Genomic DNA, 141,955 nt, shown 5'->3' with positions numbered 1-141,955 from the left:
ATTTGCAGCTATTTAAAGTGTGGGTGACGATCGAGTTTTACTGTATTGAATTAACTAACATTTGAACTAATTCCAAGGAGTTGCTTAATTATCTCATATATATATATATATATATATATATATATATCTGCAGTTCTCACCTTTTCGGCTTGCGGAGCCCTTTCTAGTACATAATGTCTATGGGGCGGAGCCTCGTAAGGCATATTTTTTATTTATCTCCATCAAAGTTACTGATTTACTTTTATTATTCACTTTTTTTATATCACTTATAATTTTTTTTTTTCTTCAAATTTACAGTTTTTTTATATTTTTTTCGAGCTGCCGCAGAGCCCCCGGACAGTTCACACGGAGCCCCAAGTGCTCCACGGAGCACCGGTTGATAATCGCTTATATATATGGTTTGAAAACTCAGAAATGAGAACGCACTCCTTAAACTGAAAAACAATACATTTCTAAATGAGGTTACCCATGGAGTAATGAATGAGTGGAGGTTGTAAGTGGATTACAACCTCCTTGGAGGTTACCAGATTCGAAAACAGAAAGAAAGACGCCTTCGCACGCACAATTGGTAACGCCACTTCTTTCTCCAATTTTCACAACAGATAATGTCACTGTACTAAGTATACTGACCAAAAGGAGAAGAAAAAAGCCACCTTAATATTTCTTCCCAACTAAAACAGAACGGCACTAAAAAAAGCACAACAGGTTCTTTTTTTCTGTTTTTTCAAATTTTGTTATTTAAATAACGGTCCCTTAAGACAGGGGTCTTCAAAACGCACGGCCCGTGGGCTACATTTGACCCTTGGAGCTGTTTGTTGTGCCCACTGAACATTTTTAGAAAATGGTTGAAAACATGAAAAGATGATTAATTCTAGAAATAAGGCAAACTAATTTCGAAATTAATTAGAGAAATAATTGCTGAATTAATAGGAGAAATACTTCAATGAATTAATAGGAGAAATACTTCAATGAATTAATAGGAGAAATACTTCAATGAATTAATAAAAGAATTAAGGAAAAAAATAATTCTAGAGTCAATGTGAAAAATAATATTCTAGAATTAATGAAACAAATAACTCCAGAATTAGTGAAAAAAAATTACTTATAAACTAATGAGAGAAATAATTTCTTAATTTGTGGTAGAAATTATTTCACAATTAATAAATTGATAATTGCATAATTATTGAAAAGAAATTATTTCAAGATATATTACAGGGAAATAATTTCAGGGTTATTCAAATAAATAATTAAAGAATAATTTAAAACAACTTGAGATTAAAATTAATCATAATCTATTCAATTCGTAATTTATCAGAAAATATTTCAGAATTGGTGAAAAAAAGTGATTTCAGAACTAATCAAAATTGATGAAGAAAAACAATTTCAGAATAAATGTCTTCATTATTTTTGCCCCACTACAACTCGGGGCCCTATCGGCACCTTCTAGTAAGATGTCACTTCCTTTCTTTCAAACCGACCAGAACTCAGGACTATCACCATCTATGGGCGATTTACTACCTAGTGAGTTGTACCGGAAGTGTAACTGTGTGTGTACCTAAAAGTCTGAGTGCGTATGTAGTGTTGTGTTTGATTTTTCATTGCTGCCATCTATATTTCAGAAGTGAAGTGAGTGATGTGTTATGACTAATTACTTTTGTACTTTTTGTAGGTCTGTTGATCTCTGTGGCGAGACTTTTTAAAGGGGGAGATCGGCTCGCATTCGCGCCTTGAAGTTGGGAACAACAGAATACCAACTTCAGCCGACCACCACTGTAAGATGTCACTGTAAATTACGTGAGTAAGACCCTTGCAAAAAAATCTGGATTCTTCTTACAATTATAAATACCTCAGAGCATGAGTTGGTGGCCCACGGGCTTCTTGGGCAATTTAAATCTGGTGAATCCGCTTATTGTGAATTGTTCCCACCGTCTTATGGTGTAAAATGGAATTGCGGTCAGTTTTAATGCTTTGTGGCATTTGCCTGGAGCATGGCGAGGTTTTTTTGGCCAATAACCTTATATTTTGATGAATTTATTGGCATTTCAGAAAGCTTCCATAGCCTTTTTCATATCATTTCGGGCTAGCAGAGCAGCCTCAGAATAGCACTTACCCCACTTGGAGGCTACTTGGGTTCTTGTATTCTGGGAATTTTTAAAAACCCACAAAAACTCTTATGTCAACAAAGAAAAAGTGTTTCAGAGCGAAATTATATTTGTATTTGAAAAAAAATTCCCCAAGAATTAAAAATTATAATAATTCCGGAATCCTGAAAAGGAGGACGAAAGGGTACGTTCCTATTCTATATATTGTAGTACTATACTACAATATATAGAATTTTGGGCTTTTTGCGAAACCTTTACAATTGTGAAATTACAATTGCCTGTTTTATATTTTTATTTTGATAAATTTTATCTTATTACTTTGTCTTCATGCAAATAGAAAACCTAATAACATTGCAATGTACTTTGGTTCTAATTGGCGGCTAAACAAATGGAAATATTCAAAAGAAAAAAAATTATATGTATGTGTATCACTTATGTTATTATTTAATTATCTTATTTCATCTTTTTTTCTCTCTCGCTTATGTAAACAGAGAAGATATCAACCTTGTAGGCTTCCTGGAAGGACAATGGTCCCTTGGAGCCACATGGATGCCTTTTTTTGAGTGTGCGCTCAATTTGATGTTTTCATGTGTGTATTTGTGTAAAAAAAAGAAAGGGCGAACTATCCAAAACGTAGGAATACGCTTGAAATGACATGAAAAAGGAGGACGTTTGGGAGAAGTCTGGTAAACCTATTTCTAAACAAAACAGAGCTGCTATTTCTTTTTCTTTTTTGACATTCAACCAAACTGAAAAACCCACGAAAAAATTGGTTTTTTTTCTCTCAAAGAAAAAAAAGAGGAGAAAAATTGCGGAACTCTGAAAATTGGACGAAGCGGTGAAATTTCAAAAACATATTGTTCCGGATAATTTTCCACAAGACTTCGAGATTGCAAAACAAGAAGCAGTTCGACGGACAAACGCAGATTTATTTACAGAACAGCAATTTACACGTATTTACAACGTAATCAGAGAGCTGACTGCTCATCGAATCTCTCTATTCGAGTCTCTTTTAGCCTCTCTGAGCCTGTCTAGCCTCTCTCAGTCTGCCATCTTGTGAGCGCCACGGTATTTATAACCCGGATAGAAACTTCGAGAAAAAGAACATTTTCCACAGAAGAACAGCTCCACAAAATTCTGTTTCACAGTTTCCTAGTCGGCGGCGCTACGGTATGGAGGGGCGGGACCAAAGCTGCATTAAAGATCTTGAACCGCTTTGGGCGGGACTTTCTAGATTTTTCCCTACACGCCCTGCCAGTTCTCCACCAATCTTCGTGCGCTTAACCGAAACCAGTATCATCGATATTTCTGAACGCCATCGAACAAATCGCGCCATCTATCGTCGAAAGTTCGTAACAGTATAAGGAAGCTTGACATGAGATAGAAAACGAGTATGTCGGATGCGTTCAGATACTCCTAATTATTGATAACCTTCGAGGAACCTGGCTGTGGATATATACAAGTGTAGCGCACAGGGCCTGTTTCTCGCATTGGTAAACGTGCCAGGGCCCACAAATCCTTAGATCCTCAAAATTGGCTGCATTTTACATTTTAGGCACGACCCACTTTCCTCCATCCCTTGCATGCGCCTCTGTCTCAAAAAAGACTGCATGTAAGCGCCCCCCAAAAATCCATATTTACCAAGGGCCCGAACTTAAGAGAAACCGGCCGTGGTAGCTCACTTATACGTTCCGATGCTGCCATCTGACTTCCGAATAGGAAGTAAGTAATTGACGATGCCTTTTTTTTTGGCGAATCTGGATGTTGTTGACTTTTTCTTCGGAACCGAGCACAACTCCAGTCTGTTGCTATTGGGCAATTTTCTAACGTTTTGCTCCCCCCTCCCTTTACGTAAATGAGCTGTGCCAGAAGTGTGTGTGTGTCTATACCAGGCATCTTCAACCCGTTGCTCACGAGCGCCACGGTGCTCCCTGAAGCAACTAGAGTGCTCAATGCTCGTGATCGATTTCGTGCGCGTGAGCACGAAATCGCGAATTAAACACCTTGTACAAATTACATTCAAGAACTGAAATCATCCTGATTGCATGCATTTGTATGACAAACTTGTCGTTAAAAGGTGCTCTTTTTTATGATGGGAACAGGCAGTGCTCGCTATTAAAAAGACGTTGAAGACCACTGATCTATACGTTCGTGCGTATTCAAAGCTGTGTGTGTGTGTGTGTGTGTGAAGTTGGTGTGATTATAATTCAAACTGTGAGTGAAATGTAATGATTGAATACTTGTGCTGTTGTAGGGTTTGTTGCTCCACCTCGTAATTTGAAAATTACTGTAGGAATCTGAAATACCAATTTTCGGTATTGAAATGAGTGTCCAGAGCCTTCCGTAGGATCCATTTTGGGAAGGGGGAAGTTAACGGCTCGATATAAAATCTTTACCCGTACGGGACTATCTTACGCATCCCCCGTCTCCACCCAGTTTATCCTAAACTCAAAAATTCCTAGCAAATTTTTGTTTACCTATTTTGACAGGGGATAAACAAAGAGTGCTCTTAGAGCGGCATCTTGTGCGTCCGCACGGACCAAAAGCTGCCTGCGATGGGGATCATGCATTTCAGCACTGTGTCAATATCAGCCCACAACTGAATCACTGCGCAGTGAACATACATGCTTGAACGCTCAATCATGTATTTCAAATTGATACCGAACATTTGGAAAATATTTACTTATCAATGAAATTTGGATAGAATAGACAAAGATTCGGAATTAAATAAATCTACGATAAAACAATAGCCAGTATGAATTTGTTGAAAATGTTTATGTTGAAATTCATCTAATTTTTTTAACCATAAAATTTTGTTGGATGTAACTAAGTATGGTAAAACTGAAACATGAACACTGAATATAAATAAATAATATTTTGATTATTCATAAATGACAAACAACACTGTTGGATTATTACCCAAATTGAAAGTAAAAAGATATGAAGAAACGACTTGAGAATTAGGTTTGGTTTTTTTTTTATTTGTTCTGATAGTGCTGAACATGGTAATTCCACTTCTTAGCTATAAAAAAACAACAAACATTTGAAAGACTTTGTGAGATCACCACAAACAGAGCATGCTGTGATGCAAAACATCATGTTTTCGAAACACGATTGCCGCCGGATAATTAATTATAACATATGCTGCTTTCACACAGATTGCAAATCATTCATCGTATAGTTCCTGAACAAAGACAAGTTGATCGACACGCCTGATACTTCTCAGTACTATGGTCATCGCAAAGCCAATTATGCCACGTGCCGTTCAATTCTTCGCAGTTCAACCACAAATCTGCGTATGGACATCCGTTAGCTGAAATGGAAATAAAAAAATAAATTCGCGTTTATTTTGTGTATGCACTAGTTTTTTCTTTTGCTATGAGCTTATCTGATATTTTAATTTTCGATAACAATAATTATAAAAATGTATTCTTTTAGGTTTTCCTAAAGATATTGTGGGTCGAAGTTATCTATAATCTCTTCACACCTGAGCCAAAACTGACTATTAAAAACTTTTTTTCGTGTATCAAAACTTTTTATTTTTTATTTTAGATTAATCAATTAATTTAGGTTTATAACTTTACTAGGACCATTTGAGCTCCGCACACATGTGTACCTCAGGTCTTAACTTGAAAAAGGAATCATTAAAAACCATTTAAAATTTTATGTGTACCTCTGGAGCGAAGATAAGTAAAAACAATCTAATAAACCTCCCTAAATTACATAACCTATTGAAAATAATTTGAAGAATCAACATCAAAATTCGTTATGCAGTACGGTTCAGTGCATTATGAACTCACAACAACAACTACTACTTAACTGTACATGCACTACGAGGTACCTCGTAGACATTCCTCTGCGGAGTTTCTAACAAATCGGTGCGCGTCAGAATGTGTGATCCCTAACGTGTTTATGCTATCAGAGTTGCGCTTGATTCGTGTTATTGCTGGTGCTGCCATCTGCCATCCATATTTTGAATTGAAGATGATAAATGCTTGAATTTTCGTGTTATGCAAATATCATTATGTTAGTCGACAACGACTTCATCGTACATGCACCTTGTACACATTCCTTTGTGAAATTTAAAGCGAATAGGTAAACGTTGAAATGTGCGTATATATGATTTGTATTCAACGTGAATGTTTCTGAGTTCCTGCCTTTATTTTTCAGGAATGTTTGGATGTGCATGTTCAAGAAGTGCTATCACCTTTTTTTCTGAATTCGGAAGCAACAACTCAGCAGGGTATTTTGCTTATTGTGTTAAGTGTGAATTTTTTAAATTTTGCTTGCGTTCACCCCTCGAAGTTGGAAAAGCACAGAAAAACCTCAAACTAATAAGCCTCAATAATTATGAACTCACTGCATAGTCTTCCGAATTGGCATTTTCCGCCACACTGAGAACATGGCTCGCCTCGGCTGTAAGGTCGGTTGAATCGTTCTGGATGATTACCACTGAAAAATATTTGAAAGGGAATTTAGTTCATTTACAGTGATGCCACATGAAAACTGAAAAGTAATTTTGTCAAAATCTCATTCGATATAATCTAATGTGTTTTTGTCGTCGTGCAATAAAAAAATAATAATCATATCACAACGTTCCTTACTTTCACCGGCAATGTCAGCACTACTACCACTAAACCACTAAACCACTCAGGCAGCTTATAAGCATTGTCATGGAGAACAATGCTTATAAGCTGCTAAAGTCTTAGGAATTCTAATGAATTGGTGCCTGCCGGAAAATGCTGTGTACGTGGATTGTTTTGGGGGAATGCGTGAGAAGTGCTGTTGTCTGCAGCAGAGGCAAATTCGTGGTTTTATCGCTTCCGGGCTAGTCAAATTTTGCTTCCCTCCTCCCATTCCAATTTGATATTTTTGACCAACATTTATTAAAATTTGTCACCCCTTTGAACTTGTCACTTTGGACTATAATCTTGTCACTATGGGCCGTGTCAAGAGCATCATAAATTCCTGGGCAGTGATTTTTAAGTTACTGGCCAGAAATATCTGCCTACCAATTTTCGTGTTTAGCCCTGAATATTGTTTCTAGATCTCATCATTATCATGAGACCCCCCCTGCACTCAAGGAATGAGTCGTGGAGGGGTGATGTTTACGTCTGGTCGTCCGAAGAGTCCACGACTCATTCGTGTGAATTCTGACCACGAGGTCCTGATGACGGCTCTCCATTGAAGAGCCGAAACGCGTCGACCATTCGACCATTTGAATTTATTTGTCTTGAAAACGTGGCAATTTTTGTATAAATTAAAACCAGGCAAAGTTTCTCATTTTTGTGATAATTATCAATTGGTTATTGTTATCAGAAACCTGGAGCCCAACGTGAATCTATTAAGTGGCGTGTACTGTAATAATTTTTAAAAACCCAATTTCTTAAATAACAATTATTGTGTTTAATGATATCAGCAATTAATACTCGATAAAATTTCAACAAAAGGAAGTACAGTATGCACTTACATCGGACAGTAATTGCACACATATGAATAATATGGAGTGACTGTAACATCCGGGCCGCAATAATGAAAACCACATCCGATTCGGTGGCTGCTATACCAAACCATCTAAAAGATCGAGAATAAGGTAATGATTAGGGCTATGATCTGTGACTGCATATATTACTATTTTTACGTGATAGAGCATATTCTAAGGATTTCAGGGTATTATTTTGCATATTTCTGCGTTTTCAATGAGAAATATATATTTTTCCCCTTGCCATCCCATCTTCTACTGAAAGACTTATAAGCACATTCGTCCTAGTGATGATACCAATTCTTTCGCCCTCTTCAAGCTAGCGACCGAATTTTACGAAGTAGACCTGCGGTGCCCAGGGCATGGAACCAGAGAGGGCGCAGATTTCACATTTCAACTTTACAAGGAGGGCGTCAAAAATGCGGGCTTGTCCCGGCTGATCAAGCATCTAGTTGCGACCCTGGCCGCATGATTGAACCATGAATTGGGCAAGGGAGCAGCGGTTCTCAAAAGTTTGATAACCACTGGTGTAAGGTCTTACCTGAGTGTAATGCCCGACGACGTTGGGGTCGTTACCCTTCTCATCATAAGTGAAATTCATCCTCTCGGCGAACCAAACTTTAATCGCGAAAAACCAAGGCACCTGCACGTTAGCTACGAAAATATTCTGGCCGCATGAACCAAAATCTAAGAGAGAGAGAGAGAGAGAGAGAGAAAGAGCGAAAAAATAATTATTTATTACTTTTATAGTTATTTTTCCTTCTACTTCTTCTGATCTAAATAACAGATAAAACCTCGAAAACCAAATCACGAGAAATGATAGCTGACCGTCCGTCCATCGTCCAGTAACGTTATCGTGAAGCAAAAGCTTGCAGGATTCTGCCCATCTTTGTGCGTCTTCAGCAGCATCGTCATACCAAGTCTGCAATACGAAAACGCGTCAATGAATTACGCACAGAAACTTTAATCGATCTAAAAAATATGTGAGGAAGTATCACGAAATATCAAGTAAGGAAAATTAATGGTGTCAGACCCCGGCTATGATGAACTTCTGGAACTGAATATATCCAATCTCATGATGGATAATTGAGATACATATAGTTCTCTCTCACGATATACTCAATGGCGTAGTTATAGCGTGGGGAGGTGGGGGGGGGGGTTGCCAAGTGAGCCAAGTGAACAGGAAAATGAACGAACAAAAGATCAATTTGAAGTTTTGTTTTGTCTCAGGTACGACCCTGAAACGAAACGCAAAGCATGGAATGGCGTTCTCCTGCATCACCTCGTCGGAAAAAGGTCAGAGCAGAAAAATCACTCATCAAAACGATGCTAATCACCTTTTTTGATAGTCAAAGCATTATCCACAAGGAATTTCTACCTGAGGGAACGACGATGAATGCTGCAAGGTACATTGAAATTTTGACCCGTTTCATGAAACGTCTAGGCAGGGTACGACCTCAGTACGCACAACAAGGTTCATGGTTTCTTGTTCACGACAATGCTCGCCGTCACACCGCCAATATCGTCAAGCAGTTCCTGGCAAAAAAGGGGGTGGTGCAAATTGAACATCCACCATACTCGCCAGATCTCAATCCTCCAGACTTCTTATTCCCACGATTCAAACTCGCTTTGAAAGGAAAGAGATTTGACGATATTCCTGACATCCAACGAAACGTGACGAGGCTTTTGAACTCCATCCCAAAAGACTTCTTGCAAAGTTTCCAGGACATGTATACGAGATCTCAGCGGTGCATAGTAATGGGAGGTGACTATTTCGAAGGACAGTAAGGTAACTTTCGTTAACATTTCATCTACGTTAATGTTACAGGACTATTCACTGAACTTTATTGTCAGAGGTTGTATATATATACATATGTTTCTCTCATGATTAAAATGAGAATAATTCTGCCGAAAAGTTGAAATATTTTGAAGGAGAAAAATGGCTTTAACGACACGAGTGACATACAGAGTGAAGGACGTTAAGGACTAGATCAGTAAAAAGCAGTGTTTCCCAACCGCCGGGCCGTGATATCATTCATATCGGACCGCGAGTGATTGGATGTTTCTTTTTACCCATTCATTTATTGTTAGTCGTGTGTGGGAAGCCAAGCGGGTTATAGCACAAGATGGCGAATTCAAGGAAAGGGAATGGGTAGTCAAAGAAATTAGAAGAACTACAATGGAAGAAGAGAGGGAGGCAAAATTCGTGTAGCCCACAGGCGGCCAAACCACAAATGCGCCTCTGTATATACAGGTGACGTCGCAAATAATTCTGAAAATATTAATGATATATCCAGTAGTGAGATTTAAATTATATATGCAACGTGGTTCACTGATAATGATAACTGATTTTTTAATTTAAGCGCGAACATATTGGGCGCCTACTTGGAGAGAGCCCTCTATAGACCGGTATATTGTATACTGTATTTGGATATACAGTATGTGGCAAAGATAATGTACTAGGGTCGTTTGATAAGAAAGCTAAAAAAGGTGTTTAAAATTTTTGTTTTGGACAAATTTTATTTTATTTTTGAACATTACCTCCCCTTCAAGCTCCGCGCACTTTCTCCAATGATTTTTGAAATTTCTTTTTCCCGTTGGATAATTACGTTTTCTCTAACCCCTCAAAGAAGTCATTTATACCTGCGATGGCCTTTTCAATTTGATGGGGAAAAAAATTTCCACTAAGCGAAACTTTCAAGGTTCAGGAACAGGAAAAAGTCACAAGGACCAAATCTGTTGAATTCAGTGAATGAAAGATGGGTGGAAAGCCTAATTTATAAGATTCAGCCATTTCAATGGTGGATCTGTGAAATGGAGTATTGCTAAGTCAGGGGTCTTCAACCTTTCAGACATTGCGTGCCAAATTAAGCTTTCCAAGGAGCTTCGACAACCAAAAATATCGTGGTATTCTCGGTTATTAAACAGGACTCACAAATGTATATATATATAATATATTGTGTGTGAACACTTTTATTTCTGAATTTATTTCTTTCATTAAATTTGACTTTTTATTTATTTTCAAATAAATTCCCTGATTTATTTGAATTAATTCTTCGATCGATTATTTCTTTTATTAAATCTGACGTTTGTCCCGATTTAATTCTGAAATTACTTTTTCATTAATTTTAAAATTTCGTTAGTTGTGAAATCATTTCTGTCACAAATTCTTAACTTTTTCATGAGTTATTACTTTTAACAATTCTGAAATTACTCTTGACAATTCTGTGAAATTATTCTTCAAAATTCTGAAATTACGCTCAATAACTCTGAAATTACATCTATCAGTATTTCTGCAATTATTTCTTTCAGTAATTCTGTAATTATTTTTTCATTAATCATAAATTTTTATCAGTTATGAAATTAACTTTTGTAATAACTCAAAAATTATTTTTTTAACTCTGAAATTATTATTTTTTCAACTCCAAAACACAGGGCCGTCAGTTCAACTTTTTCCGGGGGGGAGGAGGGGGGGGGGGGCAAAGCACATGTACTCAATGTGTATATATATATACCATTTTTAGTGTATTTTCGAAAACCGGGGGGGGGGCAACGGCTTCCCCCCCCCCCAAATGACGGGCCTGCTCCAAAATTAATTTTTTCAATAAATCTAAAATTATTTCTTTCATTGAAGTGCTTTTGAGCATTTCTGTTAAATTCTGTAATTATGTACACCTTTTAGATGCCAAATTTAGCCTCTATACGAATATGTAGCCTATATACGAAATCATAGACCTCAAAAGCTGTTTCAGCTCAGGGTCCCCCCAATTCGTTACGACGACCCTTTTAATGTATCAAATGCACATCATTACTATTCTAGGCCTACAGGGACAATAATATGGCATAGATAAATAAAATAAAATCTGGAAAAAATCTCACAGTTAACTGAATACAGCAGCACAGATTTCAGTGACCCAGAGAGCTTTCTTTAACGATTTTTTTTGGATTTTAATTGTTTTCTATGCAAAAAAGCTATTTTGTAGAAATCGGCGACCACAGCAAAAAGCTCGGGCCATGGGTCGAAGATTCCTGGTGAAACAGGGCTTTATTTGTGCGCCAATTTCTCCGTGCATATCACTGGCTCCGGCACAACTCACTAATTAGTAAATTCCCATAGCGATAGACCTGAGTTGTGTTCGGTTTGAAAGAAAGAAAGCATGCCACTGGCTGGTGTATTTACCCGAGCTCAGTTTCACCTGCAGCTGTTCTTTCAAAATTTCCCAAAAGTATGGCATAATATTTTATGCTCTTATTGTTGTCGTTGTATTGTCCTGTATTTCAAGGGACAAACCAAAATTTTCCATATTATTCAGCTGTTGGGAGGGGATACCTCTGGATCCACGCCTGTTCCCAATGCTTCTTCATGGAAAGGGGGGGGGGGTTGGAGACCATAGACGGACAAAGATGCCAGTTTTACAACCGATTCAAAAGTTCGAAGAAATTGGTATCGGGTAAACTGGTATCGCACGGGTGTGAATTAGCCTAATCCTACAACTGGATGTGTTGTCAAAAAATGCTTACCATCATAAGCATGTCACTGGCTGGTGGATTTACCCGAGCTCTGAAAAAGTTGTGAGTGAGAACGATCTTCCTCTGAGTACCGTTGTTTTTTGGGTCCAGATCTTCTTTTGGGATTGCATCTCCGTAGAGTTTGGGCCCTAAAAAAAATAACAAATACATATCAGATGACAGATAACTGGCTGAGTGAGGAGATATCGATGTATCAGGGAAGGGAAATTCATCTCTGCCCCCACGGAGGACTCGAATCTTGGTCTCTCATTTGCCGGACGAGTGCTTTACCAACTAAGCTATGAAGACTTATTAACAAGGAAAAGCGACGTCTTTCGTCATACACATCAGACGGTCTAAAGGCATAAAATATTCGTGATTTTAATCTCGAATAAATATCAATTTTATTTCTTTCAGAGCCATCTCTCTCGAATAAGAAAAAATCCGATTTAAAAAAAAAACAACTTTAATGAAATACGAAACTTAACTCTTCATAACCAAGTACTTTCATAATTATTCAAATATCGAGTTAAACTTACTTGAAAATCGTTGACCATCGACTATTATTCCAATTATGGTGATAAATATTGCGAAAGGAATGCAGAATATTTTTACGTTGTCAAATACCCCCATCTTTATGGACTTGCTCTTTTCTTGCTTCAAGGTTATGAGAACTTGCCACTACATTTCATTGCTCTCTATCAAAAAAAGTCACGTTTGCATTCATTTCCTAGCATGTATTACGTATTCATAACAGTACGGCGAATTTTATCTAAGTGTAAATAAAAACCTCATCGATTACAATAGTACAGGCTAAGGCGCCTATTCAAGAGGCTATAGTACAAACGAACCTGGTTAATTCGAATTTTAGTAATTCCCCTTGAGTGGCATATTCAATTTATTGTTGAGATTACTTGTTTAATTCAATTCCCCCTCCCCGATAATTTGGATAATTCGAAATTTGATTCAGATATGGGGCGGGGGAGGGGGGTGAGAAGAGAAATCATTTTTAAATTTTTTTTCATGACAAAGAAACTTGCATTCGAAATTACTAGCAATTATCGTGTCAGGAAAATTATATTGTTGTCATCTTTAGGATATTTCATCAGCTTCAATTTTCACCACTTCATTTCTAAGTGAGTATCAGAATTCTTATAGTTACTTTATGTATTTTATGTGATTAAATACACATCAACCAAATCTTTACTTACATCACTCGATTTCTCAACCCCCCATGTCTTTTGCAAAATGTGTCTTTTCTCTGAATTCCAGGCCAACTTTTATTCACATCTTATTCTTTATTCCGTGGTTTAATGTTTTTTAACCAGAATATAACATTTTTCCTACATAAAATACAAAACGCTTCAATATATATATGTTACTGTCAAAGCTCAAAATTGCCCACTTCGTGAAGTGGCCAGCCCAGCTAATCCGGCCAATGTCCGAAATTCGGTCTTTCACCGGCCCCTATATGTCGATGCCTATACATCCCTATATATGCATCACTACGGTATCGATATTCAGATTCCTTTGATCGTTAGGATTACGATAGCTAACTATAATAATTATGGTTAGCTATGCTAATTATAAATGGCCATAATTATCACAAAAAAATACGCCAATGTGGTGATGACCCGGAATCATAGGGATAGATATACGAATGTATAAGGATCGATACATAGGAGCCGGCAAAAGCCCGAATTCGGGCATTGGCCGGGTCAACTGGGATGGCCACTTCGCGAAGTGGCCAACTTTGGGCTTTAGCAGTAACATATACACAGGCCGCTGTGGTGGTCGAGTGGTTATAGTGACGGAGTCGCATCGCGGGGACCGGGTTCGAACCCCACTGTCGCCATAGTGGTGGTCAGCTGAAGTTGGTTTTCTATGGTACCCAACTTCAAGGCGCAAATGCGAGCCGATCTTTTCGTCAAAAAGTCTCGCCACAGAGAACAACCAGTAACAACAGGCCTACAAACAGTACAAATATTCAGTCATTACGCATCACTCACTTCATTTTTGTCTCAGATATAAATGGCAGCACTGATAAATCATACACAACAGTACTCACTCAGACTGTTAGGTAAACACACAATTACACTTCGGGTACAACTCACTAGGTACTAAATTGCCTATGGCGATAGACCTGAGTTGTGCTCGGTTTGAAGAAAAAAAACCATATATACAGGGTACGTAGCAACCGGGGGGAGGGGGGGGGGTATGACATTTTACTGGCGAAGCGTTAATCTTAGAGGTATACTTCCAATTAAAAAAAGTATCAAAATAACGTGTTGTACTACAAACGTGTAGTAATAACGTGTAGTAGATATGTCAGTCATGCTTCGAGGGGTTGTATAGTTAGTGAAATAAAAAGTTGAACTTTTTATGCAGTCTCCGTGTGCCCCAAAACCCAATTAAAAAGTTGCTTTCCTGAGTCTCCTGATGCCAAAAAAATTAATATTTCTAAGTGCAATACTCACTGAGATATTCGAATTCAAAAAACGGAGGAAAGATGGTGAGGGGAATAGCTCTAAATGTGTGAAAAAAACGTTTTACTCACATTTAACGCTTTTTCTTTCCCAAATTTCCTCCGCATTTCGAATTCGAATGTCTCAGTGAATGCACTTAGAAAACGTGGATTTTTTTTGTTGGGATCAGAAATACGGCAATAACCTTTGAATTGGGTTTTGTGGGACAGGGGGACTGTGTAAAAAGTTAATTTTTTTATTTCAGTTTTTTTACACAGCCCCTTGAAACATGAATGACATACCTCAGTACTACACGTTATTTGTATACTTTCCTAATTGAAAGTATGCCTCTAGGATTAACGATTCGTCAGTAAGATGCCATACCCTCTGTTTGCTACGCACCCTGTGCATAAATATCAACAAAATATGAGATTTTGATTTGTATCTAAGTAAAACGCGATAATTTTGTTATCAGTTTCACACAATGGATTTTGTCTTTCCATTGGCAGCTAGTCTTACCGGATCTTAGATGACTTAATTAGTACTTGCCAATGACAGATGCAATGAAGGTAAACTATTTAGGAAATATAAAAGTTTATGTGTGTATGTGATAATCAACTCCTCCACATAAAAAATGTTTAGAAGCTGGTATGCTGATATCATAGTTTACTGCCTGGTAAAATGTGTTGAAGATTCACGTGTGTCTAGCATTATTCTTCGTTTACATTGGAATACCAATGTCCAAACGAAGTTCCCAGGCTTATTCACCTATAGAAAAAAAAATTGTGGTTGATTTTTACGGATGCGGACATTGGTGAAGAAGTAGAGAATAAAGTTGCATATATATATTAAATCTTCTCATGAAGATGACGAAAACAAATCTAAGAAAGCAACAGATGTCCCTAATCCAAAACTTGCATATATATGTGATACCCCCCCCCCCCCAACGTCAAAGGTTAAAGCCGATTGATCTAATGTATTTGCGTATATATGAATTGACATCATCATCATCATGCCCCTCCTTGACTTTCAAGTATATCTCCGCCTATGGTCGAAATTCAAAACTTCATCTTTCATTCTATAAATTAACTTGCGTACTTTGCTAGAAGATGCAATTTTCGAGAACATCCAAAAGAAAACATATAAAAATTACAATCTTACAAACGAAATAAAGCAGTTTTACCTAATAATTAACTTTTTATACAAGCACTAGCTGCAATAACGAGGAAACCACCACCTTTAACCAAATTAATACATTTTCATAATTATCAAGTGTTTTTGACTTTTCGTGAAAGTTTTGTTATCTTATATCAGGGGAGGCCAACTTCTATCTGTTCGAGGGCCAGAATAATGTTCAGACGCAGTGTCGGGGGCCGCACCAGGAACAAAATTTCGGTATATTAGCCACACGCACAAGGGGAGAGAACTCCGGCATATAAGCCGCACCCAGTATGATTCTTGCTATGGCATCGGGGGGGGGGCACGAATATTTAGACGGAATTCATTAATTAATTAACAAAACTCTTCATTTAATTAAATACTAATTATAAATGATTATTAATTGATTATTAACTGGAATCTTTATTTTTTGGAAAAGAGTATTTATATGTTCTCTCATAGACAGTGAAATCAGCGCAGAAGGAAACCGTGTAAATAGCTGTAGGGTCTACTACAATTTTTTACCAGACCAGACTCAAATGTTTGCCCTATTCCCAGCTCTCAGGGCTGATGGTGGGATTGCAGACGGGATAGTAAACAGCCTAAGGTGTATTTAACGTCAGTAAGAACAGAAGAATGTACGTCAGTAAGCACAGAAGAATGTACGTCAGTAAGCACAGAAGAATGTACGTCAGTAAGCACAGACGGTCAGTAAGACCGGGCTGCTTCCGGTTCCTCATTGGATAGAATTTTCCCAAGTTTTTTTTCAAAGTCGGGAGGGAGATCCACTCCACAAGTTTACAAAACTGAACTTTGAAAAATTTTTGTTGGTTGACACATCTGATTTTTTTTCCAAGTTTCTCGGCAACTCATTAGATTCAGCGAAGTTAGTAGATCCTTTATGTGCGGTCTTAGAAAAATTTCCACTGATGAGTGGATTTTGAAATTTGCTCTCTTCATGGTTGTGAAACTTTTTCCAAGCACTTCGCGATAGAAATGTGGTGTATCTTTTCTCCGATTTTTCAAACGCGGATGACTTAATCTTCTCCTATAATAATTATTATCAATTATTATAGTATACTTAAAATAGTTTCCCCGATGATACAATTACAGCCAGGAGAAATGTGATGATGATCAAAATCTTGTATTGGGAAATATTAAATTCATCGAAGCAGTGGCGTTGGAGCCGGGTTGCTCGAGTACCACCAGTATTTTGTAGTATGGGTACAAACAGCCCCAGAATGAATTCAGAAATTAAAATTTCTTTCATAAAAGCTCAAGTCGAGCAACAAAAGTTAAAAACGCTTCCTAAATCAAAGTCAAACTTCGGTCATCATTAAACAGAATTTAAAATAATTTGTACTCAAGTTAACTGATATTTTTTACATAATTATGTAAGTAAATAGCAATTAATATAGGCACATTACGACTCTTAAATAATGTGCTATTAATAATATAAGGTACTACTGAGATTATATCTTATAGATAGGAAACTAATGACATTATAGCTTATAGATAGGAAACTAATGACATTATTATTAATATTATTATCATCCAAAAGAAATTTTGGTTACAATTCGAAGAAATTTTTAACACGTTTTGAAAACAAATGAACTTTTTCTTCTTCAGTAGAACCGCTCGATAACGGATACCCTTAGAACCGAAGATTTTGTTCGTTAATGGATAGCAAAATGCCTTGAGCCCGTCGACGAAACACCAACGGGGAGGGTCCATTACGGAAGGTTCCACTGTATTATGCTTTCACCACTGTCTTTAAAACGTATTAAAAATTTCTTTGAATAATGAGGTTATTTTAAATTCATTTATCGGAAGGGTGCTTACGGTTCAAATAAGATTTCCAAGTTCCCCCTTAACGTGGACTTGAGCTGCACCAGCACGCGATTGAAAAGTCTCAGCAGTTAAATAGCGGATATTTATGCAGACTGTAATGTAGGCAATCGGAACACGAAGAAACAGATACAAAACAGCTTTGTTTCCGATTGCCCGTTCAATAAAAAAAAAAAAAACTCCCTTGTCTTTTTTCATTAAAACTTCTAACCATTCAGTGCAATGACCGTCTGAGTGACATGTTGCAGGTGCGTTCATTTCGAGCGAAGATGGATCAGATGCATATTTAATCATCAAGATTGAAAAATAAAAAACACGAGATACAGTATGTTACGCAGGGATTGTGTGTGTGCCTGTGGTTTTTTCCCCTCTCGCAGAGGCATATTTATAAGAGAAAGCATAATATAGAAACACTGAAGTTAACATTCTTGGCTCTTCCACTTCCCATTATCAATATTATAGGTTTCGAAACTGTCTCATGACCTTCAATATGTTTTTCATTTTTGCTGGTAAAATGATCTGAGGTCCAGAGGCACCGAGGTGAAAGTTTCCATGGTATACGCAGAGACAGGCTAAATATTTTGCCATCTTTAACGGGTTTTCTCAACTCCTTAGTGTCTATGGGTACCCTGGAGCACGCCAGCTCACATTGGTACCTGAGAATGGCTATTAAACTATTATTCCATGAGAAATAAGAAAGCCATTTTCGGTAATAAATTTGAAAGAACATAGTGCTCGCTGCTCAGCGACAAAGTTTCAAGTTTTCCTCCAGGCACTTGAAGGAAATTAACCACTGCTCTAAAATGTATGCAGGGAACCACAGTGGAAGGCAATGCCATCTTAACGCATGCGCCCACTCGAGCATATGCCCGGGGGACTCAGGAAAATGAGAAGTAGTTGAACTTTTCGAGAATTTGCCAGGTAGGGCCTCAGAAAAATCACTTGGCCTGGGATCCAGGATGATCTTAAGAGAGCCCTGGTGGAAGGGCTCTCAGAGAATTGATTATCTACCTAGAGCCTCAACTACTGTAGATACTCTTTCAGCAAAGGCAATCATTTATTTTGCCTCCTCCAGGTAATCTTGAAATAGTGGTTAAAGGAAGAGTTTAGCGTCCCCCCTGGTCCAGCGCCCGGGACACCACATCCCTCCCCGAAGCCCTCCCCCACCCTTTTCTTGGATTGGGGTTTGGGGGGGGGGGTTTGTTTGTCAAAACCCTTGGCCAGTGGGTTCAATGTCAGAAGATTAGTGTTCTCTGTCTTGGACAGAATTTTAAGCTATTATTTTTGTTAAAAAGGTAAAGTCACACATACACATAAAATTTAATCAAAGTGTTTTTTCCTGTTTTTTGCAGACCAGTGTGGCTGCACCCCTCCACTCTACGGGATTGTATTTCTCTACAGTATTCTGCGAAACACGAGAAAAGCTCTCACAGGTTAGTGGTTTTCGTGGAGTACCAAATGGAAGACCAAACCAATAAATGTACAGTGTGATTATTTCAAAATGGTCTAGTATAGAGCCGCTGATCAGAATGATTTGAAATTTAGCGTGAATACTTCAGAAGGAATGTGATTCTGTTCAATGAAGGGGAAAAAAATAAAAAATTAGTTCAAAACTTCCAGGAGGGGGGGGGGGATGTAATAGCCCATGACACATGATGGTTGGAAGCGCTATAAACGTGAAAAACGCTTTTAACGAAAGGGGAAAAAATGTTCGATGCATTGTTTTTGGCCCTCAGATGCAAACTGAAATCGCAAAATACCATATACAATAACAACTGAGAGTGTTTGCATACTGTTATGTATATGCCATACAGGATGAATCTAAATTCATGAGACAAATTTTTAAGAGGTAATATAAGACACCTATACAAGCATTTTTGGTTATGCATGCAATATGTAGTTGAATCGCAATAGGTAGAGGGTTTTTTTTAGGAAGTGCACAACATTTTTTCAAAAGGAAATATATTTTCCGACGTATTCGCCTCGATATGTGCTATCAACCACTCAAGGGTACAGGGGGTTGTAATGTGATGGGCCTCTTCATGGTGCAACTTTTGTAACGCAAAATTTTCCACAAGACTTCATATCGGTTGATCATTGTTTGACGTTCTTCGACGTTTGATATTTCTTCAATGCTGTACGTATATGTATAATATTTTATGACTTTATAATTGTTTGCCACTTTATTCAATCCTCCCAGTAATGAGAGCTTTTTGAATAGACACCATCATCAGCATCACTTTGAGGGTAAGGCAAAGGATGATCCCCCCCCCCCCCATAGAAATCAGTGTTAAAATTGCCGATTTTAATGTAGAAATTCGGAAATCTGGTGGGGTTTTTTTCTGTCACATCGGTAATTTTAAAAATTGTATTAAATACTCGATTTTTGAAATATTGAGTTCGCTTAGAGATATACGAAGCCCAGGAGATTAAATATGAAGTAATTAGCCGGACCTATATATATATATACTTTTGAGTTGGATATCCATGCAATAACATTGATTTCAACTTTTTATTTATATCTTCTCAAGCATGAAAATTAATGTCTCCGTATTGTCTTTTAATTTTCAACTGCATAAAATTCACATATAGTTTAGGTTGCTTTAAAATTAATTATGGGCCCGTAAAAAGTTCATCGAAAAAAATTCCACACCTTTAATTAAGCATTTTTTGAAGCAGAAACAGGCAGAGATAGATAACTTGAAGTTCAAAGGGGGGAATCGAAATACCTAGCACCCTTTGAAAAAAGAAAAAAAAAAATATTTTTTTTTACGTTTCTTTAAATCTAGATTTGTTTCTTTCATGAGTCACGTAGGAAGTCGCCATATTGGTGAACTTGGACATGGTTTGCATGTCTCTCAAAGAAAGAGAAGAGGGAGATATCAGGTGATCCAAAAAAGCCCCATTGAAAAAAACCCGGACAACGCCGGGTATTATAGCTAGTCTATCTATATATATAAAATTGATTTTCTGTCTGTCTGTGTGTGCGTATGTTCTCTATACAAATCAACAATTTTAGATCGATCGTCGCCAAGTTTTGCGTATATACCAAATGGCTGGCCTGAGTTGAACGACAGGCTACTTTAAAATTTCGTCAGAGCAGGGCAAGTGTCCCAAATGGGCAAAAAACTGTCGGGCAACAATGGTTTTTGGGCCTCAACAATCACTCTCCGAACGTTTACTTCGGTTACCGTGGTTTCCTAGCAATGTGTTTAAGACACGTATATGCCTTTACAATGGTTTGTCATTTCTTCAATGCTGTACGTATATGTATAATAGTTTATGCCTTTATAATGGTTTGCCACATTTTCAATCCTCCCAGTAATGAAGCTTTTTGAATAGACGCCATAATCATCATCATCAGCATCGCTTTGAGGGTCAGGAAAAGGGTGAACCTCATAGAAATCAATGTTAAAATTGCCGATTTTAACTGTAGAAATGCGGATATTTAGTGGGGGTTTCCTGCCTCATCAATAACTTTAAAAATTGCATAGAATTCTTGATTTTTGAAATATTGAGTTCGCTTAGAGATATACGAAGCCCAGGAGATTAAATATTAAGTAATTAGCTGGACCTACTTTCGAGTTGGACATTCATGCAATAACATTGATTTCAACTTTTTATTTATATCTTCTCAAGCATGAAAATTAATGTCTCCGTATTGTCTTCTGATATTCAACTGCATAAATTGATATAGTTTAGGTTGTTTTAAAATCAATTATGGGTCCGTAAAGTACATCGAAGAAATCCCACAGATTTAATAAGGCATTTCTGGAAGCAGAAACAGACAGAAATAGATAACTTGAAGTTCGGGAGGGGGATCAAAATGCCTAGCGCCCCTTAAAAAAGGAAAAAAAAATTCGTTTCTATGTTTCTTCAAATCTAGATTTGTTTATTTCATGAAGTCGCCATATTGGTTAACTTAGATACGGTTTGCATGTCCCTCAAAGAAATAGAGAGATATCACGTGATCCAAAAAGCCTCATTAAAGAAAACCCGGGCAGCGCCGGGTATTATAGCTAGTGCACCAATAAAAACCGAACATTTTTTAAACCAAACTTTATTACTTTGGTTTTTATTCGTGTGGGAACCATCAAGGTCATGCTGAGCGAAACTACTGTGTAAGTTCGTTTGATTGCTCTATAGAATACGGGACACAACAATTGTTTTCCCATATTATTCAGCTCTTGGGAGGAATGACCACCCCCTCTGTATCCTTACTGTGATAAGTGGTAAAATGACTTGTGGTAGATTTTGCGTTACCCAGGCTGCACCATGAGGGAGGATACCAGATTACAACCCGCTGCACCCCGGAATGATTGATAGCACTTATCGCAGCATCTAAAATATGATATTTTCTTTTAGTGAAGTGCTATTGTGCTCATTAAGAAACAACTCTCCACCGCTTTTGCTATTACGATTCTATCGCACATTCTATGACCGAAAAATGCTTGTGTTTAGGTGTCATTTATCGCCTCTTAAAGTTTGTCCCATGAATTTAGAACCACCCTTTATACAGGGTGCATAGCTACCAGGCAGGGAAAAAAACTAGACAATTGGGGGGGAATAGTAATGAAAGTTGGTAGTAATTTTTTAACGCTGTTTTTGTCCCCCCCCCCCAACGTTTGCCGACTCCTCAAGATTGCCGGTGGGAGCAATCGCTCCCTTCACCTACACTCCCCGTTCGGCGAATTTTACGTCCATCGCTGTTAATCCCGGTTCTAAATACTGTACCCAGAACCTGCATATGCATTTGTGAATTTTTTTTTACAAAAACTTCAGCAAAATAAATGATCTTAGTACTGTAACAGATGCAAAACTTCAGTCGCGAGAGTGTTGCCATCTATTAAGGACAGGGGCAAATAAATTCTGACTTATACTTGATGAATACGTATACGTATCCATTCATGCTGCTTGGTGCTTCGTGAGAGTGTGTTTCGTCTGTTTCTCTCAAAAAACATTTTTTAAAAGAATTTTGCATTTCGGCTTCTGACCTAGGGTCATTGGATTGCGAAACTTACAAGTGAGGACACGTGCATGCTTTCTTGGCAACGTCACTTACGCATTTTCGCAACAGATGGCTAACAAATAACACCAATTTTTTTCCAACAAAAACAAACGCATTGTATATGCGCAAAGTATTTTTTTGAAAGGAATGGGGGTATTTTCAATGGAGATTAACTACAGCCCTCTCGGTTCATACAGAAAGTGTATGTGTGAGAAAAAAAAAGCAAATGAATATACACACGATAAGAAAGTTCAGAAACCTTCAAAATGAGGGCCTAAGGAAAAGACTTCAAAAACGTATGAAGAAGCTCAAAATGACATAAAAAACTACGACATTGGCTAGGATTGCCAGTCATCCTCCTTCAAGAGGACATGTTCTTCTTTTTGATGTCATTTCAAACGGTCCTCCTACGTTTGAGAGAATTCGCCCTTTTCGAATTTCTGGTATTATTATTTTTTTCCTGGGGAGAGAGAGAAATTTTTTCCTCAATTCTGCAATATATATTTCTGGTTTTTTTTTACACATTCTTACACACTTTGACCAATCGCGCGCCGTTGAAATTCCCAAAATAAAAGATCTGCCTCCAAGTGAGGTATGCAGCGATGTGCTATAATATATATTATAACCCCGGCACAGCTAGCTCAAGGATAATATGAAAAAGACAGTCCGAAAACCAGCTTTACAAGAAGAAAACCATCCATTTAAGGTTATTTGTTTTCTTTGTCGTTTTATGTATACTGAAGTAGGAAGATAGGGTGGAGCGTTAGCTATTCCATTCAGAAATAAAAACATTAGGATGCAAACAGCACTTAATGCTCATTCCAATACCGAAATTACCTCTAGCAAAAAAAAAAAATATCAACGCTCTCGAAAAATAAAGAAACCTTCTGAGGGTAAAGAAAGATGACTTCTTGCCTTCTCTCGGTCCAGGAAAAGTGATAAAACTAACCATATTGTGTGGGCAATTCATCATTCATTCATCCCCTTCTTTCGAGGGGGAGACAGATCGTTGCTTCGTTCTTTTCTTTCAGTGGTTCTGTTTTAGTCGGGGAAAAACTATTGCGGTAATATATATAATTAGTTCCCCCCCCCCCCCGTTTTCTGTCAGTATAGTGGTGCCATCTGTTGTGGAAATAGGTGAAAGTACCATTACCGAAGGTGCGCATACATGAGCTAACCATATTTCCTCCAGAGAAATACGGGAAATTGGAATTCCAAATACGGGAAAATACGGGACATCGCCAATTATTGCCAAGAACGACGCCAAAAGTGCACAAAGTTGCCAACTATACCTAAAATTACAGAAAAATCGAAATGGTGGTAAACGAAGTGTTACTGCGAATTGCAGTGTATTAAAATGAATTCCACGAAATAAAACGTTCAATAAGACAAATGCGGGAGATTAATGTTCTTATTTATAGTTGTAATTATCATAATATAATTTATGAGATGAAAAATAATTTCAATCGTTGACTTCAATGAAGAATAAAAATCCAAGTAGGCGTCATGTAAAAAACGGAAAAACCGGGACACTTTTGCAAAAAAGTCGGGATGGCCAGAAAAAGGAAAAAAACCGGGACTGTCCCGGGAAATACGGGACGTATGGTCACCCTGCCATCTATATTTAAAATTAGTTGGTGGCAAGCATGTGACAGGAGACGTGACCCATCTTTTCGTTAGTAAATTCTAATAACCTTACTCTCTAAATGAAAACTACGGATTATAAAGGCTACGGATTATGAGGGAAAATGTTGACGCCGCAATTTACCATCATTTAATAGTCAGATTTATTTTCAATATAACACACAATTATTTTCACAATAAGAACAAACACACATCCTGGACAAAACAGGACGTATAGTCATGACTATTCGTAACAGACGACACTTTATTTACAAAATGTGGCATCGATCTACTGCAAGCAGTAATTTGGAAGGAAACAAAATGGGAGACACTCGTGCCATGGAAGTCAATGGGGGATTAGTTTTGAGGTAAATCTAGAGGAAAAAATAATTCTTATATTTAAATATATCAAATCAGTTTTTTTTAGTTCATAAAACTTAAAATCAATTATAATCATGAAATAAATTTAAGCTCTCCATTCATTGAATTTTTTAATTTTTTTTTGTCAATGTAAACATTGAAACCGTCGATTGTTTACTGTTTACCGTTACTCTTGAATGTTAATCTATCAAAACAAAGATTAAGTGCTTTGGGATATGAAATTTTAGCTGGTTGTAGGTATAAATGAAAAAGTTTTGTAGTTTTAGTCAATATCATCACAATAAGAAGTCTTGGTATAACTGGCCTATAACACCCATAAGGAGGGAATGGTGTAAAGATGATTGTCATCGTGTTATTACAGAGGGAAAATTATAAATACGCATACATTCAACATTAGCATAAAGCCTCTCAAAAGTGATGAATGTTTAGCTTGACCATTGCGTGGGGGGGGGGCCCGGCAGTACCCCCATAGGCGGTGATAGACTTGGAAGTCTGGAGGGGGCAAGGTCATTATTGCTGGGGGTGCAAGATTATGATGAAGTCAATTCGTATATATACATATATGCATTAGATCAGTCAACTCCACCTTTGGCGCTGGGGGACAATGCCCCCCACGCCCCCCTGTATCTCCGCTCATGAGTACCCCTCCCCACGACAACAATCATAGCGTGGATCCAGAGGGTGGGTGTGATCACCCCTCCTAAGAGACGTATAATATGGGGGAAATTTGTCTGTTCCGTAAAACACAGGATCATCCAGTGCACCTACAGCTATAGACCTGTTCGCATGCATTAAGTAAATCAGTAGTTAGCTAATAATTAATAGTAACTATTAGTAGTAATAATCAGTAGTTAAGTAATTCAATAGTTTTCTGAGATATTCCAGCTTTGATGTGCGAATAATAGTCTCTCATTTAGAAAAGTCTCTCTGCAGAGAGAGAGAGAGAGAGAGAGAGAGAGAGCAGGCAGACCTACAACACCATACTGGCATGACATGAAAATACAGTCGAATCCTGTTTTAATGAATACCGATATAGCGAAAATCTCATTTCAACAAACACTTTTCTAATCCGCCAGATAAGTTTTCATAGGAGCAATGCAAAAACCTGGAATTCCTTTATAACGAAATTTCATTTTAGCGAAGTGATTTTTGCTGTCTCTTGGAGTTCATTATAACAGGATTCCACTGTTCAAGTATTTCCATCTTTTTCTTCAGAAAACAGAAGATAGATGCAGAGATACCACCGTACTCTGATTTACCTGGGTCCCAGGACCCAAGTTATTCGAAAAATCTGGGTCCTTTTTGATTGAAAGTGGATCCCTCTCAAAAAAAATTTATCTTTAAAAAAAATTATGCCCCTAAATTCACTGGTATCTCTATGAATTTTCTTCCAGCATGCCCCAGGTCTTTGATCACCTGCTTATATTTCTTCGTTGAGACTGAGCTATGGGTCATGTTCTGGGTAGAAGAAGAAGGTATCTTAATCTCAAATAATTCATTTCTAAAAACATGTTCTATCCAAAGGTTCAGTTTCTTTAATTGTCTACTAGTAGGAAAAGCTTACAAAGAAGCGCATTAGCACTGAAAATTTAACATATGGAATTTCGCACATGTTAATAAATCTAAAACAAATATGCAGTTGATCCCGCTTACGTTTCTCCCATTTAGAACTTCATCCACTTAGTGCAACTTATTTTGTGGCCCTAACAATAAGTAATTCTCATTAAGATTTTCCGTTTAAAGTGTTTTCCTGTTTACAACGTTTTTTTATGACAATTTTTTGGAAAACATTATAAGCAAGATCCACTTTAATTAACAGTTGGAGGCACAATTTATATATTTACTAATAAATCAATGTATGAATTCCCTTCTGATTGATTTTACATTTCATTTAAAAAAAAAACTTAGCACTTTCAATATCTTCTGATCAAATTTAAAGCGCCTGTTGTGGCGTTGTATTTGTATTTGGAAACAGATGCAGTATGGTCCGCCACGACTTTAGCGACTTTTTTCTCGCGATAAGTCGCCAAGACCGTCATAATGCTTCTCTGGGTTGCCATATTTTTTTAACACTTTTCCGGTTTCGTTGGGTGATACTAGATGGCGCTGGCTTCACCAAACAGGATTTTTCTTTTGTTCATCGCGTTTTTTCAAAAATTCTAAGCAGCCATTGTTCCATTTCCAGCGCGTCTCTCTCTCTCTCTCTCATTATTATTCCTCCCTTCTGTAGCTCTAGTTATTTGGATTATCTACTGCTGAGGTTGTATCATACCATTTTATTATTTCGTTGTATTTATTAGTTATTCATACATTGCCATGCCTTCTGTTTTATTGGTTTATTATTTAAAATGAACCTACAGAATTTTTCATGCCCGGATCCGTTTATTTAAAAAAAAGGGTCCGGGTTTTAGTTTTAATACATAATTATTACGCATTTTAATACATAGAATATTTATGCCCGGAATTCCTTATGCCCCGATCTTTTTATTATTAAAAAATGGGCCAGGTGTAATTTTTTTTAACTCATATTTTTTCTATTTTTATGCTTGGTGGTTTCTATTATTTTTTGCACGCTGGTTTTTTTTTCGGCGTCCGTAGTGTCTGACGGCCTTGGCGACTCTTCGTCGGGCCATCAGACGTGTGGCGCCAAATAATCGCCAAGTGGCGGACCATACGACAGCTGTTCCTGATTTTTTTCCCTCTTTGATAGTCCACTATTCTGATCTTTTGCCATTTAACTGCCACATATTTTCACACCCGAGTATGGGAGCTATGTCAGAGATTTGTGTTGAAGAAACTTAACAGTGTGCTTATGTGTGTGTGCCCAGCATTTAGCATGTTTTGTGTTCAGTAGGTGGTGCCATCTATCTGGCACCGCAACTAGATACTTTCTCAAACGGGACAAGCACACATTTTGGCAGACCCATGTAATGTAGAAGAAGCAGTTATAAAGGGTTAATTTGGTGCCCTCTCTTCTCTAGTCCAGAGCCCGGGACACTAGATCCGCCTGTCCCTCCCCCCTCCCAGTTGGGGCCCTGCATCTATCCTTCAAACTGGTAAGGGGCCGTTCAAGTACTACGTAAGCAAATTTTAGTCATTTTTAACCCCCCTTCCCCCCCTTTTCAGCAAAAGTCAGCAAAACGCTGACCCCCTCTCCTCCCTTGTCAGCAAAATTTCGTCATCAGCTCTGCCCCTCTGAATCCTAACTCATATTTTCATAAAGGGTGGTTAATGACGTAAGCATTATCCAAACACCCCCCCCCCCTGTCATCAAAAGTCAGCAAATTGGAAACTCCCCCCTCATCAATGATGACGTATACTTGAACGGCCCCTAATGCGTGCATTTGAAGTTTAATGTATGCATATTTGTGTTGTAGGTCTGTGCAATCGCCATGGCAACCAGAAGTTTTTTTTCAAAGAAATAGCCAACTCAAAATTTGAAAACCTTAGAAAATCACATTTTTAGTCCATTACCATTGAGCAATCGCGGGTTCCAAACCCAGATTTTCACCAAAACAAAATTTGGGGGGGGGGGGATTTATAAGGGGCCCTTCCCCTCAAGATAAAAACTTTAAAATATTTTTGTAGAGAATTAAAATATTGGAATAAAACAATTTTTTATACTACCTATATTAATTAAATTGTTTTCCAGTGTTAAGTGTCCCAAACTTTCTGCGAAGAATTAAATCCTTGTGCCTCTCCAAAAGCCAATTCTGCGCACACACCTGTGATTTTCACGATGCGAAACGGTGACTACCACATAGCAGCTAGATGACAAAACTGCGGATATTCAAGGTCAAGTTTTTACAGATTCGGTTTTTTCCCATGATCTCGGGAAATTTAGATGCTATCTTTGAATGCCGCAAATAGCCAGTGCGGACAGTACCATAATTTCCGGTATGTAACCAGCATAGGATAATACGAGACAATGCCCACATGTGTATCATGTCTACTTAATCAAAAAAATAGGTTGGAGTATATTCTACTTAACCACTGAATCACGTAATCATTTATCAACTAAATCCATGTTAACAGGCTTCAATGTTAGCATACATTCTAAAATACTTGGTGACTTGAAGTTTAGTTAACCACTTAATCACTAATCACTAAAGCCATGTAAACAGGCCTTAAGTCACTTCCCTCACACATCGTACTGAATCATCCTGCCTCCATTCCATTTGCAGCCGAAGATGCCTAAGGCCGTAGTGCGGCGGGGAAACATGAGAAAATCATCGGAAAAAGATGGCCAAATCTATTCTATCACTTTGGTTCCTCTCCAAAATGAAAGTGGTCTCCCTCAGAATGAAATTTCTGGCTACGGGCCTGAAGATGCCGGCTTCCACTCTATTTGCAGGCGAAGATGCTAGCTTCCACTCCATTTGTAGTTGAAGATGTCTGCTTTCGCTCAGTCAGGCTGCGATCCTGAGGGGAGGGGGTGAAGATAGAAATTACCACCCCTCCTAAAAGCTGATTAATATAGAAAAATTTGTCTGTCCCATAAAATACGGAACAAACTTACACAGTTCGCGCATCCCATCACATTATCCTGGATTCGTACCTTAAGAGTCCCTCATACGCCAACAAAATAAATCGCTCAAACTTTTGATTTTTTTTTCATAAAAATAATTCAAACAGCTACAATATAAATACCTTTCTGGCTAGATGTTTTTGATTCTTTTTTTTGGTGAAAAAACAAAGGAAGGAAAGGAGAAGTCCCTAAGAGTGAAACAGAGTCATGCTTTCGGATGTATTTCTTGTCAAAGAATAAATTCGCCAATATATCACTACTATGGCTTTTAAAACAGAAAAAAATGACAATAAAAAATGCCTACAAAAACAATAACAAACATTCTTAGACTAAACAAGAGATCAAGATTAAAAAAATATAACATCCTTTAGACCAAATAAAGGATTGAAAATAATATACGCCAGGACTATTTCAAATAATACAACAGTCCCTCCTGATGTATAAATAAATATACTCTGGAATATAAATAAAAACCTAGATTTTCTTTTTAATAATACAATGGTGAGGTCTGGCTCAAATAAAAATCACGATAACAGGATTAAAATTATAATTGGTGGTATGCATAAAATTAAAATAGAAATATGAAATGTACAACCTGCGAGAGAATCCAAATGCAGACCTGAGAACAAATCCCAAATGAGATGCTCCAAGAATAAAAACTGAATATAGCCTGCAGACAGTATGAGTGAAACAACGTATAATGAACAAAATAAAAGCTCCAAAATGCTAAATTGATGCTATCTGACTTGATTAATTATAATGACACACTCTATACAAAAGCCTATTATAAAAACCAAATATTTTAGGAACCCAGTACATCATTTCTTTTGCGTTAACTAGTAATCTCTCACATGAAATTTTTCAGGCAGTAATATTAACTTTTTAGTCACCATGGTTAATGCCCAAGTAGCGTGGCGGTGAGATGCTCGTCAACCATAATGAAGGCTGCCCTCAGATCCCAGGTTCAAACCAGGTGAATGTCGATAAGATATTTTCTTTTACAAGCTTGAGGAGACCATCTAGAGATGGGGCATTCATTACTAACCCAATTCATTAATGGCAGTAAATTAGAATACAGCGATATGGCTGAAGTTGTTGTGTGGTGAAATAATTACCATGGCGACCTGGCGCTTGTTAAGCTCTGACATTGAGGGATTGCGAAAAATAATTTAGAAAAATCTTGCTCTTCCTCTGTGAAACTTCGGCACTTTTCAGTTAGAAAAAATGTTAATTTGCAAAAGCCTGACTGGACAGATGAAATTGTAAAATTTACACGTCATACATGGAATGCTATTTCATTATTACAGTCACAGACTGATTGAATTTACTTATGAAGTTGTGAAATTGTGATTATAAAAAAATAATCAAATTCATAACATATTCATTCCTTATATGTAAATGTCTGCTATATTATATTTTTATTTTTTTGCAAATTACGATTTTATATCTTTGTTTTCTCTTCTGTGTTGTAGTTACAGTGACTCAGACTCTGAAGATGAAAGAGAAAAGTATAGGAAACGCGATAAGTCCAAATCCCATCATAGAGATGAGTCCTCAGGAAGTCGAAAAAAGAAAAAGAAGCATCACAAGCACAAACATAAGCATAAGCATTCTTCGCACAAGGAAAAAAAAAGTAGTCACCATCACAAACATAAGCATCATCATTCAGAGAAAGATCATTTGGAAAACAACGGATGCAGAAATGCAGAAAAAAGTCCTACGCCGATATCTAACGTCAGTAGCATGAACCTAGAAGAACTGGAGAAGCAAAAGGAATTGTTGCAGGCTAAGCTATCTCTCGTATCTGCAGATTACGAAACTTCTGATGAAGACACATCGATGCCACAAAAGACTGCTTCCTCAAGATTGGAACTCGGTAAGAACTTTGGAAAAAAATCGTCTAAAGAGAAAGTATTCAGTGCAAAACAGGGGAAGTCTCAAAAACTGAAAGAGTCAGAACATTTTGAATCCACTCTGTTGGCTACTGCGAGTAAAAGCAAACTTTCAGAGATTGACATTAAAGGTGATTTCCTACCAAAGAAAAGGACAAGGAGTCTCTCTCCAAAGCCATGGCTGTAAGTGAAAATAACATGTATTTTAATTTCTATTCATTTATGTAATTTACATGTCCACAGTAACTAATGCAATGAATTTTTTGAAAAGGACAATGAAAACTAAGTTAACTTCTTGTAAGGGAGCGATATCACTGCTATTTAAAGTACTACTATTACTTAATTGTACATGTGCCTGACGTACGTCGCAGAACAATTAGCACTACTGCAGAACAATTTGGAAGAATTTTAAAAAAAAGTGCAAAAAAAACACTATTACATTTTCACCGCAGAACATTTCCAGTCAGCTGAGAGCTCATCGCAGAACAGTGCTAAACATTCTGATTTGGGGCCTAACCGTACATATTCTTCTACAGCATTTCTAATGAATTGGCGCATACCGGAATGTGTTGTTCTGAGTGTATGTGTAGCCCTAACATATTTATGTTGCAGAGTTGCACTTGTTTTGTGTTGATGCTGCCATCTGTCTTTCATTTTACAAAGTGAAGTTTAAAATGCTTGAATTTTCATGTTGCATCTGTATAGTGGTGTAGGTTTGTCTGCTCGCATTAAAAGTACTTCCATTAAAGTGGTATTTAAAATACTGTCAGTTTTTTAATGTTTCACTTTACATTAAACAGTGGTTTAATGTAAAGGGGTCCTTGGAGAGGTTTCAGGTAGGGTCCTTGAGAGCTTGGATAAGAAAACAATTAACTTGTTGCTTTTAGATTATTATATGCTGAATATTATTCTGTTAAGTGGTCTGTGGCCTTCATCTAATTAGTAAAGGGAGTTCCCGGCCTTTCTATTATTAGCCCCAATGGTTCAGTGGAACACAAAAGGTTAACAACCCATTCTGAAGTAACAGAAAATACTGGTTTAATGAATTAAGAATGATTCTGCTTTCTTATACAGGGTTCATATGAATTAGTCAGGGAAAACCCGGAAACAAATTTACTAAAAAAGTAAAAAATAGACTATTTTTGTTCTAAAACCTGGAAATTTCAGACAATGACCCAGAAAACTATCGCGATTGTCATCTGATTGAAAAAATAAAGTAAATAAACTAAGAGATTGTGTGTGATAAATAATAATAATAAAGGGAAAAAAATTCCAATGAAAAAAAAGGGAAATTGAAAGTAAATTACGTTCCAATAAAACATTGTAAATATTGATAATTTTTAAAATACCACAATGTATCCAAAAAACTATAGATACTGCTGAGGCGGAACAAGAATTTCATAAGTCTGTTTGGAAAAGCTTATTACTGCAATCTTATCCTAACTACTTCCAATGTTTCTGGAAACATTATAACTAAGCATCACAGAAATCCACGGGTATATACAAAGCTCAGTTGCGATAATTTCGTAAGTTGATTTGAGTTACCAACAGCAGATGACGTATGTGTATATTCTGTTCTTCATGGATATTTTTCATTTGAAAATGAGTAATAAACTGTTTTTAATGTAAAATGCGCGTATGAAAGTTCTCAGCGGGCTGATCGGATTGAAGCAGTCAAAAATGGCCGTTCAAAGTGCAGTGTCAGCTTTGCAGTAAAACTTTTAGTTTGATCAATATGGGCAGACAATCTATTCAGAGTTGTGCCAAGCATGTGATGTATGATTTATGTAAATTCAAGTTGTGAACACCTGGTAAATTAATGAACAAGATAGCTGCAAAAAAATATGGATATATTTAAAATAAAGGAAATAAAATATGGATATATTAAAATATAAATATAAAATAAAGATATGGATCTAATTTTTTTGGTGGCTTTTCTCTTATTGGATAGATAATAAGACACAACTGAAATTGTTTTTGACAAACTGATAATTTTCAAGTGATTCTTTAGCAACTCATAAATACTATGAAAACAGGCAGTTTGACTATTCAATGGTTCAGTTTATAAGGCAAGAGGGGAAAATTATCTGCAAAACAAGAGAGAAATCTTACATTCCTTGATTTTGTTCCATTTTTCTCATTAAGTAATGTATTTGAAAAGCATAAATGGGTGTATAAATAAAATTAGTGTATCTTTTAATTAATGTGTAAGATTGTAATGATATTAATGTAATAATTAATAATGTACAATTATGATGGCATTTTGATAACAATTATATATAATGAATTAAACTTTCAAATTGCTGATCAAAAAATTGCTTAGAATTTTTTGAAAATTTGACTAGAGAACCTGGAAAAGTCAAAAATAAGTATGAACCCTGCTTATATCAGTACTTGACAAATTTATGGTACCAAGTCGACAAAATTGGTATTTTTGTGCAATCTTTTTTAATGCATAATAGGGGAAATAAATTCAGAAAGCACAAACTTATGGGAAATTATGTCAGTGTGTCTGCTAGCATAGAAAAAAGCTCCCAAGTTCACCGATTTGTCAAGCCTTGTCATATTTTCAGGTCAGGGTGAATAAATTTTCAAATAAATGTTTTGAAAATACTAACCTATTTAGAAGACACCAACGAATAAGGCAAATACACAACCTAACTTAATATTAGGGTATTAAATAGTTTTCATAACAGTTCAGTTCTCATTTTAATTTGTAGATGCTCTGAAGGTCTCGCTTTGAAAAAAAAGCAAATATTACAAAAAATCACATACCAAGAACATCTAAGCAAAAATCACTCTTGAAATTTTTACCCATTGAATTCTGGAGTCTGGGTTTTATAAAATATTGCTGTAATGCCATAAACTTTTATACGATACAAAACTATGAAAAAAAACGGCATTGAATGAACAAAAGTGTTTAAAAGAGTTAATGAATGCTTATGTAGCATAATAAAAGAACATGGAAGGGAGAAATTAGAGATTTGGAGTAATTGTACTCAGTTTTTATTGCTACCTTCAAAAAAAGGAAAATCTTGTTTCCCAACTGTTACAGTTATTCCCATAGATAATGCCTACGTCCATGAAGCTTGTAGTATACTCAATTCCAGGGATGAAAATCTGTTTATACAGTTGGCACTCTATTTAAAAACTTCACTTTCTCCATTCGAAAGAAAGTTCTTGGAAGAGACTTTAGAAACCTCTTTCTCTGAATTCTTCTCATCTTCTGAGAAAAACTGAGTTAATTCTACCAACCTCACTTTTAACCCAAAAATAAAAATATTTTGTTTATTATATCACATTTGTTTAGATATTGATTAATGTTTGAATAACTAAAATATGAACCTTACTACCCATTCACTTTTTGAATATTAGACAAGTTAAAAAAAAACACATTTAAAATTGCTTCAAATATCAAAATATGTTATTCAAATTAGTAATTTTTTGTTTTAAATCATGCAATTTAAATCATGATTTGAGATTAAAAATATATCACTAATATATCAACTATCATAATTTCCTTTGTTTGAAAAGTTTGATCCAAAGTTATATCCAGCTATATACACAGAAATTCAGGGATGTAAATTTGCAGATAACTGTTTGTAAAAAACAATAAAAAAAACTTTTAATTTAAATTTATAAGCCTTAGAACTCCAGAAAAAAGTTAAAAAAAAACTAACTTTTGCGTCAATTTATTTTAAGAGAAAATGACGCTATTGTGTGTGTGCCTTTGTCTTCATTTATAAAATAAAAAAAAGTACTATTTTCCACTAATTTCTAGCACAGTCATACTGTCTGATTTCAGAGCTTGGCAAAATGTGTAACGAGGTAACTGAAAAAAGATACCCATGAAAAATGATGTCAAATATATCCAAAATGAATTTGTCACATTTTCATGAGAAAAAAAGCTTTGCACTTTTCAGAAATTCGTCATCTTATTCTCACAATCAAATTAGATGCTCACTTTAATCTCATGAAAAATCTCGAATATCGCCAAACACCTTCATAGAATGCCAGCAGTCTTTTTCTTTTGTTTTGCTTTTAGTAGATTTCTGGCATTAAAATTTTTTTCCCCTAAAAAGACTAAGTGATATCAGAAAGCCAACAAGGGTTAGCAAAACACCAAAAAGGCATTGGAATTAAAAAAGAAATTCACACACCCATCCTTTCATTGTTTTTCAGTCATATCACCATTTTATGAATCATTATTTTGAACAGTATCCTTAATAGACCATCTAGAATGTTCAGTGTCTCTTGTGTTCTCTCTCTCTTATGGCCACCTTAAAATTCACTTATGAAATAAACCTGTTTTATTGAAGGAGCAGAACATTAGGAGATGGGGAAACATGGGTCTCTGAGACCACTTTGCTTCATGAATGGAACAATTTTTTTAAACTAAAAATGATTATTAATTTCATGCATTAATGAATATGCTAAGTAATGTACACTTTATTTGTTTACATCCACAAAAGGCTGGTTGCACTTACATTGCAGAGAAGAAAGAAAAACAGATAAAAATAAAAATACCAAGTAATGAAATACGGTGCATACATAGCGGGCATTAAATTAAAATGTTTATCGTATCAAGAAACTCAAAATGTCAAAGCTTGATAGTTGTTTGAAAAGTAACGTGTACGTCTGTGTACAAACAAGATTGCATGAAATCTATCAAGCCCAACATAAAAATGAATATTTTAATCACTTTCTTCTTACAAATGGAATACATATGTACAGCTGGTGACTTCTAGTATGAGAGTTCATGAACTTAATGTTCAATAAAAGAGTCTATGTATAGGTTAGACCATAGAGACAATTTTATACAGCAGTCTCAAGTCGTTGATCAGTCTATGCCATTCTAGAGAATGTTGCCCCCCAAGAGTTGCATTCATTCAGGATAAGAGAGGCCGCGGAGACTAGGCACACACAGACATTTCGTGAAATGCTTTTGGGTTTTTTTAGTTAGTTTGATGTCGCCAATTAAATAAGAGTTTCACACTGGCAATGCGTGTTCGAGAATCAGTCGAACAAAAATATTGGAGGCACACATCAGAATCGTACCGTCGCACCTTATCATCTTAAATGTGTATTACTACACAAAAAAATTTATACTGAAGTGAGAAATATGTCACAGAGAAAAAATTGTCTGGAATACATTTTTTTAAAGGTAAACACCTTTGAAATAGACAAATGGACCTGAACCAGTGTTATGCAATTTTCTGTTTGAAATGGGTTCCTTTGAAGAATTTTATTGCTTTATTTTGTGAACAATTTTCAATGGCAGGAGTCTTACTGGTGAATCTTAAACACTATGGTTTTTTTTTCAATACGTTTTGCTAAAAATTTGAGTAGTTGAGCCCAGGTCTGTGATATAATTTACACTGATTTTTGTAAAATGAATTTCTTTTCCCCTTCACTTTTTTCCAGAGAAAAAGAAAGCCTACAGAAGAAAAAAGTTAAAGACAAAGTGTCTATATCTAAAGAGAAGTCGCCAGTTTTAAGCACAAAGGCTCAACGGCCTAGAGAAAAGTCACCAAGGCTAAGAGAAAAGTCTCCGAAGCTAAGAGAAAAATCTCCCAAGCTAAGAGAAAAGTCTCCGAAGCTAAGAGAAAAATCTCCCAAGCTAAGAGAAAAGTCTCCAAAGCTAAGAGAAAAGTCTCCGAAGGTAAGAGAAAAGTCTCCAAAGCTAAGAGAAAGGTCTCCAAAGCTAAGAGAAAAGTCTCCAAAGCTAAGAGAAAAGTCTCCCAAGCCAAGACAAATGTCTCCTAAATTGAAAGAAAAATCCCCAAAACTGGAAAAAGAACCCCCAGACCCTATTGAGAAGTCTCCAAAGGTAAAAGACAAAACCCAGAGGTTAAGGGAGAAGTCGCCGAAACCAAAGGAGCATTCACCAAAACCAAAAGAACGATCACCAAATCCAAAAATACGTTCGCCAAAACCTAAGGAACGGTCACCAAAGCTCAGAGATAAGTCCCCTAAAATAAAAGAAAGGAAGGATAGCATTTCTAACAAGCGAAGTGAAAGAATATCTAGGAGTCCAGTTAAATCGAGGAGTGTATACAGAACATCACCATCCTGCCGGAGCAGGTCTCCGGCAACTCATTTTCCTACTAGAGAATCATCTTTATCTAAAAGAGACTCTATAAGATCTCGATCTTCACCCAAGAGGATGCTTAGCCCAACTCAGAAGCCATATCGAAAATCACCAGAGAGAAACCATCGTCCACCTCCGTCCAGGCAATCTGAAAGTCCCAGAGAAAGAGCTCATAGAAGTACAGAACGAGGGAGGTATTCTTCCGGTGTTAATATTAAACATCATAGTTTAGAAGTTCACGGATCACATGTTCCATCAAGGCATGGTCATTCCAGGATATCGGAATCACCTTATGGGAGATCACTTGGAAGACATCTTAGTCCAGACAGAGGCAGAAGAAGGAGGTCTCAGAGCCCTATGGACTTGCGTGACAGAAAGAGGAGGAGAAGGTCATCAGAAGATAGAGCAAGAAGAAGTAGGCGTATTGATGAGCCTAGTAAATCAGACAGTCGGCAAAGGAAAAGTAGAAGGTAATCACCATTTTTTATTACTTATTTAACAGTTGAAATTTCAAATTCGTTTTTTAAGGGCATGAAAAAATATGCAATTGATATCTGTATTCATGATTTATTTCTCTCGCCGTTTAACAATCTTCTACGTAAGACTATTTTTTGAATAACATATTATTATGAGAGAATTTTGTTATGAAAACTGTGTCCATAGTTTTCAACTTCTGGCTGTTTATGTGAGAAACTTGTGTGGAAATTAAAAATAAGTAAATATAAAATATATGTTACTGCCATAGTCCAGCCAGTTCACAAATTGCCTGAGAGGTTTGGCCAAAGTTGGATTTTTAGGAATGACTAGTGTTTTTTTGTGCTTTGGCTGGTCAGCTCACGAAGATCCTTGGCCAAAGTTTGATGTACTGATATAAGACGGTCCAGTAGACAGCACTTTCATTTTTTTGTATCAGTGTGTGATACATGGCTATATATAAAAGCTATATTGGATCAGCTCCTTCAACTCAGAAACAGACCTATCACAAAAAAATAAAGATGATACTGTTTGTCCGCTGCTTTTCGAAAAAATCTGTGGGGGCAGAAGAAAAATCGTTACAGACTGTCGTGTCTTCCCAATCACTGACAGGTGGTCAAGGCTAGACTTTTGCACTGATAAGTACGTAACAAATTGCTGCAAATGCATAAATTGTGTTGTGTAATTTGAAAGTTCATGTAAGTTCACCTTGTTGCAAGAAGTGATGATATTAAATAAAGAATTAATAAATATGAAATATTTTTTCTCTTGAATTTTGAAAAAAAAAAAAGATTACTGCACCGTGACCACGATACGAATTGCTTTTTGTGCAAATCAATACAGAGATAATTATAGTGAGAGCTGTGACTGCTCTCTCCCCTCCCCTTGCCATGTTCGCAGTTGACAGAACAAATACAAAATTTGCCAACTTGGCGATGACCCTGAATCTCACTTTTGTCTTCTGACTTTGGCCAGGGAACTCCAGCCCTTTCGCAAACTGGCTTGCCAAAGCTCAAAATTTGCACATCAACCAGTCAATTTGCAATTTTCAGTGTTTGCGAACTTGCCGATTTTGAAATTTACCAATTTCTAGCTTTGGCTGTGATATATGTATGTAAAATAATTCAAAGCAAAATATAGTGCAATATGACATTGGGCCGAGGCATAAGCAGGACCCACTTATGGGAGACGGGGCACAAGGAGTCTTTTCCAGAGAAATAGAGTTGCCAACTTTTAAAAAGCATTTAAATTAACAAATTAATTAAAACATGTCACCTAATGGAAAACCTCGTCCCTCAATTTTTTTTTTTTTGAAAAAGATTTTTCGACTTCTTTTCATTGAGAACATCATACCTCACTTATTACAGCTTTAAAAAAAACATTGATCTGTTCTCTATAGAGAAAAAAATTAACATCTTTTGTGTGTTATTCAATGGGATGCCCCATACATTTTTTGCTTTTCTTGTAAAGTTCGGAAGAGTTTTTGATGTAAAAGGTTTTTATTTTTAATCTACTAGTATTTTCTTCTAATATTTTGATGTTAAAAAAAGGGGGAAGGTTCCCCCACCTGCCCATGTCTCTGATACAGGGTTCCTAGCAACCTGCAAAGTCGGGAACAAAAAAACTCAGGGAAAATTTAAAATATTTAGTAAAAGCCACAGCAAAAATTTGAAAAAAAAAATAATTGATCAAAATTGGATGAAATTTCTTTGAAGGCTCCAAAGCAAAATGTACCAAAAACTGCAATGAGTTTTACTGCAGAACAATCTCGGAGAAAATTTTAAGAAAACAGTCTTCTGTGTAGAAAAATTTGTTATAGAATTTTTTTTATGGCAGAACATTTTCAGTCATCTGTGGTCCTGTTGCAGAACAATGCAAAACATTCTGCTTTGTGGTGTGAAAGGAAGAAACCAAAACTTGAAAAGCTTTTGGAAGGTTACGATTTTGGAAATATATTTCTTTATTTTCAGGTGTTTTGATCAGGGAAAGTCAAGGAAATGATCAAACATATTTTGCTGGGAACTCTGAAATACAATATGCAACAAGTGTGTGCCTCAGCTAGGTGGCTGCATGAAAAGGCAGTTTCCTCCCTCCCCAAAGTTTTAAGGATTTCCTTAGAAAAATTAAAAATTCCAGATTTAGTCATTTCAAAATGCCAAAATCAATCATTGACATATCCAAGAATCAGTTCAAAATTTAGTTTCTTAGATAGGCCTATCCAATATTTTTATTTTTTTGATGGATTCTGGATAAATTATGTTTCCAATTCTGAAGACCTGTTACTAGTGAATGTGTTTTAAATTTTATAACCTATTTGTAATTTTTTTAAGTGATGTAAGCTTTTTTTTTGCCTGCTCCCATCTTTTTCTGGTGAAGTGCATGCTACAGATAATAACACATAAAAGTCATATTCATATACTTGCAATTGCTGATGTGCTTATGCACATACACACAGACACAATGAAAGTTTCAAAAGGAAGACTATCATAGAGCACCATAAAGAAAGACATTCATTTGTCAAATCTAGCAAGAGATGTCAAAGATAAAACAGAATTGTTTTCTTGAGTGTTGAAGAACAAGAATCACAAGCTTTTGTGAAAATGGCATAAATAATGCATGAATAGCTATTGTTTACCTTTTTTTTTATAGTCATAAAGAATCTGCGTCTTCCAGAGACCAAAAACACAAAGGAGACAAATATAAAGACAGTCTTTCTGAAGGGCAAACCACACAGCATGATGACCCTTCTTCCTCAGAGCAGTATGTATTTTTTTAGTTTATTGGTATTTTATAATGATTTATTTTTATTTCATCACTAAAAATATTATAATCCTCTGTTAACATGAGAGTAAAATCTTGATTCTTGTACAGAACATGGCCTTTATAGCCCTTATACTGATTAAGAAATTGAAAAAAAAAAAAAAACGTTAATACTCCTGGTCCTTGGTAGCAAACCTTCAACTGTCATATTTTGGAGGAACAATTCTTTTAGTAGTAGAGGCACAGTACAAAATGAATAGGGTTGTCAGATGCCTTTTGTGCCTACATAGGATTCAATGTCCTAATTAAGATGGGGGAAGGGTGCATTGCATTGTACATTGATGAATTATTGAATGAGTCTCAGGTGTCTTAATCCCTGTGTTTCTAGTGCCAATGTTAATCAGCACAGATGAAAAAATTTAAAGTTCAGTGACTTGAGTTTTTAACTTTAACTTGCTTATTTATTAGCCATTGTGAAAAATTTTATTAACTCAGTATATATCCAAGATCTCCATTATTAATAATGGTTGATCATTGATGAAGATCTTAGCATTTGCAATCAGTGTGTTTTCACATTCTGTTTTCCACCATGCCCCAGTGATTTTGTAGTCACGATAATTCAATTATAAAAATTTTAAATATTGAAATGCTGTGTACTATGCATCCAATAATAGTTTGGAGTTTGGGGCTGCAGGTTGTAATACAGTAAAACCGTGATATAACACTATTCTGCATACCAAGAAAAAATATTGCTGTAGAGGGATTATCATCACGTGCCATCAAATTTATGCTACTGTTGGCATCTTTTCTAAATCATTGCTAGCTAAAAAAATTCACTTTTAAGTATTTATTTACCACAAAAAATTTTCAATTTATTACTTTATAAACAAAATTGAATTGTGTGTACTGCTCTTGTAAAGAGATCATTGTAATACATTTTAGTGTAGTAGCGACACGAAAAATTTCATAAAAACTTTCGGTGATCAGGTGGTATTAAATATCAATATTATTAGACGTCTTCAAAAGAACTGAAATATGTGACAGGAGTTAAAAATATATATTAAAGGATATATTTTTTGAGATAAATACAAAATATTGTTGTTGTGGTTTCGAAATCCCCTACAAAATATTGTTATACAGGGGTTTACATCAGTAAAGTACATATGTATATCATTGTATTGAGAGGAGTTCAAAGTTAGAGTTTATGATTCTAAACAAGATTTTAAAAAATATCATTGTAGAGGGATTTATTGCTATATTGAGTATTGTTGTCGTGAGGTTTCACTGTAGTTATAGTATACCACTGGGCTTGAAAAATTGCGAAAAATGTAGGCATAAGTCAAATTCCCTAGGAGCCAGCCATATTTTTTTAACAAGGAAAAACAATTTGAAGTAAACTTTTATCTCTCAGATTTTCCTGGACTTCATGACTTCCTATCTGTGGTAGACATGCTGCCATAAATTCTGAAAAATTTGTCTTCTTCAGACTTTGGTTCAGTTATTAAACATAGAAAATTTAGGTGCCAATACAAATTTGTTAGTCGTCATAGTGACTTAGCATTTTCCGAGCCTTGTACACTAAACTATATTGTTTACTTTTTTCCTTTGAGTTTTCAGACCTTTTTTAAATGTTTTTATAAACAGAACGATATCTTCAATAGAGTCTGTTAATGTGTTTCCTCTATTCGTTTCAGGGATGTAGCTGACATTGAATTTAATGAAGATGAAGAGGATGAAGAATTGGTGATACAGAGAAGACGGGAGCAGCGACAAGAACTGCTGAAGGTAAAAATTGATGACTTGCATTTAAATTTTGCTTTTTATGTAAATTGCTCTTATGATTACTTTTACATTGGGTCCAGGAAATTCATGCCAAATGCATATTGACGTAAATGGTGACATGTGTATGTAAATATTTCACCTTAGATTATGAAAGGCAACAACAATTTGGACGATAGCAAATTACAAAAAAAATAATGATTTAGTATTATTATTTGCAAAATTTTGTATAAACCTTTGATTAGATTCTTCACATAATTTTTTCTTGGAGTGTCCAGGGCGATTTTTAAAATCACATTTTCTCTGGTCACTGAAATTTTGTGATTAATCCTCAAATTCTCCTATGACTTTTGGACAATGGAAACAGGAGTAGATTGTTCAATCAGTTTTGATGACCTGCTCTGCTTTATAGTTCTTAAAATGACATACCACTGTATTTTATACCTTATATTGATATCTCAACCGACAAAGATAATTCATTCCAGAATTTCATTTGTTAGCCGAAATTTGATTTTCCTTAGGTTTATATGAAAAAAATTTTAATTCATTCTAGAAACAGCTTAAAATTTAAAGATAAGTTTTATAAAACACCAAGAAGCACTGTAAAAAATTCAAATATTGACTGAAGGATGAGATAAATAACTTCACAATTGGATGAAGGAGAATTTAAAGAAAATAAAAAAAATTAACATTTTTATTTTACACCATGTGTGCTATGCTATTACTACTACTACTATGCTATGCAGTTAGGTTCATGAGCCATTGTGACGAAAAAAGTGTGTGAGGTAGTGTGCTATGTGATATAGTTAGCCCATTTTCTCTCACACACATGCAGATGGACAAGATAAGCTCCAAGAATGTCCAGACTGTTCAGTTTGGTATTAAGAATCTTGCCATTTGCACTTAAACCATTCAATTCTAAGGCTGTTTTTAACCCATTAATGCCGGTTGGTATGAAAATTTGCCATTCTAAATTTTAAATTTTTTCTTTGCCAATAAATGGTGGAAGTGGTTCCACTCATTATTTTTTGTTTAAAAAAAATCAAAGCTGTCGTTTATGGGTTAAATACATTTTCTCTAACTTGACTCTTTAATTTGCAGGCATTGAAATATCCCAAGGAGAAAGTTTTTGAGGGGTTATATTAAGTAAATGAGGTACCCTGAATATGCTATTATATGCAAAAAAAAATGTATTGTCAATATTTAAAAAAATATGGGATGTTGATCTTCGGGAAACACTATAATATGATTTACATAGATTTTTGAATAACATAAAAATGTCATTTATTGTTTGCCAACTTAATTTTCTATCATTGTTGAAGACTGCACAGCAATGAATCCTCCACACAAACTTCATGAACAGCTCGCAAGTAAAAATCAAATGTATAGGAGTTGCTTGGAAGTACCAATACTGTAACCAGCTCAAAATATACAATGCCTTCAAAAAAAAGAAACTCTTATTTCTTAAAAGCAACGCTGCTAAGTAAACAGTTAATCATTCATTTAACATGAAATGTGTCAATCTTTCTGGAAGGGAAAGAGAGGTGTATTTGAAAAATGATTCCAGGGTGGGAAGTTAATCCGGCTCGAGATACTTACTCATTGCATCCATTTTGATTAGCACAGAAATTTAGCTCATGAAGTGGCTGTTTTATCTTAGCTCATGCATCTGTACTTAAAATATGTTAATTAGTCGAATGCGCATTCATTTGCAGAGACAGAAAAATATAGAAAAAAATCGTTAGCCAAAAAATTTGTAAGCTGAGGAATAGCTGTATCAGAATGTCAATTTTAATAAATTATGTTGTAGTAATGAGGGGATATTGTACATATAAATTCTTTATATGCATATTATTACATGTATATAAAGTTTCCTGAAAATCATAATTTTTATATTCATGCTTCATTAATCTTTTTAAGCGTCTGGGTGTTGAGTCTCGTCCGACTAGCAGTGGGATGTCCACGCCTGGACAATCTGACAGTGGAACAGATTCTCCAGATTCAGCGATCATTGGTGATCAGGTCAGAATAACTTGTTTTATACTGCATTAGAATCCCTGTAATCTGAAAATGCACTTAATTTGAACAGCTTAAAATAAATAAATAATAAGGGCCAAGGTAAAGATTGGTGGAAAGAATCCACCCCATGCGCGTTACATTTTTAGCAGCATTATGAGCATCCATACAAAGCCATGATGAAATCTATGGTCCCTAATTGCCATTAGCATCTCTACAAGCATGCTAAAATAGACATTAATTCACAATGATGAGTCATCATGAGGCTCAGGCATAAAGGAATGCAGGTTGTGTTCTTATGAGCTCCATTAGCATTCTCTATCTCTCATTCAGTATCATCTCTTGGAAGAAAAAAATAGAAATAAAGAAACTAGGTTTTTTGTTAATAGAATTATTGGAGATATTGCCTCAGTATAGAGCTAATTAGATCCTAACTCAGGATCCCAAGCTGCAGGTGGGGAGGGGTACAAATGATTGAATATTTCTATTGATACATATGTACAAGATCATTGCCGTACGCAGGGGGGGGGGGGACAAGATGTATAAATTGAGGTCAAAGGATTTTTTTTCAGATGGTGCTTGAATTCTGGCATCCCTACAGCATTGATTACTTATCTAATGTAAATGAAAAAATAGGGACACATCTATTTTTTTCAATGATTTTCAAATTAATTCATGTTTGAAAGATACGTCTCTATAATTCAAACTTTTCACTCATGCAAACATAGCTCAGTCTCAATTAGTTCCAGTTATTTGAATATTATTATAATACAATTCAATAAAACCTATGTAAGACTGCCTTGATTAAATCATTACATAATTAATAATTTTAACTGATAGGCCCATAAATGAATCCAAGCCAACATTGGCAAAAATTTCTGTTATTGGATAGTCTAATTTAATAACTTAAAAAAAAAAATTCAGAGACATATCTGATTCCTGCTACGAATGTACACTATGGGTAATCGAGACTAACTAAATTAGTGAAGTGATAAAAGTTTTTAATTTGCTTTATTGCATATTAGGTTGCAGCAAATTTCCTAGCTGAACAAGATGAACAATCTAATGATTTTGAAGCATCGGTTATGGACAAACGTAAAATAATGGGGCTGCAAGAATCCACTGAAAATTCAAATGAAAGTGAGTGTCAATAAAAATGTTTTTAAAGATAATTAAAATTTGTATTGTGGTACCTGATTTAAGAATGTGCATAACATAAGATACAATTTATTTTAACAAATTATTTTTTTCTTTGAATTTCTAGCTGCAGCTGAAAAAAAGAAAAAACTGGATATGTTTTCAGAAGCTGACAATTTTTGTCATGATTTGGTATGTATTTAAATCATGAAATTTCATTTAATTGCTTAATTTTTTTCTTTGATGACTATTGATATCAATATCATTGAATAGGTTAGGTACAATGTTTAAATTTTTTATGTTTGACCACTTTAAAATAGCATACCTATAACACTTCAAATTAGCTAAACATCTTGATCACTTTTTTTCTGTCAAGTTTACTAGCTTATTTACAACTGTAAGGAAAAAAAGATCGGAATTAGAACAGTCATTGCATATAATGACTATTCTAATTTTTTTCTTTTTTGCTCTCAATTAAATGACTAATGCATAGGTGCCAATTCCCAGACAATTCCAGAAGTTTTGATTTTTAAAAATCACATGTCACGTGACTTAATATTTTGCTGCCAGAAAAACACATACAAATAAAGGGAAAAATTGGTATTTTTGAGGGACTTTATGACTAATTTCCCTGGGACATTCCTGTATTTTCCCATAATTATGGCTATCCCAACCTTTTTCCTATTTTTCCAGCAAAGCCCAGTTGAGTTTTCCCTCTTGAAATGACATAAAATCACCACTATAAAGACAAATATTTATCTGATATATTTATCATGCTATGGTTTTTTGATAGAATTAATTTCAATCCATTACTTCACCAAACACCAACTCCGACCATATCACTATATTGAAATTTAATGCCATCAATGAGATGGGTTGGAAATGAAGGCGCTATCTATCTGTGGTCGCCCCAAGCTCATTAGGGAAAATATCTTATCTATATCCTCCCTCGGGTTTGAACCTGGGACCATGACAGCGACCTTCACGGTGGTAGATGAGCATCTTGCCACCACACCACTCAGGCCCATCCATTGTCATTTGTGGTGGTGTTTTATTTGCTATCATTGATTTTAACAATAATTGGCAACTTAGCTTTTTCTTGGCAAAAATTAAATTTTTCCCATTTTTGAAATCCCAATTTCCTGTATTTTCTCTGAGAAAACATGGTCAGCCTAAGATTAAACTGGGAGGTTTCTTTTCAGGATTTTTAGGGATTTTTCTATAAAAGTATGAAAAATCAGGAGAATTTTGTTTCCGATTGTGAGATTTTTTTAATAAGACCAAAAAAAATTAGAATGCTAGCGGGTAAATAAGAAACATTTGCACCTATGACATGTTTTGGTGACAACAGCTTAATTGACTGATCATAATTTGAAAGATTTTGTTTTTTTCTTTCCATAGAGTCCAAGTACTAGCCGCATGATTCGTGCTGCGGCTCAAGAAAATCCAAATCTGTTGGATAACTGGGATGATGCAGAAGGATATTATCGTAAGATTTTCTATGATATTTCACCTACACTGTAGCAAAAAGTAACTGCTTTGAGGTTGCACACTAGCCCCCAGTTTGGAAAAATCGATATTAATATGGCATATACCAATATTTCATAGATCAACATTTATATTTTACACAGACTTTTATTTCATTTGCAATTTTCTCTGAACTGTATTTCATTTGCAATTTTCTCTGAACTGTATTTCATTTCTTCCTGTGCCTTTTTTAGTAGCCTATCTTCTGTTTGTGTATTTTGAGTGTCCCAATGAAAAATTTACAAGAAATATCTTGAGATTTTTATATTGTGATGATTGGGGGGGGGGGGGGAAAGCAGGGCCGCAACTAGATGCTTGGTCAGCTGGGGGAAGCATGGAGCCCCCTCATAATGTTGAAGGAGAGATTAAAGAGTGAAATTTGTGCCCCCTCTAGTATGGCTCCTGGGGCACCAGACCCGCCTGCACCCCCCCCTAGTTGCGGCCCTGGGAGGAAGACATAATTAAATGTGAATTTTAATCTCCTTTTTTTATCTTATTATTTCACTCATCAATTACAATTTGAAATTTCATTGTTTTTTAATTTGCGCTTTTTCCTAACTATCTTGCATTTAGAATTCTGTAACTTTTTTTCACTATCATATACACAAAAAGTCAGAATTAAATTATTAATTTCAATTTGTTTGAAGGTGTTCGCATTGGAGAGGTACTCGATAATCGTTATACAGTATATGGATATACTGGCCAAGGAGTGTTCAGTAACGTGATCAGAGCTCGAGATATGGCCAGAGGTAACCAAGATGTTGCCATTAAGATAATTCGAAACAATGAAGTTATGTGAGTATAATTTTTTAATATATAAATTTAAATAATGTGCTAGGATTTTATTTTTTCAAATTATCTTGCTTTAACTCATTTTTCTGTTGCTTTTTCTTTTTTATTTTAAGGCACAAGACTGGATTGAAAGAATTGGAAATGCTTCGTCGATTAAATGATGCTGATCCTGATGACAAATTTCATTGCCTGCGTCTTTTTCGCCATTTCTTCCACAAACAGCACCTATGTCTTGTTTTTGAGCCATTGTGGTAAGCTTATTTCTTCATATTTTGCAAGTTTTTCATTTTTGCTTACATAAGTTTTTGAAAGCTTATTTGAAAGAAATCTTTTTGCCTATAATATCTTGTATAATATTTGATATAACATTGTGAATTAACAAGTAAATATCAGCTGCAAATATATACATTTTTGAAGTATCTGTTTGTTACTGTACCAATTTTTATATTATATTAAAATTCTATTTTCTTTCCAAGTATGAATTTGAGAGAAGTACTTAAGAAATATGGTAAAGATGTAGGCCTTCACATCAAAGCAGTCCGTTCATACAGTCAGCAGCTATTTCTGGCATTGAAACTGTTGAAGAGGTGTAATATTTTACATGCTGATATCAAGCCTGATAACATTCTGGTATGAAATTTAATGTTTTTCTGGATAAATATATTGTTTTATCTGCTTGTCTTTTAGACAACTTTTTCTTAATTCTTGGGTCATTCTCATTTTGTCCTGCATTTAGTGAATCAAACAGAAAAAGTTTTGTGTTTCTGAAGTGAAATATTGGCTGATTTTTTTTAAATTTAAAAATTGCCACTTTCAGTACACAATATTTTTTGGGAGGAAAATTTCACTATAAGGAAATGGCTATGAGATAAACAAAAATAAAAATCCAGTTTGTTTCAGATCTAAACCCATTACAATACTTGAAATAAATGCATTTTAGGGTTCAAAGGGGAGTTTTTAAACATCTGTGTAAGGATAAAACAAATACAGTTATGAATGAGATCTATAGGTATGCTTAAAATACATGGAATCAAACTTTTCTCATATCTGAGAAACCACTTACTGATCAATGTTGTGCACTTTACAAAACATTCCTCTTGAAAATTATAGGAATGCTAGTTATATAAATTAGGGATTTGATTTATTTGGTTTTCATCTTTGAAAATCAGCAGGGTGTCTACCATCACGGAAAAGTTATGAAGTCCCGGAATGAGAAAAAGGCCACAGAAGTCCCAAAAAAGTCACAAAATTTTTTGAGTCACAGATTTTTTGATTCTCCAGAGATTTTTTTCCCCCAAAAAATCTAGGCTCCGGAGGAGCTGTGGCATTCAAGATTTGTTTCTTCTCTCAGTTTTTATTCTTGCTTTTTTTGCCCCATAGAGATGGGTGGGTGAGTAGCACAGAAAAGAACAATGCCAATGTGTAGCCACCTACACATTGGGGCAGGCATTATATGGGTGAGGCAAAAAAGTTATTTAGACTGGATGAACAAAAAATAACTTTCTTTACTTGTCCAGACCTTTCAACATCTGTAATATTCCCCCTAAAGCGGTGTTCTGACAATCCTGTGATAATTTCTAGAGGAGGAGGAGGGGGAACTGTAATAGACCATGGCCGTAGGGAGTCTTCTTGGAAATAATATTGGTTTTCCATAGAAAGGACATGACCTTACCCCCATATCAAGGAGCAGGGCTGTTGGATCTTTGTCAGGTCCTCAAGCCAGAGTTTCACTGGGTAGGTCTGCTGTAGTGAATTTATGGAATGAAAAAACAGTAGTGATGATTATCCCGAGCCTTATAGGGCTGCAGCCCTGTCGGCCCCATCCTTGTGGGGGCCAGGTGAAAGGCCACAAATTTTTTCCCCGTGAAGGAAGAAAAATGTTTTTTAAATTATCCATTTTTTTTATCGCATTGATCTTTACCGACTAGCTATAGCGAATGAGGAAATTGTACAGTATACGCATGCGACAGAATGAGACCATTCAAGAGAAGACAGACATCAAACTTGTTCGCCATTAATTGTGTTACAACACAACATTTAGGCTGAATTTAAATGAGTACCACAGTGCTTCCAAAAGTGTGTGTCGCGGCTCTTAGGAGTGTTGTGGTGGGCCAAAAATATTGATTTGGGCTCCTATTTATGCTTTGAAGTTGTTCTTTTATATGGTGAAAATATCTGTCAAACTTTTTGAAAAGCCGTTGATGAATTATGAATTACGCAAGTGAGGCAGCTGACAAAAGAGAACCATTGGAATGCAGTGGAAAGCTTGTGATCTAGACTGACACCTAGGCAAGATGATGGAGCACATAAAACAAGTGTACAATATTGGACTTCGAAAAACGTGAATAGAAAAAGAAATATGTGAAATCCGTTGTTCGGAAGGGCCCTTGGTTGGTCTTGTGCAGTGTTTCTCAACTGTCTGGCGCTGGCATCCGCCAAACCGGGCCATGAGTGGTTTATTGTTTCATTTTTACCCATTATTCTTGTATATGCCCAGGCCTTCCAATCAAGAAAAAGAAATCAACCGTGCTGCCACAGGATTCCAAAGGTGAGAATCACTGGTTTAGTGGCCCCACATCTTGCAGTAGGGCTCCCTAAGCTGAGATCTTTGGCGGGCTCAGGTCAAATTTTTCACGGGGCCCCTTTATAGTGAATTTATAGTGTGAAAAAACAAATATATATGAGAATTATCTCATTTAGGGTCCCCAGGCTGGAACCTTATCACCCCCTTACTGTGTTTCCCTCCTAATTGGAAAATCGGCCACACAATCTTTGTACCTTTACATGATGGTTTCGGCTCTCATGTAAAAGAAAAGTTTCTTGTCTAATTTTTTTATTTTACCTGTGGCAATACTTTTTGTTTGCGCACGGTAATGCAATCAGTGAAGAAATAGAGTCATTCGTGGACATTCTATTTTGTAAAAATTCTATTATGAAAAAAATTCTTTTTTTTTAAAAATTCACTTGCATTCCCTCTTTCATCAAGACCCTCTATTTTATTAACCCAAACCCCTCAGGTGGTTGCTACTCTCAGTTGGAGAACCACTGATCTAAGAAAACAGTCCAGCATGGCTTATTTTGTCAAATGCAGGGCTCCCACTCGTCCTACTTTTTGGTAAAACGTCCCACTTTTGTCCAGATTTTCTTACTTTTTTAATGAAATCCTGTCAACAAAATTTGTATAATTGATTTCAATTGAAGAGGGAATCATGGATGTAGTGCCAAATAATACAAATGAAGTAGATTGCGCAATTAATGATTCTGCCAAAGCAGAAATTTCATTGTTTTTAAGTTTATTTGGGGGCGGAATGTATGTGGACCATTTGGGGGTTTACTAATTTTTCATTTCCTTAGTTTGAGGGTTCTACAAGTAGAGTAGTCGTTAATAACTTCTGCCTGGGTGAAAAAAAAATTTGTATTTACTCTTTACTTCATGGTCATGGACAGTAACTAACATTCACCGTTTAAAATAGTGGTGCACATTTTGTGTATAGTGAAACAACAGTTTCACTATAACAAAGCAGTTAGGTAAATAAACCAATTCTAGGTTTTATGATTAGCAATAGCATTCAATTGTCTTCTGAATTTTTACAGCATGCAGAGGCATAACCAATATTTACAATGCTCAAGTAAAGAGCTGGAAATGAAAGTGCTTCATTTTTCAAAATGATTACATTACTTTACCGCACATCAACTCCATTCATATATCACCATACGGCAATTTCCAACCAGGGACGTTGGGTGGGAAATGAAGGCACCATCTATTGGTGATCGCTCCAGGCTTAGTAGGTAAAGAACTTATTTCTGATGTTCTTCCCTGATTCGAACCCATGGACTTTGATGGTAACCTTCATCGTGGAAGATGAGCATCTTACCACAGCGCCACTCGGGCAAAATGATTAAACTGGCATTGAACACTAAACTTTAAGCAAATTCTTTTAAAAAGGGATGGACAACGTAGTAAAACCATTTGGTTCACCTTGACATATTTATATCTGACCTTTTTTGCAATTTATATGTTTTGTACTATGCTTTTGGAGCATCATTCTTAAAAAATTTACATATTTTCATAATTTGCTGTGTGTATTGTCAAAGAGAGTTGACAGACTGGACTGTGGAAGACTCCCAAAAAAGAATGTAATATATTGTGAGAAGAGCAGCAAAGAATTATCTGTGGTTGCTAAGACCCTATTTTGGTTTGGTCAAAAATTGTTTTTTTAACCCAGTCATTTCTGTCATTTTGCTTTGGCTCGAGTCAAATCTTATAGGGTACTGAAATAATGCTATTAAAAAAAAATTCTAGGGATTTTTTTTTATTATGCTATGATTATTTTGACTAAGAGACCCCCCCCCCCATCCGACTTTTTCTAATTTTTTGAGTGAGAGCCCTGCGAATGGTCACAGAAAAGTCTCCGAAAAGTCAGAATTTTGCTTTTGGTATTTGGTACACCCTGATCAGTTATGATATGCTAAGATCTGAGTTTAGCTGTATATCCACATGACGATTGGTTTGTTTCTTAGGTTTTTATCATTTTAATTACCTTAGTTTTGATTTTTTTTATTAGAACTTTTTTTTTCCCAATCCATTCTACTGTCTCTTTCTTTTGATTATCCCAAAAAACTTTATTGAAAGATAAAATAGATTAAGTCTTATGCTCATATATATATCTTTCAGTACATTATTTGTCTCTAACGTAGAGGAAAAAAATATAAATTTAAAGTTTTTTTTGTGATAATACGAGCAAATCATTTGACAGCTACAAATGTCATGAGAGTAAATCTCGAGCTAGAAATTATATATCGAATGTATTTGGTGGGGGGGGGGGGGGAGATAGAAAATTGAAACTCAGAGAGAGAGAGAGAGAGAGAGAGAGAGAGAGAGAGAGAGAGAGAGAGAGAAATTGGGATAACACTGTGATCACACAAATATATTTATCTCTGATAATGTTACCTGATTTTTATCTTAAGTAAATGCATTTCTTTTCACAATATCTTGAAGGTTAATGACAGCAAGTTGGTACTGAAACTTTGTGATTTTGGATCAGCATCTCATGTTGCAGAAAATGATGTCACACCTTACTTGGTCAGTAGGTTTTACAGAGCTCCAGAGATAAGTAAGTAGATACATAATTTTTTCTTTGATTAATTATTTTGCAAGAGTTCATAGGTACTCGTATTAAAAAATATCATTCTTTAAGGAGTGGAAGGTTATAAAACAAAAAAATCAAGAACATTAGAAACACATTTGATTTGAACAGTGTGTAAATAAAACTCTTACCTGAAAACTCTGCACTGAAACCTATTTACCAGTAATTGATGAGCTATCTCACACTGGACCTGAAGCTTTGTGGTTTCGTATTGAAATCCCCCCCCCCCTCAACTCTTCAATTGCTGAATCATCTATGAGCAATCAACTATTTATTGTAAAAATTAAATTTTTGAATAAAAACACCAATGTGACTTGAAAAACTTTAATGAAATTTGTATGTATACAGAAAATGATTCCTCAGCCTTCATTTCCAACCCATCTCATTAATGGCAGTAAATTGCAATATAGTGATATGGTCAGAGTTGGTGTTTGGTGAAGTAGTAGCCCTGATATTTTGGAAAGTTGATTTTTGAATGGAATATTTTATCCTATATTTTATCCTTACCTTCCACTTACTGAAAATTCAAAGCAAGCCTACAGTATGAAAAGGTATGGCATTTTTCAAGTGGGTTTAGTTACGTATTTTTATGATGTTGTTAACCTAGGCTTGTGGAAAGAAATGTGTTGGGAACAATTAATACTAATAAGGATTAACAATTAATAAAAGCTTCAAAAGTTATGTTCATTCATTTATCATTTCTTGGCCTTTTTGCTATGATCAAAGTGTCTTCATTTCATTCATGAAAATTTCATTTAAGGAGTAATACCCTGAAGATACATGATAGGTGGAACCGACAATAAGTTCTTTAGTCAGGGGTAAAGTTTTTTCTACAAATGTATTAAATATTAATTGATTGGGACCACATTTTACCAAAAGTGTCTTTTTTGCAAAAAATTATTATTGAAATAACAACTATTTCTACATATCGTATTGTAGCATGAAAGAGAAAGTTATTTCTAATGTCAAACTGCTTCATAAAATTCAACAGACTTGTTTTGCAACGCAGAAAATGTAGCCCCCAGGTCGACAAAGTATTTGCCTAATGCACCAAAGGATGTTCAGAGGTGTCACAAGTTTGATACTTGATTCGTACTTGTCAGAATCTTTCCTGATGCGGAGGTACAACAGAAACAGTACTAAGATTACAGCAGTGCACTATGCTACCACAGGAACCTCCCCATCACCTGAGCAGTTAGTGCAACAACCTCTCAGCAAGATGTATGAAAAAAAAATTGGATGCTACCGTTCAGACTCGGAAATAAACTGTAGGTCCCAATCTGATTAGTCCTTGTGCGCAAAACATGACACCTTATGTACAGTGAATGCTCTTTGAATGTTTAATAACACCTCTTTCCTTCCATTAATCAAAGTAAGCTGTGATTAGATACAAGAAAACAGTTTTCACCAATAAGCTGAAATTAATTAAGAGTGGGAAAAGGAAGTTGATATGGTATAAATTTGAATACTAAACATCACTTTCATAATAATTTTTATAAGATTGGCAATAATGTTCTACCTAGGAGGGGGGGGGGGTCTTCAATGCATGAGCCATTGGCCCTACCAAGCTCTTTGGTAACGTGTGTAGTTGGCCTCATTAAGATATTAAATTTGAAGGTTTTAACAACTGCCTTTTGCGAAGATTGAATTTTTTTTGGAGAGAAAAAATTCAACTGCCTTTGCCGGGAATCAAACCCACGTCCTTTCATTTTCCAGGAGAATGCCCTATACACTAGACTATGAAGGCAACGAATCTCTCAATCTTTCCTTGGAGCTTGTGTACACTGAAAGGGACCATACATGGATGGCTAGACCTAATTCAGGCCAAGCTCACACTGCTGACACTGTCGCCAGATGGTGACTTACGCAAGGATGACATCACTCTCTGCTACCATACAAAGGGTTTTTTTTTTAACAACTGGCTGTTGCAAAGATGGAATCATGTACAGTCCCTCTCAGTGTACACCTCCAAGGAAAGATTAAGAGATTCGTTGTCTTTGTACTGTAGTGGTCTAGGGCATCCACCCAGAAAGTGAAGGGATGTAGGTTTGATTTCCCACAAAAGGCAATTGAATTTTCTTTTTCCAAAAAAAATCTATCTTCGCAACAGCTAGTTGTTAAAAACCTTTGTATTGTAGCGGAGAGTGATGTCATCCTTGCATGTTAAATTTGGCTTGCACTGTTTCAATAATTGAAGGTTATCTAGTTGAAGGTTATTATCCGCTCAGGATATAAAATGGTGACTAAAATTGAAAACTGTAATTGCAGTTCTGAAATCATATTTTTTAAGTTCTAGCGAAACTTTAATCTATTAGCTTTTTTTCCCCAGTTTCTCAAAAACCTGTTAAGCTTGATTATCATTCTATATAATTTAGCTCTTTACGTGGTTTTTGGTCCGCAAGTCATAGTTTTCACGGGGGACTCTGTAGTGAATTTTATAGCCATGAAAAAACAAACCAACACCCCCCCCCCCCACAGCAAAGGAAGAAAGTTGTTTTATCTTTAATAATTATCATCCTTTTTTAATCGCATCTATCTTTATCGACTAGCTATAGTTAATGGCAAAATCTTACAGTATACTCTTGTGACAGAACGAGAGAGTTCAAGAGAAGACAAACATCAGACTAATTTGCCGTTAATTGTGTTGCGACGCAACATTTATGCTGAATTTGAAGGAATATCACAGTGTTTCTAAAGTGTGTTGCTTTGCTGCTCCTAGAGCGTTGTGACGAGCCGAAAATATTGATTTGTGCACCCATTTATGCTTTGAAGTGGTTCTTTTATATAGGAAAATATCTGCCAAACATTTTGGGTGGGCCGATGATGAACCATGAATTATGCAAAGGAGGCAGCTGTCAAAACAGAACCATTGGAATACAGTGAAAAGCTTGCGATCTAGACAGGCAAATAACAAGCTTCTAATATCGGACTTCGAAAAATGTGAATGGGAAAAGGAATGTGTGAAATCCGCTTTCGGAGGGGCTCTGGGTTGGTTTAGTCGAGGCTGGTCGTGATTCTTCCCCCCCCCCCCCTACTCCAGTAAGATGGGAAAAATTAACATCACAAAGGCCCCTGTCTATTGCAGTGTTTCTCAACCGCCAGGACCTGACATTGGCCAAACCGGTTTAATGTTTCATTTTTACCCATTTATTTCCCATTAATTGTGTGTATGGCTGGGCCTCCCAATCAAGGAAAAGAAATCAACAGTGCTGCAGGATTCCAAAGGTTTGAACCATATCCTGCAGTAAAGCCCCTAAGCCGAGATTTTTAACGGGCCTCAGCCTGATTTTTCATAGGCCCCGTATAGTGAATTGATAGTGTGAAAAAAAAAAAAAAATAAATTGAAAATTATCTCAGGTTCTCTGGCTTTTGTCAGCCCCCTACTGTGCTTCCTTGTGCGGGTGAATGGGGCATTGACTGTCGGAATTGAAAAATCGGGCGAATTATGTTTGTACCCTTACATGATGGTTTTGGTTCTTATATATAAGAAACGTTCCTTTTAATTTTTCTATTTTACCTTTGCCCATATGTTTTGTCTGCGCCCAGCAATGCAATCAGTAGCGAAATGTACTCATTCGCGCACATTCTATTTAGATGGCATTTTCTTCTGATGTGCATCACTGCTGATTTCGACATTCGGCGCTGATCGTTGAACCGATTAAACAAACTACTCGATCACTTACATCTTGCTCCGTTAAATGTTGTTCAGCTCTTTTGCTCTGTTCTGAACCCACTATTGGTATGCTTTGCAGCACTTCGTAACGCAACGCGACTGTTGTGTACTTAATATCAATCAATATGACAACCATATTTTTATGGGCATCTTTTTATCAGCCACCTCGGTGGGCATTTTGTCTTTTGTCTGTTGTGGCGTTGTATTTGTATAATAGTGTGTTCAGTAGTTTTGCATTTGCAGGATGCGTTTTCAACTTGCACGGTTGCACCCGTGGAGCTTGTTTTTGAAAGTTTCATCGTAGGTGCAGAAGGAACTCTGATAAGACAAGAATATGGGGGGGGGGTCTAGGGTTGCCAGATGTCCATATATACGGCCCAAGGGTGCATGCTGGGGTGGAGTGCATTGGATATTCATGATCTGCTGAGGGCTTAGGCATATATTTTATTTAGGCTATTTTATTTCATAAAGTTGGTTGAAGGCAAGAGTGGGGATACAAAGAGAAAGGGTAATATGGACAATTTCCCCCACCCAATGAAAAAACATTATTGGCATAGGCAGAGGTGCAGAAGATGGGCATTTGTCCGCCGTTCGAGAAACAACCTGTAACTGCATGTGCAGGAGGGAGGATTATGTGTATTATTGCCTTATGGTATTATTACCTTAAATGCAATTTTCTAATTGCTTCTATAATCACCAAATGGTGGAAAAACGAAGAGTTGCCCCAAATCACAGTAAACAATATATTTCACGAAAAAAAATTTCAACGATCAGATGATCATATTTCATTGAGAAAAATTGTATTATATGGTATATATGTAAACTGGGATCCTATATATATATATAGAGGATAAAATAACCAATTTCAATAAGATATAACCAATCGTTATAAAAAATGTTGGAAGAAGGCACTAATTTTTTTATTAAAATTGCTAAAAAATTACGAAGAAATGTTGAACTCAACAAATATGTAAAATGCATATCTATATTTTTTGCCATAATTATCGTAATATGATTGACATGCAGTTTTTTCTGGAAATCCTGTGCATTCACAACTTTAGTAAATTTACAAATTTAAATAAAGTCTCGTTAAAAAACCGAACGAATGTATAAAAAATAATCAGAATCCAAATTACAGGAATATACCATAATACAGGACACAAATGTCACTTCAGCCAAATCCCTATTACCCCTTGTCAGATGTCCTGCAGAGCAGAAGGGTGGGGGAAAGTATTTTCTTGCTGGCCATTTTTGAAAACATTTTGTTGAAGGTGAAGTGTTTTTTTTTCAAACCATTTCATGAATCTTCTGTGATCTTTGGAGGGTTAAGACCCCCCCCCCCCCCATTTTATTAACCCCCATGTGTTGCTACTCACAGTTTGGAAACCACTGATATAAGAAAACAGTCCAGCATAGTTTATTTTGTCAATTGAGAAAAGGTCACAGAAAAGTCACCAAAAAATCACATAATTTTGCTTTTGGTATTTGGTAGACACTGATTATTTATATTGAGAGTATATTTCTCTCTCACACTCCTTCTTATCTTAACCTTGAACAAAAGCTGACTCTGCCCACTGGGAGTTGATTGGGTTGATGTTTTATTGTAAAAACAGCTTCATTGCATTTTTAGAAGACGAACTATCTCGGGGGTGACAAAAATAAATATCTTGGGATTGCCGTTGAAAAAGGGTTAAGAATCATCTCAGCAGTTATCTTGTACAGCTTACTATGCTTCTAGGATTAGGCATTTTTCACTGAAAATTTCATAATTTCTTGTTAGTGTAAGTTGGAGTATTACTGTTTTTTAATTTAAAAAACAATACATTTAAATAAAAGTTAAAATATAGCAATTTCATTGTATGGTGGTAATATAAATAACATTTGTGTATAATCAAAGAGAATAATAATTGAAATGATTGTAAAATATTACAAGAACATATAGAACACTGCCTAAACATAACTTTTCTCTTATTCATTGTATTCTTTTTCCTTATCTTTACAGTATTAGGTTTGGGATATGATTTCAGTATTGACACATGGAGTGTTGGTTGCACTCTGTACGAACTATATACAGGCAAAATAATGTTTTCTGGGAAATCTAATAATCAGATGCTTAAGTATTTTATGGATTTAAAAGGGAAATTTCCAAATAGACTTGTACGGAAAGGAGCATTTCGAGAGCAACATTTTGATTCAAATTGCAACTTTCTTTCCCATGAAGTAGACAAAGTAACTGAGCGGGTGAGTTGATTAATTCTTGTTTTGTTCTATTTTACGATCCAAAATTGATGGTTTACAATCCAAAAGAATTATTTTTCTTGTACAATTTTTTTACTTACAGGTTAACAATTATTCAGCCACTTGAAGAATTCAAAAAATGGATTTTATATGCAATTAAAAATATTTATTTCCTTAATGCTTTTCTCATATTTTTATTTTCAATTTTAAATAGGAAAAAGTAGTAGTTCTTACAAATATTCATGTGACACGTGATCTGCAAGCTGAGCTAGTTGGTTCTCAGCGTTTACCAGATGACCAGTATAGAAAAGTTTGTCAGCTGAAAGATCTGCTGGAGAAAATACTCATGTTAGATCCAGCAAAACGTATATCGATCAATCAAGCATTAATGCACCCATTCATTCAAGAAAGAATATAAAAGTAAGTATCTCCAAATTTTTTTCTTTATTATGTATAAGATGAGATTCAGCTCCAGAAAAGGAAAAATTATAAAATATTCCTTTTTAAATAATTAGAGTGCACGAATTACACTATTTTGAAATGAGGAATGTGATCTAATTCTGACACTTCTAATTTTATCTTTTGATGAAATCTGTAATAAAAGACAACTTGAAATAAAGACTATGTTGTTTCAAGAATGCCTTGATAACAACATTTTATTGTGTTTTTTGTTCAGTAGAATTTAATATATGCACCACAAATTAGTTTAAAAAACATATGAAGCACTGTAGAGTAAGTGGAATTTTGAGGTAAATAAAACCCAATGTGGTCTGCGAAATTTGTTTTTTTTTCTGGAAATGGTTCCTGGCAGAATTTTTTCTTTGTACTTACTCTACATTTCAGTGAAAGGACTTACTCTACATTCAGTGCTTGGAAGAGACTAGCTTCTCATAAAAAATTAAGAGACCTAATAATGATATTTTGGAGTTACCTTCATCCTTTATTTAATGTCATTTTGATGTAATTATAAATACCTTTCATGGTTTTTTTTTCATTTAAAGGATTCAGAATTTAGATTGTCAGGATTATATCACATCTATCAATATATGCTTTCTTGCAAACCACTGTTTTTTCATCCTTATAAAATATTTGAGCAGTCCCCATTGAATAGTTATTTCAGAGTTAGTGGTAAAATTAGAAGCAGTTTGAATTTGATTTGAATGATGAATATTAGTATCCTGTAGTGCCTATCTGCCTATCATTGCAAAATCTAGAAATGCAAAGAAGAATTCATTTTCCTATATTGCAGGAGGAGAGCAACACACACAAATACAAGGATCCTTATTTACAGAGTTTCCTGAAGGAAAGTGAGGGACATATGATCTCTCTTCGCACCCTCTTATTTTTTAGACTCGCATAAGAATATTCTTCATGAAAACAGACGTCTTCCCTCTTAACCTTGAATGTACTTCCAGTACATGCCAGTTTTTTGAGAGGAAAACGTATGTGTTTCAGCTTTTAGTAACTCACAATTGTGTATTTGGAACTTCAAGACTTTTTTCCCCAGCTTAGTTTAGGTACCATAACACCAGTATACATACTGCATGTAAAACAAGCATATCATCAGTTTTGTTTGCTTTAATCAATGTGCAGTTCATATTACTCATTTAATTTGAAGTGAAATAAAGAGTATATACTTGTATCTAGCAAAAATTGTAATCTGTTCTTTTTACGATAGAATATAATTTTTTTTATATTCTATATATTTGGTGGAAGCATTTTAAAATTACTTACAGATTCAGTGCTAAAATGTTTAGTTGAGGTGTTTTTGTTTGATTTTTTTAATTTTGGCAGTAATTTTTGTCAAGGAAATTTTCTTTGTTTCAGACTGTATTGTAACTTAAAAATCCTTCCACCCATTCTAAATACCATTCAAATGGGATGATAATGATAAAACAATGAAATGTTAATTTGATTATATTAAATTTCTCATAACTTAAGCATTCATTTGTTTTTCAATATGGGCTCCGCAATGAATTTTGATGATCCTTTGTTAAAGAATACCCTTTATTCACACTTTGAGGAACTAGGTTAAAATATATGTAGGCTATATTTTTTTTTCTTCCCATAGTTCATTAAAAATTTATACTGATTGAAAATTGTTTTAATTTTATTTATTAATTTAATCAAATACAAAACTTTAGGGCTAAGCTGCCAGAATTTTTTTGTCCCATCTTTATTACACATACCTGTAGGAAAGGCCCCATTTCTCCTGTGCGCCATCTTTTTATTTAAAAAAACTGTTTAGTCCTATCTATTTTTGAAGATTGGGTTCCAGCTGCTCAAAATGGGGATTCTTTTTTATTTTTATTTTTTGTTTTCAACAAAACACTTGTTTTATTTTGTTGAAAACAAAAGAGTTCTCAGGCTGTTTTGTTTTTCTTTTCTTTACTTGTGTGGGTGAAATGTTACATATGCATAAGAGGAATATGGTGTTGACTTTTACTAAGTACAAAGTTTCTCTTAAGTTTTCCTGTGCAACTGAGGAAAAAAACTTATCAGCATTAAGCTATCAGTATTGAAAAAATATAGCTCTAAAGATAAGAAATTAATTTATCCAAATTTTGTCTTTTCGATTACTATGCAATTATTTAGTTGATTGAAGTTTGGTAAATGTTTTTTTTTTCAATGCATCAGTAAAAAAGAAAAACTGCAGTTCTCATGTCTGCTGGTAGAGAAATTAAATGTTTCCAAAGCAATTTGCATGTATTATCAGTAAATAACTGAAAATGTCACTTATGTATCATGTGTCTTTTTTAACCTAATAATTAGGGAATTGTGATAAGTATTGCATTTGAGTTGAATTCAACTATAACCAAATTTATATGAGAATTTTTTTGTTTGGATTATTCATTGTGATTCCATAAATACTGTGTTGGGATTTAATATGTCCTTCTGAATAATCTATTTAAAAAGAAATACATATACTCTGTGAACCCTTCATTTAACAGACCTTGATTCTATGACTTCTGATTTATTTTTTATTTTTTGTATTAAATATGAAACGTAAAATAAGTTTCATTACTATGATTTGAAAACATTGATGGTTCGCTGTAATTATGTATTATTTTTAAATGGAGTATACATTTTTTAGTTTTGAAACTGGAAAAAAATATATAAATTCATGCTAATATAGTTTATTTTTTGAGAAAGTTCGAATTTGGCATAATTATAAGCCTGCAGTTTATTGACCTTTCAGTTCAATCTCAATCAGGGTTAGATTTTCGGATTTTATTTTCAGATCAGTGTGATTATTTTACATAATACCTTTTTGGCATATGGCAATATTTACTTATATGTATATATCTTTTGACAAAGGATTTGTGAAACCACAGCCTGTATGCAGGTATTTTTTTCTTTTCCATGTGATTCTTTATGTATTGATAATTTAAATGCTTATGCTATGTTCATACAGGTATGAAGTCAGGGTGAATAATGCTGAGCTGAAATAGAGTGCCGTAATGTCATCAGTGGTAATTGGAATTTCTATTTTTCCAATGAATACTGATTTACTCATTAGATATTTGATTATGATTGAGTAAACATAACAATGATTGGTAAAAAATAAGTCGGCACCAATAAGCTCTATAAATGCTCTCGAGACACTATCTATAAATTGTTGCCTAAAATTTATGACATTTTATTAACTTTTTCATAACATCTATTTGTATGATGATAAGTTGCATTCAAATGAAAAATAAATGATTCTGAGCATTACTTGGTAAAGATGCATTTAGTTCTTGACAACAATAATGTATTTAATTGCTACATGTTTGAAATGTTTAGACTGTGACATTGCATAACACAGATACTATCTTATTTGTTTCTAATTCGTGTTATGATCAGTTAACTAAAATGAATAAATAATATTCAATTCTATAAGAAATACTAAATTAATTAAATAAGGGTAGAAGTGTAAGAGTGCCAAAAGTGAAAATGTTGAGAAATCGAAAAAAAAATCTTTTTGCAGCCCATAGGGATGTTCACACTTGCGACCTCTTTACACGTTCTTTTGAACTATTTAGAGGACTACCAGGTGCTTTTCACATTCGCAACATTACAAAACATTGCTCATTTGATACTTTAATGTGAAAAACTGTTTGAATTTTTTTTGGCACTTTTATTGTTTACCACTTTTACCCACAATTCGTGTCTGATAATTGCCAGTGCAATTCATCTACATAAACTGCATCATAAACCATAGAAAAATCGAATAATGAGACGCTTTGAATGTGTGAGTGTTGATGAGTGATTCAAACATTCCAATTTTTTTTCATGTTATTTATAATCTCGACCTTCGTTATATTGTTCTCAGGCCGTCTCTCTAACAAGGAGCTCCCGATCTTGCGCTCTCACCAAGTTTCACCAAGCAAGGAGCTGGTTGCAGAGATTACATTTGCATAGACATGAAGGTAGATTATAAAGATTTAAAACAGAAAAGAAAAAAAAACTTTTTTGAGCTTGGTGTGTGACAAAATAAGATTTTGGGTGGTTAATTTGGTTCCCATTTGGAGTCCCTTAAATGTTCATTCAATTTTGCTAAAGTTGAATGATAGCTCCCGAATTATAACTTAATCTGTTCTTAACAAATCTACATATGTTAGAAACTACAGAAATTATGGATCACTATCTCACTAAACTTTTTCAATTTTCCCATTTTTTTGAAAACATTAACTGATAATCTTTATAAGTAAAGAATTTTTTTCATGAATAGGTATTTACCAATAAAGACTCCCAATAGTTACTGGACTGGCATAGGTATTTATAGTTCAAACCAATTTTTGTAAACATGATAGTTATTTTTACGCTCTGTGCATTGTTTTAGCTATGTACAGTATTGTATTTTTAAAATGCCTGGTGTAGATACTTACTGATAGCATATGTAAGGTAACTTCTACGCTATGGGTCAGTTGTGGTTATTCCCTTGAATTTGATTTTTTTCTAATTGCTGAATAAATGCTTACCATCATTTGATTCATCAAGATATTTTTTAAGTCTAACTTTAATACTGAGCAATAAAACAACAATTATGCTTTCATAGAATTATAACTGCTTCCAGCAACTTCTTAGAACAACTTCTCAGTATACTTACATATTTATAAAACTTGTATCTGCTTTTTTTGTGATTCTTTTTGTCTCACAGCATAGAATTCAAAGGATTGAAGTATTTTCCCAATTTTGAAAAGTAAATAAACATCTAGGATAATCCAATGAAATAGCCCAATAAGCATCACAATCTTTTAAAGGAAACTTTTAAATATCATATTTACTTGCAATAAGTCTGATGATATATCAAACAAGAACCATTGATGAATGAAACCAACCAAATTATTCTTATTTTGATTCCTTTGATGGCGCAATGTTGAAATAAAATTTTGATTGACCCGTGGTATCACATGAACTGATAATTGATATTAAGGAATTTCTCAGGCACAAAGAAGTGACAAAAAAAGAAACAAAAAAGTTTTGTATGTCCGAACGGTAATTTTCTGAATTACACTTTCATTCAGGGGCTGAATTTTCTAAGGTATGTATGGAAGTTTCAAAAAGATTGTCCATCATTTTGATATGCAGCAGCAGTATCATCTCAAATTCAAATGTGATTGCAACTTATTTTTACTTGTTATATTTTAGCTCTTTAGGGTATGTTTTACATAAAGTAACACTATTAAGTGTAGTGACACCTCTGCTAGTGAACACTTCAGCTTATGAATTTTTTGATTAGCAAAGATTTGTTTCGATGTTTTTCTGCCTTGGCCAACGAATATTTTAGTTGATATTGATGCATGCGCTAACATAAAACAGCCACGTCGATCTAAACCACCGCAGTTGCCGCTGTGGTGGTCGAGTGGTTATAATGCCGGACTCGTGATGCGAGGATCCGGGTTCGAACCCCACAGTGGTGGTCGGCTGAAGTTGGTTTTCTGTGGTTCCCAACTTCAAGGCGCAAATGCGAGCCGATCTCCCCGTTAAAAAGTCTCGCCACAGAGAGCAACAGTCCTACAACAGTAAATCATTCAACCATAACACTTCACTCATAGTTAGTAAAACTGGGGGCATATGATAGCACTACACATAACAAGCATTACACAGAAACAAACTTTACGTCAGGTTGCACTACACGTACACGCACATTCCCGCATGTACCGATTCGTTGGGGGGTTCCGCGGGGGGGGGGGGGGTGCATGTGTGGTGTAGCAGTAGTAGGTAGGGGCTCGGGGATCCATGATGTTCTTAAGTCAGCCACCTCGTTGGGCAATTTGCCTGTTGTGGCGTTGTATTTGTATTTGTATTTGTATAAAATGAATAACTCGATCCAGTCACTTTTTCAGCCAGATTAATTTATTGCCACCTCTGAGAAGCTTTTCCCATACACCTACTTCTCTTTTTCTTCCAGAAAGATTTTGAGCCATTTTATATGGAATGATTAAGCTAAGAGAAAATTCATTAAAAAAAAGAGGAAAGCCTAAGTCTTGCAAATGTTTTCAGTGGATAAAATAAAACACTTAATACCACTCTAGACATTCTAGGAGTTTCTTTTTCCATCTGCATGTGTCTGAGAGAAAAAGGAACTGACTATATCACATAGCACACCACCTCACACACTTTTTTTCACTACTATAGTTCACGAACCCTACTGCATAAATATGTTCAGGTTTTCATTTTCCTTTAAATTCTCCTTCATCTAATTGCAAAGTTGTTCATCTCAGCCTTTGCTCAGTCAGTATTTGTAATTTTTACAATGCTACTTAGTGTTTTATGAAACTTATCTTCAAATTTTGGGCCAGTTCTGAAACAAATTAAACAGCTTTCTATAGAAACCTATGGGAAATTGTATTTTGATAATGAATATGATTCTGGAATGAATTATCTTTGTTAGCTGAGGTATCACTGTATGCTAAAATTTCTTAAGCTCTACCCCCCCCCCACCCCTTTTCAAATGAAACGTTTAAAGGAATTGGACACTAATAAATGGATAGAGAGTATAAATTATATGAAAAATCATTAGGATAAACACTTATTCTCCTGTGGATTCATTGCAATGAGAAATATTATCGGAGAGAAGGCAAATTTTCTATACCATTTGAGAGATTTACTTTGATAGACGATGTAATAATAAGTGTTCACTATGTATAAAAAAGGAGGTTACTTTCTTTCATATAATTTAGTTTACTACCAAAAGTTTATAAAATGAATGCCTCCTGCTCAAAAAAGGCTATTTGAGGGTGTTGTGGGTTGTTTAATCTTTGTTAGAGCCTTTCCTGACCCTGTACTTCCACTCCTAGGAGAGATATGGCGCTGACATGAACACCTAAGCATATGATCATTGCAAGAAATCCTGTCATCAAGCAGTTAGTGCATTAACTCTTGGTGGGAAACAAAGGAAAAGATGTTTGGATTCCATTATAAACTGTAGGAGGTGTTCTTATTAGTTTTGGTGTGCACAAAATGACCTTTGGTGCTACAAAACTGATAAAATTATTCAGAATATGAGTATAAAATAAATCTTAAGGAAGAAGAGGTTATAAGGTGTTAGAAAATTAACTGATATTCATATGTATGTGTATATATGGGGGGGGGGGATTCAACTTATGCTGTTATCATCGGTCTCGTCTATTGTTTAAATTCAGGGGTATTACTGTACAGATTTTTATCAGTCAATGGCAGAAAAATCTTTTCATCTATAATTTCCAGAGACTGCTATGTACAATAACAGATAAAGTAGATTCTCTTATACAAGGTTTTAATTGGTTAAATTTTTTTTTGCTCTCTCTCTGTTTCGGTCAACTAACACCTTAATGGAAGAATATAGATATATATTTGTACTCATCAAAATGAATGTGTAATGTGTAACTTAGTTGTCTATCCTTGTTGGTCTAGCTCCTACTCGCCGGATTATTTTTTTTGCTTTTCAGGGATACTAATAAGCAAGAGCATTTATTGTACAACATTGATGCTGATTATTGGATGGAGAGAAATAAAACGTCACACAAAAAACAATTGTGCAGGTTTCTCAGATTCTTCGTGAAAGTTATGTTTTGTGGTTTTTAATTTTCCACTGATTCAATCATACATGAGTGACATCTGATATTTATTATTATTAGTTTAAATTTTTCGCTATTGAATACCTTTTTTATAACATTTCAACTTCAAGAACCACTAAGTGATTAGCTTTTTTTGAAGCACTATATAGGTAGAAATAAGACGAGGTGGCACATGAAAATTTTGAAAACTTGGTTCCCACAATACAACATTTGGGTTTGTTTAACCTGTGTTTAATACTGTTGGTTTGCTATTTCGCAATTAACCTATAAAAATTAGAGAAAGACAGAGAAAAGTTAATGTTTAAGTCACAACTTTAAATAAACTGTTAGGACCAAAAAATATTAAAAATCATATTTATACACAATCAAATCTCATTTAAGACTAAACTTGCTTGATAAAAATTGAATATTTTTGCTGTATTTTTTTCCTACTTCATCTTGATGAGATTTCACTGTATATACAGTGAACTTGTCTATACTGTGCACTGTATGAGACACAAACATGCCTTGAACAAAATCGAAAGACAGTCCCATTAATGGTTATCATTAGCGTTATGATGTGCACTTTTATAATCCGGAAACCTTTCTAAAAAAATTATTTCAGTCTCTTGAGACGCTCCATTTGTTAGGTGACCGACCAGTTGCTAGCCGTTTCACAAAGATGCTATATTTCTGATGTGGCAACATACATACAAGCATTTTTTTTTATATTTGACTGGGAATTACAAGTAATACACCAGTTCATTCAAATAATAGCTATCACAGACATTTTTATTTCATTCAAAACTGAAAATCAACTGCAGTCGAATCTCACCATAGTGAACCTGGTGTCAGAATTACAGTAAAACTACCTGTCAATTTTGACACATCCCTATATTGAATGGTTTTGAATGGAACCAACCATTTTACCCAGAATGTGCACAATACTATACCTCTATATCTTGGACATCTCTCCAGCTTGGACAGATTTTAATGAAACCACGGGTGTTCAACTTGGGTTTTACTGTATTATGAAACCTACTAGTGTATTTATTATTTGTTTGCATGCTGCTATCAAATTAAAAGTCTGAAACTGGCATTTCAATGATTATCTAACTGAATGTAAATGTTATGAAGTCTGAGTTGCTCACTGGGGGAAAGATATTTTGAAAAAAAGATTGGTTTACATTTACTCCTTAAAGTTAGAACAACAGTAACCTAACTTCAGCCACTGAAAGTTTTGCTGAATTCAAACTGGGCTCAACACAAAGCAAGATGCAGGAGCTTAACCAAAGCTGACGAGTTTGAATGTGTAATTATCCCAAAGCCTATTCTAGCATTTCGAGGGAGTTTAACCCCCCCCCCCCCACCCAGTATTTCTCTTGGAAAGCAGCAATAGGTTGTCATTCTTTAGAACTGGCAGAAAATGGAATTTACATGCTTAATTATTGCCCTAATGGCACATAAAACTAACATTGACCTCTCTATGTGATGATGCTATCTGACTATATATTTTTTGTGATTTAATCTGCATTTTCTTGTTAGATAGAATGTAATTAACTTCTCCTGGATATAACAAACCAAATGTTCTAAACTATTGCTCTAGGCCAGGGATGCACAACCTTTTCAGTCTGCTGGCCAGATATGCTGCTATATTTCTGCCACTTGTGTGTGTGTCAGCCAGAAACTTGTATATACATTGTAGTCATATGACCTGTATGGTGTGATTCCGGTAATTTTGGACGTCCCAACTTTTTTTTATGAAATGTCCTGCCTCTTCCCTTATTTTCAGCCAGGATTAGTTGAATTTATGAAATAATTAACATTATTCTCGAGACTTAGAATCATAATTGCCATATTATAATTTATATCATAATTAATCATAGTCACATAAATGTATTCATCTCATATATTTGCCAAACATGTATTTTTGGTGAATCACATTTGTACCCACTGCCTCTGGCAGTAGCCATAATTTTCCACCATTGGCAATTGATTCAGCGAAAGTTTTCAACTTTATTTGCCTTTGATAATTTTTTTGGTTTAATTGCCAACTTTAATCACATTTGATTTTTTTTTGGTGAGAATTGGTGATATCCTGTATTCTCTCATAAGGATCCGATTTCTGTTACCTTTTCTTTGAGTAAATATGGTTAGCCTAGGTGTATTTTGAGCTTTGTGTATTGACATATTTCTTCTGAAAATCTTTCAATGGTCGGATGATTCTTGGTTGGCCAGGGGTTGTGCGCTCTTGTGCTAGGCTCTGTTCTAAGCCAGGGTGCAAGAGATTAACACCTGTATTAGTCTGGTGCAAAGTTCTACCACTCGTGTCACATGGTTTGTTATAGCTGGGTTCAAATATATATAGTCCTCCAAGCACGAGAGAAGACAACTATGTCAAGTCACATCGGACGATTCTGTTCTGTTTGATGAAGCGATTCCTGTAAGAGAATCGAGACATGACTTAGACAAGTCTCATCTCAATTGTGTAGGACTATAGCTGTAATCTATTAATTGTAAAGGAACAATTACAAAAAAAAATGCACAGCAAATCAACACAGAAATGTTGCTTTCATATTTTTTTGTGAAAGTTTTTCATGGCCATAAATTGATTTTCATTATTTTATTAGAAATTTCAGGCTCATCCATCAATGGCACCACTCAACATGAAATTCTCAGTTACTGATCACATGATGGAAGTGTATATCAAGTAAAAACTCTTATCTATAACGTGTGAATCAGATATTAAAGAAAGTTGTTACGTCTATTTCCAGTGCTGTTTACTGCTTGTTACCCATTGCATATGTGTGGATAGAATAACTGGATTGCAATTACCACATTGTGCTTGACTTCTGTAACAATGAGCACAAATAAATGTGTTTAAGCTTGTTCTTTGGTGTTGTTCAAAGTGACTCAATGCTTTTGTTATGATGTTGGGAAAAATTGTTTTGATAACAATAATTTTTTGGAAAATTTGAAATATTGTAACGGTAAATTGTAGTACAGACTCTTGATTATTTCTGCTCTGATTAATTTTCCCAGCATTATTATTTTCATTTTGAAATCCTAATATACAGTACAGTTTGACAAATCCAAAGTTGCAATGACGACTAACAAATTAATAGAGAAATGATGTTTTGTCAGTCAGAAATGTATTTGGGAATCAATTTTTCTGGTGGTCATGTCAATTTAAACCTTTGATAAGAAAAGTCATTTGCTTCCTCCAGAAATCTTACATACCAAGCAAGTGCGCAAACCTATGCTAAAGAGACACAACTTTCTTTTCCATATAGCATTCATCACTAGTGCAATGTGTTATGTAGAGACATTGCTGCCTTCCTTAACTACAACAATTCTGCCCTGGATGGCGACAGTATAGAGGAATAATGTTCTATCGCTGTCTCTACTTTGTGCATCATGCTAGTAATGTGTGCTGTATGGAAAGAAAAGGTGTGTCTCTGGTTAGAGCACTTGTTGGTATGCAGGAGAACCCAAATTTGATTCCCAGAGAAGACATGAAAACCAGCCACGTCTTTACGTTAATATTCCTGGGGGAACCTCTAATGTATAGGAGGGACACTGGAAAAACGAACCCTATAACACCCAGAGAAGACAACTGACTTTTCTTTCCAAAGGTTGGAACTGACATAACAACCAGAAAAATATATTTCTAAAAAAAAAATAATAGTCTGACTTGTGTGATTATAACAAACATGGATGTTATGAATTTTTACATATAACAAAATTTTTATATTTTCCTTTAATTTCATATCACTCGTATCCTATGCTTATCAAGCTGGTGCGAATAAAACAAAGTTTGCATATAACAAAAATTTCCAGTTTTTTTTCCACCTTCGTTATGAACGGGTCCGACTGTATTGACACAAATTTCTGTGTGTGGTTATTAAATTGCAATCGGAGGACAACATAAAAATTTTTGGAATTCATATTAGTATATTTACCAACAGGTTATTACTGTGTTGATGATTGGAAAAGTTGAAAGAAACATTATTTTGTATGTCTTTCTAAAAACGGTGCTTAGATTTTTTTTGGCGATTTGTCAGGCCTTGATATAAGGTAAACTGCGGCAAATGGAAATTGGGATAATAAGTGGAACAGCACAATTTGTAAAATTCAATTGACTTCTGGGAATGGGCTCTTGCAGAATTTTTCTTTCGTACTTTATTTTCAGTAAAAATATAATTGGTATGATAGCTGCTCATACAAGGAGCTTCCATATGGAGAAGTTAGGTTTGTCATCAAGGTACTACCTGTTGTGGCCTTTACATTTCGACTATTTCTGGAAGTGTGAGTTTGCCTAATATAGATATTTCTGTGCCAATTTCTCACTTTATATTTACTTCATCTGTCATTTTATTATAATTATGGTATCTCTTTAGATAAAGTAGGAGTTAGAAGGTTTACAATTTTTCTCCTTTTTCACTGTGTTGAGGCAAGTGGAACTCAATGCATTTACAACTGTGTGTCCCCGCATTTTTGCAAATTTTGCATTTCCTTTGCCATATAATATTTAATTTATAGAAGGAGGGCATATTTTTACATTATAATTTTCTACATTCTAAAGTTATTAATTAACATTGTGAGTTCTCTGCATACTCAAGTTGTAAATTAGCTTCTGTACCAAAGTAATAAAATTTTTGGGGCTTTTTGTGGTTTAAATGAATTTTTTTTCCTTTGTTTTTGTTTGAACTTTTTTTTATTTATGAATGATATTGAAGCACAATCAGTGCCAGGTTCCACTTGCCCCAAGGAGGCAAGTGGAACCAATGCCCTGCTAAAAAATAAGATTAATCTAGAAAAAGGGGTACTAAAGAAAATGTAATTAAAGCACTGAAAAAAAGAGTAACTCAAAGAACCTGCTGCCATATTTTTAAGAAGTTTTGTTGACTTATGAAAAAAAAGCAGTTCTGCTTACCTTACAGGGTGTTTATGATTGAAGTCGGCCTGTTTTAAACCGTCTACAGCCATATAACTACTCATTATACCAACTTTAGGAGTGTCTTTTAGTGAAAGGATATCCCTTAGGGGCCAGGATTACACTATAAAAGTTTGATAAAAGTTCTTTTATAAAACTTTAAAAATGCAGCCAATAAGACTATTGGTTGCATTTGTGCAAATATAACCAGTACGATTATTGGCTACATTTTTATAGTGTAATCTCGGCCTTAGAGAAATGTTTTCAAAGACCCTTAGAAAACTGAATATTACTGCATAGCTTTCGTCAGGAATAACACGTTTGTACTTGCAAATTTCACTAGCTAAGCACTTTCTTGTAAACTATTCTAAGCTTTAGTGAAGAGATGAGAATGTAAGTACCTGTGCTGGAGATTTTTAGATATCGGGGCATATGTACTAAAATTTACATAGAAAATGCCCTCTAGTATAGTATATGTCAGAACTGATTTATTTACAGTCAACCCTCAGTTTACCAACAACGAAAATTGATTCAGTTTACGAACTTGTAGTGGTTTATGAACATGCAAGTCAGAGAAAATTAGACCAAATCCTGATGCAACAATAGGGAAACCTAAGTTGCTCTAGGGCAATTTTTTTCTCTTTTAAATTCTTTTCCTCCAAATACAACTTACCCTATCAGGGCCACAACTACAGGGGAGGGGGGGGGGGGATTTGCTGCGCCGGACGATCAGAGGGGGCACTAATTTCCTTTAAACTTCTCTTCAACATTACAATGGGGTAATGCGTGCTTGCCCCGGCTGACAAAGCATCTAGTTACGGACCTGTTCCCCATGAATCAACATACTCAAACTTTGAGGTCAAAGAAATATTTCTGAGATATTTTGCAACCTCTGACATAGAACCATCACTTTAATGTCCTACGTTGCTTATAGATAAAGCTTGGCAGCAGGACCATACCAACAACCTATTTTGCAGATGGGGGGGGGGGAACGTTATCTCATGTATATATCAGTAACATTTTGGGGTTGCCCCCCCCCCCCCCATCACCCCTTGATATAGCCTTGCTTGGCAGCAAGTGATTCACATGACCATGAATTTGGTTTAAAAGGTGTCTAAATTTTTTTTGCTTTGAGAAAAAAATTTCGGGAGCTTTGACACTGAGATTAATACAGTAGAACCGCCATCAACGAACTTTTTTTCTTTGAATAACTTTAATGGGCCCCAAATGTAGTTAGCCTTTCATTAACGGACTTTCCTCATTAGTGGACAAAATCTTCAGTCCGAAGGGTGGGCGTTATCGAGAGTTTCTACTGTAAATAAAATTTCCGAGACATGATCTGGCTTAAGAGTGGTTCCCTGCGGAACTAAACATGTAGATTCTCAGAGTGTATTATTGACTGAAATATCTATATTAAAATAGGACTGATAATTGCATCTGCTAATGGTATAGTGGGTAGGACTAAGTCGTTGGTTGATGATTCACACCCCATTTATAGCGAAAGTTCCATGCCATTAGAAAATTCTAGAAAAAACATTGCTGGCTATTTTCAATTCTATTTAATTACATTATGGTTTAGAGGGTTTTTCAGATAGGGTACAGAGGGCAAAGCCACCATAGGGAGCTGACCCATTTCTTGGAATATATAAAATTGAAAATTTGCACTGTGCAAGCTGCTGTATTTATTATATTCGAATATGTTCAGTTTTTCAGTGCTACTCTTGTGTCCAGCTCAGCTCTGGTGTAGGATGCGATCCCGATATCTCAAGGTTGCACTGATTCAAAGAGGAAAGCGTTTTCATTGTCAGTATGATGATTTCAATTGGTTTTACATCATGCACTTGAGCTTAAAATAGAGTTGTAACTGATAGATGTAATCTAAACCGGAAATCTTCAGGGTCCCAGGAACGAATGAATTCATTCAACGTTAATTTCTATGGAAAAAGTTATTTTGGTTTGCTAACAAGTTCAGGAATGAATTAAATACATTAAAAACTTGTAATTCTTTTGAGTGACATCATATGGAGCTATTCTGATAGTTACTTAATGTTGGCGATGAAAAAACTTTGCCAACTTGGTATGTACCCCTAGGGCCAAGCGATTTTTCTGAGGCCCTATCAGGAAAGGTCTCAGAAATTTCAATCAGATCTCATTTTTGTGAAGGCTATGTCTTAAGATGGCACTGGACTGGTGTACCTCCGATTATGGAAATCCTGTCCTGTACAACTGCCTGGCCACCTTAGCCATAAATTGTTTTAGTGCCATGTTTTGGGTTTTTTTTTAAATAGAGCAAAATAATAGAACAATTTCCTAAACATCACTTTTTTTTATTGTATTAGAGTATGCAAAGATACACACATATATATATACTATAAGTACGGAGACATTTCAAAAAATCAAGATAAAACATGTCACAAGTTACGTTCAATTTATTTGAACATAATCATGTGCCTCTTCCTATTCTTTTTCTTATTCAACTTAACCAAGGCTTCGTCAATGAGCGATGTTTCTCCAGTTTCTTCTATTATTCTGTGCAAGAATTTAAGTCCTGCAACGTTGAAACCAATGATATCTTTCACATCGTAAAGCTCTCCAAGAAGACATCTTTTCAACTTACTTATCAGTCCGGAAGCATCTTGCATCACTGATATCTGCCGAAGGTGAACCCTCATGAGAAATAGAATACATCTAGTTGTCAGTTCCACGTCCCAATTCCTTTTCGAGAACTCAGTTAATATATTTAAAAGTTCAATCACGTAACTGAATGGCAAGTGCAGTAGTGTTTCTTCGATGCAGGAAGATTTCGCCTTGCGAAGAACCTTCAACATGTATTCATGTGGGCAGATGACGGAATAAGCTGCAAGCATCGGATCAGGGGCGGGGAGAGGTAAATCTCTCTCGGCCTGCTTGCATTCTATTTCATATTCTTGTAATTTAGCTACCTCAGCTTTGAATATTTCTAAAGCCTCTATTAGCAGCTCAACACCTTTCAGAGTTTCAGGGGTCGTTTTACTCGCAAGGCCGACTTCTTTATTAGCTTCGCCAGCGACAATGGGCTCTTCAGAAGTCAATTGATTGTCCAATTCTTTCTCCCTTTCCATTTCGAGTTCTTCTTCTAACACCAAAGGTTCGTTGGTCTTCTCCCAAAGTCGGATTGACTTGTCTTGAGACGATGTTGTGACAAATAATCCATCAGGACTCACGGCTAATGCGGTTATTTTCGACTGGTGACCCTCCAAAGTCAATATTTTCTGAAAATTATCAGCATCCCATTGCTTCAGCTTCTTGTCTTTGCCAGCAGAAAAAAACATATGCGTTTTGGGCAAAAAATTAATACACGTTATGCTATCCTCGTGGGCAAAGATAGATTTCAAACAGTTACCGAACTCTAAGCTCCAAATTTTGATATTCCTGTCCCTAGAACCAGTTATCAATAGAGTACTGTCATACGAAATGTCAAGGCAAGTTATCGGTAGTTTGTGTCCGTACAACGAGAACGCAAATTTCAACGTGTCACAGAAAAACACTTTCACGGTACAATCTAGTAACGACGCTGCAACAAATTTATTGGTGGGGCAGCACTTTGCACACAATATTTCTTCAGTTAATTTGAGTGTTCTCGTATGTGTGAGAGTTAACCTTTTCTTAGTTTCTGAATATTCTTTGTCTTTTATCAGCTCATAGTCCCAGAACTTCAATTCTTTGTCGTTGCTTCCCGTAACGATCCCTTTTTGGTCTGGCGATTTACACAGGGAGGAAACGGCTCCAGCATGTGCTTCAATTTTCTCGACTAACTGATGGGAAGACAACTCAAACAACAGCAATGAGCCGCTCTTTGTGCCGATAACACAGTAATTATTTCCGGCAATGAATGCAGAACAGAGTGCAACATCGCATGGAAAAGTATGCGTGCAACGCTGACTGTCCACATTCCAAATCTTCATAGTTTCGCTGCTGGCGGACAAAGCCATTATGCTATCAGAGCTGAAAGACAGTGTATTAATATTACTGCGGTGACCACCAGACTTCATGTTGCACAGAAGATGAGGTTCCGTCACTTTGGTAACGGCATTCAACTGATAGACACAAAAACTGTTGTTGCTGAGCAAGATAGCTATCCTTGAATGACCATTTCTCAAAGCCCTAATGTCAAACGTTACGATTTTTGCATCTACATGGATAGGGTTCACGCGTTGTATGACATCGTTCAAAGAAATGTTTTCGGCGCTGAGTGGATCTTCATCATCACCACCCCCACGATTCTTTTTCATCTCTTTCCTTCTCCTCCGCCTATACTTCTTCAGTGCTTCGTCTTGAGTGAGAATTTTGAACAGATGCAATGTTTTCGCATAACCGTGGCACCCAAATAGTCTTTCATCTTTGTCCAGCTTCACAGACCTTATCTTATTTTCGCCCTCAGTCAAGATTTTACCAAATTTACTAACTGACAAGAAATTCATCTCGCTCTCTGAATAATCTGGTTCCTCAGAAGCTGTTGCGGAGGTGGCAACATCTTGGTTTTCTTTGAAAAGCACGTCCCACACAATTAAATCCGAGTCATTCGCTCCACTTATCAGTCTACAATCGCTAACGAGGACAAAATCTGGGACCTCTGAGTGACTGGCAACAACTGTTTTGAAGCAGTGCTGCGAGTGAAGATCCCAAAACTTCAATAGAGTGTCCTCAGAGCTACTGACTAGTATGTTGCGCTCTTTAAAAAACTGACACTTGGTGATTGGCGCTGTGTGGCCCTTGAGACGGAACATACCAGTTTCGCCAACAAGGTCCCAAAGGACGATCTCGGTGTCCTTGCCTCCGGACACCAACCTCAAACACTGCTGGTCGAAAGCTAGACATGAGACGGGAGACCTATGTCCATGAAAAGTGACCACGCACGTCCTATTGGCGAGAGAAAAAACTCGGATGGCACCATCAGCATAGCCAACGGCGATGTTCCTCTTTGTGTCACTGATCATGCAAGTGACCGAGTGTTTGTCGCCAAGGAGCTCGCCGATCTTCTCACACGTGCGATAATTCCACAAAATCACGTTTTCACAAGCCGGCACCGCGACGATGTGCAAGTCCTCGTTGTCTACGAGTAATATATTCCCGGTGGCACTGGATATCACGCCAAAGACTGGTCCCGCGGCGAATCTAAGATACTGTTTAGTTAAACCCATTTTGATGAAGGCTTTTATAGAAGTGGGGAGTATTTTTCTTATAATATGTAAACTTAGCTTCACCGCCACGAGGTACTCAAAAGTATAAACATTAACTTCAGCCTGATTACACAGGGTCTATATATATATCTGGATCATCACCTGACTTGATTGCACTTAAAAAAAGATGTGACCATATATTTATCACAAAGTTTCATGATTCCTAAACAGAAAAGTTGGACTCGTATTGTCATCTACTATTTAGATTGCAAACAAAAAAACTATGCTATAATACTACTACTTTTTAACCACAGATGGCATGATATACCATATTCTTAACCCATTGGTCAAAGCCGCCTAAATCATTATATATCAATAAATATCGCCGCCAACATGTTGAATTTGCAGCCAGGTCGATGGAATGTTCCTGAGTATATTGCTGATCCAGACTACCATTGGTATAATCACCTCTTCCCGAAAAGCGCCAGTTGAAAGGAAAAAACAATGCTCCAAAAAATATTTTTCCATATCGCGAATTAATCATTAAATTTATGCACATTAATGATATAAATATAGTCGATATAAGTACTACTTATAGCTCAGTGGCTGATTTTAACTTACTGTAGTTTCTCCGGGAAGCTGTATGATTCTTCAGCTGTATGACCATTGAGAAGAAATATAATGTGAAAAATATTTCCTTCATAGGAGGTTTGCTGCCATCTAATTTTCAAACATGATACCAAATGTCAATTTTATTTTCTTTCTAATCAGATGGCAGCAGCAGTTCTATAATCAGTTTGATTTTTTTTCTCATTGATGTTTGCTAGCAGCGATGGTAACTCGTGGGAAAAATTGACTGAAATTTGCCCAAGTGGGAAATTTTGAGAGTTCATCATAAAAAAGAATTTTTGCAAAAAATAAAGAAATTAATGCAGTGCAATATTTTTCAATTGTAAAATATTTGATTATGTATTTTTCCCGCTAGATAGCAGCACATTTTTCTGAATACTTGGGAAAAATTTAGTCAAAAGGTAATTTTTTTTGAGGGAAATTTCGTTGGAAGAGGTTACTAGCATTGTTTATTAATCTGTCGATAGATGGCACAACAAGTTCACTGTTCAGATATGGATACTTGTATAATTATATGTGACACATTCAATAATAACTGTAGGTGATCTAAATATTCATGTGGGAAAACATGTATTAAAGTGAAATTTGCTTAAAAGTTCAAAAATATTTTGATTCGAGTATTCATGATTTCTCCCCCCCCCCGAACACATAAATCGTTGTATTTAAGCCGGGGGGATGGCATCATCAGCTTATAAGAATGCCACAACACCGCCAAACAAATAAATCCCTTCAAATCCTCAAAGTTGCGTGAACTTTGATTGTGACAACATTGAATTAAATTTTGTTGAGCTATAATTATAAAATTTCCACATAAGTCTCTACGACTTTTAAACTATATATTTAATATATAGCAATATAAAAGATTGTTTCATTTAAAATTTTAAAACTATTTATAGACGATACATCCATAGCTGTTGTAAAGAAGAGGAAGCCGAGTACTGTTAGGAGTGAGTGGTTTTTCATTACCATGATTTTTTATATGAAATAATTTTTGAATAGAAACAGTTATGAATTTTTTCTTTACATATTTCTCTTTCGATAGAGTGAAAGTTTCTACCCTCTAATTTGAGGCACTATGTTCAGGACATCGTGGGCCCCCGGGTCAAGTGACTTTCCCAAGGCCCTACCTGGCCAGTTTTCGAAAATTTCAACCTGTTCTTGTTTTTGTGAGGTGCCCGGGTGGGCCTATGCATTATGATGGCATTGACTATGACCATTCAATAGAAATACGCTTTATCGTTGTTTATTGACCTTGGAGCCAGACCATATATTTTCATAGTCCTCTTATAAGGGCTGTCTTAAGAGTATTATGACCCCCCCCTTCCCCACGGGCAAGATGATTTTTCTGAGGCCCTCTAGGTGAACAAAAATTCCCGCAGTGCACATGCTCTATCTGAAAATACTTAACTAGATCTCTCTCGTTATCACCTAGGCTTCTTCCTCAGAGGTGTATTTAAGGTTGTGCCACCTATAGGCTATACAAATCTTGATGTCCTTATCTAATTTTATTGACTCATTTACTGTCTTGTGTCGTGACCCTATTGGTCCTGGTCCCTAAATATACCACTGTTTCTAGGTCACTCTCATGGTAACTCAAGAACAGCTTTGGTATTTATTTTTGGCAATATGTTGGTGATTTTTTCCTTTGGTGAGAAAAATGCCGGAAAGCATGATAAGTTGCCAAGAATGAAACAGTCATGCTTCTGAACGTCTTTCTTGCTAAAGAAAAAACTTGCCAACACATAACTAAAAAGGGATACTATACTTGTTAATGACGATAAAAAAACTAGCAGTAACAAACAATAGAATCTTGGACTAAATAAGGGATCAAGATGAAAACATACATCCTTAGACCAGAAACGGGAATGAAAAATCTATTTTTGAAGAAAAATTGTTTGAACATTAAAACTTCAACAATACCAATCAGAATTCTTATACGTTTAACGGTCAGAGCTTTGAACTTCGAAGCAGGAATTTAAGCCGTGTATCCCATTTGAAAAAGTCTCTGAATTTTAAAGCAAGCAGACCTTCAGCACTACACTGACAAATCGTGAAAATTTGTACATTTGCTTCTTTCACTTCCGAAATCAAGGAGAGATAGCAGCATTTCTTGGTCATGCAACATGCATAACTTCATGACATCATAAATAGGTTTGTTTGGTCCACTTACCATACTTTCTGGCATGTAGATTTGTTGGGAATTTCCCCATAGGAATGTACATGAATATGAGACTTTTTAGATCATGTACAAACCATATCCAAGGCAACCACCATAGCAACTTCCTCAGCAGTCATGGAAGATTGAAAGAACAATTATAAAAATGTAGAAAAGGAAAAAATTTTTTTTCATTGCTGGGTGCTAAATATGTATATACAGTTGAATCCCATTTTAAGAATACCGTTAAAGCGAAAATCTCGTTTTAACAAACACTTTTCTATTCCCCCAGATAAGTTTGCATAGGAACAATGGAGAAACTTGGAATTTCTTTATAACAAAATTTCGTTATAACAAAGTAATTTCTGCAGTCTCTTGGAGTTGGATTTGACTGTATATATATTTTTAAGTTATCTATCGGCCTCTCCAGTTATATTAATTGCTGCAGAATTATTTCAATGTAATTTATGAGCCATTGTTAATAACTAAAAAAAACTTATTTTACATGAATTGATGCAGTTAAATATTTAAAGGCAATAACGGGACATAAACTTCAATTTTCATACTAAAGAAGATACAAATAAAACGTTGAAATCAATGTTATTGCATGGATATCCAACTTAAAAGTAGGTCCGGGGCTAATTATTTTATATTTAATTTTCTGGGCTTTGTATCTCCAAGCGAACTAAATATTTTGAAAATGAAGAATTCAATTTTTAAAATTATTGATGTGATAGAAATTAGGGATGGAGACGGCTAGTCGGCTAGTGATTTGGCCGAATACCGAATATTCGGCTAATGTTATGACAGAATACCAAATATTCTGCGACCGAATATCAATCTTAAAATTCACCATAATCATAAATAAAATTGCTGTTTTTAATTCAAAATAATATTATTGGTAATTTAAAATGATTGATAATGAATTTTAATTATGAAATTTGTTTAAATAAATATTAAAAAACTGGCAATTGAAAGATTTTTATTACCATGATACTAACAGTCAAATTTAACGATGATGTATTGTGTTTTAATATCACTTACAGAATCAGTTTATTTTTAATTTGTCACAATTTTACGTCTAATCAAAAAAACGTCAACCATTATTTACTCTCAACTAGTAATGAATCATAAAATTTACGACTTATTTTCTTATTTTTTCCTGTTTCTATGTTCTTTGCACCTTTCGTCTTTTTCACTAGCTCAATATGTTTCGTGTCTAAGCACATCTTTCAATTAGTGAACTTGTGTAATTGCAGTGGGATTCTGTTTTCAGTTTCATGTGTCACTTATCCAAGAAATTCACCCTGACTTAACACAGAAAGGCATAGACATATGCCCCGCACAATGAAATATATTCATTTAAATTTTTATTTATTGGAAAAATTCCAATTAATATAATTTTTTTAATATTAGTTGTGTTTAGACAAAACACAGATATTTGGCGGAATACCTAAGCATTATTTGGCCGAGCCAAATATTCTGCAATAGGCAGAATACTGAATAGCAGCTGAATATTTGTCCCATCTCTAGTAAAAATACCCAGTAAAAATTTCTATATTTCACAGTACGGTATTTTTAACATGAATGAACATCCTGTGTCTGTCCCTTGAAGTGATGCTGATGATGATTATGATGTCTATTCAAAAAGTCTCATTGAAAAAAATAAATTATGCTTTTCTTTGAAGAAAATTAGCTGATGCCCATACTTTATTTTAAAAAATGTATAGTTCTGATTTACATGAGAATAAAACTGTATTTACAATGTGAAAATTATATATATTTCTTGAATTCAATTTAAATCTCGCTTAGGTGAACGTTCTAGATGTGAAATGGATGTTGGTGATTTGCCAGCATTTACCAGAAAGAAAAATAAAGTTGACGTTACTATTCTGAATGTAAGTGTACTGGTTTTTTAAAATTAATATTTGAGTGTTTTATGTTCGTTTGCTGATAAATGACTAATATTTAAGAAGACGTCACTCTCCCCTGTTAATACAACAGAACCTGAAAACTGGCTGAATGAAGAGATATCAGTGTTTCAGGGAAGGAAAAGCTTTGTGTCCCTGTGAGGACACATGAATTTTCCTTCTCTGCAACATCGATATCTCTTCATTGAGCCAGTTTTCGAATCTGTTACATGAAAGTAATATTTGACAATGTGCTAATCATATTGCCTTTTCGCTTATGATTCCATTTGAACACAAACATTTAAGTTGAGGCATATGGGTTTATTAGGACCTACATCGTATCAGCCCACTCAAAATAAGTTTTCATATTGCCTAATACACACTGAAGTGCCAGAAAAACTGGTACACCCACTCAATATCGTATAGGAAACCTCCCCCCCACCCTGAGCACTCAAAATTTCTTCAACATGATGTGGCATGGACTCCACTAATGTGTGAAGGTATCGTGGAGGAAATTTACACCATGATTCTTACAGGGCAGTCCACAATTTCATAATGAAGCGAGGTGATAGAGATCTTTTTTGTATGGCTCATTAAAGTACCCTGTATCTTGTGTATGCTCAATAATGTTCATGTCTAGGGATTTAGTAGACCAACAGAGAATTCAAATCACGTTGACAGTGTAAAGTAGTTTGTTTCAGACAAAGGGCAAATGTTGCTAAGTTGGTTTTTTGTTTTATGAAAAGCAGATTTTTTTCACATTTTTAACAAGTTTTGATTGTTTTATTTTTTTTTTTCTTGTATTCAACAATGGTGTATTGGAATGTTAAAATTTTTATGAATCATACTTAGGTCATTGATCCTGCTCATTATATTATTAAAGAATCAAGAAGCATATTCTATAGATCTGATGAAGCCGATGCTTTCTTAGAACTGGAACAAGTTATTAATGAATATTTCAACACAGTTGAGCAGCCTTTTCCTCATATACCAACAATAACAAAGGTATGTTTTGCTTTCTAGGTTTTTTCAACTGTTTCCCCCCTATGATTTCATAAAATAGTACAGTGAAACTCCCCTCCCCACTAATGGTTACTCCACGTTAATGGACACTTTTCTAATTTCTGGTCCCGTGGAATAGGGCTTTAATGTATTTCATTCCCTGTTAGCGGACAGTAAAATCACACAAACTAATTTTTTTCCAGAATTCTAATTTCTTAATTTTTTAGTCATTGACAGAGAATTTATCGTATTCAACTAAGATTATGTTTAATCCGGAGCTTGTGCTGGTAAATATGGTAAATAGTCAATTAATTACTTAATTAACCGAACATTATGGTCCAGGAAGGTGAATTCAAAAGGTAATGTATTGGTTTTGTTTGTTGATATGTGTGAAGGAAGCTATCATTATAAGACTGATATTGTGTATTATAATAATATTGTAAATTGTTATAATATTGAAAACGAATAATATTAATATGAATGTTTTTATCTTCACTCCCATTTTAATTTAATTTCTTTTGTAAATCGTGTAGTGCAAGTATCATGTACGTCTGAAAATAATTAATTGGTTTAATGAAGAGAATTAAAAATTTCACCACATTTATGAGACTTTCCAACTTTATTTGGGAATTATGTATAATTGCTGGTAAAAGTGATGAATGTAGTGATATGTACTTGAGCTTTCTTTATATATTGAGACAGTTGGTGATTATGCATAACTACCAGTGTATCATATTTATAGCAACTTATACATTTTAACATTAAAAAGGTAGGAACCAGTTACAACCTAAGCCAAAACTATATATACAAAATAACATGTCCTGACTGATCAGGCCCGTGATTTGGGGGGAAGGAGCAGGATTTTGAAAATGCACTGAAAATGGTATATATATATATACACACGCACACACACATTGAGTACATGTGCTTTGCCCCCCCCCCCCCCCCCCCGGAAAAAGTTGAAATGACGGTCCTGTGACTGATTCATCATCGCCAAGCTGATGCTGAAGCTATAAATATCAAACTTGATCAGTGGTTTTATTTCATGGCATAAAGACTCGCCAAGAAGGGGTTTTTCGAAATTCAACCCTTGGGGGGGGGGGGGTCAAAAGAGGGTTCAAAGGTGACATAGACAAATCATGCAGAGCTGAAACCACAAGCTATATTCATGAAAATTGGTTAGAGGGTCTGTTTTATGACATAAAAAGACTAAGAAGTGGTTTTTCGAAATGCTTCCCTATGAGGGGTCATATGGAGGTTCAAAGGTAACAGAGAAATAATTCCTAGCCGAAAGTGCTGAAATTCATGTAATTTGGTCAGAAGTTTTATTTCATGACTTCAAGACTAAGTACGAAGAGTTGTTTTTTCGAAATTCAACCTGTAAGGGGAGAAGGTTAAAAGTGAACTAGAGAAATCATGCCGAGCTGAAACCACTGAAATTCATGAAATGTATCCGAAGTTTTATTTCATGATGTAGAAACTAAATAAGAAGGTTTTTTCCCCCAAATTTGACTCCGGGGGGGGGGGGGGGAGTCAAAGGTAACATTCATGAAATTTGATCAGTAGTTTTTCATTTCATGATGTAAAGACTCACTAAGAAAGGTTTTTTTTTAATTCGACCCCTATATTGAGGCCATAAGGGAAGACATATGGAGAAATCATGCCAAACTAAAGCCACTGAAGCTATAAATATGAAATTTGGTCAGTATTTTTACATTGTAATGTAAAGACTGGCCGAGCAGGAATTTTTCAAAATTTAACCTCCTCTGGGGTGGGGGATGTTTTGATTCTGCTCCATCAAGTGCACTGCATATCAATAAAGTTCTCGCTCGGTGAAAACATAACAAAACTTTAATTTTACGGTATTAGAACGTAGAACTCCAGAGAGTGACGGAAGGCCCATGCTCCTTCTCTCATGCTAAGGCAGCAATGCTCCCTCTCTCATGCTAAGGCAGCAATGCTCCCTTATTCTCCCACGCAGTGGGAGGGTTTGGTGCATGGCACAGCTTGGCAGTCTTAACAGGGGGTTCAAAGGTTATATATATCAAAGAGTATAATGCAAAGGTCATAAACATGAAATTTAGTCAATATTAAATTTTATATTGTAGATACCCACTAAGACAGGTTATTTAAAAATTCATCCCCCAAAGCAGTAATGAGTGATTCAAATGGTACATGGGGAAATCATCATAGATTAATTTTCAGATTACCAAATCCATCAGAGCAAAGCAGCAGGTAACAGCTAGTGTCATATAAATGTGAAAAACCCCAAAGCAGAATATATCAAAATCTGCGAACGTCACAGAATAATATAGAATTTTAAGGAAAATGAAAAAACACTATTATGGAAATTTTTACTGCAGAACATTTTCAGTTAGTTGAGGGCTTGTTGCAGAACAATGAAGAACATTTTGTACTTTGGGGAGTGAAAGTTTTATAAATGATATAACCACTATGTATATCGTACCTCCCCATTACCAGACAAAATTTTTGTTTCCATGGGTGTCTGGTATTGAGAGGACTGCTGTAAGTACAATTTCTATCCTATCCTGGAAAATTCTATAAATTTATTACCAAAACACTATGAAATAGTTCTAATATAAGCACGGTTGATACAAGCTGTTGATACAGTTGATCACAGATGATACAAGCTGTTGATACAGTTGATCACAGATGATACAAGCTGTTGATACAGTTGATCACAGATGATACAAGCTGTTGATACAGTTGATCACAGATGATCACAGATGATACAAGCTGTTGATACAGTTGATCACAGATGATACAAGCTGTTGATACAGTTGATCACAGATGATACAAGCATTTCTACAATTACCTTTGGTTCACAATTTGATTGTTTTAAAACTTTCATACTTATTACAAATGGTCACTGCCTGACTAACCGGGGGGTGGGGGGGGGGAATAGGTCCTGGTCAAATATTTTGGGAGCCAAGTGTAGCACTTAGCCAGCAATCACACAGAAGATTTTAGGCCCCCCAATACCAATTTTTTTTGTCATAAAAATAGTCCTGCAAAATAGGCAAGTGAGATGCTTAGTTGATACAAGCAAAAATGACGAAGATGAAGTGTTTTTGACTTGATTCAAATAAATTCTTTTCTTGGGTTAAAAATTGGTTAAATTGAAAATGCCGGAAAAATTGAAAAACCAGTCATTTCTTTTAAAAAGCTTTCTTTTGTTAACATGTGATATCATAGGCCTATGTACTGTTTTTTATTCCAACCCTTCAAGAGGTCTTTAAAATTTTAACGTAATTTTAAACCATTTTAACATAAATTTTGGAACACATTCCAGTTGTATATATATCAAGTGAGAGAATATAATTAAAATGATTATACATGATTGGTTTTTCTTCAGCAAAGCCTCTTGTAAAATTAGTTGTCATTATATATACTGAATTGTAATATTACAGATTTTTGTTGTGCGATTGGAGAAGAATGAAAGGTTCTATAGAGCCCGATTGAAAACGGCTTTCAACACTACTGTTGGACCTAAATTTGTGTGAGTACATGAATATACTTTCATAATGATAATAGTAAGAAAGAAAAATTTATAAATTTTTTATCTTAAGCCTATAACAGATTTTTTTTTGTGTTTAGCTCTTCCAGTAACCCACACTTCTTATATGTATGTGTAAATGATATTGAATATTAAAAAAAAAAAATGTTCTTATGCTGTGTGAACTAAAACATAAAACACCAGTTTACCAAAAGTTCAAGCACAAATATAAAAAGTTTAGTAGTTAGGTGTCTTACTTCCAAACTGAGTACTAATTTGATATTTGAATTTCAAATAATTTATAAATATATTTTGAGTTACTTACATGCAATTACTTAGTGATGTATGAGGTTAATTTTCTTCATGATCAGTATAGGTTTTAATTAGGAAATTAGAAAAAATACAATGTATGTACAGCATTAGTAGAACCCTTTCCGCAGCACAGTGGAAATCAGTAGATTTTTTATAAAATGCCATATATATTTTTTGTAATGAAGTTGGCTTTCTTCTGATTTTCAGCAGGTGCAAAGTAAAGGGTATAGAAGAAAAGAGTTTTATTAAGAAATCAATTGTGTATATCTCTTAGCTTGTCAATGCTAAAATAAAAGCTTTTAAGGTGGTGGGACATCTCAATGTCACTTAAAGCAAAAAGAGCAGCAAGCACCTGAAACAACGTTTTGAAAAGTCATTTCAGAAGAATATTGTGGAGTTTCTAATTAAGAATAATTGATTCTTGGAATATAACTTTGTTGAATTAGCATTCTATGATCCAAAGTAGCTTTGTTTCATTCAAAACAGTGGTTCCCAAACTTTTTGAATTGCACCCCCTTTTTTTTAACGAGGTTTTTGTTACCTACACATAGTGACCATATATTCTGTCTTCCGGGACATGCTTGATTTTTTTGTTAATGAATGTGCTTTAATTTCCGTGATCAGTGATGAATGAAATCAAATAATTTTTCAGCATGTAGTTGGCAGAACTGTTTTATCATGAGATTTCAAACTACCCGCATGTTTCTTAGCTTTGAATCCTGCAGTGTGTTATCAACACAGCTGCACGTTAAAACAGAATGCAAACGCAGGGTATAGTGCAAGAAATATTTTCATGTTTCCATTGGGAGAAGAATAATTCTAGTTGACCCGTTATATTATTTTGAATATCCATAACATTTTCATGGATGTGGCACAGCCAATTCTTGTTTTATTATACAAAATTATTTTTCAACTATGGGAGTATTTTCTATTATAGCAAGTACCCAATGTATTCCCACAATTTTAACACCCCACCCTTTCTATTCCCGATATTTTTAAGCCCTCCCAATATTTTCAATGTCTTTAATTTTTCATCAAAAGAGCTTCATAGTAAAAAATGTAGTAATTTCCCTATGCATTCACACTCTATTCAGTGTTCTGTGTTTTTAATTTTTAAAAATAATTTAAAATCGGCCAATTCTTTCTGAATTTCTCTGTAAAAATATTAACTTGATCTATTGGTTATTTTACATCTAGAATTTGATAAAATTACACTATATGATGCATGTGAAATGGTAAGTAGCTGTTCAGTCGAGTTGAGGTATTTTTTAGTTTTGAAATTTTTACTTATGTTGCAAAAAAATTTTTCTTGGGAGTTTTCATTTTGGACAATCTCTCCCCCACTTCATCAACAAGATCTCCCATTCAGTCACAGCCCACACTTCAAGAACTACTGATCTGAAAGAAAATTTTTTTAAAATGTTCATGATAATTTTTGACTTAACAATTAATGAAAATCTGTACAAATTACTCAAATTTGAAAAAGGAAACTTTACCCAGGACTCTAACTTGCCCTAATTTTTGGTAAAATGTGTCGCTTACTAGGTTTTGTCTTACTTTTCTTATTTTTTTTTCAAATCCTGTCAACATAATTCGTGTAAATTTTTTTAAATCAAGAGGGAATCACTGGAATATTGCCAAATAATACAAATGTAGTAGATTCAAATTAATGGTTCTGCAAAGCAGAAATTTGATCTTTTTTCGTGTTATATTTGATGTGAGGGGGTGCATGTGACCATTTTAGTTAACTAATTTTTTTTGCTTAGTTTGAGGGTTTAAAATCTCTTTCAGTTAATATTTTGAGTATTTATTGTGAAAACTTCTATCTGGGTAGGAAAAACAATTTTGTATTTGCTACTTCAAAGTCTTAGACATTGTGCATTAACTAACATTCATCATTTGAAATTATGGTCCACATTTTGTGTATTAGGTGAAACAAGACTTTGCATAACAAAGTATTTGGATACATAGGCCTACTCTAGGTTTTGTAACTCTGATGCTACTCAATAACATTCAGTTGTCTTCTTCAATTTTAGGACATACAGAATCGTAAACAATGTTTACAAAGCTCTGCAAAAAGCTAGAAATGAAAATGCTTGATTTGTAAAAATAAAGATGGCATTAAACAGTGAAATCAAATTAAACAAACCCCTTTGAAAAAAAGGATGGACAGTGCAGTAAAACCATTTGCTTCACCTTGACTTATTTTATTTAAATGAAGAGGGAATCCTGGAATATTACAGAACAGTATAAATGTAGAGGATTGTGATTAATGATTCTGCAAAGCAGAAATTTTCTTTTTTCAGGTTATTTGAGGGGGGGGGGGGGTGTATACGGGTGGTTTAAAAATGTAGTAGATTGCTTCATTAGTTTTTTTTTAAGTTCCTGCATTGGACCCTCTAATTTACAAATTTTGCACTGTGCTTTTTTGGAAGTGGTCTCGAAGAAGTGACATTTAAAAAAACATAACATATTTTCATAATTTTCTGTGTATAGAGGAAGAAAGTTGACAACTGTGGAAGACTCCTGAAAAAAAAATGTAATATATTGTGAGGAGAGAGAAAAAAAAAATGTTTGTGGGTGCTAAGTATGTTGTTTTGGCCCAAAATTGTTTTTGTTTCCAAGTCATTTCTGTCATTTTGCTTTGGTTCAAGTCAATCTTATAGGATACTGAAATAGTTCTATAGAAAAAAAAATAATTTTTCAATGTTTTTTAAAATAAGTTTTTGAGTGATCTTTTATGTTATGCTATGACTTTTTTTCTAATTTTTTATTGCAAGCCATGTATACTTTTTTAACCATAGCTAGCTTATTCCTCAAAGCATATGGTAGCCCTGGTTAATAACATACCAAAGGATTGCTAGAGTTGTTGCGAGTTCCATACTATATTTGTCCATGTCAGGAACTTTCCTGTCATGGGGTACAACAGAAACACCACAGAAAAAGTCCTACACCGAGGGGTTACCTTTCATAAATACTTAAAAAAAAAAGCAAAATGTCTAAAGCTGCCATTCGGAATCCGAAATAAAATTTTTGTTCTGGTCTGATTAGTCTTGATGTTCAGAAAAGGACCAGAAAAAGGATAAATTATTTCTGAAATAGCATTTAATATATTAATGCTACTTCAGGAATAATTTATTCTTTTTGTTGCATCACTGTCATTTTCTTAAGATATATAGTAGACACTCAATATAACAACCCTGTTCATGCCACCGAAAATGGATGTTATATTGGGAGGGTCGTTACACAAAAAGTAAAACATCTATAATAATCGTTCTATGAAAACATTTGGGACTTATCCTACTGGTTGATTCTGTATACCTTTAGGGGTGGGTCAGAGGTGCACCACATGCATTATCATTGCTAATAGAATGGTCGTTATAATATGATGCTGTTATAACATTATATAATGATTGTATTATATCTGAATTATTTCAGTGTAACTCATGTGTTATTGAGAATGTCATTCAAATCACTGATTTTGGATCTTGAATTTGTACTATAAAATTGAACATATTTTTATTTCTTTTTTTTAGTGTTTATCTTGTAGATTATGGAACAGAATGTACCGTGACCAAAGACAGGTATGTCATGTGAATTTAGTTTTTCTTTCAACTTTAAAATTTTCTTATGAGTTGTAAGATTGACTGTTGTTTTTTTCTCAAATTTAGTAGATTTTTCTAGAGCATCTTAGACACTACATACATTTAGTTTTTTATAATGTTCTTTTCCCCTTAGAATGTTTTTATTACCTTCCATACATATGTAACTATTCCACGCTGCCTTTGTCTTTATTACATTTCTATTTTTCTTAATAGATATATTATTTTCAAGGTCATTAATTTTTTTCAATAACTATAAAGTGTTTTTATTACCTTCCATACATATGTAACTATGAAATCACTGATGGTATCTGTCTTTCCCAATCTTGCTTGGCTAGAGTAAGTTCTTCGACCTATCTACTCGGATACTTTTTAAATCTTATCCAGGGAAAAATATCTGATTAGAAATTAATCTAACTTGGAAGATATCTTGTGAGCACTCTGATATTTGTTTCAGTTTTGTCAAAAAACAAAGATTTTAAGTTTGTCAAAACAGTTTTCTTTAAGAGAAATTTATTGAATCATCATCATGCGTTTTATGAGTTAGTGTGTAATTAATTCTGTTAGGTTATTCTTCCTTTAAAAAAATTTTTTTTCATTGTTCATTATGTAAAATTTTCTTATTAGAAAGTTTTTGTTCTACATCTAATTTACCAGCAATATACAGGGGCGCATAGGTAATGGGATATGGCATTTTACTGGCAAACCATTGATCCTAGAGGCATACTTTCAATTAGAAAAATTACCCAAATGTATAATACTGCGACATGTCACTCATATTGCAAGGGATTATATAGTTATTTTTAAAATAAATAAATAAATTTTTTATACAGACACCCTGTGCTCAAAAACCAAATTAAAAAGCTGTTGCCCAGTCTTCACTGATGCCAACAGAAAAAAATTCTGTTTCTAAATGTAATATTCCCTGAGATATTCAAATTTGAAAAATGGAGGAAAGTTGAGAAAAACATTTAAATACAGTTAAAACAGTTTTTTTTGCATTTATAAAGCTGTTTTTTTCCCAACTTTCTTCCATTTCTCGAACATCTCAGTGAATGTTGAACTATCGTTGATGATACATATGATGTCACGCTTCATATTTTTCTGGTGCAAATGATTGTAACCTAGCAACGCAAGCTGTGATAAAAATAAAATGTTTTTCTTTGCAGATGGCAAGAAACCATTTGTATGTGAGGTCCTGTATTTCTCTGTCTGTATTAAATATATTATGATGTTTATTTATTAAATACCTTCTGATCGTCATTATATTTTATAATGGTGACAACACCCAGTCTTACAGATAGGTGCTTAAACTATTAGCTATACAGGAAAATACTGTGTATATGTTACCAGTTATTTCATAGACAAACTAGTTAAGTGTGGAATAAGTGGGTGTTATTCCACACTTCAACGAGCTATTATATATAACTATTAACACCAACTATGAAATAACTGAATTTTAACTATAGCATATACATATTTTGTGAAATCTCTGTATAACAATTTTCCAAACAACCAGAGAAAATTGTTGTAGATGTAATCTAATGCATATTGTGGCTGTGAAAAATTTCCCAGACTAGAGAGTAATATTTTATACAGGATTATCACTATTGATGGCATTGTTTACAAATTTTCACTTTATATAATTATGAAAAATATATAACGATATTGAGAGTTGAAATTTTTTTTGAATGACATAACAGTAAAGCATTAAAATCAAGATCAATAATATATTACTTTTCTTTATTGTATAGGGTGTATGAACTACCTGATAGGTTTCCTGCTACATACCGCCAAGTACCTTTTCAGGCAGTTGATTTTTGTCTTGTTGGCATAAAACCTCTTTCACTGGCTCCCAATCAAATAGACTGTTGCACAATGCTACCTCAGTATGTATACAAGATTTTTTTGCTTTGAATAAAATTTCACACTTTATTTACATGCATATTGGATTATTTTCATATAGCACATGGATCACAAATCACATTTTGATTGGTTAATTTGGTGAACAAAGCAGGGTTGGGTTTTTGCTAGCAGCGGGACAGTGGCAAAAAGTGGAAAAACCTTGTAGAGAAATGGGAAATAATATTACATTATGGATGTTATATAATTGTCAATCAACCAGTGTTTGTCAATACACATCTAAATGCATGATTCACACATCAAAATTCGTTATTATTCCTCCAAATGTTGGTGAGTTTTGAAAATACTACTATAATTTTTGGGAAATTTTTTTTAATGGAGCAATTTTTTTGTTCATAAAAAAAATACCCCTGTTTTCACAAAATTACCCTTTAAAATTTTGGAGAGTGAAACTACTCTTAAAAATTATTTTTCCGAATAACACTGGGTAAAACTACAGTTTTGATGGATACATTTTGCACTAATTATTTTCTTCCATATTTCAATTGATATTATTAAAGAGGTGTATCGATTGGGGAAGATTTTTGTGTAAGCTGTGTGCATTTTGAGCACAACTGTTTCAGCATATTTTTAACAAGCTCATTTACCTTAACATTAATATGATGAGTCACCTTTGATATATAGGACAGGTGGATATATATGCCAGTTAATAATGGCAATTCCTTAAAATATAATCAATTGCAACCTATATAACAATCCTAGGTGAATTTATTTTGTCGAATAAAAACCATTGTTGCCACACATCCAGTTCTTTAACCCTAAACCTCCTATTAAATTGCATGACTCGTCACTACCCAGTTCTTTTATTGAAGATTGCAGCTTTCTGTAATATGGCTCCAAGTACAATGCTGTCAGAACAAAACAAAAATCGCTTCATCAAGCTTATTAAAATAACTTTTTTTAATATGTGTATACTCTCTCTCTTTAAAAGCTTTTTTTAAGTCTGTCTTAATGTGAAACACTATTTAGGCTTATTTTTCTGTGCTGAAATTGATTGAAGACATACATTGATCAAAGTTAGTAACCCCCCCCCCCCCACTCTCCCACCACCACCACCTCCGACCATATGCAACATCAGGCACATATTTACATTATTCAATTTTGACCTACAGATAATACCAATAATGCTAAACTATAAGTTACTGGTAAAGACATAAGCTCAGTGAGTTTATTCTCTATTTTTAGGCCGTGCGAAGAATGGGACGTAGCAGCTGTTGAGTTTGTAAAAAAGATTTGGAAAAGTAAGTTTTTTTGCTTATTTCAAATAAATTACCGATCGCTCAACAATTAAAATTATGTAGCTCCATTCCAGTTGCAGTAAAAAATAGTTTTCTGTACAAGACAAGTACAGTAATTGCTGTCAGCTTACACTTATTAAAAAAACCAGAGCTTTACTGTGTCTAAATGAGCTTTTTCTCATTACATTTGTAACTTAGTTGAATATTTGATCACAAATTGAAGTATTTTTTTTCCTCTTCCTTTGGCAATCATTGACACTTGGGTGAAGCTTGGTTGCAAAGTTGGCATGCATACTGAATACTTTCAAAACTTATAACGTCAGAAGAGTGTAATTTAGACACAAGTTCACATATTACATCAAACAAAATTTAAATATTTAATATGTTAGAAAATGACAAAAACAACAGGATGCTGCATGAAAATAAATTCACCTATAATATTATTTAAGAATTACACATAAGCATCATAGGAACATGAAAACAAATTGTTTATACCATCAAGTGAGTACATGTGTTTTTGATAAATTTTTTGAAGCATGATAAATTTGCTTTGAATAAAAATGTTGGTTGTCAAAACATTTTTTCCAAAATCAACAGAAGTTAACAAAATTTTCCATTAACTCCTGAAAAATGAAGAAAGAATAATACTTGCAAAGCTGTATAAAAGTGAAAGGAAAGGTACGAAGGCACTTAAACCTATTCACAATGTTTCAGATATTTTTGGATCCTAAATTTTCTATGGTGTGAATCTAAGCAAAGATGAACACGAATCAAAATTCATCTACCTTTAGAAAGTTATGGAAGGTATGCCATTGAAAATAATTCTTTCAGAACTTCCCGAATATTGAAAAAAACTTAGAATTTTCTTGGAAATCTATGTTAGTTTGTAAAAAACATTAGTGTTGTTCACATAATGTGTGTGTGGAAAGGAACATGCATTGAAAGAGTTTGATAATAGTTACTATCAAAAATTTGCAACAAAAGCAAGAAGTTTCAGTTCTTTATACAGATATATAGCGCAATTGAATTTATTGTCAATAGAAAGAAATGGAAAATTATAAAGTTTGTAGCCTACAAAGCTTTTTGAAATGAGGAAATAAAACCAATGCCAACAACTTTGAATTGAACATCTTGCAAAGAAGTACGAGTAATACAGAATTTGAGTGTGTTCATTGAAGAAAATAACAATTCTGTATCTTAGAATGAAAGTGATAATAAAAATAGCTTTCTTCATCAATCAACTTTTATTTTTTGCATTGAGAGAACTTATTTCTAAAAACTATCTCACTTAAAAAGAATTTTTATAATCTTTAAAAGTTTTTAAAATCTTCATAACAAGAACTTTTGGAACCTCTCATCATTGAACTGAAAGCTTTTATTATGAGGTGGTTGTGCCAAAAACTACTTTGTTTTGAATGTTTCAGGCTGTAAACTGGATTATATTTTATAATATAAACAAAATTGGTAATTTTTTGTAAATATTTAAAAAAAATAAGAATATTCTATTTCTATATCCAAGGAAATGTTCTCTTTCTGTGAGAATATTCTCACCTCACATTTGTATTACTAGTTATCCACAGAAGAAATGAAAAGTCCCTTTACCTGGTTATAGTGACGGACTCGCGATGCGAGGATCCGGGTTCGAACCCCACAGTGGTGGTCGGCTGAAGTTGGTTTTCTGTGGTTCCCAACTTCAAGGCGCAAATGCGAGCCGATCTCCCCATTAAAAAGTCTCGCCACAGAGAGCAACAGTCCTACAACGATAAATCATTCAAACATAACACTTCACTCATAGTTTGAAAAACTAGTGGCAGATGGCAGCACTACACATAACAAGCATTACAGAGAAACAACAAAACTTCACGTCAGGTTTCACTACACGTACACGCACATTCCCGCATGTACCGATTTGTTGGGGGGTTCCGGGGGGGGGGTGTAGTATAGTAGTAGTAGTAGGTAGGGCTTCCAAAAAATGGCTCGGGGATCCATGATGTTCTTAAGTCAACCACCTCGTTGGGCAATTTGCCTGTTGTGGCGTTGTATTTGTATTTGTATTTGTATTTGTATTTACCTATTCTTGAAATATTCATTTTTTTAAGCAGTGCTCTGATTTGAAAAAAAAATTTTTTTTTGTTTCTGGGGATCATCAGTAGATTTTCTGAATCTACATTCTTCACACTGCATTCATACTGGTGTTTTGGGTTCTAACTTTTTCATGTATACTTGAAGCATTATATGTCTCTTCACTCAGCTTGTACCTGATATATCGCTTGACATTTTCAGCAGGTTCGGAAACTTCGCATAGATAATAATAGAAAATTATAAAGCACTGGACAAGTTCTAAAACACCAATGTACAGCACAAAGAAATGAAGAAAGAAAAATTCTCTCTATTGATCAAACTTTCTGACTAATCACATTTATTGAGACAAGCAGGTACCATCATTGTTGCCTCTTCCTAAAATGCTTGAAAACAATTGTGGACACCAAAAATACATGGAGGGAGAAAGTGGTAAAAAAGAAAAGAAATGGCAAATATATAAAAGGAAAAATTGAAACAAAATTTGGGTAAATAAATTCAAATTCCCGATTGAGGGAAAAACAAATTCTCTGCAAAAATGTCCAAATTACAGATCAGTTTGGATTATGGGTATCTGGAGTAGAGAGGTTCTGTCCCATTTTTCAATGTGTGGAAATGCATGCAGAAATTTAAAGCATTTTCATGAACAAAGGGGGGGGGGAGACAAAAGTTAAATTTTATCCTGTGCATTTTTTTTAATGTGCCTTGCGCTTATCAAAATTGTTGTTGAGCTATGGTTATATTGGTGAGTCTTACAAAAGTAATTTTCTTTCTCTTCCTAATTTTTTTTATAAAGTATAAATACACTGCTGGCCACCCAAATTGCAACACCAAGAAAGACAAAAGATATCGCAACAATATTTATTTTGTAGATAACATGTTGACCAAGCATCAAATGATTAAATTTATAGACTTCTGTGAAGTGTGGTTCCTGCCAAAATCAGTAGCCAGAGTAGCCGCCATTGTTGGAGATCACCGCTGCCACACGCCTCGGCATTGATTCAAAGAGACTTTGGATGTGTTCTTGGGGTACAGCAGACCAAGCAGCTTCCACGCGTTGCCAAAGTTGATCTGGTGTGGCAGCTGGGGATGCAATCTGGGTCAATCGTTGAGCAACCATGGACCACATGTTTTCTATAGGCGAAAGATCCGGAGAGCGAGCTGGCCAGGGAAGCAATTCAATCTGGCGATTGACGAAGAACCTTTGGACAATGCGTGCCACGTGTGGTCGCGCACTATCCTGTTGAAATATGGCTGTGGGCAAGCCCTGAAGGTAAGGAAGGACAACTGGCTCCAACACCTCGGAGATGTAGCGCTGGCTTTTTAAAGTACCGGCAATGCGTACTAGAGGAGTGCGAGAGTGATATCCAATACCGCCCCATACCATAATACCCGGTGCAGGACCAGTGTGGCGGTGCATAACGCAGCTGTTCAGCATCCTCTCTCCACGGTGTCTCCAGACTCGAATCCGACCATCGTGGTGTTGCAGACAGAAGCGTGACTCATCAGTAAAGACAATTTCATTCCATTGTGCCGTCCACATCCTTCTTTCATCGCTCCATTGGCGGCGGAGACGTCTGTGGTTCTGCGTCAAGGGTAGACGAAGCAATGGACGTCTTGCGGACAGACCACTCTGCTGTAAACGGCGTCGAATGGTACGCGCAGACACTGGATGATGCGGTACAGACTGAATGTGCTGTGCTATGGTTCGTGATGTGGCTGAGCGATCCGTCACTGCCATACGCACAATACGCCTGTCATCACGTGAAGTGGTGCACTGAGGTGGATGCGATCGAACACGTCGGTCCGTCGTACCCTCCTGCATCCAACGATCACATATCCGCATTACAGTTGTTTGGTTTCGTCCAACACGACTACCGATTTCCCTGAAAGATAATCCACAATCTCGGTAGGCCACTATCCTTCCTCTGTCAAACTCGGATACGTGGTCAAAAGATGATCGCTGTTTTCTACGAGGCATAATTGATCGTTTTTTTGAAAAAACCACAAGAAAAACACAATTGCCGTACTTCAAATCGTCGAAATCGCCAAGCCTTAAATAGCACTTTGAAGTGGCGCCACAGGCGCGCGTGATGTGCGTCTGCGCTGAAATTCTAATCATTTGCATATCTCACCCCCGCTAATGCATGTTGTAAATTTCATATTATTTGCATGCTTCCTTCAGGGTGTTGCATTTACGGTGGCCAGCAGTGTATATTCACTGTATTTTTATACAAGTGCATTTTGTGAGAGTTCTGTAAATTTTCCAGGAACTCGCCATGTTCAAGCGGAGGTTCTTTATTGTAATGACAACTGCGCCTTTGGATTCCTGCACATTGAATATGATTCGGAGACTGTCATCATGAACAAACTATTAGAAAATGAAAAGTTTGCTTACTTTAATGAAAGCTTCATTGAGGATTGTAAGTTCCTTCATATTTTATGAATACCTTATTTCTGCCATATCGTACATTGGATGGGCAGTGAAATGACGGGATTTTGCTCAAGAAGTTGAGCAAAGAAGAAAAGGGAGTAGAAAGCTAACTGGCAGATAAAACTTGAACATTTACTGTACTGATGGTGCTGAGCCATCAAGTAGTATTATAGTGTGGATAAAACATCATTTGGTGTTTTGGTGTTAATGGTCATTATTTATAGGTCGATAGCTCTTACAGGTCATCCCCCATCCTTGGAGGAGGGGAAAACTCCAAAATATGTTTTAAAAAAGATTTCTGTGGAAATCAAATCAGGACCATCCTAATAGCATCATGAACCTCATGGGCAGAGCACTGCACCTCCGTACAAGTCTGATATAATTGATGTTGATTGCTATATATGGGGTCATCAGGAGTTCTACACATGGAATGAGGTTTCTGGGGGTTGTGATAGGATCAGCCTATTCATTAAAAGAGTGCCAGGTCCATGAAGTACGGCACATGGTCTTGTCCTGCTGGGAAAATGTTTATGTATTGACAAAATCACTAAGCTGTAACACGGATACTTTACAGCAGTAGTTCTCAAACTTTTGGACCCCTTTCCGGTATATAATTTCTATGGCGGAGCCCTGTAGGCCTATTTTTTATTTATTCATCGAAGTTACTGGCTTATTTTTATTATTCAAAAATATTATTTTTTTTCAAATTTACTGGTTTTTTTTTTCCCCCAGCCGCCGCAGAGTCCCTGGGAATTCACACGAAGCCTGTAGGGCTCTGCAGAGCACCGGTTGAGAACTGCTGCTTTACAACAAGTCTGTTGTCACTGGAATGGCATTGTAGCTTCGGTCTTGAAAAAGATATGGCTTGCTAATTACAAATTATGACATAGTGTATCTTGTTACTATTTTATATTCGAATATGATAAAATTTTAGTTCTTGGTGAAATTTTGAAATTCTTGAAAAATCTTGAAATTTTAGTTCAACTCATTCTGAATACTATAACATCAAGTTCTGCTCATCCGAGTAATCTACAAGAAGATTGTATTAAACATGAAAATCAGGAAGAGAGTTCTGTTCCTTTTGCAGCTGCTATGGTCAAGAAACATAGGAATGATTCTTCCAGCAAAACAGAGTCAATTTCCAGGAACATGGACAATTTTGGCAAAAAGACTTGACCTGCTTTAATTACAGATGTGCATGATGATCAAATTTCAAAGAAAATGCAAGTTGTGTTTATGAATATTGATTTGTTTTGCATGATTTTAAACTTGTTTACTATTTTCAGTGTGTAAAGCCAACTCTAGGCCATGCAGTAGAACAAGAAGTTTAAGCATTTGCAGCAATATTTCATTTCTCTCTGAAAAGTCAAATGACAATCTCTCCATCTCTTTAAAAGATATCAGGACAATTCATAAAGAAGCTGCAAAGGTATTTCAGTCTGATGCAAAATTTATTTTTATATTCTCAATATTTTCAAACTTAACTCATGTCCATAGTTCAATTGTATAGTTTCAGTTTGTTTTTTCATTCAATACATGCAATTTAACCTGTATTAAGTTAATAAAGTGGATAGTCAAGTTTTAGTCTTTGTTTTTGTCTCATTTTCATAATTTAATTAACAAAATTGTATTTAACAAATTTTCTTTACAGCTGTGTTTTTAAATTGGAAGGATGAGACTTCTTTGAATAGAGACTCGATTGTACATTTAGTTGACCTGACATTTTGCTGTGTTGTGGTGTGAGACCTAGCACCCTAACATTACAATTCTCCAGTCTATAAAATACCAAATTATCTGTATTTACAGATTCTATTTGAAATCTAGTTTGTTTTCCCATGCTGCTGTGTGAAATGATTTGATTCAATAGTTTTTCAATTTTATTTTTGTTTTCTCAGGCTCTCTTTGGACATTCATCTCTGCGTGGAAACAGGGAAATAGCGAAAGATAATGAGATTGGATCACCATCAGAGAAAGGTGAATCAAAAATTGTTCATTCTTCTGATGCGAAGGTGATTGAAACTGTACGTAAATTTATTCCAAGCACAAAATGTGTTGCAGCTTCCATTCAGATGACACCAGAGTCATCAACACTTTCATCTTCTCTTCTGAATACTATAACATCAAGTTCTGCTCATCCCGTTAATCTACAAGAAGATTGTATTGAACATAAAAATCAGGAAGAGAGTTCTGTTCCTTTTGCATATAAAAGTTTATATAAATCTGCTATGGTCAAGAAACATAGGAATGATTCTTCCAGCAAAACAGAGTCAATTTCCAGGAACATGGACAATTTTGGCAAAAATACTCGACCTGCTTCAATTACAGATGTGCAGGAAATGATAGAATTATCCAATGGTGAAAGATGCAGTATTAAAAAAAACATTCAACCAACAGTGAATCGGCTTGAAGATGCTAATAGCGGTGCTACTGATCCTATTCACTCTCTTTCATCAACTTCCAAACATGTAAAATCTAGGGAATCTCCAGAGTTCAAGATGTTATATAAATATAAGAAAACAGTAATGGAAAAACAGAGTAAAGATATCACTACTAGCCCTAAAGATGAAGGTTCTTCTGACAATGTGCATACAAACATTGGAGAAATCTCAAAATTGACTGCTATCGGTTCAACAAATGTACATGTAACAGGAGATGTTTCAGATTGTTTTAACAAGATCACCTGCTCTAGTCCAAAAAGTGTATGCTCCGGAATATCAAGCGTATCATCAAGATCCTTGAATGATACCAGTAGCATGAGGACAGTGCGACGTTTGCTCAAAGATTTCAATACACAGAATTCGCTGGATTCTAATAAAAAAGATTTTGTGAACACACAAAGTGCAGCTGCCATGTGTGATCTGCCCAGTGATGCTTCCAATGTTGACAATGTGTCGTGCATATCTTCCAGAAATGATTGTGACTCAGTGGATGGTGGTTCTTTTGTATCAAATGTTGAACGGTTACCAGACAGTGCTGAAGTCTTTCAAGAGATAGATTCCTGCTTGAAATCGTTGAATGAAAAAGAAAGACGTAATTATACTCTGGAAAGGTATTTAAGAAATTTAGCTGAAATACAGAATGATGGTGAAGATGATGATTCTGATGAAAGCGCTGTCCAAGATAACGAGAAGCTAATAGATAGGTTGAAATATTTTTTGAAAAACAGAAAAGAAAGGTAATAAAATTAATTTTACTCACATGGTTGGTTTAAAATTCACAAATGGCTAAAAGTTGTTTGCTTTCTTTTTCTTAATTTTACATAGTTCAGTGAAATGTTCATATAAGAATACAGACTTTTATAGTCCATTATGGAGTATAGTCTTTTCTGAATTCGAGGGCCCGAAATCACTATGAAAAATAAAAATGAAGGGGGGGGGGGAAGAATATAAAAAAAATTGAAGTATCCTATGGTGTGAGCAAAGAAAAAAACGTCTGTTCGGCACTGCTACCTTATTGCACTCCACTGCATATAAATTAACTTCAAATTATTGAAAATTCAATTTTTCTGTTTTGTTAATGAAAATAATAGTGTCCTTAGTCAAACTTTTGTTACATGCAAAAAGTTGTATGTAAAAGTGTTTGTTGTACAGCCTCTTCTATATCACTTTTTGTAATTGAAATTTTTTTTCTCTTCAGCTTTAGTAATTGAATTTAAATTATATTAAGGTAGGTTTAATTTCGAAAAACTATGAAACAAGCTTTGATTGCTAATATATGATGCTGATTATGAAAATGATTTACATTAATGCAGTCAAAGTTTTCCACACAAAACTGAAAAAATGATGAGTTATTTCCATATCAATTAAACATTTTATTTGATAAAATCTAGTATTCTCGCCCATAATCCTAAGGATATTTATTCGATTCCCTGTAGAGGCTTTTTCCCTTTCCAAAATTCATCTCTGTATTCTATTCTAGTCGTCTTTTGTACTTCGTGCCTATATAGCGATTAAAATAATATTCTTTCTAAGATATAACTTTTGTTAGCTTACGTAAGCACAAAACAGGAAAATTTTTGATTTGTTACAAATAGGATTACCTAATCATTGAACTATTTATTGATGTTGACTGTATCGCCAACCCCCAAATACAGCACAGATCCGCATAGTTCCTTAAATTTGTGTTTGTAACTCAAATCTTGCTAATTAATTTTATACTGTTATTGTGCAGTTTTTATGTTTTAGTGAAAACTTTCTTCATGAATTTAACTGGCATATAACTGCAATTAAAAAAAATTAAACATGCTATGATATTGCACAAGTTGAAAGTAATTTTTTTGTCTTTTTCTTAAAGTTATGCAGCGATGGAAGAAAAAATCAATAGGGATTCTGAATTTAGTTTAGTAAGTTGCTGTACTATTTTTATTGCTGCACAAAACTACTGAACTGAAGAATATCTAAAATTATTTAATATATGTGAATACGAAATAATAATTAGCTGCCTGTCAGTTGAGTGGTTAGAGAACTAGCCTCTGACTGTGCTGGTCTGGGTTTGAATCCTGGTTTGGGCATGGATGTCTACTAATCATAAATTCTTTGGACAGATCATATGGATCTCTTGAGAATGTGTGGAGATTGCATTTAACTTTATTTAGAAAATTTTAACCCCTTAATCGGCAAGCATTAAAATATCCTACCGAAAACTTTTTTTAGGAGTTATGTGAAGCAAATGAGGTGACCTTGAATATCATTTCAGACAAAAAAAATTATTGCTATCATTTAAAAATGAATATGGAGTGTTGCACACACACTACAGAGAACACACTGTTATTTATATGATTGACATAGATAAAATAATGTCATGTATTATTTGGCAACTTTACTTTCCTATCACTATTCAAGAATTCACAGAAATATTTCTCCTCTACTCATAGTATTTCATTGTAAAATGCAGACGTTAATAATTGTCCTTTTTTTACTTGTCAGCCAGTAGGACATGTGCATAATTTGAGCCATTCTGCTGGTGATTTTACAAACTTTATGAACAGCTCGCAAGTAAAAATATAATGTTTAAAAGTTGTGTTGTAGCATCAATGCTGAAAGAAGCTTGAAATATAAAATTCCTTTTATTTTGGAAATATTTGAAACTGGTATTGCTTGAGAGCAGCACGGTTGAATAAAGGAGTAAATGAATTCTTATTTTAAAATAATAAAATTAGTCTTATGTGTATTTATACAGTAGAATTGTGCATTAATCATATAATTAGCTTGAACCAGGGCTTGACAAATCGGAAAAAAATTTTAAGTATCAGCCAAATATTTTAACTGCTTAGCATTTAAAAATAAAAATGAGTCAAACATATTGTAGGGTTTTTATGCTTTACAGGAGCTTATTGGCATAGTTTATGATGGAATACCCTCTGATATAAATTCTGAAATTTTTTTGTTGTTCTCATTCAATTTAAGGGTAATACAGTACATAGAGAAAATTTTTGGTGTCACCAATACTAATTAATTTTTTTGTCACTAATGGTAACCTGATGTGTTTCAAACTTATCACATTTTGTATCAATTAGTAATTTGTAATTAATCGATTTGTTATTAACTCAGCAATTTCATTACCTTCAGTAGGAAAAATATTAAATTTATTAATTTAGTTAAAATATAAATATTTATATGTGAAAATTCATATAATTCATATTAAGTCAGTTTGTCTTGATGAGTTCGACCTCACTTGTAAGTTTCATTACGATCTGAAATATTCAAACGTTAAATTGAATGATTTTTAACATTTTGTACTTTATGTTTAGGATTTCACTAGAAAAAGTCTGTTCGAAAAGCAAGAAATTGCAGCTGTTTGCATTGGAATCTCTCCTCCTGCTCCAATACTCTATACCGATGAAGCATATTTAGCTGTAGAATTAAGGAAGGTGAATGGGTTCATAATCATTTTGCATAACAGTTCTGATGCTTATTAAGCGTTTGTGATAATCATACCTACTTCATATTTCAAAATAAAAGCTATTTTAATTTTATATTTCGCTAGAAAAGCAACTAGCAGGAAAAAGATGAGGTGAATATACTCAGCTTTTCACTTCACTTTTGATAAAGGCCAGTTTGCATAGCACAGTTCAGCCCGGATACAACAATGTTTCTTGGTACCCAGAAATTATATTTGTAATAGCCGATACTTGCTAAACTGATACAAGATAAATACTCAAGTTCAATGAATGTAAACCAGTTACCCATGCAATACCTGTTAGGCCATACAACAATCTAATAAAAGCTAAAACTTTATCATACAAGAGAAATTTTCTAATTTTTTGTGAATGGCTGAATTCACTATACATCTAATATTTAATTTTCTCACGCCTTGAAATTCTCACAACAGTCATTGTTTTGAGCTTAAAAGAATGTACATTTTCGAGAGTGTCTATGGCAGATTTTTGTCATTAATTTTTTATTTTCCTTCAATTTTGACGTGTCCCCTCTTTGAATGCATCAGATGTATTTTGCAATCTTGTTTATGCAATAATTTTTCATCTTCAGTTTCTACATTACCATCTGACAACATAATCATTGTTGACATCTGGAAGCACCTGAAAATTCTACTTGCTTCTAACAGATTTGGATTGATTTTGATTGAAGGAATCCCCATGCATTATTTAAAAATTCAGAAGCAATTTTTAGCTACAAGATATAGATTGACTTAAAGATTTAAAAGTACTTGTCTGATATTTTGTGATGGCACTGACAGAACACACCCATAGCTTATATTGGCAGAATACAGTACTTCACACACAGACTTTATTTTTGAAAGAACTTTGAGTTCTGATCCTATCAAACTAAATTCTATGTGAGGATTATATACTTACTAAAAAAACTTTGTCATATTCATGAATATTGGATATTACAATTACTTATAAACAATATTCTAAACATTATTTTGGTACTGCAGGTTCAGGAAGATGGGAAAAAATTAGTTATAACCAATATTTTCAAAAAAGATTTCTTTATAAGTGGGCTCAACTGCAATTATCAATTGATATTGCTTCTGAAGACAAGAATTAAAAAAGTTGTATTTTTTTCTTTATTTCTGCTCAAAATTAGGTTTAAGTCCTACATTTTTACCTGTTGCAGCCACTACTTTCAAAGAGTTAAAAGTCAACAGTGGGATTTCATTTTTCCATTCCAGCTATGACTTAGAGCTAAAAGTGGTTTAAAATTATAGTAAAAGTGAAATATGAAAGTATAGTTATCCTAGAAATAAATAAATAAAATATGTGTAGTGGACACGTCATAACGACACCCCCCCCCAATCATTCCATGCACATTATATCAAAAGTGTGAAAAAATGAAATTTAGCTTTATAAAAAACATTTTCGGACAAAATGAACAAATGATAATTATTCATTTTGCTATAATGCATGTAAGCATTTACAATGAAAATGCATTAGGTTAGAAAATAACTAAATTGTGCTGATAACCTTTTTGACCGGCAAGGCCTTATATATCTGGCCAAGAAATAACTTTTTATTTTATTACTGACAAGCTCAGATATTTTGTATTTGTTTTTTGTCTCTCAATGGAGCACATTTTCTCATCCCTTTTACTTAGACTTTCTTCTGATTTTCAGCAAATTCAACTTCATTAAAAAAGATACGGCATTTTAAAGGCTCGGGCACAGATGAGTTTCAATATTGTATTGGATCGAATGATTTTTGCTGGTCCTTATATTGGATAATAGGAACATATTTGGGACCCATCATACTCAGGAATGTATGCAGAATCGACCTTTGGGGGGGGGGGGGGAGTGCACAAAAATGTTCTTTCCAGAGAAATTCAGAGTTATCACCCTTCAAATAACATTTAAATTAACAGAAATTGGTTATATAAAATAGCATTTAATATATTTATTTCTTTTACCAAAATATGCTTCCCCCGCTAATTTTTGGTCTGCTTGGGGGATTGCACTGGTTGTTATAATGGATTGGTCATAACACATGGCCGTTATAATGAGTGTCGAGTGTATTATTAAAAAATGTTTAAATATAATTTAGTTCTGACATGAAAATTATTTAGAAAGTGCTTTGAGTACAATCAGGATAAATGTTTTTTTTGTTAAATTAAATTTTGTTAAGGAAGATGACTTTAGAGCAGGGGTTCTCAAACTGTGCACCTCCAACCTTTTTCAGGGGCGCTGTGGAGCGGTGACCCAGACTAAGGTTTTACGAAAATATTCTTTGTTAAACAGCTCTGGGGAGTTGGCAGAACTTGCAGTTAAGCATTGAATAGGGTAAAGGGACACCTTAGGTGGAAAAAGTTTAAGAACCCCTGCTTTAGAGAGAGAGATTTTCTCAGCCCAAACACAGCGCATCAAAGGAAGAGACTTATTGGATATTAATATTGAGATGAACTTCAGGAAGAAAAATGGTCTCCATCGAGAAAAATGACTTTTTCAAATTAATTTTTTGATCACCTATTAATGAAAAATTAATAGATACTATAGGAATGTGTTTGAGTAATAAATGGGAAATACATAATAAATATAAATACATAAATGGGAAATAAATAAGTTTATAAACTGAATATACTCCATATGAACATTGCTGGGGACAAAATTATGCCCAATTCTATAAATATCACCCATATAAATGTTTGCTGAAATTTTGCTCATCTGATGAGATGTTATGATAGACCAAGTCTTTTCATTCAAGAAACATGCTGAAAATGGGGAAAAAAACAGTGTGAACTTAAATTGATTTATTTTTATTCATTGGTTAATGCTTTTCTAATTTATTTACAGAAACTTCAAGAGCTCAATTTTTATGGTCCATCATGTATACAAAGTGCAATATGGCCTGCCATGCTCAGATGTAGGTCATTCATTGGTATTTCCCATAAGCATTCGGGAAAAACTGTATCCTATCTCCTACATCTCTTGTCAAACATCATAAGTGGAACAGATTATGTGGGCTTGGAGTCTGGAAATGGGGTAATTAAATCCTTGTTAAAATATATAATACTTAATATTCATTTATATTTGGTATTAAAAAAAGGATGTTTATATAATTTTTTTATTTTTCGTCAAAGTTTTTATCACATTGCTTAGTAGCGCATAAATAAAAAACAATGCTTATGAAAATAAAAAATTTTTCAAATCCTAATTTTCACTCAATGTTTTAAAAATTCGATTTATAACATCAAGTGTTAATCATTGATTAACTCAGTGTTAATGTTTTACACTCGAGCAATTGAGTGTAGGCAGTGTTCAAGAGAGATGCTAGGGGCAGTCCTCAACAGACATGGCATTAGCAGCTCTCTGGCAATCGAAAGAGTACTCCTCATGGAGTAGTCATAGTTGAATATATTATGGGCAAGGCGGAAGATCTAATTTCATTTGATTGTGGGCAAATTGTCAGAGCCTGGCATATGTATCATACCATTTCAAAAATTGTTTAGGCATTTCATATGCCAGAGTGTTAAGGGTCTATCATGAGTGCATTGATCCTAGTAAAATCATCCCTGCCATGGCCAACTGTCATGGACTATAGCTTGTAGATGAACAGGGAACACCTCAGCTAGCTTCCATGGTAACAGTGGATAGACAGGCCACGGTGCAACAAATCGTTCAGTGGTCTAACACTGATGCACCAAAACATGTGAGTAGCCACACCATCCAGAACCATTTTTCTGCTTGGGGGCACAGAAGTCATCGTCCCACGTATCTCTAATTGAATTTCTCCTTGGTTTAATTAGTGATATTGCAGTACAATTGTTAGTGTTACAAAGCATTCACATGAGTTGAATTGGCATTAGCTGCAAAAACCAGTTTTGGTTAATTAGGGACAATTCCAGGTGGTTGTGTCACAGATTTTCTAATGGGGTTGTAAATGTATGGAATAGCTTACCTTCGGTTATTGGGAATTCTCCCTATGATAGACACCTTCAAAATGAGTATTGATAGCCTGGGTGGGAGGATATGCAGATTTAAATCACTTGATTTTTTTAAATTTTTTATTTGAATTACATTTGAATTTTACAAAGTTTAAATTTCATTTTTCCTTTATATAACTTCAATTACATTGAGGCAAAAGTAACCTAGTATGGTATGATTGTGATTGAAATGTGGTAAAAGTTCTTGATTAAAAGAAATACAAAAGGTCTGGTGTGTGAATATAAATGAACCTAATTGCTAGATACAGTGCAGAAAGGTAGCTGTTCTGTTTTAGATGTGTACTCTTGTACATAGCTGAAATGATAAACATATTTTGTTTCAAAAGACATTTGAGCTTAAATGATTACATTGTATTCAACTCAATAAATTTACTTAATTTGATCATTTTTGTTGCACCATGGCCATTTTCTATGTCTTAATTAGGCAGGGACCTACAATTTATTACTGATTCTGAATATCACTTCCTCCACCCATTCCTTTTTTATACTCACTGAGAGGTTAGTACACTAACCCCTTGGTGTGTTACTCCCTGCTGTCGCGATTCTTTTCTATAGTCATGTTGCAGTTTCTTTTGTACCCCTGTGTGAGGAAAGTTCCGTGCAGGGACGAATCTGGTATCGAACTCATGACACCTCTAAACAGCCTCCAGGCAAGTATCTTATCGATCTGCGCTACTTAGCCCAATCAACTTAATAAACATACAGTTATGGTTTATCTCAATTGTTGTCAGACTATACTGGGAAATTCTAGGAACTTTTCTCTCAAAAGATAATCTGGGCTGAAATCTTTATTTACTGGTGAAAATAATGCTACTAAAAAAGCATTGACTGTTGCGACAAAGTAACAGAGCGAAAAAGACAAATTTGCAGATGTAAAAACACTAATATTTTTCCTTTAATTTAAATTAAAAACTAATTTTTTTATCATGCTTAGAATCAACTTTTTTTCATATTTTATATCTACGCACTATCAATTTCGTAATAACCATAACCAATATTGCTTAATCTGCATAAGAACGCTTTTTAGAATATTTCTTTATGATATTAGCCAAATGAATAGAATCCCAGTCATAAAATTGAATTTTGGTCTCACAGTAGTTAAGGTTCTTTAAGACTTTTTGCACATTGAATTTCCTATCATCAAAGCGATTTAGCGGGCCAACCAAACAAGTAAAATTCAATGAGTATATTATGTCATTGCTCGCTTTCATGGCAATGGGAACTCCTTAGCATTTTTCTGCTAGATCAGAAAGTTTTGTCAGCATCATTTGTTCAGCCATTTAAAATGACTTTGAACTGTAAGTTAGGGTCAGATAAGCCCTGACAGTGACTGCGATCAATTAATCACTGGGGAGACAAAAGCCTTACAAAATCGTCAGATGTCTTGTGGATGTAGTGAGAAAGCCTAAAAAAATAAGATAGCTGGTAAAAAGTTTGACGTTTACGAGTTCATTTTTGTTAGATGTACCTTAAAGTGTGTGTGATATTTTAGATGAGAAATTTTGATGATAAGTGTTTAGTTTCGTTTATTTCTAGAAAAAAGAGAAAAAACTGGCATTTTTGAGAATTTTTTTTATAGCGAAAGCTTTCTGATTTTCAATTTGCCTTAACTGAATATTTTTAGCATCAGCTCTTTGTCAATCACTGGCAAATCACAGCGAGATTTGTATTATAGCGAAATTCTCGTTATAAGCCATACTTGCTAAAACAGACTTTTATTGTATTATTGCATATAATGAAAATTGTGTGTGTGTGTGAAGTATAAAGTTATTAAAATGATACTGTAAGTATAATTTTAAAAACTTGTTACTATATATATAATCAAAAACTTTGAGTTATAAATAAATTCATTTGAGAGAGACACGTTGAAGTTGTTCTAAAGATGTCTTAAATTTTATTTAGCCTCTTGCGGTGATTTTATGCTCATCATGGAAGGTAGCTAAAAATATCAATGAACAAGCTGCTACATTTCTTGATGATTGCCGAAAGGTGTCTATCATAATGCTGAGTGATGTTAAAGACAATACTGTTGAAAAAGTTTGTGATCTTTCATTATTTTATGTCCTTTATTTAAAGTAATATACATGTTCTCTCTTGTACTTTTATGGATATTAATTTTTTTCTTTGCATATGAATATTTGCATTATACAAAATTGTTATTTTTTCACCTGAAATGGGCATTCACCCGGAAAGTGAAAGGATGTGGGTTCAATTTCCTGCAGGAGCAGTTGAATTTTCTCTTTCCAAAAATATATCTTTAAGCTATCAGCTGTAAAAATCTTTGTATGAAGCGGAGAGTGACGTCAACCATTTATCAGAGGGTGGTCTTCGCTGCCAAAATTCATGTTATTATTTTATTCTATTTACAACCATTGTCATATGATACTGCCGGAGTTTTTTTTCATCAGCAGCTGTGTATTTTTAATTTTTTAAAATTGTTTTCTGTGAACAAATATCTTAAAAAAATATATATACAACTGCTTTTGAGAGTTTGTATACCCAATATAGCATCCATTATTATATTCTGTTAAGGAGTTGCGCAGGAAGGGGTCACTTTTTCTCATTTGATTAAAAATTAAAAGTTTTTTGATCGAGTCCCTGGGGACATTACCCTCCTTCCCTGGAGAATCTCCGGATTTCAAAATTTGGCACGTCTGATTCACTGAAACGTCACAAAAAACCACAATTGCGCAATTATTTCAAAAAAGCATACATTTCAGGCAGATTCCGGAAATTTCTGTGTGCTGTGTTAAACTGAAAACTGAATTTGCTTGTCTCTGGGGGGAGAAGCAGACAAAAAATAAAAACATTACCCAGGCCACCAGGTAAATAGGTTAAAAACTTTCAGATAAATTTGATGACATGGATGCAAATGTGCAAATGTCAGAACAAACAAGCACTTCGAATTCATGCTCTGAATAACTCTACTTAATTCAATAAACACTTTTTTTTAATGAAGTATGAACTGAATTGCATATAGTGTTTTTTTATATATTACAATTATTTATTTATATGGTCAGTTTCTTTTTTACTGACCAGGAAGCAGAACTCTTAAGAGGATGCAACATAATTATTGCCACACCAGCTTGCTTACTGCATCATTTGGAAAAAGGGACCACAAATTTTAGACGTGTATGCTATTTTTTCATTGATGATGGAAATGATGTGATAAAGTATCATACTGAAAAGGTAATCTATATAATTTTCTCTCGTATCACGGTATGCACATATCACTATGAGGAATTTTTTCTTACATATTCTTATTTTTACTGCATTTGTGACCATGAATTATTGTAATACTGGATTCAAACAATTTTATTTTCTCCCGTTGTGTGAAAAATAGTTGTGTAATACTACTCGGTTTTATCCAGAACTAACAATGAGTTATCAAATAGATTGTTGGTTTTCCCACTCTTGTGTGTTATACAAATGTTTGCATATTTCTGGTTGCTTTATGACATTTTTTTTATGTAATGGAGTCATGGCTATGTGAGAGCTTCACCATATTTTGGAAGCACCTAGTTAATTTAATATGTACCTAACACTGTTGAAGAGCTTCTTGCCATTTAGTTGCTCAGTTTATGTTAATCAGGCTCAACTGTATTTATTTCGTAGTTGGCTAAAGTTATGAAAGAATTGCTGAATGGCCTACGAATGCAGAAGACTCATTGCCAACCCTTTCAAATTGGTATTTGTGCTGAGAGATGGACAAAAGGAATTTCTGCTTTCAGGAAAATGTTCATGGCGGAAGAGCTTTTAATCTTTACTTCTTATTTGGAAGCAGCTATTTATGTGAAACTGCCTATTCACATCAATTTCTGCAAGGAATCATCAAAACTGATCACTCTTCTTGGTAAGTGGATCTATGAATGAGTCATTTCAAAATCAATTTATAAAATTGCTGCAAAGATATGGACAAACTCCAATTCTTATAATTAGCCACACATTTGAATCCGTTATCAAGGATATTTGTAGACTTGAGAGAAAGTGACATCATATTCTAGGAAAATCTGTGAATTCGAAAAATGTGAACAATGTAAAAATAAATAGAAATTAATATATAAAAATAAATCTCAGCAATATATATATTATATGATGAAAAGTTGATCACTTGTATTCATAGTTAGAATGGATTTAAATAATTGGTAATGATATCTGTATAGAGAAATAGTCAGACCCTGCCCTGCTTATGAATAGAAACTAATTTTTTTGCAAAAAAATGCTTGTTGAATTTGGTCACTCGCTAATGTGTATTCAAGTGGAAAAAATGGAATTTCAGAAGTTATGTGCTTAAGCAAGTATGTATAACATGGTATGGTTAACATGGACTTGCAAAATACTTTATCACTTTTTTTTTTTTTGCAACTTTATAATTTTTATTTTATCCTTAACAGTTAAAACTCCGCTTTCGGACATTTCGCCCCCAAAAAATAAAGAACATGACACAGGGGGAAATGAAAAATGGTGCTAATGATCCCGCACTCAAAAACATCAAACATACTCAAACATACATTCGTATGGGAAGTTAAGTGATGGCTGAATTAGCCATTTTCAAACATTTTTGATTGGTCTATGTCAGTACCTCTTGCCACAGTACATAAAATAAAGAAGGCAGGGTCACCTGTAAATAATTCCTACATTTCTAGCTACATTATAGAAATTTAGCACATCGTAATTGGCCAAAATGAGAGGAACCATTATTTCATTCCGTGAAATCGTTGCTGGTGACGTTTAACAATAGATATACCTAATTGTGCTTGAATCTGACACCTGCAACTGAAGCAATAGTTAGAGCACGAGACACACATACTGAAGATTGTGTGTTTGATTTGCCTCTCAAGTCCAGTGGAAATTTCTTTTCCCCATCCTTCCATCTTTGCTGTCATTTATTGATTTACTAAAAAATGCTTTCATTTTTTTTCTGATTTAATCAGATGTGGTTCAAGTGCATCAAGATGACAATTGTAACAGCTTGCTAAGCGGGACCCAGGTATCATTCACTAATTCACTAAAAATGCTTTGGTTTTTCGTTAATGAACTTCGAAATTCAGTTTTGCCAAAAACTCTGTCCCTTGTGACGTTTTGTTATCCTTCTTTCTTGTAGTAACCAATCACTAGCGTGCTAATGGCTCTTGTGTTACTAAGAATGTAAGGACTGTAATTACGTGACAGGGTCATGTCTCCAGGGGTATATATGGTAGCACACCTGCCTGGTTTACAAGAGGACCTGGGTTTGATTTCTGATGGAGACCAGGTGACTTTTCTTTCTGCGTACACCCTGACATAATATCCAGAAATGGTCTATTTCCTTATGATTGGACTTTTTTTAAATCTTTATTTTCCATCCTCATCCTTCACTTCTAGACGAAGTGTTGTCTTTCCTGCACATTAATCATAAACTTTATGGAGTGATAGGCCTTACAGAAACCCCACTTTTTTGTGGTGTTTCTTGCAGTTACTCTTCATTCTTTCTGATTTTTGTATTTATTTTCTCAAACTGCTCGTTAAATCCAAGCTACTTGAAAACCTGCTTGCTAAAAGCAACAAAATTGCTTTACAATTGGCATTATACCAAAAAACCCCATTAATTTACTCTTTAAATCCAGAATCTTGCAAAAAGCTTGAGCTCAATATAAATAGGTTTTACTTTATAAAGTAAAAAAAAATAAAAAAATTTAAACCTCTATATATAAATGATATACAGCAGTACTTCTCAAGTCTGTATAATGGGCTTATGGAATAATTTTTGTTTTTATTTTTCAGACCTCCTTGATTCAATAGAGAGTACAAAAACTGTTATATGTGTGCAGAATGAGGAAACTGCGGTAGATGTCAGTCAAAACTTGATGAATTTGGGTGTCTATTGTCTTCTTGTTCATGAAACTATTCCTCATTATGAACTTGGTGGTAAGTTGGACTTCATTGCAAGTTTATCTCCCACCTCCAAAAGCTGTCATTAAATGGGTATAACATATACATATGCTGTTTCAATAGGCTCACAGCCTAACAATAATCCCTAACAATAATTGTGTTGTCTACATATGCTGTTTCTCTTAATTCAGAAAAAGCTCAGAGTATTTTTTTTTCAGTATTTTTTTCCATTTTGTAACTTTAGTCAGCAATAATTTGAATGTGGATATTTTTGTATTGTTCATTGTTAATGACGTCATTAATATGCAAATATATTGGATTTTCCATTTTTTTTCCTTGCGCAGTAAAAAAAGGACATTGGTTTGGTCCCCATTCACAGTATTCTCCTGTGATCATGGTTATATCTGATCCAGCAATGATTTCTATGAATGTGTCTGATGCTACAGCTCTAATTCATTATGATCTACCTGAGATGTCTCGCCTTCAATTCAGCTACAGGTTCAGCTGCATTTCAGACTGTATTTCAGTAAGAGACATTATGTATTTTTCATATGCTATTACCATACTAAGGTCAAGATTTCTTCGGTTTTGATATCAAAATGAACAGTGGAATTTCTTAACAGACAAATAAATCATAAGCAAATTCAAATACACTTCCCGAATTGGTTTTGAAAATTTGAAGCGTATTTCCAGTTTTTTTTCTTCTGCCTCAGTGGTATTGTTATTGAAACCTAATAACTTCTTTGAGAGCCAAATAAAGATGAAAAACAATGACAAAATAAATTTAAATGTTTTCAATCAGTTTGTGGTGGGATAAGAATCTTGAATGAGCCAGATTGGTCTGGAAGCCAGAGTTTGTGCACCCATGTTTTAGACCAGCATTTCTCAACCTATGGTCTGCAGACCATGTCATTTGTGATCCACCGGCAGATGTGATAATATTATTCACTCATTATAATTGATATTAGTAACATCCATATGAGTTCAAATACAACCTTTATACTTAGTTTCACCATAAATCATTGAGAAGAATGCAGGAAATTACGATCCTAAATACGGGATACCACTAAATTTGCCAAAAATTACAATTTATTGCTTTGAACACAACTTGATAATTACTGCTAAAATTGCAGAAGGGTGTTGCAATAATGGGCTGCCAGAAATCGCAGTAAAAAATGTATTTCATGAAAAAAAACCATTCAAATAATCTGATGACTATATTTCATAGAGAATAAATGACTGGTATCTTAAATAGTAATCCACAAAATACAGGACATTGCCATTTGTCATCAAAAACATTGAGAAGGCACAATCATCAATCGCAATTAAAAAAATTGCAAACAATTGCAAAAAAAACATTAAATCTATCACATAAAATGCAACAAAGATATTAGATCTAATAAATGTGAGATGAATATTTATATTTGCCATAATTATAATATTTATATTATGAGAATGCTGTCTATTTACAAATTTAGTAAATATTACGAATGCAAATAAGTATCGAGGAAAAATATAAAAAAAATACCGAAACAATAAAAATTGCGGGAATGTCCCACAGTATGGAACACAAGTGGTCCGTCCCAGTTGTTTCAGATATTTTTCTGGTTCTTGTTTTCAGAAAGGGTGAGAAACGCTTTTTTAGGTAATAGGTAAGTTTGATACATGAATGCATACCTCTCAATGTCTTCAAGCAAGGGTTCAAAGACCTCTTTTTGTCCCCAAAGCAGAATGTGCCGAAAACTGCAATGTACATCACATGACAATCAGTGTTGCCACACAGTAATCTTAAAGAATTTTAAAAGTGTAGAATACACTATCATGGAAATTTTCACCACTTAACATTTCCAGTCAGCTGAGAGCTTGTTGGAGAATGATGCAAAACTTTTTGCTTTGAGACTTCTGTTAAGGTGTTGATCTTTGGTTGCTATAGAGCTTTTAAGCTATGCAAATATAATCAAATTAAAATTTAATAAGTTCATTAATGGCATAAAAGAATGGCATAGTGTAGTATAATTTTCATAAACCAGAGGTTATGTAAAAGAGCCTTCTATGTCACTGTTCCCTGAATCGTAGTTGTTGGAAAAACCTATTTCCTTATAGAATAAGGATGTACACTGGCATTCTCTTGAATTAAATTTTTATACATCCTTTTTCCAAATTTTGAGAATTCACATCCCATAGTGCATCAGTGTCATCACCTGGGAGGGGGGGGCATTCAAGTATTATGCCAGCAGATTTTTGGCCCCCTCCCCCTTTTCAGTCAAATTTTGTAAAAAAAAAAATTAGAAGAACATACCTTTATGTTATAATCACGATTTCTATTAATTTCAGTGCTATTTGAAGGTTAAGAACTCAAAATTTCTATTGAAATAAAGAAACTGAATTTCTGAAGAAATTCATTGTTGACACCCTCCCCAAGCCTTTTGCACCCTCTCCAAATCTCGATCTTGCATACGCCTCTGATTGGATTACCCTTCGAGAATATACATAGGGAGTCTGACCACCACTGTCTAACACTGCTGTAGTGAACTTTGCTATTTATGCACAGAAATTATTATTCACATTTTCATACATTGAAGTGCCAAAAGTCATGGGATACTTCTTAATATTGCTGCACTTCACCAGGTAAAAGGAGGTTTCACAATATCAAGAGGTGGTGTCCCATGACTTTTGGCATTTCAGCATCGAAGTCATGGGACACCTCTTGATATTGTGTGGAAGCTCCTTTTATCCAGTGAAGTGCAGCAATATTAAGAGGCATCCCATGACTTTTGGCACTTCAGTGTAGAAGCTGAACACATTATATTTTTACCTTGGTTCTAAGTTTATTAATTACTGGTTTAAGTTAAACATTAATTAAAGGAGTGGTCTAGATTTGTCATTGCCAGTTAGTGCAAAGTACAGAGCATTCAGCTCTCGTCTTCTTCATCATGGTTTGTCTGAATTCCAGAGATATTCATCAGTCAATGGCAAGATGTTTGCTTAAAAACAATTATTTGATTAAATTGAAGTATTTCCTTTCTATTTAGCTATCGATGGCATTAATTTGAATTATTGTAGATCTGTCTGGTCTTGGCTAGTCAATTTTTTTTTCTGAGTGCAAGGTGGGCCCACACTACACGTGATCAAGTATTTCAGAGAAATAGTAAAAAATACCCTAAACATTTGTCTCTTTTTTTTTTTAATATCCCACCTACGCACAAACCAGTTGTGGTTACAGCTTTCTGCCATACAAGAAAATTTTCATGATGTAGTAATTTCTTTGCTTGTCCCATAAATCATTGCAGTTTGTTTTCTCATCCACATCATACAGGAGCATAGGCAGTACAAAGGGAAGGGTTTGGCGATCCACCATTCACGAAAAATTGTACCATTAGCAAAGGCGGCAGGGCGAAATACCTGATCACCATGCAAACCCTCGGTGAACCACATCTGCACACCCGTTCAAAGAGCATGTATCTGCTTTTGTATGGGAGTCCAGCAAATCATTCAAAGACAGTGCACGCAGTGAGTGGCCTACTAGAGAAGGAAGTCTATAGAGGATTTATCGATAGGTGGGAATGTGAGTTCAGGTGCCCACAAACTAGGAAAATGTTTTTCTCATTTTTTTTGGCATTCCCAGTAAAGATGACATTAAGAACATTTCATATTTTTATAAAGGGTGGTTGATGACGTAAGCATCATATTTGAACACCCATTGTCATCAAAAGTCAACAAATCCCCATCGATGATGACGTAGTACTTGAATGTTCCCTTTTATAGATGGAAGTTATAGGCAGCTGAGAAAAAAGTGTGCTTTGTGTTATTTATTTGAATATATTTTTTACGTGGTGAGAATCGATAGAAATTTATATTAGCCAGCATGAAATAAATTTTCTGTATTATTAATGTGAATCAAAATAAAGATAATGCCTATTATTTTCTAAAATTTTCATTTCCTCCAAAGTCTCTAGGTCGTAACAGTGATAATGCAGTGAAAGGTGTTTGCCATGTATTGTTTACTGAAACATGCAAGACTCAAGCGTCATCTTTTGTATCCATCCTCCAACGTTCTAAAAATGATGTCCCAACCGCACTAAAGCAGAAAGCTGCAGAGCAGAAATTGGTAAGCTCATTTTCTGGTTTTTATTAGTTTTTTGACTTTTTCCGCGCAATTGAATTCTATTGAAGTCATGAATTTTACCACAATTTTTTTCGACAGGACAGAAAATCCACAGTGGACTGGAAACTTTGCCATTATATCAAAGCATATGGATCCTGCACTCAACCTGGTTGCCAAGAGCGTCATTGTATTGATCCAAGTTTAGATCAGCCAGACTCTGTCCCAAAGCAAGGGGACATCACGGCCATTGTCAGCTATGTGTTTGATGCAACTCATTATGGTGTCAAAATCTTGTCCTATATTGATCCCGTAAATAATAGCTCTGTATCAAGAACTGGTGATTATGCAAAACTATCTACAGAGTTACAGGATTATTATTCTTGCTTAAAAAATCACATACGTTCAAGGTATCCAGTAGTAGGAAAACTTAATGCTATCAAGGGAAAAGATGGGATATTCCACCGAGTGAAGGTGAGTGATATATAATATAATTATTTTGCTGAAAATTAATGAAATATCAGCTTCGTGCAGAGGGAGGGAGGGAGGGGTGGCTTGACAAACCAATAAAAAAATAACTGGACAAATTTTTTAGGTGGCAAGCATATTTTTTTTTAAGAAAAACAGTCCAAAATATATATTTTTTAATTTTCAGAGATTTTGCATGCAAAAAAGGTTTGTTAAAATAAATTTTTGAAATTTTGTTCAGGCTGCAGAATATTTTAGCAATAACACATGGAAAATTTCAAGTTTGAATTCTAATTTTTGTGTTGCAATGGTGATCTCGTAACTAGAGTTTGTGAAGCCCTGGCTTTATGAAATGATTGTATAAATCACACACACAGAGATAGTCATTGAAAAGTATTTTAATCCTCAGTTTATGTGAATGATTCTCAAATCTGTCATCTCTGGCTTCCTCACCTTAGTCACGTCTATCTGCAGCTTCCCAGAATAGTCTAACAGAGAACCATTTTAGAACAATGAAGATGAATCCATCAATATTGGCAACTTGCCACTAGAGCAAATTTACTACCATTGCCACTCCTTTAAGCTGAGAAGGGCAGAGAACTTTTGATCTTGACAGCTCTCCTATATAGCATAGAATTCTAGTGCATGTAGAAGTAGTTATATGTATCGATAATTCATTTTGAATTGCTTTTTTTCCTTAAAGTTGAATCCAACATACAAAATAGAATGATTTTAGTTAAATATGTTAACTTGTGTGTTTGTTAACAATCTTTTAGAAAGTTACCCTGGTTAGTTTTTTTTTTCTCATATTTCTATGCACTTTTTTTTTAAAAATTGTATCTTTATTTGTAGGTTTTAAAAGTCATAAATGAATTTGATGCCAATGTGTTTTTCGTCGATGAAGGATGGGTAAAGAAATGTTCTAGAGATAATTTATTTACTCTGCATGAAAAATTCCAAGAGGAGCCTCCATTTGCTGTTGAAGTATATTTGTGTAATGTGAAACCATCTGATCCCTGTCTTGATTGGAGTCCTTCAGTCAATAGTTTCATCTATGAACTCATTGGTGGCCAGAAAATACAGGGCAAGGTGATATTTTTTTTTGAAATTGTTTTTCATTCTTAATTGATTTTGATTTTTCATTAGTTTCTTGCTGAAAAAGGGCATTCTAACTAAGTATTTTCCTGCGTATAACCTGAAAATGTAAAATTTACTGCTTTGAGAAACAAAATGTCATTGTATAGCCCACAGCAGCATATATCAATGCAAATATCATTCACCAATAACAAAATTTCAAGGAATGGTAGGTGTTATTGATCACTTCTTTTTTATTTCTTGCATCTATATTTTTCTACTTGCATCTACGGGGTGATTATAAAAAACTATCCCGACATATGGGCCCCTAACTATCACACCATTCACAGAAACTGAATGAAATTTTGGCATAAGGTATTTTGAGGTATGCGCTCAAGAATGATATGGAAAACAACAGTGTCACTGCAGTAACAGTTACGGTTACAGTGAGAAAATTTCGAAAATATCAAATGGCAACACCAAGTTTTTTGTATTGGAATGCAATCTCCATACTGAAAAACACCAAATAGCGTTGGAATGGCACCTGTAGCACGAAAATCCCCGGAGCTAGGCAAGGAAAAAGTAAAAAGGACTTTGCCGTGCACCAGAGCATTAATGTTCGTTTCATTCGTCACACCGTTTCTTCGGCTGAGATCCCAGCCTGATTAGTCCTCCACAAGGTCATGCGGAAAATTTGTGATACACAATTAAATGCTTTATTTTATGCTGCTTCTCTGTCCTTATTGGTTGTCCTCACTTTTAGCCTATCTACCGCCGGTGATTTTCATGCTACAGTTGCCGTTCGAACGCTATTTAGGGTTTTTCACAATGGAGATCACATTCCAATACAAAAAACTTGGTGTTGCCATTTGATATTTTCGAAATTTTCTCACTGTAACTGTAACTGTTAGAGTGACACTGTTGTTTTCCATATCATTCTTGAGCGCATACATCAAAATACCTTATGCCAAAATTTCATTCAGTTTCTGTGAATGGTATGATAGTTAGGGGCCCATATGCCGGGATAGTTTTTTTATAATCACCCAGTATATAAAACCCATTAGTTTTAAATTTTTTTTCCCAATTTATTTTTAAAAATATTTATATCCATTTCGATCTCCTTTGAAAAAAAAAAGCTGCTTATAATATGCACTGAGAAATTTGGATATTTTTTTAAATCTATAATTGATGGGGATTATTCATAGGAAAAAATACAGTAGATCTAACCTTAAAGGTATGTGTGTATTCATGCATCCTAAATTTAAAAAAATGGCAGGTTTCTCGAATATGTACAGTTTTGTATTTCTGTAATTTATTCCTGCTAAATATTTTCAAGTTTTATGTATGTTAAAAGCAAATTCCCACTTTGGCTTCTGTCAAGATTTATCAGTGAACAGTTACCAAAATTAATTAATTGACCAATTTTTTTTCATGATGTCTTTGCATTATTTTTCATCCCATTCATATTATTGGTTTACTTTATCACTTTCATCATTTTGCAAACAAATTTTTCTGACAAGTTCAAATAGTTTCAAATATATAAATTTTTTTATTCGTTTCAGATTGTTCTTTGTTTGGGGAATACTCTTTTTTTGAGGCCCATAGTTATGAAAGATTGTCAGTTGAGTTTCGTGGAGTCATTGAACATTGTTGAAGTCGGAGAAATTCTCAAGTATCACAAATATGCTATCAGTAACCAGAAGCATTTAACTTCGTTGCAAAAAGCTTGTGAGGGAAAGATAACACTGCCTTACATGACAAGTAAGACTGGAGTATTTTTGTTCCTCCTTTCTCATGTTATTTTTGCCTTGATTTGAAAATAAAATAAATAATTTGAAAATAAAATAAATGATTTGAAAATAAAATAAATGATTTGAAAATAAAATAAATGATTTGAAAATAAAATAAATGATTTGAAAATAAAATAAATGATTTGAAAATAAAATAAATGATTTGAAAATAAAATAAATGATTTGAAAATAAAATAAATGATTTGAAAATAAAATAAATGATTTGAAAATGCATTGCTTACTCATAATAAATTTTTGAGTGTCAATATCTGTTGTGTCAAATCATTACCTCCTAGATACAGTATCTCTAGGAGGTAATGGTCAGGCTCAGTTTGTACACTGTCGTTTATCTTTAAGTAATCCTCAACATCAGGGCTGTAACTATGATTTTTTGCCATATCTACCTCTGTAAAATTGGATAATTCTATAACTGTTTGTTTCCCCTAAAATTTACTGCTTGGGCAGTTGTCTTTTTCACCTCCCTCTAATTCCAGCCATGCTCAGTCTTTTGAAAATGGAGAAACTGCTTACATATAATTTTGTAAGTCTTGCACATCAATTGAAAATTGTGTTACACTGATTTACACACCATCCCTTGCACTGATTTCTTACATAGAAAATCCTGCTATTCCAAAAACAATTATCATCGTATTGGTTAGTGAATTGTGTCCCACTGGGTGATTCATGTTGTACATGGCACAAAAACCTGCTTCTAGGAAAACAGGGTTTTTAAGACTATTTCATAATTTTTTAAAATAAAATAGGCAGTGTAGAGCAGAGTTCAGATGTTGCATTCGACAAAATGGTTTTTGCAGGTCATTGTATCATATGAAAAATAACATGGAATGAATCTGAAAAAATTTATGACTTATTGTACCTGTTGTTATAATAGAACGATCACAATAATGCATGCTCATTATAAAAAGTGCCAACTGTATCATTGATAGTCAAATCACCAGAAATGCCTCATGACAATTCTCAGAGCCATACAACCATATTATACAGCAGTAATGGTTTCAAATTATTAACTGCTTCAGCAACTTTTTCATAAGTAAGGAATTTTTATAAAATGCTTGTATTAACAAATTTATTAAATTGAAACTGATTTGAAACTGAAATTGTACCATCATCAATCGAGATTTAAATTTGCTTCTCGAATAGTGTTTTCACTATTCTAAAATTGTTTAATTAAAAGTTTTTTTTAATTGAATTTTATTTTTTACCTTCATTTATGTTAAAGTTTAGAGAAGTTTCATAGTTTGTTTTAGAGTAAACTTTCACGAGAATTCAATTTGTTTTCAAATTTTTTCTTCATCTTTCAACTAGCCCTTTAATGTCTGAAGATGGCCCAGGTAGGGAATATGGGTATATTTTGAAGTCTTTAGTGAATAGCGGGGAAGAAGATGAAAGGAGACAGTGGCTTGAGTTCTATTGATTATAAAATTAATGTTCCACTTTTTTCTTGCTGGTGACAATATTGGTCTAATTTGCCTAAATGTTTCACTTTATCTCATTGACATTCTTTTCAATTTGTTTTTTGTATGTACTTACAATGTCAAAATATGACAAAATATTTATCATTACATTATAACTAATAAATGACTATTTATAAATTAGTTAAACTACTAGGGGTATAGATTTAAATTTGCTATTCTAAATAGTAATAAAATTGTAAAATATTGCTTCCCTGAATGATATTTAATTTTTATACATATTTCTTTCTTAAATTATACTTCATGCTTACAACATTATAATCAAATTTTGTTTTGTTGTTGTGTTTTAGAAAGTCAAGAAAAAGAATCTGAAAGTAAGCTTCAAGTGAACTGGGCATTTTTGGATATAGGGAACATTGAAGATGTTTATATATCTCATATTGAGTCACCCCAGCGATTGTATGTTCAAAGAGCTAAAACATGTGACAGGTAATGAAGAAGTACATATCTTGAGTGAAATTTTATACATAAAATATATTAGCTATAATAGCCGGAGCTGCCTGGGCTTCTATATACTGGTAGCATTAAAGATGTTACAAACTGTTTCAAAGGAGTAAACATATCTGAAATGCATTGTTTTGGAACCATGGTAACTAAAATAAACAATCTAAAAGTCATTGTTGTCCGATAAGTTTCTTGCCTATTTTGGGCATTTGCTAAGTTCTTGAGAATTTTTAAAGTAGCCTATTGTTTAATCCGGGTTCTGTTTGGTATATATGCAAAATTTGGCAACGATCACTCTAAAATTTTAGATTTGTGCACAGCAGTGGTTACCAAACTTTTTGATTTCCCCTTTTGACCAAAAAAATTTGTCTCCCCCCCCCTAAAGTGGCTGACCATATGTCCCGGTTTTTCGATGGTAAATGTGCTGAACCAAGAGCACTTTTCGGAATGCTTTTTCTGATTTTAATTAGGCGACTTTCAACTAGTTGTGACTTTTAACGAAATTCAATTTTTTTTTATATTACATAAATTTTATTTTGCTTTTTTGATGTACTTGGTGTTTTTTATGCAAGGTGGAAGTGCAATGAGGTGTATGCTCCTTGATTTTCATGTGCAGGGTGTTAAAGAATCACATGATTTCTAAATGACTTTATACTGGAAATCGACCGTTTACAAAAAGTGTTCACAAAATATAGAAACATTTGCCCCTTACATTCACATATATTACTTATCATTCTGTGTTTTTGGTTTTTGAGAAATATAGAAGTTTGAAATTGGGTGGTTCTGTCTGAGTCACCCTGTAAAAGTATCAACTTGAAATATTGATTATTGTACAAGGAGAATTTAATAAAATTACATTGTATGATACATGGTTATTAGCTTGCCTGAGTAAAGACATTTTTTAGTTAACTTATTTTTATGATGAAAATGAATTTCTTATTTGGACATTTTTATATTGGGGAATCTCTTGCCCTTCCCCAGTTCATTGATGCGACTCTCACTTCGGGAACCACTGGTATAGAGAATATACTGGTATAGAAAGAGGCAGACACACACAGAAGATAAACTTTATATATCACATACCAGCATAACGTCTGCAACATACCGCATAACGACCCAGGTTCTGATCTGGAGGATTTGACGCAATTGGTACACAATGAGAGAGAGAGATACAAATAAATCGAGAGAAATATTTTTTAAGTTTAACCAAAAAATTAGTTTATTAACAAATTTAAACAAGTTATTCAAACAATTAAACAAATCAACCATAAAAGAATTTCAAGATCTCGTACCAGTCTGCATACAAGTCCAATGTATTATCACAGCCCAAGGAGGTGGTCGAAACCCCCGTTGAATGTGTTCCAACCACACATTGATGACCTTGAAAGGCACAAGTGAGGTAGTGATCTGACCACGAAGATCAACGTAACAGGAGGGCGTGGCGAGACAGGAAGCTAGTAAACCTGATGGGAGGAGCGGGGGCGGCGACTGGAAACAAGCGAGATGATGGCTGATTAAGGAAGAGGCCAACTGTGTCAGGTGAGAGAGTGGACGACTGGTAGTGGGGATCGGCAACAGGCAAGGTGATGGCAGAGTATAATCAAGACTCAGTATGACGATTGACATTAGACAGGAAGACAGATGACTAGTACCATGGCATGGTGATCTTGAGAAAATATGACACTCCGGAACTAACTAGGGACGTGCATAACACTCTATTGAACTTTTTACTATGAAGTCAGCATACTGCTGGAAGGAAGGATGAACAAATTACCAAGAGTTGACCATTTAAGACTTTAGCTTAGATGGAAGGCGAATGAATGTGACTTGATCATCAGGACCCCAGGTATTTATACCTATAAAGGAAGTGTGGTAGGGCCCAACTCCAGGGATCGACCATCCCGGAGAAAGTTTTTCAGAACATGACCAGTAGAAAAATAGTATAACAAATTTGCATAAACAATGACACTGAATTTTGAAAAAACTTTATATTACCAAAGTATCAACAGTAACAAACAAAATGACAATGTGATCAAGATCAGACTTTTTTCATTTTTCAGTTGATGAATAATGAGAATATCACAGATTTTTATCTAACCGTGCATGGTTATGAAAGATAAGAAGACAATATAACAATTTCTATTATAAAATTACAAATATATAACATGTTTCAAAATTGAAGAACAGAGGTGGGTCTGGCAAATTCCCCAGGCGTTCCCCAACTATTGTTACATGTCATAACTCAAAAAACCTGAAATTGCAAAATAACAAACATGAATTTCACCTTTTTAATACAAAAGGCTGTCTATACTAGAATGAGACTTTTGCTGCTCAGCAGCCAGTTTTTTAGCTGAAGAATGCCAATATTACTAACTTGTAGAGAAAAAATTGTTGGTTTGAATGTGGAATTAACTCCAATTCATGAATTTTTGAGTTGTGATCATCATTCTCGTCATTCTTGTCGGTGTGCGATATGGATATGGTTCTTCGAAAGGCGTAACATATAATGCTTTAAAATTTCAGTTCAAAATGATATAAAGGCAATACCTTAATTCATCATTACATCAGAAAACTTTATGATCCATATTATTGATTGATCCATAAATAGCTTATTTAGAATTATCCTAGGATTATGCTAATCTCCGCTATCCATACAAAGGTTTCAACAGCTGGCTGATGCAAAGATGAATTTTTTTTTCTCCTGAATTCAACTGCAGCTGCAAGGAATCCAACCCATGTCATCTAACTTGCCAGATAAAATTGACCACTATGCTACTTGAATTCCTTCTTACTATGATTCCTTCCTATATATCAGCTGGCTGTTGAAACCTTTGTGCAGATAGCAGAGAGTGATGTAATCCTAGGATAAGTCACCATCAGGTGTCGATGTCAGCAATTGTGATCTTTGGCCTATTTAGGTCTGACTGTCCCGTCCAGTGCACACGAGCTCTAAGGAAAGATTGAGGTTTGTTGCCCTTGTAGCATAGTGGTTTAGCACTCATCTGGTAAGTAATAGGATATAGGTTCAATTCACTAGCAAGAGCAGTTGAATTTTCTTTCTTTCCTGAATTCATCACATCAGCCAGCTGTTGAAATCTTTATATTTAGAATAAGCAATAAATCATAATATATCTGCATAATGTTCTACATGCTTGCTGTTTATAATTTAAGATGAAGCTATTTTCTGATGTTCTATAGGTCTGTGGTTTTCCGCAAGTTTGTCTTAAATATGCACTATAAAAACCATGTAACTTTTGTTTGTCATTGTTAACCCTTTCGTTCTCATGATCTAACACTAGAAGCGCCAATATATCAGCACCCTGAGATTCAAGGAGTTGATATAAATTTGTTATATATAACATAGATTCAATTTATTCATTTGTCACTATCTCTGTTTTATTTCCTAGCTTAGATAAGTTGGTTGTGGAAATTACTAAAAAGGTAAAAGCGAAAAAATTCAAGCCTCTATCTCCTGTAAAAAATGGATCATACTGTCTTGCTGAGATACCTGATAATAACATGTAAGTTTGCAAATTTTATCAATCACAATAGTCACTTGCCAGGCTTCTCATTAATTTAATGTGGTATGGGTTGTGATTATTGATTAATGAATCTTTTTTTTGTCAATGATTTTGTTGGAAGCACCTTATTTGCTGGCATATAAGACATTCCCTTTTTCTACAAAAATTAAATTGTTTGATTGAATGTATGAAACAAGTATACAAAAAAAGGAGTGTATGTATAACACTGGCAAGTACAGTGTAGTTGGTCCTTGGTATTTTCAGGGGTTACATTCCGAGGGTAACTACGGTTATGGAAATCCATAAATAGCACAAATCACATACTTTTGTATTTTAGGCACCTCATTCATATCTTCTGTGTGTGGAAGAAGGTGGAGGGTGGGCGAGACCAGTGATTCTCTGCAATGTTTTCTGAAAGAACATTAATGCCTGTTAGCTGTTTCTTCATTTCAGTAAATTTGTTATGAGTATAGTGATTAGGGTTCTTCTACCAGTTTTTTTACGTATGAAGAATGTGCCATAGAGATGGGTCTATGTTTTGGAAAAAATCTACTGCTGATTTAAACTGACAAAACCTTTGTGCTATGTTGCTCGTGATGAACTTGTTTTCCACTTCTTAATCTTGATAATTGTGCGGTTTCACTTCAGTTTCAGGAGTTAGATTGTTTCCTCCTTTGTCAATGTCCGAATTGCTGTTCATTAATTCTGCAATATCTTCTATGTCCACATCATTGAACCCTTCTCAATTTACTTGTTTTGCTAACATGATTATCTTACATAATCTCTTCAGTCGGCTCCATAGAAAAAAGGATGTGTCCTTAAACACATATTGTGTGGTCTTAAGTTCTTTTTCAATACGAGCTGACTGTTCCAATCTAGCTTCTGCGGCTCTGAGAGTGATGGTATCTGAAATTCTCACCTGCACAATCAACATTGAATAATTTGTTGGAGAGCCATAAATGTTTGTGTAGCAGCTGAATGCTAGATGTTGGGTTAGGAGGCACATAGAGAACTTCAACGCCATGGTATTCTGGGGTGTTATCCAGTATCCTAAGAACTTTGAATAAGAAGTCTACTGTCAAGGTGCCTTCTAATTTCTGGAATGAAGCACTGTTTAAATCGATTTGGGAGAGGTGTTTTCATGAAGTCCAAGTTTTTTCCTACAAAATACTGGGAGATGCGACTTATTTTTTCCCTTCAATGCTCACAGATTTACAGAGTTGAAAATGAAAGTTATGGTATTTTCAAGTTATGCTATACACAACTGGCATATCTTTTTATCGCAACCACAGAAAAACAGCACTCTATACTTGAGACCTATGGATCTCAATGTATATTCCCGCAGGTACAGCAGAGCTGTTTTGTATTTTGAGTTTGCTCTTATCTATTTGATTATACATTCATTAATAAAATAATGGGCAACTGCAGCAATCTAGCTTTGCATAGTCAATACTTCAAACTTTGCTTGTAAGTTTTTCACTTTCAGAAATATTTAAGAAACACTTTTAGAAACTCTGAAAAATGTTCAGAATAGGTTTTTGAAACCTTCAGTTAATATGTGCATATTATATATTGTTCCAATTTGAGAAATAGTTCTGTAACAGTGTTTTTCAAATAATTGGGAAAGAGACTGTAAATACGAAAATTGTGAATATGAAACCAGTGAATACAGAGGGTTGACTGTATATTGCTTGTATGCCTCCTCTTTTAACCACCTTAGTGTTTTTTTTGTCATGTGTGCAAAAATATTGATAGACAGGTAGTCTTTTCAAGATGAAATCTTAATTATTTTCTTTCTATTTGTTGTAGGTTTTATCGTGGAAAAGTGGTAGAAATGATTGAGAAAAATGGCATTCAAATGGCTCATGTACATTTTGTAGATTATGGTGATTATATAGAAGCCAATATAAATGATCTGTATGCTTTGCCGAAAGAGTTAATGCTTTTTCCCTTCCAAGCTATTGAATGTGAACTTGCTGGTGTAACTCCACCACATGGAGGTTGGTCTGACGTTGCAACAGAGGACTTGCTGAACATCACCAGAGATGATTTGAATTGTATGAAAATGTTCAAAGTTAAGGTAAAAAAAATATTTCTCCAAATGTTTCTGAACCTTATTTGAAAATGCAGTGAAATTTTAATATGCTTCTCTAATTTTAGGCATGGGAAAAAGTTGCTCCTTTGTTTGGCGGAAACCGTTACATTGTTGATGCATTTGATTCAGACTTTAATCTCTCGGAATATCTAGTCAAGCATGGTTATGCTGATTCAACTAGAACTAGTGACGATCTTATAAAGGAATTGAATATGAAGACCCCAAACAGTGTTTCAAACGCTGTACATGAACCCTCTTCTGATGACAGTTCTCCAATAGAGCACAAGGATGCCAGTGCGTTAATGTGTGGTGTATTAGCAGTTATGCAGACTATGGGTTGTAAAGAAAATCTTCAAAAGTATCAGCCTCAGCCAACTACAAAGCAAAATGAAAGTCATAATGAAAACAACACATTTAAGTGCCACAACAAGACGGAATCTTCTCCTATTATAACAAATGTATCCACTTGTGATGAAAACTCCAGAAACCTTACGTAAGTGTACCTGATTGTGACAAACCTTATGAATGAATCTTTGATGTATGGAAATATATTATTTTAATATTGTATATTAAATTATGTTTTATATTTATCCAGAAAACTATTTATACTACTTATCCTAATTTTTACATGCATACTTATCTGATATGCAGTTGCTTATGACTTGGGAGTGGCAGCTTAAACGTATATATATACCCTAAAGAAGAATGTTTTGCATTGTTCTGAAATAAGCCCTTGGCTGGTTTGAAATGTTCTGCAGTGAAAATTCCTATAATAATGTTATCTACACTTTTCTTAAAGTTCTTCCAGATTGTTCTGCAATAGCACTCATTGTTCTGCGACATACAAGGCACGGTTCAAAATTAAGGGGCAATCAGTAATGAAATGAAAACAATTGGAAAAAATGACAAATTTATTAATGGTTTTAAAAATTTACATGATTATTTTATTTTTCTACATAATCATCATGTCCTTCCAAACACTTTTGATATTGTGAAACAAGTTTCTTCAAACCTTCTGCATAAAATTCTGCTGTCTGAGATTTCAGCCAGTTTTACACTGGCTGTGATTTTTAATTCCTCACTTTCCTCAAAATGTGTATAGACAAGCCAGTTTTTGAGATGTCGAAAGAGATGGTAGTCACTGAGGACAAGATCAGGACTATAAGGGGGATGATAAAAAATCTCCCATCCAAATTTTTGAATTGCTTCCGTAGTGCATGCTCCATAGTAAAGAAATTAGTTTCCACAGTGATTATAAAGCAGTCCAGAAAAAAAGCATGTGCAGATGCCATTCTGCGATCTTTGTGAGCATTTTCGGTACCCATCGTGCAGAGTTTCTGATAACTTAGAGTTTCACTCAACAATGTTGTCCGAGAAACTTCTGGAAATTCTAGAGAAAAATTGCTTATAAAGTGACTATTTTCTTTCATTATTGCATTCACATGCTCAACGAGATCGTCAGTCCGGACACTAGGTCTGCGACACTCCTCTGCTCATCGTGAACATTTGAACGACATTCTTTAAATTCGTGACACCATTGCCTCACTTTTCTTTCACTCATTGTGGTAGGCCTATGTTTCACAAAATTGATGGTGAATTTTAGCAGCATTATGTCCTCTTGTATTTAGAAATCTAATCTCTGATCAAATTTCACAACTGGTGGGATTTGTTATTACCGCACTCATTTTAACACACTGTCTTGTGAAGGCAGACAACAATCAAATGAGGGTAATATAGCGGTTACATTCCCAACAAACCAAGTAATGCTGCTACGCATGCACGAACCAATCGGTATTGCCATTTGTCTTTTATACATGATCTCCCTTAATTTTGAACCGCTCCTCGTATATCACAGATTGGGACATATTCTGCTTTTGGGAGTATATACACACAGTAGAGAACTTCATTATAAGACACTAATTAAGGGCTGAATATTGTCTATTATAATGAGTCTTGTTTATAACTAGTAATTCTTACAAGGATGTAATGCAACAAGAGTACATCAATAAAAATAGAATAGTTAGCTATAAAAATTCTTTATTGTATATATATATATATTTAAAAAAAAACAAAAAAAAAAACAGCTTTCAATATTAGGTGAATTTGAGGAACATGTATGTATACTCCGCATTAATCATAATTTGGATGACAAAGGATACAAGTCATGTAGCGCATCCATGTTTACAGAAAACAATATAATAATCTATGTTTAAAATTGCTTGCTCTTGGAAATATGAAACTTGTCAAACAAAAATAAGCACCTTTTACTATTATTACAATTTTTTTAACTGCTATAAGTGAAGATCTGTTATAATAAGGGGGTTCAACTCTAATTCAAAGTTATAGGACTAGGAAAATAATTACTAGCAAAATAATTGCTAGTAATTTCAAACTCAAATTTCTTTGTCTTAAAAATTTTTTTAAAGTGACTTACACCACACTTCATTTCTCAACCCCCCATATGAAAACACATTTTTATTTTGTGTACATTGCATTTTCACTCTCAAAACTGGTACAGGGACACACTATGCCCAAGAACCCAATTAGAAAGTTGTTGCTTGGTCTCTCCTGATATCAACAGAAGTATTTCACGTTTTTAAGTGCAATCATTGTTGTGATATTGAAATTTGAAAAATGAAGCAAAGTTGTTAAAAAACATTAAATGCAGAAAAACCGTTTTATTTGCTATTAATGTGTTTTCCCAAATTTGCTCTATGTTTCGAATTTGAATATTTCTGCGAATATTACACTTGTCAACAAAAAAAAAATTCATGTTTCTATCAAGAGAGCCAAGGCAACAACTTTCTATTTGAGTTCGTGAGCACACGGGACTGTATAAAAAAGTTAATTTTTTTATCAACCCCTTGCAACACGAATGTCATATCTGAGTACTGCACATTATTTGGATACTTTTTCTAATTGGAAGTATGCTTCTAAGATCAACAGTTCTTCAGTAAAATGCTATACTCATTTTTTGTTTCCTATGAACCCTGTACTCGTCATTGGCAGCAAATGTTTATTTAAAACGTAAATTAGGCTATTGTGTAGCCATCATAAAGATTCTTATCACTCTCTTAAGCAAATATTGTATTTTACTATAACCCCACAGTGCCCAAATACCCTGGAAACCTTCCATCACAGTGCAAATTTGTTAAGGTTTGTTTCTATAAATGCACTCAAGTGTTCGAATACATTTGAATTTTTTCCTTCTCTTTTCTCAGTTTGAAACCAGCCATCACTTGGTGGAATACTAATTTTGATGTCACTGTTACAATCAATCTGCTTGGTATCAAGAGATACGAACTTGAGATATCTGACACTGGCTTTTTTTTCAGGTAAGGTGATGATTCATGAGATTAAACGTGCTAATTATTATTATTATTTGCTTTTCTATTGATTTCCATTACCTTTTCCATCTCTGTAATTGGGCTCAGCCTGTTGAAGTGTGTAAATAAAAAAATAAATAAATAAATTATTAGTTGAAATTTGTTTTACCCTTTAACCTGTGTTCTGGCCATGTATTTTTTGATTGAAAATTTTTTATGAATATATTGAGTTTAACAAAAACAAATTTAATAATTGAAGTGCAGTGAAACCCAGGGCCGCAACTAGGGAAGCAGGTGGATGGGCGAGGCTGGTGCCACGTCGCTGGATCAGAGGGGGCACAGATTTCACCCTTTAACCTATCCCTCAACATTACAAGGGGCCGCCAAAATACATGCTTGCCTTGGCTGACTAAGCATCTAGTTGCGATCTTGGTGAAACCTCAATATAAATATAACAATATTCAATATAACAACAGATTTTGTTGTATCGAGAGTCAGCAGTTTGGCAGAGTATAGACATTTCCAAACAAGATGTGAAAAAAATATGGTTGTAAAGGAATTTATCATTATATAGAGCAGTGGTTCTCAACCTTTTTTTACTCGCTGAGCCTATTTTTGTGAAAAATTTCTATGGCGGAGCCCCTAGGCCTCTTGTTTACTTATTTGTCAAAGTTACTGATTTATTTTTATTATTTAAAAATATTTATAATTATTTTTTTGAGATTCACTGTTTTTTATTATTTTCCTCAAGCGACCGCAGAGCCCCTGGAGAGTGCACATGGAGCCCCAAGGTCTCAGCGGAGCACCGGTTGAGAACCACTAATATATAGTATCATTGTAGCAAGGTTTCACTGTAATTAAGAATTGTCTAAATTATGCTGAAAATTGGCATAATGTGCTAGTCTGGCTTAGTTAGATGACTGGTCAACTGCTCGATCGTCTATAAACAGTTGACAAAGTATTTTGAGTCTTGATGAAAATTAATATTTCAGAAATATAATAACAGTAATTCCAGGCCCGTCATTTAATGGGTGGGGGGGGGTGCATTACTCTCCCCTGGCTTTTGAAAATACATTACAAATGGTATATATATGTGCTTACCTTTAGTAGATGCTCTTTCTTCCCCCCCCCCTCCCCCCGGAAAAAGTTGAAATGACTGTCCTTAGTAATTCCCTTTATTATCTGGCATGCTGTGAAAATCGTGGGACACCAGCACTTCGAATGTCGCAATCTGGTCCATCCATGCCATGCTGAGAAAAACTTGTTTTGATAAGGATCTCAAAATACGTCCAAAAGACTGATATCAATTTGTATAAAACACTGAACAAACTAGAACAAAATAATGGTTTTCACTGTTTATATTTTGTCCAAGAATTTGATTAAAAAAATTGGGCATTTACTTATTGTTTAATTCAGTTATCGTCAACTTAATATGAAATATGAATACTGTATTTTTGCACGTTTTTGTTCATGGTCAGACATTTGAAAAACATGTCACTTTTGTATCACATCAGCATGTTTTGCAGTGGGATTCTGTACTTTTTCATTCTGCTTAAATCCAATTTTACAAACTTGACCATGGAATACAAATTAGAGTGCAGATTTTTAAGAATCCCTTGGAATCTGTGACTTGAATTTTGCTTCTGGCACGTTGGCATGCCTTGCTGTTTGCCAGCTAATTGTGTGGAATACAGTAATCTGTATTGGTGTCTCAATAAATATGTATCAAACTATTTTTTCAAAAAAAAACAAAAAAAACTAAATATATATATATGCTGTGATAGTAACAAATTAGTGTAAAAAAAAAGAAGAAGTTTGAATGGTTATAGGGTTCAGTTCCTACATATTCAGATCCTTTACTGGCCCAAGTGTTCTTTGAAATTTACATTTTTTTGCAGTTTTTTCCTGATATTGAAAGTTTTTTTTTTGGATTTAACAGACTTGTCATTGTTTCAGTACTATCATTCAAGCCAAGATATATTCCCTTGAGGAACGACTTTATGCAGATATCGTGAATGAATTAGCCCAAGTGGTGTGCCATGGCCATGGACTTCAAATGAAGTTTGTCAAGAAAGTGCCTGGGAAATGGCCAAGGTTGATATCTGCTGATGTAAAGGTAAGATCATGCCCAGGTTTGCTATAAACATATTGAGATATTAAAATTGGTCCTGGGAGACAGAATTTCAATTAACGTTTTTAACTGGTTATTCAAAATTGAATGTACTTTATAACAAACATATTAGGTCATTTTTTTTTTTATTAATTGATGCCACAAATATAAAAACTCGCTTATTCTCCAGATGTAAACAAACATTCAAATGAATTGGTAAATTAAGGTTGTCTGTTTGAAGAAAGATGAATTTTTTGTCAGATCTTGGAATTTATTTACTGGGATCTTGTTTTTTTTTAGAAAATCTATCATTTTTTAGGTTGGTCATTGATTTTGAAACTACTTCCGATATTCACACTTATTTTTTCTGTAGAAACTGCTCCCAAATGTTACTTAAGGGAGGGGGGGGGGAAACTGATGTTTCAGGAATACTGCTGTTCACAGTGGAGACAACAAAAACTTTCATCAAACCCAATTTAAAACTGTCAATTGTAACAAGTCAAATCAATGAAAATTGGTGATGAACTATCACCAGTTTTCATTGATTTGACTTGCTGAAAAATTTGATCAAAATAGTTGTTCAAATATTCTTGAATGTGGCCATCTATCTGAAATGTTATATCAAGGGAAAAAATGTAAGATGTCTAATCAGTTTTGTCAAATAAATCAAAATAAATTATGAATTTTTGTGAAAAACTTTAATTGAATGTTAATTAGATTGATCAAGTCAATTAACTAAAATTTGTAATCGCTATCAGTGTTCAATTTACTGATTCAATTAATCAAACAGCCCTAATTAAAACATATTTTTCCCTCTTAATCCTTTGATCCTTTGGTGAATTAAAATATTATATTTAGTTCCTAATCAAATATGAATTTGCATCAGAAATTTCAGTTTTAATATACGTAAAGTTTAATAATGATGGCTGTTGTTTGAACTCTAGCTTAGGTGGGGCAGGGGGGGGGGGATCTCCACTGCAAACATGGCACTTGAAAAGTGGATATTTATCATTAGTTTTTGATCAAATATTTACAAATTAGATCAAAGGTGCACAGGGCTGGTCATCAGGCCAAAAACTGTTCTCAAAGTAGTTCCATCTGGTCATATATAAGATTACTGCTCTTCAAATATCTAAATTATCAATTATTTTTAGTGAGTCATCATTGATTTTGCTTTTTTTTATGAATAAGGAAAAAAAAAATTTTTAAGGTGCATGATGATTTTTGTAGTATGTTGACTACAATGAAAAAAGTTTGAAATTGATAATAATCCAAAATCTAGTCCTTTCTTGTATAAGAAAAAAAGGGGGAAAAAATCAGATGAACTTCAAACAAAAAATTGTTCTCTTTCCCCTTCAAAGTTTTTAAATCTTGTGAAATATGTGAAGCATAATTTGTGATAAGCGACCATTTTCCAGAATGATTAACATATACAAGGGTTGTTTGATAAGTAAGGTAAAAAACTGTGTTTTTTTGGAAAAATTCTGTTTCTTCAAGCTCTACACACTTTTTTTCCAATGATGTTCGAATTTCTTTATCCCATCAAAAAATTTTCTCTAACTCATTTACAGCTGCAGTTATCTCTTCATTTGGTGAAAAAATTTTTCCACCAAGTGGAACTTCCAATAATGAGAGCAGGGAAAAAGTCATGTGGGTTCAAATCTGTAGAATTTAGGGGAATCACAAATTTGTGCGAAGCCTAATATCGGAAATTTGGTCGTTACAATGGTGTATCTGCTAGATGGGGATACTGGCTCAATGAGGTAGAACTTTTTTCGTGCATTGATCTGGGTCATTTTATCTGTAGCCATTCTTTTTAATTTCTCGGAAATATGACAATATTCCCAATTTTAAGGTCCTTCCAGAGGTAGACTGCTTAGACATTCAATGTCTTGAGAATTCAAAGAAAAAAATGTGGCCATCACTTTTAGTAGACAAAACAGCCTTTGCCTTTTTGTTGCTGTTTCACCACTCTCCATTCACTTTAATTGTTGTTTTGCCTCTGGTGAATCCATGTTTTATCCATAGCCGGAAATAGATGCCAAAAGTCCCAAGGGTTATGAGGCAAAATTGAAATTTTTTCTTTTGAAATACCTTTTCCATTCACTTTTAATCCATTGTGACCAATCTTGGCACTCGTCTTGGACAACGCTTTTTCATTTCTGATTTTATTAAGATACCAACAACATCCGCTCAACTTCAATCTGCGATCTTCCATGATTATACCATGGACTTTTTAATGATTTCTAAGGTGGTGGCAAAACCAGACAGACAGACATACATGACAGCCCAGAGAGACCATTCTTGAGATGGTTTGCGCTTTTTTCCAAAGGGTTGGATGGTCTCGTAAAGACACCCAGAACACACGCTGTTTCTTTGGTGGGCACACAGCCTGTTTAAATTTGTTTATTCAAAAATAAATGGTTTTTAATGATGGTGCAGAGTGTCCATGAACTCATTCCAATTCAGCTTTGATCTGCATCTATCATAGAGAAAAATGTTTTCTTTTTCATTGCATGACACTTATTATACATTTCGAGAATAACTGCTACAACCCGAATTTGGAATGATGCCGAAAAAAAATCAAAAAGCTCTTTGTGCTCTAACTTGTTGTGACAGGTTTCAAGAAGTTATACTTACAGTTGTGATTGCTGCTATCTCAGAGATTTATCTTACATATCAAACGACCTTTGTATTATATGCTAATGTGCATGTATCAAGATGCTAGTCATTTTTTGTTACTTGATCCTTATTACAGAAGAAAAGTCCATTAGTAACTTTGTTACACATTTTAATGAATTTATCAGCTGTGAGAGAAGAGTAATTGCTTAGTGTTGTTTTTCAATTTAACTCGTAAGAGCCAAACAGGTGTAAGTGAAGACCAAAAATATAATTTGGGATTCCCCTATGTAAATTATTTTTAAATAATATTTTTGAGACTGGAAAAAACTTACACATTTCTTTCCATTATATTTTAATGATTATTCACATCTTTACATTTCAGGCTCATCACATAAAGCGAGATTTTAACCATTTATCAGATTCTGAATCAGAAAACCGAATTGTTCAAGATAAAGGTTGGTATTTGAGTTTTCATTAATCTTTTTTTCAAATAAAATTTTTCTTATACAGGGCAAATTTCACTTAATCTTCCAAATTGGGGGGGGGGGGAGTGTAGACGAGGTAGCAGCTCTGTCTTATTGCCAAATTGCCAACCGTTCCCAAGTTATAGTGTATAGAAGGGCTCCCACTTGTCCTACTCTTTCCTAAAATTTTTTACTTTTGTCGTACTTTTTAGGTTCTGCCCTACTTTTTGTATCAAATCCTGTCAGCAAAATTCATGTAACTGTTTTTAAATGAAAAGGGAATCGTCATATATTACTAAAATAATACAAATGTAGTAGATTGCAATTAATAATTCTGCCAGAGCAAAAATTTTATTGTTTTTCAGGTTATTTGTGGGTTTATGTGGATCATTTGGTTTATTAATTTTTCTTTTGCTTAGTTTGAGGGTTTGAAAATTCATTGTGTGTCAATGTTTTGAGTAGTCATGTTTCAGTCAATATGGAATTTAGAAACATAAATTTTTTAGTCAGCATCAGAAGAGTCAGGAAAACCACTTTCTAATAGGGTTTTCGGGCACTGAGGGTGCGTATAATATGATAACATGTTAATTTTTTTAATTTTAATAACTGTGCAAGCCCTTGCAACAAATATCTGAGCACTACACATTATTTGGATATTTTTTCTGGAATATTTTTATGCCTAGAAGTACGGCTCTAGGATTAGCGGTTCACTAGTAAAATGCAATATGACCTGATACCTATGCAACCTGTATATATATGTATAGTCATTTTATATTCAAGGAAATTCTGATTTACAAAACATTTTAAATAGAAGTTCTGGCAAATTTTCTGTATTGATCGAAATGTGATAACATTCGTATTCTGCTCACTTGCAGTTTCATTGAATGTTTACACTGCTGAAGATGAAATCCTTCCTCATGATGAAGATGATTGTGATTTGGAATCGAGTGATTCTGGTGGTGAAGAATATGTTGCCGAGCCATGGACAAAAATATGTGAAAATAACCGTTCTGATGTACTTAAATACTCGACGTGAGCTATTGCTCATCATTTCAATGTTGTGAAAATGTGGTCCTATCAAGGTGTCTCTTATGAAACTGAACTGATATACATTCAGTTAATATGTTTTATGTGACACATTTAATTTATTGTAATGGGTGTTGCAATCAGATCATGAGGTACAATGACATTTGAAGAAATTTAATCCAACTCGAATTACAAAATTAGTCTAGAGTGGAATGAAAAGTCAATGTTGTGTTTTGTCTTTTGCTTTTTTAAATAAAATATTTTGTGAAATATGTATGATACAATGTGAATATTCATAGCCATGTTGGAAATCCAGCAATTATAGATACTTGATTTCATGCAAATCGTTATTATATTGGATGAACTATAAAAGTCTGTTGTAATGATAGCTCACAATCATGAGGAAAATGTTGTTATAACAGACAGCTCATTATAAGCAAATGTAAATTTTTTGTTCTGAATGAAAATCTTAATTGTTCAGTTGGCCAAATACATCACTTTGATTATACTAAATAGTATTCGAAAAAATGTCTGAAAAAATCAATAACTGAGACCAAATATTAATTTCATGACTGGAGTTCTGTTCATTTGTTAATAATAGAACAAAATGATCTAGAAGACGTTTTAATGCAGATAAAGCAGCAATTTTTCAAAACTCTATAATCTGACGGAGCAAAAAATAAATATTGCTTGTAAGGAAAGTCTATTATAACAATTTTCGGTGTGTTTGTGAACTATCATTTTAATGGACTTTTACTGTATTTTTAACACTGTCATTGAGAATCACTTACAAATTTCTCCTTTTTGCAAGATTCTTGTTATAACCCATTTATATTGCATTAGGTTATTCTATGTCATGAGTGAAAATTATTATATGGTATAAATAAATTAAGATTCAAATGTTAAAAGATTGGAATCAGCAGGGCATGAAAAACTAGAAAATATTGACATTCAAAAATTTGTTATGAATAGCCGGAAATATTTCTTAATCTGCAGATAAACATGTATTTCGTGCATTTTTTTTTCTTTCTACACTAGACGACTCCACAGCAATCCAAGGACTAATCTAATAAGGTTTAGAATGAGACTAACAAGGACTAACTATTATATATATAAAATTGATTTTCTGTGTGTGTGTGTGTGTGTGTGTATGGTCTCTATAGATGTCTACAATTTTAGACAGATCACTGCCAAATTTTGCATATATACTAAGCAGGACTCGATTTGAATGATAGGCTATTTTAAAAGTTTGTCAAAACTGGACAAATGCTCGAAATGGGCCAAAAACTGTGGCTAACAATGACTTTTGGAATATTTACTTCTGTTGCCAATGCGTTTCAGACATTTATATGCCTTTACAATGGTTTGACCCTTCTGTAATGCTGTCTGGCTATGTATAATAGTTTATTCCTTTGTAATGATTTATCACTTTTTCAATCCTCCCAGTAATAGAAGAAAACCCGGCAGTGCCGTTTATTATAGATAGTCTTTTATAACATTAAAAAATGTGAAACAGTTTGTCATATAGCAGAGATGCACTAACTTTTCATTCCACAGGCCAGTATGCTATATTTGTTACCAGTTGTGTGCCAGAAACATATGTCAACCACATACCCTATATTTTATGGGACATTCTGTATATTTTCTTGTAATTTTGGCCATTTACTCTTTTATAAAAACCAACTTTCCCCTGCATTCTACTTAAATTTTAAGTCTTTACTGAATCAAGGATTAGGATTATTTTCATAACTTATAAATTATGTTATGATAATCATGACTATGATTTATTATTTCACAATTCATCACAAGGCATCATGGTGGTCGAGAAGTCCTGACCTGTTTTGAACAAAAATATTTGAAAAAGCTGTTCAAAATAGAGACAAACGGCTTGAAAAATTTGAAAGAGAGGGGCTTCAGAGTTTTTTTTCATGTACTATGAAATTTCTACATGCGAAAACTTTTTGTGATGCAGAGGATGTCCATATAACATTTCTTGCAATGTTTTTTGTAACATGGATGTTCTTGGTCAGTTTCTCTCAACTGACCACGTTCGCTGTTCTGCCAAAAGACTCATTCCATGAGGGGAATCTATGGAATGCACTGTACATACCACGGAAAGGGTATCAGAATTTGTGAGATTCATTCCAGCCACATTTCTCGTTTTTGGAGCACAGAGTAAGATGCCATTAAGAATATTTCATAAAGGGTGCTTGAGATGACGTAAGCATCATCTAACCCACCCCTCCATCAGCAAATTGGAACCCCCCTTCCTCCATTGATGCTGATCTAATACTTGTATGACCCCTTGTGAGAATTTTCAGTCCCACCATAGACCGAAAATTTCCTCAAAGCTCTTTTTGGTAAGGACGGTTTACGGAAAACAGTTTTCCCACCAAAATATGTTCTTGTTAATGTCTCTTGATCAACATGGTGTTCTTTAATGATGGAATGCAAATGACCACATTGCTAATGATGTCAGATACTCTGCCATAAAACTTGAGAAAAGGGTGAATCACACAATTTTAAAAAATTAACATGAATGCTACGGGACAAAACTTTTTGTGTTGCTGAATGTTAGAATTTTTATGCACAATTTATTTGAACTGAAGAAAAATGTGCCGTATATAAACAAAATACAGAAGCAAAGGAAAGTACAGGGTGATTGTAATTAAAGTTCGTTTTTGAAAAGACTAAAAAAGAACCACTGCTCAGAATTACCTGATATTTCACCTGAATATACATGAAGCAATGGGATTTTGTCTAGAAAATGAAAAAAAAAAATTCAAAAATTTACCAATAGATGGCTTTATCATAAAATGCAAATTAAAAGACATAACACGCGCACCGCACAGTGCAATTGTAATAAAAGGCGGGGAACAGGAATGTTGTTATTGAAGGATCGGTCTCTGCTTTTGCAGAGCGTACAGCAGGAATAGCGATAATGCGTTTTTTAGAACACAAGCATGTAGGCATAAAACTTTCAGTTTATTGTTCTCGAATCTCATCAAAAACACAGTATTGGCATATATGTATTCGCCATGAAAAATGAGATTTCAACATCGCAGATACCCACTGTTATCAAGTCAGGATTCACTATATAATGAAAGGACCAACTATCGGCAAGATCATTTTAAATTAAAAAAACTTCTAATATACATAGGTTTTTTATGTTATTAGCAATCTACTTATACTTCAATCAAAACGAAAACATTAAAATAACTTTTTTTTAAACATTAAAATATACACATTTTCAGTTGCAGGAAATTTTAACTGAAACAGTTTTTTTTCCCTTGAAAACTTAGGACATAATTTTGTACTGTGTAGTAAGAAGATGGCGTAATTGCATAATTCTAAAGATCGCATTGTATTGACCCTTACAGCGGCAATCCCGAAATATCTAGGGTTCTTAGAACTCTCAAGACGGCAACCCCGAACTCATATTACGTTGTAAGTCTTCAGGAAAATTGTAAGAAACGCTTAAAGAGTTGAGAGTGTGGGACGCATGTGGACCAAGGTCCAGTTATGTTCCGGACATTCCTTTAGTAGAGAGTGAAATTCGTAATCACTACCTGACCGATGGGGTCCGACCAGATCACAGATAATCTCTTCCCGAGAAATTTTTAGAAATTTCGAATTAAGTGGGAACTTCAAAAAACGGCCATAATACTTTAAGCGGCATTGGCGAGATGTCTCGTTAAGGCGTGTCAAGATCCCTGAAGTCAGTTTTTCAAAACTTGACTTTGAAAAACTGATTGTATTTCAGCATAATTATTACAAAAATTTATTTCATTATTTAACTTTATTTTTTTTATTATAAGTTTTGTGTTATTTTTTGTTTCTTTCGTCTTTACTAATTTGTCAAAAACTTATCCATTCCGCCAGCTATCGAAAAAACCCTAGAATAAACTAAATTGGTCATCCAGTTCAGGAGAAATTTAATCGTTTGTTTGCAATACATCACTGAAATCTACGTTTGTCCAAGTAATTTTAGTAGGTTTTGGTGACAGTTCAATTTTTTCATTTCATGGAGCTCTCAGCGCTAGAAGCTCGCCATTAAATACGATTATCTTGTAGAGATAGGGTCACCTTATAGGATTTTTTG

At 34.6% G+C, this 141,955-nt stretch overlaps 4 protein-coding genes across 9 annotated transcripts; 2 read left to right on the top strand and 2 right to left on the bottom strand.

Annotated features, from left to right (window-relative positions):
- Nucleotides 1-5,089: 5,089 nt before the first annotated feature.
- LOC149064399 (cysteine-rich secretory protein 2-like) lies at nt 5,090-17,679 on the bottom strand. The gene is made up of 8 exons (XM_089254832.1): nt 17,559-17,679; nt 12,633-12,791; nt 12,106-12,242; nt 8,413-8,506; nt 8,126-8,271; nt 7,573-7,676; nt 6,463-6,554; nt 5,090-5,415 (listed from the first exon to the last, which is right to left on the bottom strand). Exons 2-8 carry the CDS (start codon nt 12,724-12,726, stop codon nt 5,273-5,275), a joined length of 810 nt encoding a protein of 269 aa, XP_089110958.1. The 5' UTR covers nt 12,727-12,791; nt 17,559-17,679; the 3' UTR covers nt 5,090-5,272.
- Nucleotides 17,680-24,468: 6,789 nt separating this feature from the next.
- Prp4k (Pre-mRNA processing factor 4 kinase) lies at nt 24,469-69,419 on the top strand. Of its 6 annotated transcripts, none has more exons than XR_016195711.1 (19): nt 24,469-24,563; nt 30,577-31,179; nt 36,421-37,557; nt 40,211-40,321; nt 42,016-42,106; nt 44,021-44,122; nt 45,142-45,256; nt 45,381-45,445; nt 46,655-46,742; nt 47,428-47,575; nt 47,686-47,823; nt 48,049-48,202; nt 52,572-52,686; nt 58,395-58,633; nt 58,845-59,050; nt 59,880-59,937; nt 62,046-62,103; nt 62,946-63,042; nt 69,285-69,419. XR_016195711.1 is itself a non-coding variant. In XM_089254874.1 (16 exons), the coding sequence occupies exons 1-15, from the start codon at nt 24,472-24,474 to the stop codon at nt 59,046-59,048; spliced, it is 3,402 nt and encodes a 1,133-aa protein (XP_089111000.1). In that variant the 5' UTR covers nt 24,469-24,471; the 3' UTR covers nt 59,049-59,050; nt 59,880-62,347. The 6 variants fall into 6 exon arrangements, 1 of the variants encoding a protein (XP_089111000.1); XR_016195710.1 differs by lacking the exon at nt 69,285-69,419 and adding an exon at nt 66,547-66,669; XR_016195709.1 differs by lacking the exon at nt 69,285-69,419 and adding an exon at nt 66,547-66,669 and having other exon boundaries at nt 59,880-60,072.
- Nucleotides 69,420-73,906: 4,487 nt separating this feature from the next.
- On the bottom strand, nt 73,907-77,015 carry LOC149064397 (WD repeat-containing protein 3). The gene has a single exon (XM_089255046.1). The coding sequence runs from the start codon at nt 76,768-76,770 to the stop codon at nt 74,020-74,022; it is 2,751 nt and encodes a 916-aa protein (XP_089111172.1). The 5' UTR covers nt 76,771-77,015; the 3' UTR covers nt 73,907-74,019.
- A 1,078-nt stretch (nt 77,016-78,093) lies between these two features.
- Nucleotides 78,094-139,548, top strand: LOC149064396 (uncharacterized). Its single transcript, XM_089254768.1, has 30 exons — nt 78,094-78,326; nt 81,347-81,432; nt 82,297-82,449; nt 85,878-85,966; nt 89,812-89,859; nt 91,632-91,766; nt 92,986-93,041; nt 97,388-97,540; nt 98,838-98,980; nt 99,447-100,726; nt 101,845-101,893; nt 103,301-103,420; nt 106,297-106,485; nt 109,350-109,484; nt 110,487-110,636; nt 111,063-111,300; nt 113,211-113,354; nt 113,663-113,844; nt 117,268-117,426; nt 117,523-117,894; nt 118,741-118,977; nt 120,525-120,723; nt 122,536-122,674; nt 126,097-126,210; nt 128,020-128,290; nt 128,371-128,798; nt 131,527-131,640; nt 133,588-133,747; nt 136,746-136,818; nt 137,703-139,548. Exons 2-30 carry the CDS (start codon nt 81,367-81,369, stop codon nt 137,861-137,863), a joined length of 5,757 nt encoding a protein of 1,918 aa, XP_089110894.1. The 5' UTR covers nt 78,094-78,326; nt 81,347-81,366; the 3' UTR covers nt 137,864-139,548.
- Nucleotides 139,549-141,955: the final 2,407 nt, after the last annotated feature.

This window comes from Pholcus phalangioides, unplaced genomic scaffold (assembly GCF_987345545.1).
Source record: "Pholcus phalangioides strain wild (caught in Gottingen) unplaced genomic scaffold, Ppha-v1.0 ptg000042l_1, whole genome shotgun sequence".
NCBI lineage: Eukaryota > Metazoa > Arthropoda > Arachnida > Araneae > Pholcidae > Pholcus > Pholcus phalangioides.
This window is presented reverse-complemented; position numbering and strand designations above follow the sequence as displayed.

Bases quoted from the DNA above. Each gene is read 5' to 3' on its own strand.
- LOC149064399 (XM_089254832.1), bottom strand. From the start codon at position 12,726: ATGGGGGTATTTGACAACGTAAAAATATTCTGCATTCCTTTCGCAATA. The intron at 12,243-12,632 runs GTAAGTTTAACT...TATTTTTTTTAG, and splicing joins CGATGGTCAACGATTTTCAA to GGCCCAAACTCTACGGAGAT. The intron at 5,416-6,462 runs GTGAGTTCATAA...TTTCCATTTCAG, and splicing joins CCAATTCGGAAGACTATGCA to CTAACGGATGTCCATACGCA.
- Prp4k (XM_089254874.1), top strand. From the start codon at position 24,472: ATGTGGCATCGATCTACTGCAAGCAGTAATTTGGAAGGAAACAAAATG. The intron at 37,558-40,210 runs GTAATCACCATT...TTTTTTTTATAG, and splicing joins CGGCAAAGGAAAAGTAGAAG to TCATAAAGAATCTGCGTCTT. The intron at 45,257-45,380 runs GTGAGTGTCAAT...TTGAATTTCTAG, and splicing joins CACTGAAAATTCAAATGAAA to CTGCAGCTGAAAAAAAGAAA.
- LOC149064397 (XM_089255046.1), bottom strand. From the start codon at position 76,770: ATGGGTTTAACTAAACAGTATCTTAGATTCGCCGCGGGACCAGTCTTT.
- LOC149064396 (XM_089254768.1), top strand. From the start codon at position 81,367: ATGGATGTTGGTGATTTGCCAGCATTTACCAGAAAGAAAAATAAAGTT. The intron at 110,637-111,062 runs GTAATCTATATA...TTTATTTCGTAG, and splicing joins TAAAGTATCATACTGAAAAG to TTGGCTAAAGTTATGAAAGA. The intron at 126,211-128,019 runs GTAAGTTTGCAA...TATTTGTTGTAG, and splicing joins GAGATACCTGATAATAACAT to GTTTTATCGTGGAAAAGTGG.